The sequence below is a fragment of the Zalophus californianus genome, chromosome 8 (assembly GCF_009762305.2).
Source record: "Zalophus californianus isolate mZalCal1 chromosome 8, mZalCal1.pri.v2, whole genome shotgun sequence".
Classification (NCBI taxonomy): Eukaryota; Metazoa; Chordata; class Mammalia; order Carnivora; family Otariidae; genus Zalophus; species Zalophus californianus.
The window spans coordinates 48,383,742-48,527,920 of record NC_045602.1 but is presented as its reverse complement, the minus strand read 5'-3'; the positions used below and the strand labels follow the sequence as shown (position 1 = coordinate 48,527,920).

General features: G+C 40.1%; 2 protein-coding genes across 11 annotated transcripts; one reads left to right on the top strand and one right to left on the bottom strand.

Moving 5' to 3' along the window:
• The first annotated feature begins 43,837 nt into the window (after window positions 1-43,837).
• Window positions 43,838-51,440, top strand: MRPL19 (mitochondrial ribosomal protein L19). The gene is made up of 6 exons (XM_027623937.2): window positions 43,838-43,962; window positions 44,135-44,252; window positions 47,463-47,581; window positions 47,817-47,951; window positions 50,740-50,921; window positions 51,054-51,440. Exons 1-6 carry the CDS (start codon window positions 43,860-43,862, stop codon window positions 51,273-51,275), a joined length of 879 nt encoding a protein of 292 aa, XP_027479738.1. The 5' UTR covers window positions 43,838-43,859; the 3' UTR covers window positions 51,276-51,440.
• A 21,106-nt stretch (window positions 51,441-72,546) lies between these two features.
• Window positions 72,547-120,201, bottom strand: GCFC2 (GC-rich sequence DNA-binding factor 2). Of its 10 annotated transcripts, XM_027622610.2 has the most exons (17): window positions 119,883-120,201; window positions 116,378-116,503; window positions 111,900-112,124; window positions 110,687-110,784; window positions 105,869-105,984; window positions 100,419-100,605; window positions 98,276-98,399; window positions 97,248-97,329; window positions 96,652-96,764; window positions 95,516-95,715; window positions 93,533-93,683; window positions 88,850-88,971; window positions 82,318-82,394; window positions 80,061-80,127; window positions 78,040-78,186; window positions 74,877-75,001; window positions 72,547-74,169 (listed from the first exon to the last, which is right to left on the bottom strand). In XM_027622610.2, the coding sequence occupies exons 1-17, from the start codon at window positions 120,145-120,147 to the stop codon at window positions 74,052-74,054; spliced, it is 2,343 nt and encodes a 780-aa protein (XP_027478411.2). In that variant the 5' UTR covers window positions 120,148-120,201; the 3' UTR covers window positions 72,547-74,051. The 10 variants fall into 10 exon arrangements, 8 of the variants coding, with proteins under 8 accessions (XP_027478411.2, XP_027478414.2, XP_027478412.2 ...); XM_027622613.2 differs by lacking the exons at window positions 116,378-116,503; window positions 119,883-120,201 and adding an exon at window positions 112,356-112,495; XM_027622611.2 differs by lacking the exons at window positions 116,378-116,503; window positions 119,883-120,201 and adding an exon at window positions 112,353-112,491.
• Window positions 120,202-144,179: the final 23,978 nt, after the last annotated feature.

Below are 144,179 nucleotides of genomic sequence, written 5' to 3'. Positions count from 1 at the left end.
GACACCCGATCCCAGGGTCCTCGTAAGTCCGTTAGCGAGATCAGACTTCCTCCTGAGGGCCCAGTGAGCCATCGAAATGTTTTGAACACTTGGTCTTTTTTCCCCCCTTTAAAATTGCATCTATCCAATTGCTTTTAATTAAAAAAGCAAAAACATGATTCTTGTAATAAGCCTAAAGGCCAAAGATACAGAAACAAGAAGTTAAAAATCACCCCATCTCATGCCTGGAGGTAGCACATGCTGTGAAGACATGCTTCTTGACACTGGAATAAACACACGCAACACACAACAGGCGTGGGTGTTAAGTTTTATGTGCTTTTAGTCAATTTTTTTTTTACAAAAAGGGATCGTACTATACACACTTTCCACAACTTGCTTTTGCTCTTAATGTATTAGCATCTCTCCAGATGAATATGTTGACAAATCTAACTCTTTGCGATAGCTACATACTATCCTACAGCATGCAGGTGCCATGTTTATTCTGTGGATGACTATGTATTGCCCGATATTTTGCCACACAAAGAGTGGTCTGTAAACATCCATGTCCATCTATTCTTGGGTACCAGTGTTTTTATATCTCCTGGAATAACTGCCCAAAATGGGGCTGTTGAGTCAATGGTGGTGGCATTTTGAACTTTAATAAGCATTGCCAGATTATTTTTCCTGGAGGTTTCAGCAGCTCATCCTCCTATCAGCAAGGTGTAAAAGTATTCATCCTCCTACATTCTCTCAGGCACAAGATGTTATTGGTGTTTTTTAATTTTTGCCAATCTGATCAATAAATCATCACATTTCACTTTCTCTGACCAATCCTTTTTGACTCCACTTAAATCTTTCTTTTCTCTTCTGTGAATTGCCTGTTCATGTTTTTCCCCATGTTCCTATTGCCTTTTGCCATTTTATTACCAGTTTATATGAGCCTTGGGTAAAATAAGGATAACGTCTTTTTCATATATGCTACCTACATTTAGCTGGATCTACAGTTTGCCATTTGACCTTCCTTATGGTTTTTTTTTCTTCTTAAAATTTGAAAAAAAATATGTAGGCACATGTCCTTTTTTCCCCCTTCGGTTTTGTGGATTTCTGCAATTATTAAATATATCCCTTCTAGGGGCCCCTGGGTGGCTCAGTCGGTTGGGCTTCTGCCTTCAGCTCAGGTCATGATCCCAGGGTCCTGGGATCGAACCCCGCATCGGGCTCCCTGCTCCACGGGAAGCCTGCTTCTCCCTCTCCCACTCCCCTTGCTTGTGTTCCCTCTCTCACTGTGTCTCTCTGTCAAATAAATAAATAAAATCTTTAAAAATATATATATATCCCTTCTACTCCAAAGTTACACAAATTTGGAAATTTGGAAAGTGAATTTTCCACCAAATTTTCCTCAAATACATTATGCATTTATTTGTTTACTGACAGCTCTTAACCAAACCCATCTGAGAGTCCCTGCTGCATGCAGGAGCAAAAGGGAAGAGGTGGTGTCTACCTTGCTTTTTTCTCCCAGATGGAGAGCCAATTAGGTCAACACCATTTCTTGAATCAGTCATAATTTTCCCATTGAATGGAAATGTCACCTTTATCAGATTTTAAGTATGTCAACATACTATGTCCATTCCTGACATCCAGCCTCTTCCATTATTCCATGAGCCTATTCCATTATTCCATTTATTCATGTGCCAAAATACATCCTTTGGATGACAGTCACTTTATCTTAAATTTTAATATTTGGTGAGGTAAATGTTCCCAATTTTCTTTTTCAGAATTATCTGTCAAAGTCCACAAGTGCCCTATTACATGACACACTATAATTATGCTTTTTAAATAAATTCCTCTGTGTTTCAAAGAGGATGCGGTTAAGAGAGTCTCGGCAAATCCTGGATGGTTGCACAAAGGAAGGCCCAGTCACTCACACAGCCTCAGTCACCACGGGCACCCTCACGGGCAGCCCCACACACCAGTTTTGCCCATATACCTCTGAACTCTGGACCTTGCTTGCTTTTCTCCCCCTTCCCTCAGGTTCCAAGGGTCACTTCACCCAGATCCTAGGGGCAGCCTGCCCCTGCTCTCCTCTGGCAACTCTGTCCCAGGCAAAAGGGCTGCCTGCTGGGGGCTTTCCTTCCATCTGGGTTCCTGCCAGTTCTAGACACAAAGGCACAGAGGACCAAATCCCTGCATTGCTAGCTGCCGGTCCAGCAGACTTCCTGGGCCAGACGGCTTTCCAGCACAAACGCTCTCCTTCCAGCAGATGTTTCCCTGCTTCCAGACCACCCTTTGATTTCTCCCTAGGGCACCCACCCCCCACAGCCCTTTCTGAGGTAGAGTCACTCTGGCCCTCTCCTCATAGGCACTGCTGATGGCAGCAGGAGGGCAGTAAAGTCAGAAACATGGTGTTATGGTTGGAACTATGTCTCCCGAAAATTCTTACCTTAAAGTCTAACCCCTAGGACCTCAGAACGTAACCTTATTTGGAAATAGGGTAATTGCAGATGTAATTAGCTAAGTCACCAGAAGGGGCCCTCATCCAACAGGACTGGTATCCTTATAAAAGGGGAAACTTTAGACACAGAGGGACATGCATAGGGAGAACACCTTGTGAAGATGAAGGCAGAGATTGGGATGGTCTTGCTCAAAGTCAGAGGCGTGCCAGAGACTGCCAGCAAGCCGCCGGAAGCAAGGAGAGAGGCTTGGACCAGAATCTCCCTCACAGCCCTCAGAAGGCATCAACCCTGCTGACACCTTGATCTTGGATTTCTAGCCTCCAAAACTGTGAGACGATAAACTTCTATTCCCCAGGCTGCCTATTCTGTGGGGCTTTGTTACAGCAGCCCTGGCAAACTAATACCCGGCAGAGACGGCTGACGGCAGCCTGCCTCCCCTCTTTCTGATCTTTGCTAGGGGCACATCACAACAAGCTTCAAAAATGTGTTTGGGGCCACAGTGACCCTGGCCCCAGGAGCCTTGCTCTCACCTGGGATGGAAGCACCTCAGACCGCCCATTGCCACCCTCAGCCTAGACCCTTTGCAGAGGCAGGCTGAGGGCTGTGACTTCACAGGGGGGAGTGGAGCTCAGGAGGGCAGTGTGGTGCCTAAGCTTCAGGAGTTCAGCAGGAAAAGAGGAGTTAACAACAGCTCTGCAAACTACCTAAGCACAGCATGAGGAGGTTTCTGGGACTTACCCTCTGGTGCCTTCCCACTGTCTGTCTGACTCTCCTGCACAGGGTCCTCACTCTAGGAAATGTGTGGAGATGACCTGTGGGATAGGACTGGGTCCAATCATTCCTCCTGCCCCCCAGGGCCTAACCCAGTGTCTGCCTCACCTCAAGTACTTAATCTTTGTTTATTGGATGGATGGATGGATGGATGTACAAATGAATGGACAAACAGGCAAGGGGATTCCTTGGGCTAAACTTTCTGTGGCATGTGATTCACCAAAGCAGCTGTGAAGTCATTACCTCAAGTTGCTTCTGGGAACCGAGTAAGCCATTGAGTCCCTGTGGATCCCTGTCCTTGCCACATGGACCCTGCATTCTTTCTCATTCTCTTTGGGCTGAAAGTCTCCCAAGTGCCAGCCACCACAGCAAGGCTTCCAAGTTCCCTTCTATTAGTGCTCCCTCCCCTCCTGGCAGCTCTTTACAACACTTCACACAAAGGAGGTTTAAATAGCCTCTGGCAAGTCTCCCTGGAATTCACAGCCAACCTCCACCCCAAAATCTACCAAAAGCTTCAGACAAAACCTAAAGAGGAAACCCTGCATTTTAAAAAATGGATCTCTTTCCCTGGTGCTTCAACAGCTTCTTCTTTTTAGAAAGCACAGGCCATCTTGAAACAACTGTCCCAGGGAAGATATGTGAAGAACAAAACAAAATAAAACCCTGAGGCCGATGTGTCATTGTATTCCAGAAATTTCCACGGATGGGAACTGCACTGAGGAGAGTGGCTGCCAGAGCTGGGGAGAGACTGTAAGAGACACTGGGGACTTGAGAACTGGAAATGGCAAGAAAAGTGCCCTGAGCTTGGCTCAACTTGGCTCTTAAAGAGAACCCCACCACTCATTAACCAGCCCTAAAACCTGCTAAGTGAAAAAGAAAAATAAATGAGCTCATTAAATCCAGAAGGAAGGAAGACCTGGAGGCTTAACCAAGGAAATTCCCAACACCCAGTTAGAAAAACAAGGGGGTGAGGGGCACAATTAGATTCATAGCCAGGAGTAGGGGCTGGCCCCCAAATGGAGGGGGTTGAGTCCTCCATGGAGGGCTGGAAACAGGCGCCTGCAGGGGAAAGCCGGGCTCAGAATGCAGCCGGCTGGGATGGTCGGTGTGGTTTGCCAGGTCGAGCAGTCCAGGTCTTCGGTCACACCCGTGGGGAAGCCAGTTGGGAAACACCAGGGGAAGTTCCGGGAGCATGAGGAATTCAGCCCAGACTGCCGCCTGCGGTCACCGCCCATGACCAACACAGCCTCAGGCTTGGCCGAGAAAGGCTGCTCATCACTTTGGCCTTTCCTCCCCCATTGGTCAACCACTTACCGAGGACTGGCCATCTGTGTGCCGGCAGCGCACCACGTGCACCTTGGGACCTGACTTGTGCTCACTCCCACCACCCTCTCTGGGTGCTGGCTCCTGGCCCAGCTTCCCCGCCTTGACCACAGCCCCCTTTTGAGGGAGATCCCTTCAGAACTCCTTGTTCTTCCAAGGGTTGGGGCTCATTCCCAGTATCTGCTTTCGTCTCGAGTGAACAAGAATTCCTCTCCCACCGTGGCAGCCCTAGGCCTACACAAACAATGGATAATGCCTTGAATAGTGTCTGCTGCCCTGGGGCCTGGGCGAGAACAATGGGAACACAGATGCGGGAGTGCTTAACTCCACCTGGGTGTTAGGGGAGCCATGGGGAAAGAAAGCTTTCTTCTGCAGAGGAGACAGACTGCCCAGGTGGAGCATCGGAGAGAGCAGAAGTAACTCCGAGCAGAGGAGCAGTGGGGGCAGAGACACAGAGATGTGAAAGGGGATACACATTAACAAGAAGCCCCCATGCTGCCAAGAAAAAGAAGTGGTCATGTTCATCCTGTGCCCTTTGTTCCCACCCACTCCTTCTGCCAGGGACTGTAAGTCAGAATGATTTTCATGGCTGACTCATAGACCAAGCCATGATTTGTCTAAACTTGGAATTTCACAAGGAACCGTGAAACAGGGCAAGATCCATTCCCAGCTCTCTTCTCCTCGCCATCCTCTCCCGAGGTAGACACCATTCCCGAGAGGCAGCACAGTGTGAGGGGACGAGAATGAGCTGCAGAGTCCTGAGATCTGGGTTTGATTCCCAACTCCACTAATAACTAGCTCTGTGACACTGGATTAGTTACTTAACTTCTCTGAGACATACTTTCCTCATCTGTAAGGGGGGGAGGTAATAAATACCTACCGAAGAGACTGGTCATGAGGATAAGAAATAACATGTGCGGAGTACCTCCCCCCCCACAGATGCTTTGAGTTATGCCCATGTTCAAAGTTGGCAGCCGGGGTTATCCTGGATTGGGGATGTACCATCCCACCCTGCTCCCCTCGGTGCCTGGCTCCTACTCAGTAAAGAGGCGGCTTAGTCACCGGTGTGACATCCAGCACTTCGTGACTTCGATCTCTGCCACAAAAACACCAGGTTCCCCACTCTGCAGCTCCACAGAGTCTACCCTTTGCTCTTGGAAGCTTTAAACACGAATTGCCATGCATGAGCAAGCTCTTGGAATCTAAAGTCACTTCCTTAAGGGCGAGAGGTTGACTGCTGCACCAATTTCAAATGTGCTCCCAGAGGTCTGCTCTGAAGGTCAGGGCCGCAGACTGTTCTAGATCTTAAAGCATGTTAGACAGTTTTACTTTGAGGCAGAGTGTCTTACAAGAGGGGTGCCTGGGAAGGATTAAAAGATTACACTTGTAGTCCTTTGCTTTCCTGAGAAAAGTACCAACTTCTTGGCCTGTAGACTCAGACAGAAAACCCACTTGGCCTTCATGGGCTGTTAAGCAGAGGTGAAGGGAAGGGGCAGAGAGAGCTAGGGCATCCTGGACTCCCTTAATGAGTCACCGAGGGTCTTTTTCTCAGAAGCCTAGATGGATGCCAGGAGCCCCCTGTCCAGACGGGGAGGTGATAACGGCGCGCTTTGTGTTGGGAGTGGAAAACAAAGGCTCGCTAGGATTCGGGAGCTTGTGCGGCCCTGGGGGCTCCTGCGCCCAGCGGGCACCTGGACGGCGGCTGTGAAAAAACACTGGAGGCAGAACTCAGCTGAGCTGCAACCTCGTGAGCTCGAGCGGGGGTCACCCCCGGCTGAGGTTACGGCTGAGGGAATGGGGTCACCCCCCCCCGGAGAGGCTGAGCGGCGACGCGGAGATGCGGACAAAAGCCGCTTTGTGGAGGCTGCGAGTCTCTCGACGGCGCCACCGTGTGGCAGCGCCGGGCAGCGGCAGCGGCGGCCGGGGCGGATCCCAGTGCTGTCCCGCGCCCACCAGGACCTTCTCCGACCATCTGAGACAAGCGAGACGGGCGAACCTCAAGGAGCTGCTGATTTTCTGCAAGTAACCTGTAGGTACAGGTTACTTGCCATTCAGTGGAATTACGAGAGAAATAGGCCCACATTTACACAGCAAGTTTGTGGAGCAATCTTAGCCACTTCCATCCTCTGCTGAATTTAGTCCCAGCCAATGGCCTCACCTAAAAATTGATGACTTAAAGGCGATCCAAACTGAATGTAATAAAGACTGCTTAGATGTTAGGGCTGTCCAGTCCCCCCGTGGTTGCGGGTTTCCGACTCTCAGAACAGACATTTAGTGAGGGAGGAGGGCCAGAACAAAGGAGCAGTGAACTCAGAGTGGCTGAACTTGACGTTCCACCCGTCCGGGTTTTCTCAGCCGCAATGTAGCAGATCTGGCAGACGGGTCTCGTCTCACCGGGCCCCACGGAGTTGGGTGTGAGCCAGCTCCCCATATCTAGAATTCCCAGAGGAAACCTCCTCCAGCAGGTTCTGTGATCCCTGAGGCCTGTCCCCTAGTTGAGAAGACGGAAGGGTCTGTGCATGTCCGACGAGGAGGGGAGGATCTGTGAAGACATTTCTTTGCAGGGCACTGTGGCCAAGAGCCCGTGTCCTTTTCAAAGAGTGTTGGGGGTGGGCAGCCTCCTCCCCTCAAGCCTGACCAGGGGCCTTCCATGGCTGCAGCGGGCCATTCCTGCTGTGTTCCCACAGACTGGGGGGTGCAGTAAGGTCTCTGAGAGCTGAGGCAGCCTGGGCAGCAGGATGGGAAGGAGAGCCTGCACAGGCCGGGGCTGCTTTCCCAGGACTCGTCCGTGAGGACCTGCCAGTGTTTCCCAGGCCCCGAAGAGCCTGGCCAGCAGGGTTTCAAGCTCTGCCGGAGAGCAGAGCCTGGGAGGCCGAGGGGACCCCAACAGTGAGATGCCATGCACAGTGGGCCACCAGCGGACCAGGGGCTCAGGGGAATGACATTCAAAGAGACAGGAACACACCACCCACGTCACAGGGGCTGTGGCCACAGGGAGCCACAGGGGGTCTCTGAGGAGCGCATGAAGGCAGGACAAGTGAGAGCCTTAGCTTCAGATAGCTGGCTCCTGACGAGGCTCCCCCCAGCCACAGTCCCAACAAGACCCTGTCTTGACCCCTAATTATCTCTCACCCCACCGATTGCCAGCCTTCACTAGCAAGTAGTGGCGACAGGAGCTGAGAAGGTGAGAAGCTGACCACCGGCCACTCACACAGCAGGTTTTCACCAACCATCCCTTACAGCTAGGAGGAGGGGACAAGACTGAATGCTAAGTTCCAGTCTGATTTTTATTATTATTATTATTATTATTATTACACAAACCAGCCTTTCTAATTATTTGAGTGAGACTATTCACAACCCAGTGACTGCAAGATAATTACTGCCTGAGTGAGAACAGAGAAGTCAAGGGTCCTAGGCACATTTTAAAAGGATGGAAGAACAAAAATAAAAATGTATTTTGATGATGTCCCACTTGGGTTTGTTCAACATAGAGGTTACAAGATATGAAACAAATCTTTACCGGGCACTCTCTCTGCACCACGCCCTGCTGCGGAGCTAGAACTTCTACCCTCGAGAGCCCCCCAGTCCTGTCAGAGTCTAGTGCCTCCACTGGGACACGTAGTGGGAACAGGAAGTGGTCCAATGACTGGGCATCACTGCAGCCTGGGTGCCCTCGAGTTCAGAGATCCTTGAGGCTCTCTCACTCTCTCGCTCTCTCTCCGTCTCTTCACTGAGGACACCATGCTGATGGCCTCCCCGTGAGGCTCTGCCCAGCTCCTCCGGGGGCTGCCCCAAGCCTGGTAATGATCTTCAGGGGAGGAGGCCCAAGTGGCAGTTCTGGGCCTGAACTTTCCCGCTTCTCCCTGTCACAGCTGTTCTCAGCTCTCTCTGCCCCACCACCGTCCCCAAACCATCTGCAAGGTACCAACTCCTCCCCCGACAACTCCCATCCCTCCTCTGCCCATGAGTGCCCCACCCCTACCCCCATCCAGCATCCAGTCTTCTCAGGACCCTGACCTGGCTCCACAGTCACCTCCCTGCTACTGTCCCAGGGACGGATTAATCAGCAGTGACCATCCTCTGCAGTCCCTGTCCCCTCGGCTCCTTACATCCTGCCCCATCATGACAGGTCATGATGTGGAGACTGAGTAGCAGTGTCAGAACTGGAAGGGATGTCTCTGGTAAAGACTCTTGGAGGAAGGGACATTTGAGCTGAAACGTGTAGGATGATCAGAGTTAGCCAGAGAAAAGGAAGATAGGTTGGGAAGGCCATTTCAGAGTGGATGATGCTTGAAGGCAAGGAACCAAGAAAGATCATGACCGATCACATATTGTAATTTCTTCACTAAGAGCCCTTTCGTGCCTCCTCATCGTGTGTGGCAGAAAACCTGTCTGCCTCGATGCCACAGAAAGCCCTGGTCCCTCTCCAGCCTCTGACAGGCTCCCAGCACTCCGGGTGCCTTGTACTTCTCTCTGCACACGTAGGACTAATGATTTCACCCTTGGCGCCTTTGCACAAGCATTTCCCCCTTGTTTCCTGGCAAGATGCAGCTCAAACGTCAGCTGCTCTGGGAACCTCTTTGACCTCTGTAGATAGAATCGTACGTGCTTCCCTCAGACCTACACATGTTGCCCTCACATGTGCATTTGTAGATTTGTCGACTGCGCCAGGGGCTGTGAATAAGGTCCCCACAGGTCAGCTCTGCACTTTGCCGTTACGTATCCCCAGTGCCTGCAACACCTGGGACAAAGTTGGTATTCGAAAAACTAGGAGAGGGTGAAGAGAGGGGAAGAAAGGGAAGAAGTAGCCAAGGTGTATTGAGTTCAAGGACACGCCATTCAAATACTCCTGTCCGTATTGGAACTCAGAGAATCTTGTAAGGTTTCATTATGAGAGAAGCACACCTCACTTTTGTGGACACGAATTCCATTTTCAAAACAAGATAAGGTGACAAGGGAATCTTCTGTGTGTGTGTGTGTGTGTGTGTGTGTGTGTGTTTACAGGGTTGTATTGCATTTCAAAATCTCCGCCCATAACGAACACATCCTCAGGAAGATGAAAAGTCTGCTGCTTCCCCACGTCCACCTGCACCCAGAGGCCATTTCAGCCAGTCTCTGAGACTTTACTGCACACAACCCACGTCAACTTTTAAGGCTCCAAAGGGTACTTCTGCTTATTTGTTCTTCTTGCAAAACACCCAGATTAGCTTTCAGAATTGCAGCTCCATCTAAGGCAAATAACTTACAAGAAAGGCAAGGGTGGGTCGCTGAGTATTTTTTACCTGGTTTGTCCCCAGCTGCTTGTATCTCGGCCCCATTCTCCAGCTCAGCTTGGCTTAGTTTCAGAGCTGTTCAGTAAATGGCCCTGGTGTCCACCAGCAGGTTATCGACCAAATACATGGTGGTGCAACCACAGGGTTTAACACTCTGCAAACATTCAAACTGTGTTGAACACCTATGTTTGTTGACCCAGGAGAGTGTTCCTGATGTCTTGTTAGGTTGATACATACGTGGTTCTTTATGCAGAAAAAAAGGATCTGAAATCTGTCAAAGTATTTATTATTTTTGTTTCTGTAATGTTCAGAATTTTTAGTAATGAACTCAAATTGCTTGTGGAAGAGTGATAATTTTAAAAATTTAAACTTAGGACGCCTGGGTGGCTCAATCGGTTAAGCGTCTGCCTTCAGCTCAGGTCGTGATCCCAGGGGCCTGGGATCGAGTCCCTCATCAGGCTTCCTGCTCAGCAGGGAGTCTGCTCCTCCCTCTCCCTCTGTTGCTCCCCCTGCTTGTGCTCTCTGTCTCTTTCTCTCTCTGACAAAAAAAAAAAACTTAAAAAATTTAAACTTACTGATCAAAGCAAAAAGATTTAATATCTATTCAAGTTAGTTTTATGCTGGATCATACACATATTACAAGGTATTATATTATGAGGGAGATTTTACAAGGTCAGGAGGCCTACATTCCCCAGCTTTTGTCACCTGGGAAGGTGCCCCTCCTATTTCAAGACTGAGCTCAATTGCTCCACTTCTGGGGACTCTTCATGCCTATCTCTGTATAAATACCATTTCTGAGCATTCCCCCAGTCCCCTGGGCCACCCCCTACATCCCAGCCACCACTATACATAATGATTTTTTCATAGCATACTCGGAGCCCGTGTGAGGGGATTATTCAGCTCCTGGTCCCTGGGTCTACTTGGCATATTGAATAATGGATGACCCAATACACTGATGTGTGATGTTGGGCACATTATTGCTTTTCTATAAATCTCAGTGTTCTCATCGTTAAAATGGGGATCAACGTGCCCATCCCAAGAGTTGCTGTAAGGATTGAACCAATGCTTTGTGCACTGAAGAGCATGGTAGAGATCAGTAGACCTCACAAGGAGAGCATATTCAACAACCAGAGCCCGGAGTCCACACCACAGCATATCTACTTCCAGCCCATGCTGTAGACTGTTGGCTAATGAGACAGAGAGTTCCATTAAAAAATCACTTTGTCCAAGCAGTGGAGGGGAATTGTGTGCACGTGTTTTTGTTTTGTTGTGTTAAGTGAGAATATAATGGTCCCTTAGCCTCCAGCCCTCCTGCAAGGTCTCCACCAGAGGGCAGTCTAACCAGAGCCAAACTCGGCCTTCCAGAGCCAGGAAGGACATGGTTTGTAGAACTGAGTTCTTCCCATAGCTAGCTAGACTAGGGTTTTAGAGCAACACAACTATTTAATTTTTGTTATTTTGAATGGAAAGTCTTCTAACCTGTGTCATAAGTCAACATAACACTGTAATAGGCTTTTTAAAAAAGATTTTATTTATTCATTTGAGAGAGAGAGAAAGAGAGAGAATGGGGGGTTGTAGAGGAAGAGGGACAAGCAGACTCCCCGCTGAGCATGGAGCCCAACTCGGGGCTCAATGATCCCACAACCTTGAGATCATGACCTGAGCTAAAATCAAGAGTCACATGCCCAACCGACTGAACCACCCAGGCTCCCCTGTAAACAGATTTTTATAACCATTTCGGGTTGTTAGGCTCACTATTTTTCTTTTTAAGTATTAACGTCATATATAAATAGTAGTGATAGTTAGCACTGACTTTGGCCTTACTGTATTGCAGACACCATTCTGAATATTGTACATATATTTGCTCACTGAATCTTCATAACAGTTATAGGAGATGGGTGCTATTGTTATCCCCATTTTCCATAGGAGGAAACTGAGGGCCAGAGAGGTTAGGTGAGGTGCCCAAAGTCACAAAGCACAGCATATAAACTCTAGCACTGTGGCTCTGGAGCCCACATGCTGGATGCTACCTTATAGCTATGGAGCCACACTACGCAAAGAGCACATGATGGGGAGAAGAGCCAGGTATGGACTGTGCCTTCGTTTCTTATTCCATTACGAAATGAACACATACATATTATAGAATATACTGGAAATAAGGGAGAGACAAGGGGGAATCCTAGATCCACCAACCAGTGTAAATACTCTCACTTATTCATAATTCCCAGTAGGATAATAGAGCAATTACATATACTGGTAAAGCCATCAGTTGATGTATGGGTGGTAGTGATGTAAATAGGGTAAAGGTTATTGTTGAGGAAAATGTCCACAATGTGTAGTAAAAACCTAGCCAGACTCCACTAACCAAGGATTCCGTGTCTCCCCTCTCCACTCCTGCAGGAGCATCACTGAGGGCTCCCAGCCTCCTCCCATATGCACGCTTATGATCATCCTTTAAAGGCCCTAAAGTCCCCTCTAGTTCCCTCTCTCCCTGGGCATGCTGAGAATTCCCTCGCAGAGTTTCTGCATGAGGCTCTTTTCCAGCAGAGCTCCTGCCTCTCCCAAATGCTATCAAATATGAATGAAGGTTTACAAAACCACTGGGAGTCTTTGGGGCCCATACACGGAACACCGTGGTCACTCCCAACCCTGCACTCAGAACTCCCTCTTCCTCAAGCTGCCATGCATTCACTTTTGCTCCTCCCTCATCCATCCACCCGGTGAATGTTTATGGCATAGCTCCTGGTACCAGGCCCTCCGCCCTTAAGGACCTGAGGCCTAACAGGAGAGACCAATGGCAGAAGGTGAGAGGACTAATGACTGGACAGACAGGTGGGAACAGCCACGTGAAGGAAGGGAAGAGGCAGCTGTGATTTCTCAGTCTCAAGCCTTTGGACTTGCAGGGCACCCGATGGAGATGAGAAGGGTAAGACCCCCAGAACAGGGAATGAGCCGGGGAAAGGGGTGGGAGCAACTGTAGATGAAAGGAAGAGCACATAAAAGGCCAGACACCTTTGGGCTCTAGGGCCCCCACTCCCCTGGCTACTGATGGGGGGCACCTGCCAAGAGATGCATCTGCAGCGAGAGGCTGGGGCAGGCGCCCGATCGGGGAAGGCAGCGGCCACGGGTTGGCCTTGGGATTTTCTCCCAACTGTGCTGAGCAGCCCGCGAAAGGACTTGAGCAAGACAGTAATGGGGAGGAACACAGCATCCTTGCCCTCAAGGAATTCACGATGGTATGATTAGATTATGAACTCCAAAAACTTTAATTCAGTCTGGGTAGAATAACGAGATGACAAAGATCTCACTAATATTTTACTAGAGGGCTTGTGCAGACATAACTGTGTTGACAACTACTTTGAGAATTCCAAGTTCCATTGTCTGCCTATTGCTCTTCTCGGTAAAGATGGAAAGAGCAGGTCAGGGAATATTCACGTTCTGGGGACTACGGGAGCAGAGTGAACAGAATACATAGGCCCAAATGGGATAAGGTCTTCCTTAAGTTTGAATGGATGCAGGTGTTTCTTGTCATAAATTATAATTTCTTTCTTTCATGTTCACTGGCAAGAATCAAGAAGCTTCATGATTTACTAGATTTATTAATTTATCACGAAGTATTTATTTTTCACAACACCTGCATGTTTGACATTCAACATTATCTTTGGGCTCTTAGCGCATGGGATGGCAACCCACAACCCCTAGGCCAAACCTGGCCTGCCCCCTGTTTTTATATGGTCCATATGTAGTAACCATGTCTTTTATTTGCTGTATTCTGATGCTCTGACACCTGGGGCCTGGCCTTCCCTGAGTTAGCCAATTCTTAGAGACAGTAAACAAATGAGCGCACTTTTCAAATATAAACCAACCAGTCCAGAGCCCACGAACCCAACCACTCCCTTTACTGGGCTCTCACACTCCAGGCCACAATCCACCTGCCCTCATCACCCCAGGGCCGGGTACTAGATAACCAGGGACAGACCCTAAGCCCTCGAACCTGCTGAAATTATTCAAACTAGCCAATCCTAAGCCTGCTTACCTGGACTTACTCAGTCCTTCCCACAGAAACCACAGTAAAGGCTTTTTGCCTGCAATTTCCCCCATTCTTCCAGAGTGATCCTAATGCTTCCTTGTGTGTCCCCCCCAGCCCATGGCATGGTGGGCCCTTGCCTCTTGGGAACTGTGAGCAACAAACTATCTTGTTAATGGTAATCACCTGATGTGTAGGCCTTATTAGACCTCAAATTTTCTATTAATAAGGTATATTTTTAAAACACCATTAGCTAAGAATGGCTATTACATTCTTAAACGGTTGAAAAAAATCAAAAGAAGAATATTTTGATACCTGAATATATATGAAATTCAAATTTTATTGGAATCCAGTCATATTCATTTACATACTATCTGTGGCTGTTTTTTCCCCTTCCACAGCAGAGTTGAGTAGTTATGGCAGACACCTTATAGCCCACAAAACCTAAAATATTTACTATCTTCACAGACATAGCTTGTTGACCTCCATAACATGATCCATAGTTATTTTATTTGCTCATTTAAACTATGAACTTGTATCAATTGACCCATTGCTCTCTGTATGATGTAGATCCCCTCATAGTTTGAAAGATTCAGAATCTCTGGCTATTGCTTTCTTCCTAGGGTCTACCCCAAAATGTCTGAGCCTCCAATGTTTGATTTTTTTTTTAATTATCCTCAAGAAGAACATTTTATTGTGACTCAGAACATCCAAATAGATAATAGAAACAAATTTCATGAGGCATTATTCATCCTTATAATGTCTGGATCACTTTGATGGTTTCTCTTCTTTTCTCCATTTTAAAAATATACTGCTCACAATCTACTGTTTTCAAAACCCACTCATGAGTCAATGTGCACACTTTAATTAACATCATGAATCTAACTGAGTTGAATCCAAACAACACAAAGTGTTTCTCTTATACACACTGTGCAGAGGAAGACAAATATAGAAACAAATAATAGCAATAAAGCACAAAAAACATAACACAAGTTTAAAAGAATGCTCTAAAAGCAAAGAGGAAAAAGAGCTAATTTTTTTTTTCTTAGAGCTTGTACAGGGTTTCATAGGGCAAGTAAGATTTGAATTTAGTCTAGAAGGAAGGTCAGGAAATCCTTGGTAGAGAAGAAAGAGAAAGGCTTCTGTGGTGCCCTGGGGGATTCTCTACATGGTACTGAAGCAGAATGTGGGCGTGGATGTGTGATACTTTCAGTGCAGTCAACTCCCATGCCCCGTGTCTCCTGCTGCTCATAGTTTTAAACTGAGTGTGTTGTTTCCTTCCACAACTATAATTCTTCTTCCAGACCTCATTCAGAAAACAATGGAGTCATGTGACCATCTCCTGATGGAATAAGCATAAATGTTTCCAGGAGTCTCCCGGTAGGTTAGCATGACGGTGAAGCATTGATAAGAAAACAAGACCTGTGAGGGAGGAGTGTTAGTCTTCAGATTCATATACAAGAGATATAGCTTCATGTAGCTTTAACTCAGTTTCTTTTTGGAGCCCCCCTCCACCAGCAGCGCTGCTGATCCATAGGAAGAGCAGAAATTTAATCCCAATATATTCCAGTCCATCCCTGCCCCTCCTCACTGGGGTCTGCCTTCTCTTGGCAGGTGTAGAGAATTAACCATCGATTCCACCCCCTCCGCCCAGGAATCCCTGCCTGCTCAGTGGCCACAGGTCCCCTAAGATCTCTCTGGAGCCTTATCACGCTTTACTCCCCCCACTCACCCAAGAACTCTGCCCAGATAACGTCATGCACGAGCCCTCTCTTCAGGACCCATGGATCCTCTGGGTCTCAGGCCTCGGGAACCACTGGGAGGCTATGGCCATTCCTTTCTGGAAATTTCTTAACTCTTCAGACTCCAACACCAGACTTCCTCCTAGCTCCCCCTCCACCCCCACCCAAGGGAACTCTTCATTCTGCTTTTAGACTCTGTTGTGATACTGAGATACCCTCAGAGGAATCTCACTTAATCTCCTTGGTGAGCTTGGGAGTTAGCCAGAGACTGGCACGCTGTTTTCCACTAAGGTGCTCGCCCCTGAGACAATCAACTTAAACTGTCCCAACTTCTTGGTCCGAGGTGGTTGGGGGTACGATTCAGAAAATTTAAAAAGGAAATATGCAAGAGGGAAAAAATATCTCAAAATATGATTCGAATAGTTATGTTTATTTGTATTTCCTCAGAAGTGGACCTTATCTCTAGTTCAGATCATCTCACTGTTGCTGAGACTAATATCAACCGCCAACTCACTACCTCCACTTGAATGTCTAAGAAACACAATGAGACTGTGTACTTTGTGCTGTTCTGATCATGAAGAATCTCCACAGACACCGAACCCCTGCCACAAAGGAGGATTAGAAATAACCTCAAATCTACACGTAAGCCATACCCAGTTTTCTCTAGTGGAGGTAACATCAACTTTCTAGTATTTCCTCCCCACAGAGAGGAGGAGCCCCCCAGCAGCTGGGAAGCTGGTTCTGGTGTGATGAGCTGCTGCCGAGTTAGGGCTCTGGTAGCAGTTGGATGATAATGGCTTCTGGCTGGTACTTGGGTGGTATTATGCTAAGTAGGTACTTTATGACTTAAAGTTTCTTTAAGAAATAACTGAGTCAAAGAGCTCCTGGGTGGCTCAATCAGTTAAACGTCTGCCTTCGGCTCAGGTCCTGATCCCAGTGTCCTGGGATCGAGTCCTGCATCGGGCTCCCTGCTCGGGGGGGGGGGGGGGCGGGGAGCCTGCTTCTCCCTCTCCCGCTCCCCCTGCTTGTGCTCGCTCTCTCTCTGTCAAGTAAATAAATAAAATCTTAAAAAAAATTGCAGAATGCAGTTGTAATAAATATATTTTTCTAAATGGTGTTGGGGATGCAGAGTGGGAGAAATCTCCCCATCAACAACATAGGAATAGACTTTCTAGTCCCAACAGAGGCAAATGGCAGATGCTTAGGACTACACCTTCAGGCACCATGTATGTAGTATGTTATCAGAGAAGTGTATCTGATCAGTGTGGGGCATCAGAAACCCCAAGAATGGGCTGCCACGCTGGCTGTCCGCTGAGTGTGGAGTTGGCCAGTGGTGCCCCCTGGTGGGGCTAGTGATTGCAGTTGCTGGTTGTTCTTTTGCGTGAGGAAGGATGAGGGCAGGAACCCAAGCTGATGGATTCCGTTCCTACGGAATTGCTTGCATTTTGCTCTTCATTCTCTTGGTTTGTTCCCTTCCCTTTTCATTAAAGGAAAAACGTGATATCTGGTATATTCCTTTATTCCAATTTTCTTAGGGCAGTACTAAGGGTGTATTTTGTAGCAAAATTCTCAAAAATGTAAATTAAAGGTTTAATTCCTTCACGACTTCTCATGCTATACCAAAAATTTGCTTTATCAGGCAAGGCATTGCTTTTCTGCTTATTTTTATATAACAAGGTATTGATACAGTTTTGTTTTTGAACTTATATCTTCTCACTGAATGTCCACGTGAGCACATATGTATGTAATTATTTTTCTAATCTATGTATATAGTATCTTAAGATAGAACAAACCATAGTATATTTAGCCATTGATGTGCCATATTATATTTGGCCATCAGGTTTCTTTCAATTCTTTGCTGACAAGCAGCACTGCAATAAACATTCTTGTATGTTGTGTATATTTGTGACTTTTTGGGGGGAGTACATAAGAAGTGAAATTATTGAGTCAAAGAATATGTATACTTTAAGTTCTGAGATACTGCCAAATTTCCTTTCAACTGAAATTGTATACCGTTAGCAGTGTGTGGGTTAATATCTTGTCTTCACTCATGTTCTCTCTTTCAATCCAGAGAGGAAAGAATCTTTTTTTTTTTTTTTAAAGATTCACGCCCAATGTCGGCTTGAATTCACTTTCCTGAGATCAAGAGTCACATGCTCTACCAACTGAGCCAGCCAGGCAACCCAAGAGAGGAAATAATCTTACTGTTGCTCTCATTTTAACTCCCCTGATTACTAACTAGATGAAAATTGTTTTCATGTTTCACAGTCATTCATGTTATTTTCTGCCGTGAATGCCTATTAATGTGTTTGATATAGTTCAATATTCAATTGTATGTTTTTCTTTTTCATATTTAGTTCTTTATATATTCTGGGTATTAGTTCTACTCAGTCTTTAATTTTGTTTATGGCATCTCGTGTTCTTCAGAAGTTATCAATATAGGTTTCTCGACCTTTTTCAAGCTTTTTTCATTTTTGTTATAAGAGGATTTTAAATAACTTTTATATATAATACCTTAATACTTTTAAATACCATATATAAATACTATATATATATATATACATATATATATATATATATATATAGCTGGAAATCTGTACCTTTTGACCCCATTCACCCATTCTGCCACCCCTACTTGGCTAGAGAAAGGCAGAGGGAGAGCATGAGGATGGCACCCCCCCAGTGTCTGGCCCAGGAGAGTGTTCCAGCAGGCTCTTCGGTGTGTGTGTTAGATTAAATGTCTGTACTCGGACTGAGACTTTAATATAAGCCAGTGGGCCGCTTTCACTTAAAGTCTGGGCACTATCATTGCCTCTGCCCTGGGCGCCAGGGTGGTGAGTCTCAGCCTACGGGTCCTTTAAGAGCCGAGCATCAGCTCTCTAATCTTGCGCCTCCCAGGCACACAAGCTCTGTTGGTTTCAAAGCTAGATGTCTGAGGGCTCATCTCTCAGATGCAGGTCTTGATACTTAGGGTGCTGATGTGGGGTCGGAACACTTCTCTCCTCAAGGAGAAGCTCCAGACTTGGAGTTCCCTGCTGGTTGCTGGTCGCCGCACGGGGGGCGGGGGGGGGGGAGGGGGGTAAGGTTCACGGCAAGATTGTGTCCTCCCTTCCCCTCTTTGAGGTGATTTTCTTCTCGTTTGCCCAATATGTAGTCATTGTTCAACTAGCCTTTTCGTTATCTTCAGAGGAAATTCTTTTCATACACAGCTGTGGACTCGGTATGTCTGTGGGAGGACGTGAATTCAGGATCTTCCTATGTCGCCATTTTAAACTGGAACCATCAAAAGGTATGTGCCTTTCATATTTTCTTCTATGACTTCTTAATTTTTCTATTAATTTCTTTAACCCTCAAGAGCATATTTCCATAATTGGTTAAGGATCTATTTCAACCTTTTCCCATAGACACAATTTGTTGTTGAGTAGTTTATATAACAAGATATTGATACAGTCTTTTTAAATTGATATGAATAGCCATCTTTTTCATATACTCAATTCCAAGGTCAGAAGAGATATCTTGGCTAGAGACACAAGGTCGGGAGAAGTTGGCATTTACATGACATTTGGGGCTTGCAAGTAAAATCAGTTTCCTGGGGGTAATATATAGAATAAGAAGCGGTCAAGGAGGAGACTGAAGATACAATTGAGGGAGGACAGGCAGAGATGTGATGTCTGCTGCATGTAAGGTCCTCGGAGGAGCCATATTCCTACCCTAGGAGGGTATAAAAGGCCCCTCGGGGCACAGGATCTCACCTCCAGATTTCTCTCAGGTCACCCCTACTGGTTCCTATGGTTCCACTTTCCCCCTTGATATCCCTCGGTCTCTCTGACCAGCATTAAACTCCTTTCTAGCATCATCTGTGGGAGGAGAGATCGGTTCTTACAACCAGGGGGCACTGACATGTCATACATGCAAGCTAAAAGTCATAGAGAGCCGGAACCATTTCACACAAATGCACAGCTGTCCTTCCCAAAATGCCAATAGCCTTTTCTGCTTTGAAAACCCTTGGAAGAGAGATCAGTAAGGAAGCAAATGCAAATCTACTGAAGAAATGATGAAGCCTTAAGCCAGAGCAGTGGCAAAGGATCCAGAGGAGGGTTGGGTATGAGGAATATTTATGAAGTAAAACCAACAAGACCAAGTCTTGGTTGGTTGACCCAGGGTAGGCAAGAGGGAGGAGTCAATGAGGATTCCAAACATTGTAGTTTGGGCAGCCAAGGGGCTGAGTATTTCTTTTTTTTTTTTTTTAAGATTTTATTTATTTATTTGCTAGAGAGAGAGAGATCATAAGCAAGGGAGAGTGAGCGAGGACACAAGCAGGGGGAGCTGCAGGCAGAGGGAGAAGCAGGCTCCCTGCTGAGCAAGGAGCCCGATGGAGGACTCGATCCCAGGACCTTGGGATCATGACCTGAGCTGAAGGCAGGCACTTAACCGACTGAGCCACCCAGGCGTCCCAAGGGGCTGAGTATTTCATCCATCAAGATAGAAATACAGAAGCGGGTCTGGGTAGGTAGGAAATGATCAATTCAGTTTGGAACATGGTGAATTTGAGATCCCTGTGGGAGATTGTGTGGGGATGCCCAGCAAGCCAGGAGTCTCTGGACATGTATGAAACATGGAGAAAAATCTCACACAAGAGACTGAGAGGGAAGAGCCAGCTTTAGGAAGCACCCAGGGACTAGTAGCATCTGGGGGAAACAACCCGCCAGCACACACAGACCCCTGGTCATTCTAGGTCAGCCATGCTTCCCCACTGAAGCCTCCCGTGGCCTTGAGGACCCACTGCACAGATAGTCTGTGGCAGATAGTCCTGGCTGCCCCAGGACCAGCACGCCCTTCCTGGCGTGAGCTGGACCAAACCTTGGCAAATGCAAATTTACTAACACTGGAACCTGCATAGCATCTGTCTCTCCTGGGGGAAACAGCAAGGGGAGGAAAGATAATAAAACCAACTAATCAGGTTCCATCCCACGTGGAGGGGTGGCTGGGGAGAGGCATTTAAACCACAAACCCTTCTCATTTATCTCTATCTGGGAAATACATAGGATGCAGATCATAATTTTTGTCAATATCTCATAAAGTCCTCAACAAACACAGCTTCAAGCTCCCCCTACCTACACATTGCTGCATCTAACTCCTCCTGCAAGAGAACCCTGGGGCTGCCACAAATCGCATCACTGCTGCTTCGTGGACCTCACATTCTCGTCCTTAATCCTTCCTGGGATGTGTCAGCAATGCTGAGTCCAAGGGGGAAGGATTCTCAGAACATTGCTCCCAGCAGAGAAGGACTGGCCTGGAGCCAGCTGTCAGGCCATCATCTGTAGGTTAGAAATGTGCCCACCTCTGAGTTCCTAAGAAGTCTACTCAATATTTTCAGGAGGATAATTTCTTGGTTCATTTCTTTTGTTCCTTTCACTTGTTCACCCCATGAGGGATTATTTCTAACATGTGCTACTGGTATTTCTGGGTCCCCAGCTCCCCAGGTACCAGGACGGCGAGCTGTCACACTGAGAACACACAGCCCGGCTGGCCTGTGTTGTCACCTGAGTGGCCACTCTCTTCTTCCCTTGGGAAAGTGAGAGGGAGACAACACAACCCAAGTCATGGTCTTCTCAGATCTTGTCTTGGTTTATTTACTTAGTTGTTCAATCTGAACATTTTCTTCCTTTGTAAGATTATCAAGACAGATGTTGTTTTCTTGTATACTTCCTGCTCAATTCATTTTCTGTTACATTTTTAGCACCTCACATGCATCTCTGCTAATTAATATCAAGATATACAAATACAGTAATTTCCTCCCAAGGATTCTGCACAGATCAAGCAATCATTTTTCCCCCCAACTTCAATTTTGAAAAGTAATATAGCATCTTATTTAGCTATTACCAAAAAAAATCACATGACATCATTGACACCCATCATAATGAATACTTGGTGTAAAAATACTTGCTTGAGATTCCCTCGGGTTTGGTTTCTTGAGGGCAGAAGCATGAACTCTCAGTCCTAGCAGAATTGCCAGTCTGGTAGCATCTCAGTATATATTTAATAAACTGAATGAAGAGGAAATAATGAATAGATGATGGAATAACATAAAGAGCTCTGAAATATGACCCAGCTTGAGGAGCAGGGGCCTTCTGAGCTCAGAACTGAATGTGGTGTTCTGCTGTAGAGATCAGTCCTTATTCAAAGCCATTCTGGGGCGACTCTGCTGAAATTTGACAGCAGGCTGGTGAAAGGACAATTGTAGGCTCTGTGAGGAAACTCTCACCACATTCTGAGACAGAGGACACTAGCACCATCTCGGGGGCACCTGAAGTATCATCCTTGAGATTTGGGGAAATGGAGACCCCTCAGGGACCCTTCCTGAGTGAGTCATCCCAGTCCCAAGTAGTAAGTCCAATAATATATAAGGAGTTTTAGCTATCCCTAACAGGAGCATTTATGCCACAGTTTCAAACACATAATCAGCTGAATTTGATGTGTGACTCCAGTGGTTGCCCATAAAGCTCGCTCAACTTCGGATCCATTTTGTAGAACTAAATTAACAACGAAGTTGATGGGAAATGTATGTAAGAGGTAGATTTTACTCCTTATTTATGTTTTCACCTTTCCTATAATAGGTACTATTGGGAGGGATAATCCTCCACAAGTCTCTGGAGCTCCTACATGTCTTACTGGGTATGCTCTGACTGCTCTTTATCCAGATCATTACTCAGGATTGAGTTTGCAGTAAGCAACCTTGAGGGATAAGGTCATGTTTCACCAGGACAAAGAATAGGCTTGTTTACTGTTTGCTAAAAAAGTAGAGGATTCACCAAGTTCACTATTCCTCAGGTGCAAAGCAAACCCATTGCATGTGCACCATCCCTTTGTGTCCATGGTATCACCCATGTGGGATGGGGAGGGGGCAAAGGGAACTTTGCAAACATGTGGATGCGTGAGCAATAAAGTCCTTTGTCTCTGGCCAGCAGCCTTGTGTTTTCTACCAGTATCCCTGAAACAGCAACAGGCTCACTTACTTTTGCTGATAAGTAGGGTAAAATCAAATCCCACTTCCCTCAAGTATGTGTTACTTTTGTGATAGCAAACCAATAAACATTATTATAAAAATGATCCTTCTCTAGCAACTTGTTACTTTCCTTCCTTGAGTCTCTAGTTAACATTGATTAAAATGCAGTGATATGTTTCTATAAACAGTTGCCTAGGACAGAAAATGGGAGCCTAAGTCATTACATTTTATGACTATTTCCCTTAAGATTAGAAAACATATTACTCAAGCTAGTATTCCTCAAGTCTCAGCAAAAATCAGTCTTCTAGGGCGCCTGGGTGGCTCAATCGATTAAGCGTCTGCCTTCGGCTCAGGTCATGATCCTGGGGTCCTGGGATCGAGCCCCACATTGGGCTCCCTGCTCCGCGGGAAGCCTGCTTCTCCCTCTCCCTCTCCCCCTGCTTGTGTTCCCTCTCTCACTATCTCTCTGTCAAATAAATAAATAAAATCTTTTAAAAAAAATTCGGTCTTCTAGTAAAACTAATTCTTCTGGATAGTCTGGGGCTGATCCCTGCAGCACCCCCCCCTTCCATGACTGGCATCTTGCAATGATTTCCCCATCCAGCCTCCTATATGCCTAACAGCGGGCAAGGGACTCTGCCCACACATTGTGCATTCTTCCAGACCCAGGCCCCCCTTCTTCAGTAACAGCTAGATCTACTCTTTCTAGAGCCCAGGCGGGGGGTGGGAGGGTGGGGGGGACGAGGACACTTCAACCTCTCCTCCAAACAGAGGTCTCTCTCCTTGTCTTCCCAGAGAGAAGCATGATCTCCTCAGGGTCCTAAAACCCTTAAGCTCTGGATTTCCCTGGGGGTGGAAAGAGGGGAGGCGAACTCACATCTTTAGACCTACAAAGGAGGCTTGCCTTCCAGTGGGGGTGGGGAAAAAAAGCACTAAGACTAATTAGCTGTAACCCAGCAAGTGACTCTGTAATATCTGTGCTCAGTGTTTTCAGGCCCTCAACTCTGGGGGCTCCTGGCTGGCTCCCTCAGTACAGCATGACTCTTGATCTCAGGGTCGTGAGTTCAAGAAAGAAAAGAAATCAATCCCTCAACTCTCATACGTTCTCTAAAAACGTACTGATTAAGTTAACACTAGCAATGTGGCTTCTTACTAAATGGTGCTCACTAAGGTTACCATTCAACTCTGGAACGATATCAAAAGCCAGCAGTCAGCTTGCTCTCAGCAGACAAGCCAGGACTTTGGTGCTGGCTGACCATCCATCTGCTGCCTCCTCTCTTCCATCAGCTTGCCTGCGCATCCGGCTTTCTGTCTCTGGCAGCTCCTTTTCTGGATCCTTTATGGCTCACTTTACCTACATGTCGCCTGGAAGTTGCTGTTCACCCGGCCTCTGTCCTAGGCCCCCTTCCTGTCTCACATCCCAGCCCCTCCTGAGCGGCCTCCTCATTTCCATGGTTCCACCGTCTGCTGCCCCACCCAGGCATCTCTCCCTAGCTCCAGGCTCCTCTCCAGCTTTCTAGTGAACATTCTTTCTTTCTTTCTTTCTTTTTTAAGATTTATTTATGTATTTATTTGAAAGCGAGAGAATGAGAAAGAGAGAGAGCACAAGAGGGAAGAGGGTCCGAGGGAGATGCAGACTCCCTGCTGAGCAGGGAGCCCAATGTGGGACTCGATCCCGGGACTCCAGGATCATGACCTGAGCCGAAGGCAGTTGCTTAACCAACTGAGCCACCCAGGCGCCCCTTTCTTTCTTTTTCTTTCTTTCTTTTCTTTCTTTCTTTCTTTCTTTCTTTCTTTCTTTCTTTCTTTCTTTCTTTCTTTCTTTCTTTCTTTCTTTCTTTCTTTCTTTCTCTTTCTTTCTTTCTTTCTTTCTTTCTTTCTTTCTTTCTTTCTTTCTTTCTTTCTTTCTTTCTTTTTCTTTCTCTCTCTCTCTCTCTCTCTCTCTTCCTTCCTTTCTCTCTTTCTTTCTTTCTTAAAGATTTTATTGGGGCACCTGGATGGTTCAGTCAGTTAAGCGTCTGTCTTCTGCTCAGGTCATGATCCTGGGATCGAGCCCCACATCGGTCTCCCTGCTCAGCTGAGAGTCTGTGTTTCCCTCACTCTCTGCTCCTCCCTGCCCTGCTCATGTGCTCATTCTCTCTCTCAAATAAATAAATAAGATCTTAAAAAAAAGATTTTTTTTATTTATTTAGAAGGAGGGAGTGTGTGAGCAGGGGGAGGGGCAGAGGGAGAGGGAGAGAGGGAATCTTCAAGCAGACTCCACGCTGAGTGTGGAGTCCAGCTTGGGGTTCGATCCTACCACCCTGAGATCATGACCTGAGCCAAAATCAAAAGTTGGATGCTTAACCGACTGAGCCACCCAGGAGCCCTTCTAATGGACTCCTCTGCTTGCAGGTGACATATGCACCCCAAAGTCAACAGTTCCAAAGCATACTTGGCCTGTTCCCCCAAATCTGCTCCCCCCTCAAACCCCCTATCTCAGCACATGATGCCACCACACACTGAATTGCCCAGGAAGGAATGAGAAGCTTCCCCATACCCTGTGAATTAGCAGGGCTTGTTGATTCTGTGTCCTCGCTTCTGTCACTTCTCATCGGCCCTCAGATGCCACCTGAGTCCAGGGCGCTATCATGTCTTGCTGGGATCACCCCCCCTTAAATCATCTCCCTAAACTCTGGCTGCAATCCATTCTCCACTCTGCAGTGACAAAGACCTTACTAAATTGCAAACCTGACCTTGTCATTCTTTTTTTGTTTTGTTTTGTTTTGTTGGGGGGGCGGTGCTCACCTGGGATATGAAACCTTTGTCATTCTTTTTCTTTAAATCTCTGAACACCCCTCAGTGCCCTCCTAAAGAAGAAATCATTATGACTTCCAAATCCGTGCATGCCCTGGTCCCACCTTCCCATCCTCATCTTCTCGGGAGCTAGAACTTCCAGCCTTGCTGTGTGGTGCTGTATCCACCAGAGGGCAGCCTAACCAGGAGCAAGGCGGATCTCGGCCTTCCAGAATCCCGAGAATGCAGTTTTCCAGAGAGCTCGGGCCTGATCCCTGATATCATACATCTCAGTTTGGTGAAGGAGGCAAATGAAAAAAAAATGAACCACTGACAGAATAGCTGTCATTTGTTCCAAATGTTATTAAAACAGGTAACAGGAATAACTAGGGACTCTATTGGGAGGGTGGTCAGGTTTGGTTTGCTAGGTTTCCCCAAGACCAAGGACCAGGAGGAGGAACAATCCAGAAAATATTATAAAGATCTGATTTTGGTAATAAGGATATCTGTAATACATTTTTTAAAGTATCGGCTACTAGTTTTAAAATATATTTATACTACCCAAAACCCAGTAACTCAACTTGCCAGAAAACTTGTCCAGTTGAAGACTCTAGAACTTCCCGTGAAACGGAGCATCCACCATCCGTCCATCTTCCAACTGAAGTCTCGTATTTGTGTCAGGGAGGGGGGTGATATCCTTCCCTGGTCTCCTGACTGAGCTAGTCTTCGGACTTCCTCAGTTATATACATTGTATCTTCAGGGCTCAGTGCAATTCTCCATCCTGCTGGGAAACTTTCCCAACTGCCCTAGTCTGGACAAAATGCATGGTGCACGCCTCCATCCTAGCAACCGTCATTCTGTACTTTCACGCTTTCTTCAGAGTAAATTATTTCCCTATGTCCATCTCCATGACTGGTTCATAGTAGATGCACAATCTCTGTGGCTACAGAAAACATCCAACACATGTGCTGTGTGACCTCTGACCAGTCATTGCTTTCCTGCAAGCCTCAGTTTTCTCGTCACTTGAGAATAACATAGCCTACAACATTGTGAGAAGGCTTACCTAAGTGTCTTATACATATTAGTAATAAGAATAGGATTCGTTATCAAAGGACTGTCTGGAATATAAGAACCTGATGTATTTGCTCCAGGCTTTCCTCTCCAACTTATCTTCTGGGGTGTTTGCTGAGGGTACCATTCCATTGTAAAAATACAAGCCTTCTGAGGAGTGGACCTCGAACTTCCAGCCTCGCTGTGTGGTGCTGGATCCACCAGAGGGCAGCCTAACATCAATGTTGCGGAGCTCAGCCTTTTCAGAGCCTGGAGAACGCCCTGTTTTCCAAAGAGCTCAGAAGCAACTTTCCTCCCCTCCCCGCCCCTCCCTCCCTCCGCCCCCCCCATTTGGATGAAAATCTTTATAAAATGTATTCCATGATCTCCTAGCCATTATAAGTACATTGTTATCATGATTTCCTGTGAGTTAGCCTCACCATTTCCTGTCAACTGTAGGTATTAGCTTAATTTGGTCATTCAGTCATTCTGTAGAAAAAATCGTGTAAAGGAAGTAAGAACTGGCCATAGTCTATTCATTCATGTTTTAGAAATAAAGTGGAAAAAATATATTAAAAAAATAAAAATAAAGTGGATTGCTTTCTCATTGTAAACCCAAAATACACTTATTTGAGAAGATTTAGATGAAAAAACAAAAAAAAAATGGGAAGACCCCCAACCCCTTACTCTCACCACTTTTCTGTACTTATCAGGAGCTAGGATATTCCAGATTTTGTGCTGGGCCTCAGAAGTGCAAAGCTGAATACAGTGATGAGCTTGCCTTTAGGAGGGTGTGCCGTCCAGTGAGGAAGGTGGACAAGCAAGAGATGATTATAATCAAGTGTAATGAGTGCCTTAATACAAATATGCACCAGGTTCTTTGAGAGCACGCAGTGGAGGCCACTTTGGCTTGAGTGACGGGAAATGCTTTTGGGAAGAAGGACCAATGAAGTTGGATTTTGAAAAATCGTGTATGATGAAGGGGTGTGGGTAGAGGGAACAAGACATCAACAGACAGAAATATACCTTCCTCTTTCCATATCCTTATGGACAGCAAAATTCTGGCCTCCCCAACAGTTTGTATTGTTAGCACCCAGAACAGAGCCTGGTACACAGTAGGGGTACAGGAAAAGTTTGTTAAATATACCAATACGAACCTCTGATTTTGCGGGACTACTGATGCTCCTATAAGTTTTTGTCCCTATGCTACTAGCCAATTTCAGGTGTTCACATGACCTGCTCCTTCTCTTCAATTCTGCTCTCTGTTCACATTATCCACTTCATTCTCTTACCCTTCAGAGCACTTACTGTTCCCCGATATCATATTATTCTTACTGTCTGTGTCCCCCACAAGAATGTAAGCTTAATAAGGGTAGAGGTCTTATTTCACTCACTACCGTATCTCTAGTGCCAATAACAGTCCTTAAAATACAGGAGGAGCTTGGTAAATACTATTTTGAGAAAGAAAAAAGAATGAGTATGAGTCATCAGCCTTAGCTTTACTTTGTGATTGAAAAATACGAATATTTTTTTAAAGCAAACAATGGAGTGAGTTTGCTCTAGCATGTTGGGACATGTATTGGGACATCCAATATTTTACTGGAAAACTCACAAATAAAATAAGAAAAGAAAGAAACAGTTGTACCATTCAGCTCACATCCTCTTCCTCTTATTTATCCTAAGGAAAGAGAAGAAAATCATCCATGACAAGTCGTGGCGTCAGAAAGGCAGTTTCATGCTCGGGGGAAAGCGAACTCTCCCGCCATCAGAGCGGCATAGGTCAGCTTCAAGTACACTTTTCCTCTGGAGGAAAATGAGCTCACGCATCAGCATTACCTCCACCCTTCCTTGTCTTTGTGGTATTTTACAGCTCTGCAAGTTTTAGAAAACTGCCAGTAATACAAGTAATTCTTGTCCATAGAAAACAAATAGAGTTTGGTGGAAAGTGAGGTCACCCTATGGCATCTATTGGTGAATTCCTTCCGGCACTTCTCCGAGTATAAGTGTGGGCAACTTTGAGTCTCCTTTGGACTGGTTATATAGCATGCTATTGCTCTCCTCAGTAATTAATGAGCTAAATGGGACATTTCACAAGTGTTTATTTTATATTTGTATGAGAGTCATGATTTCACATTTTTTAAAGATTTTTTAAAAGATTTTATTTATTTATTTGACAGAGAGAGACACAGCGAGAGAGGGAACACAAGCAGGGGGAGTGGGAGAGGGAGAAGCAGGCTTCCTGTGGAGCAGGGAGCCCCATGTGGGGCTCGATCCCAGGACCCTGGGACCATGACCTGAGCTGAAGGCAGGCACTTAACGACTGAGCCACCCAGGCGCCCACATTTTTTAAAGATTTTATTTATTTGAGAGAGCGTACTCATGAGCAGGAGGGGGGTGTGGGGGGAGGGGACAGGAGAGGCTGATGACTCCCTGCTGAATGGGGATCCTCGTAGGGGCTTCATCCCAGGACCTTGAGATCATGACCTGAGCAGACAGCAGATGCTTAACCAACTGAGCCACCCAGGTGCCCCATGATTTTACATTTTTAAAAGAATAATCTTTTAACACTCGTCACGTATTAGAAAAATATCACCAGAAGTATTGTCATATTATGCAATGCACCTTTTCAGTGGAAGGATACTCATTTGCATTTCCCTAATGAAGGGAATTTTTTCATCCCTATGACTTAAGGAGATGGAGTGGGGGTTCTACAAAACACCCCCTCCAGATAGCAAAGGTCAACAAGGTATTCTGAATGCTGTTGAGAACTACTTTTTAGTCCTTAAAGACTGGGCATCTCTCATGAACATGTTACTGCTTGATAGCCAATCACAAGCTTGCCTCTCTATGCTGTTAATGCTATTCTGCAGAACATCCCCAAGATAGCTTGTTTGCAGTGGATGTGTGTGACAGGAGTTAGGAGAAGAATGTGCATTTGCTGCTGAGAACGGTGACAGGACCCACAGCAACCAGGAACCTTTGTTTTCAAGGGGAAGAGGGCAGTCTTTTGAACAAATGGTATTGGGTAAACTAGATATCCACACGCAAAAGAATGAAATTGGGCCCTTACCTTATACTCTACAGAAAAATTTATCTCAAAGTGGATTAAAGACCTAAACCTAAGAGCTAAAACTATAAGACTCTTAGAAGAATACATAGGAAAAACACATAATGATATTGGATTTGGCTATGATTTCTTGGATGTGACACCAAAGCACAGTCAACAAAATAGATAAATTGGACTAAATCAAAATTACAAATTTTGGTGCATCAAGGGAAACTATCAAGACAGTAAAGAGTCAATCAATAAAATGGGAGAAACTACTTGCAAGACATATATCTGATAAAAATTAATATACAGAATATAAAGAACTCCTACAACTCAACAACAAAACAAACAATCCAATTTTTAAATGAGCAAAGAATTTGAATAGACATTTCCCAAAAGAAGACATATGAATGGCCAATGAGCATATGAAAAGATCCCCAACATCACTCATCATCAAAGAAATGCAAATCAAAATCTCAGTGAACTACCACTTCACACCTATTAGGATGGCTATTTTCAAAAAAGGAAAAAGGAAAAAACGAAAGAAAGAGAAAATAACAAGTATTGGTGAAGATGTGGAGAAACTGGAGCCCTCCTACCTTGCCAGTGGGAATGCAAAATGGTGCAGCTGCTGTGAAAAAGTTTGAAGGTTCCTCAAAAAGTGAAACATAGTATATGATGTAGCAATTTCATCCCAGGGTGTATCTCCGAAGAACAGACAGCAGGAACTCGGATACTTTTACATCAGCATTCATAGCAGCACTATTCAGGATAACCAAAAGGAAGAAATAATCCAAATGTCCATCAACAGATGAATGGATACACAAAATGTAACATATACACAAGGAACATTATTCAGTCCTTAAAAAGAATGAAATTCTGATCATGCCACAACATGGATGAACCTTAAAAACAGCATGCTAAGTAAAAGAAGCCAGACACAAAAGGCCACATGTTGTGTGATTCCATTCATATGAAGTGCCTAGGATAGACAGATTCATAGAGTGAAAAAAGTAGAGTAGAGTTTACCAGGGGCTTGGGAGGAAGTCATCGGGATTTAATGTTTAATAGGTGCAAATTTCTGTGGGGATGATGTTCTGGAGATGGATAGAGTAATGGTTGCAATAGCACTGTGCAATTGAATGGTCACTGAATTGTACACTTAAAAATAATTAGGGGAGGGGCTCCTGGCTGGCTCAGTTGGTAGAGCATATGACTCTCGATTTCAGGGTTGTGAGTTCAAGCCCCACATGGGATGTTGAGCTTACCAAGAATAAATAAATAAAAATAAAAATAAAAATAATTAAAATGGTAAAATTTATGTTATGTACATTTTACTACAATTAAAAAAACATAAAAAACAAATTGGTATGTTACTGGAAATGACAAAGCTGAAAAGGAATTAAAACAAGAGACTAGGCAAGACTCAAATGTTATGGGAACAACTAAATAGCAAAGACAACATTTTGAACCAGTAGGGAAAGGATGTTACTCCCATGCACCAAAAAGTATCACAGTCAAAAGAAATAGTAATATCTAATTAAATAAATGTCTAATGTGGGAGTAGGTAGATACAGTGTCCTTTTGCACCCAAACCTGATTCCACTAGCTTCCAAATGTATGTATTTAATTTGCATTGGTTGACTCTATCCAGAATTTAAAATGGACTCTGTATACCGAAGCTGGGGACTTGGGGGCAATGAGGTGAAGAGACCCAGGACCAGCTGGAGCGTGGAGAGCATGTCCAGGCACCACACCTTCCTTCTGTTGTTTCCTCTCTGCGGGCTCTTTCCGGAGCTCCCTTCCCTCTTACCTGCTTGCCTGGGAACCAAAACAGCAGATCTGCTGAGCAGCTTTCATCTGCTGGAGAAGCAACCCCTCCTCCTCAGAACATATTTCCCTCCCATGTTCAACTAGATGATGCTTTTATCCAGTTATTTCAGTAGCTTCCTAACTGGTCCCCTTGCATCCATCCCTGCATCCATCCCTGGATCCATCCCTACATCCATCCCTGCGTCCGTCCCTGGATCCGTCCCTGCATCAGATCCTGCATCTGTCCCTGCGTCCGTCCCTGCGTCTGTCCCAGTGTCTGTCTCTGCGTCCATCCCTGCGTCTGTCCCTGCATCTGTCCCTGCGTCCATCCTGCATCCTTCTCTGTGCTGCAGCCAGAGTGACCCTGCTAATGTGAGATCATGGTGCCCCTCTGCTCAGATGCCTCTACAACTGTCCTTTTTACTCAGAGTAAAACCAAAGTCCTCCCAAGGCCCGACAGAAGTTGGTCTCCCATTCTCTCTCTCTGCCCTCATCTGCCGGACTCTATCTCCTCAGGCACTCTGGCCTCTTTGCTGCTCCTCTCTGTACCGTGCAGAACAGGGACCCTCTCAACTCAGGGCCCTTGTGCTTGCTGTTTTCTAAGGCTGGAAAACTCTCCTTCTAGATACCCACATAGCCACATAGCTCATTCTCTCAACTCCTTGAGGTCTTTGTTCAAAGTTTACCTTCTTGGTGACCTGTAAAACCATCTCACTTAAAACTGAACACAGCACTGCAGGCTCCATCCTGTCTATTCCTTTCTGCCTTGTTTCCTTTCATAGAACTGGTTGGTATCTAGTGCAAAACATAATTTCCTTACTTATGGGTGGTTTATTGTCTTTGTTCCCATTAGAGTATAAGTTACATGAGGTAGGGAGATTCTTACCTGTTTGGTTTATTGATAAGTGACAAGCTCCTAGAAGAGTGGCTGGCACATAGTAGGGCTTACTAAATATTTGTTGAATGAATGGATGGTCAACTGTTGACTCTGCACAAAGACCACTATTAAAAACCTGTTGACCAAGCAAAGCTGATTATTACTTATTGCAGCATGGGGAAACACCACCTGATAGAGTCAAAGGGAAAGGTAGGGGGAGATATTTATAGAGTCCTGGAGTCTATGCTCTCATGATTTAAAGTAAATTTTTCAAGGCAGGGAACTGGTTGGGATTGAGCAAAAGTCCTGACATAATAGTTTAGGATTGGTGGTCATGGAGAGGTGAGGATCTTAAGGTGTGTTTTTATGAGGAAAATGTTGTCCTGATAAGTGACTTATTGGTTCCAGTAAACAAACTGTTTTCTTGATAAGATGGCTGTTTGTCCAGGTAGCAAACCACCCAGGTAACTTGGTTTACAACAGTTTTCTGCAGCACACAGTAAAGTTATTAGTTTACAGTCTTGTTCTGTTAAGTTTCTATTGATGCAGGAGGTCTCAGCTCCCAACATCAGTTAGTGTGTACAACTCAGTGGATTCAAACATGTTTGGCCTTGGTACCTTTTTTGGAAACAGAATCTTACCATGGAAGGCTAGTTCACAGAACAGATCAATAATGGAACTGCCTTGGTGGAGCTGAGACAGCCCAGATTCTGCTGCCCATGCTACCCCTGACCCCAGCAACATTTGAAAAGCAAATACAAATTTGGAAAACAGAAGATACCTTGCTTGAGGACATCCTTTTCCCAAACAGTGCTTTTCCAAACATTTTTTCAAGATAATAGGTTTACAAAGCTTTTGTTATGGAGTGATAATAGGCTGATAGAAGCAGCGGGTATGTACAAGAATTGGCACATTCTTGGGGCGCCTGGGTGGCTCACTGAGTTAAGTCTGCCTTTGGCTCAGGTCATGATCTCAGGGTCCAGGGATGGAGCCCCGTGTCGGGCTCCCTACTCAGTGGGGAATCTGCTTCTCCCTCTCCGTCTGCCCCTCCCCCACTTGTATTTTCTCTCTCTGTCTCAAATAAATAAATAAATAATCTTAAGAAAAAAAAGAATTGGAACATCTGTTCTGACTGGCTGATGCTCCTGCCATAAGATTGTGAAATAATATTTGAGTACCACGCATGACTACATCTATGATGGAAAGACGTTAGAGGAGGCAACAAAGAAGGACAAATGGGGGACATGTACAGAAGACAGGGTGGGTGCCTTTTTCCACATTTGCTCTTCCTTTTTTTTTTTTAATTTTATTATGTTATGTTAGTCACCATACAATACATTATTAGTTTTTGATGTGGTGATCCACGATCCATTGTTTTCGTATAACACCCAGTGCTCCATGCAGTACGTGCCCTCCTTAATACCCATCACCAGGCTAACCAATCCCCCCTCCCCCCTCCCCTCTAAAACTCTGTTTGTTTCTCAGAGTCCATAGTCTGTCATGGTTCATCTCTCCCTCCGATTTCCGCCCCCTTCCTTCCCCTAATGTCCTCCATGCTGTTCCTTATGTTCCACAAACAAGTGAAACCATATGATGATTGTCTTTCTCTGCTTGACTTATTTCACTTAGCATAATCTCCTCCAGTCCCGTCCATGTTGATGTACAATTTGGGTATTCATCCTTTCTGATGGCTGAGTAATATTCCATTGTATGTATGGACCACATCTTCTTTATCCATTTGTCTGTTGAAGGGCATCTCGGCTCTTTCCACAGTTTGGCTATTGCGGACATTGCTGCTATGAACATTGGGGTGCAGATGGCCCTTCTTTTCACTACGTCTGTGTCTTTGGGGTAAATAGCCAGTAGTGGAATTGCTGGGTCATAGGGTAGCTCTATTTTTAACTTTTTGAGGAAACTTCACACTGTTTTCCAAAGTGGCTGTACCAACTTGCATTCCCACCAACAGTGTAAGAAGGTTCCCCTTTCTCCACAACCTCTCCAACATTTGTTGTTTCTTTCCCTGTCCATTTTTGCCATTTTAACTGGTGTAAGGTGGTATCTCAATATGGTTTTGATTTGAATTTCCCTGATGGCTAATGATGATGAACATTTTTTCAAGTGTCTGTTAGCCATTTGTATGTCTTCTTCAGAGAAGTGTCTTTTCATATCTTCTGCCCACTTTTTGACTTGATTATTTGTTTTTTGGGTGTTGAGTTTGAGAAGTTCTTTATAGATCTTGGATACCAGCCCTTTATCTGTAGTGTCATTTGCAAATATTTTCTCCCATTCTGTGGGTTGCCTCTTTGTTTTGTTAACTGTTTCCTTTGCTGTGCAGAAGCTTTTTATCTTGATGAGGTCACAAAAGTTCATTTTTGCTTTTGTTTCACTAGCCTTTGGAGATGTATCTTGAAAGAAGTTGCTGTGGGTGATGTCAAAGAGGTTACTGCCTATGTTCTCCTCTAGGATTTTGATGGATTCCTGTCTCACATTGAGGTCTTTCATCCACTTTGAGTTTATCTTTGTGAATGGTGTTAGAGAATGGTCGAGTTTCATTCTTCTGCATGTGGCTGTCCAATTTTCCCAGCACCATTTATTGAAGAGACTGTCTTTTTTCCATTGCATGTTTTTTCCTGCTTTGTCAAAGATTATTTGACCATAGAGTTGAGGGTCTATATCTGGGTTCTCTATTCTGTTCCATTGGTCTATATGTCTGTTTTTGTGCCAGTACCATGCTGTCTTGGTGATCACTGCTTTGTAATAGAGCTTGAAATAGGGCAACGTGATGCCCCCAGCTTTGTTTTTCTTTTTCAACATTTCCTTTGTGATTCGGGGTCTTTTCTGATTCCATACAAATTTTAGGATTGTTTGTTCAAGCACTTTGAAAAATGTCATTGGAATTTTGATCGGGATGGCATTGAAGGTGTAGATTGCTCTGGGTAGCATAGACATTTTAACAATGTTTATTCTTCCGATCCATGAACGTGGAATATTTTTCCATCTTTTTGTGTCTTCTTCAATTTCTTTCATGAGTGTTCTATAGTTCCTAGAGTATAGATCCTTTACCTTCTTGGTTAGGTTTATTCCGAGGTATCTTATGGTTTTTGGTGCTATTATAAATGGAATCGTTTCTCTAATTTCTCTTTCTACAGTTGCATTGTTAGTGTATAAGAAAGCAACTGATCTCTGTGCATTGATTTTGTATCCTGCCACATTACTGAATTGCTGTATGAGTTCTAGTAATTTGGGGGTGGAGTCTTTTGGATTTTCCACATAAAGTATCATGTCGTCTGCGAAAAGAGAGAGTTCGACCTCTTCTTTACCAATTTGAATACCTTTTATTTCTTTTTGTTGTCTGATTGCTGTTGCTAGGACTTCTAGTACTATGTTGAACAATAGTGGCGAGAATGGGCATCCTTGATGTGTTCCTGATCTTAAGGGAAAGGCTCTCAGTTTTTCCCCATTGAGGATGATATTCGCTGTGGGTTTTTCATAGATGGATTTTATGAACTTGAGGAATGTTCCCTCTATCCCTATACTCTGAAGAGTTTTAATCAGGAAAGGATGTTGTATTTTGTCAAATGCTTTTTCTGCATCAATTGAGAGGACCATATGGTTCTTCTCCTTCCTCTTATTAATGTGTTCTATCACATTGATTGATTTGCGAATGTTGAACCACCCTTGCATCCCCGGGATAAATCCCACTTGGTCTTGGTGGATGATCCTTTTAATGTATTGTTGGATCCTATTAGCTAGGATTTTGTTGAGGATTTTGGAATCCATATTCATCAGGGATATCGGTCTGAAATTCTCCTTTTTGATGGGGTCTTTGCCTGGTTTTGGGATTAAGGTAATGCTGGCCTCATAGAATGAGTTTGGAAGTTTTCCTTCTGTTTCTATTTTTGAAACAGCTTCAGGAGAATAGGTATTATTTCTTCTTTGAATGTTTGGTAGAATTCCCCAGGGAATCCATCAGGCCCTGGACTCTTGTTTTTTGGGAGGTTTTTGATCACTGCTTCAATCTTGTTACTGGTTGTTGACCTATTCAGGTTGTCAATTTCTTCCTGTTTCAGTCTTGGCAGCTTATAGGTTTCCAGGAAGGCCTCCATTTCAGCCAGATTGCTCAGTTTATTGGCATATAGTTGTTGATAATAATTTCTAATAATTGTTTCTATTTCCTTGGTGTTAGTCGTGATCTCTCCCCTTTCATTCATAATTGTATTAATTTGGGTCCTTTCTCTTTTCTTTTGGATAAGTCTGGCCAGTGGTTTATCGATCTTATTAATTCTTTCAAAGAACCAACTTCTAGTTTCGTTGATCTGATCTACCGTGTTTCTGGTTTCTAATTCATTGATCTCTGCTTTAATTTTAATTATTTCTCTTCTAATGCGTGGCTTAGGCATCGTTTGTTGCTTTTTCTCTAGTTCTTTAAGGTGTAGAGTTAGTTGGTGAATTCGGGATTTTTCTGTTTTTTTGAGTGAGGCTTGGATGGCTATGTATTTTCCCCTTAGGACCGCCTTTGCTGTATCCCATAGGTTTTGGACCGATGTGTTTCGTTCTGATTGGTTTCCATGAATTGTTTAAGTTCTTTTTTGATTTCCTGGTTGATCCAAACATTCTTGAGCAGAGTGGTCTTTAGCTTCCAAGTGTTTGAATTTCTGCTAAATTTTTTCTTGTGGTTGAGTTCCAGTTTTAAAGCATTGTGGTCTGAGAATATGCAGGGAATAATCTCAGTCTTTTGGTATTGGTTGAGACCTGATTTGTGACCCAGTATGTGGCCTATTCTGGAGAAAGTTCCATGTGCGCTGGAGAAGAATGAGTATTCTGTTGTTTTAGTGTAGAATGTTCTGTATATATCTATGAGGTCCATCTGATCCAGTGTATCATTCAAAGCTCTTGTTTATTTGTTGATTTTCTGCTTAGATGATTTGTCCATTGCTGAGAGTGGAGTATTGAGGTCTCCTACAATTAACGTATTGCTATAAATATGACTCTTTATTTTGGTTAACAGTTGGCTTATATGGATGGCTGCTCCCATGTTGGGGGCATGGATATTTACAATTGTTAGATCTTCTTGTTGGATAGACCCTTTAAGAATGATATAGTGTCCTTCTGTGTCCCTAATTACAGACTTTAGTTTAAAATCTAATTTGTCTGATATAAGAATTGCTACCCCAACTTTCTTTTGAGGTCCGTTGGCATGGAAGATGGATCTCCATCCCTTCACTTTCAGTCTGGATGTATCTTTAGGTTCAAAATGAGTCTCTTGTAGGCAGCATATGGTTGGGTCTTGTCTTTTTATCCAATCTGCAACCCTATGCCATTTTATGGGAGCATTTAGGCCATTCACGTTGAGAGTGATTATTGAAATATATGAATTAATTGTCATCATGTTGTCTGTGAAGACGTTGTTTTTATAGATTGTCCTTGTAAATTTCTGTTGTATATCATTCTTGGGGTCTTTCTCCTTCTGTAGAACCCCCCTTAATATTTCTTGCAGGGCTGGCTTAGTAGTCCCATATTCTTTCAGTTTCTGCTGGTCGTGGAAGCTCTGCATCTCTCCATCCATTCTAAATGAAACCCTTGCCAGCAAAAGTATTTTTGGCTGCATGTTCTTCTCATTTAATACCCTGAGTATGTCTTGCCAGGCCTTTCTGGCTTGCCAGGTCTCTGTGGATAGGTCTGACGTTATTCTGATGTTCCTCCCTCTGTACGTAAGGAATCTCTTCCCCCTAACTGCCCTTAAGATGGTTTCCTTTGTTCTAAGATTTGCAAGTTTTACTATTACATGCCGGGGTATTGGCCTGTTTTCCTTGATCTTGGGAGGGGTCCTCTCTGCCTCTAGGACGTGAATATTTGTTTCATTCCCCAGATTAGGGAAGTTCTCAGCTACGATTTGCTCAAATACATCTTCTAGTCCTCTCTCTCTCTCCACTCCCTCTGGGATTCCAATTATTCTGACATTGGAACGCTTCATGGTGTCACTTATTTCTCTGATTCTATTTTCATGGATTCTGAGTTGTTTTTCCCTGGCCTCCTCTTTTCCCTTTTTATCTATTATATTGTCTTCCAGGTCACTGATTCATTCTTCTGCCTCAGTTACCCTAGCTGTTAGATTATCTAGATTGGATTGGATCTCATTGATAGCATTTTTAAGTTCTGCCATTTCAGCTTTCATTTCTGCCCTTAGAGACTCTATGTTGCCTTTAATTGATTTCTCCATTCTAGCCATTGTCTTCACAATTGCTAGCCTGAATTCCATCTCCGACATCTTGGTTATATCTGCGTCCATTTGTAAATCTGCGGCATAAGTCATAATCTCTGAGTCTTTTCTATTTTGGGGGTTCCTCCTCCTAGTCATTCTGTTGAGGCATGTTTGAGGGAATGTATAGAGTCCAAATTATTGAACAGAACCCAATTAAGATGCACTTGTTTTCTTGGGACCTTAGGGATGTTGGCCTCTTGTTTTCCCAGCCTGTCTCTGGGGGAGGGGCCTGCCACGCTGTTACTCAGGCAACCCTGTTTGGGCCGAGTTGCCCTGCCCCCTGTGGCGGGGGATGGCCTCAGTGAGAACCAGTTTTGGGGGCTTTTATTCTCTGGAGGCTTTCCCTGGCGGCTTTCCGTGTCTCTTCCGCGAGTCAGAGCAGAAGAGACCGTTTCCACCCCTCTGCCTCAGAGCAGAGACCACAGTCTGTTCTTCAGTGAGCTCTCCAGGCCACACTATCTCCGTTTCTGTCTGTGCGGCTATAAACTGCATGTCCTGGGTTGTGCACCCCTCCTCAGCGCCCCCAGTTCTGCCGCCAGGTCGGGGCACGTCTCTGCCCTTTGTGCTTCTAAAACTGCCAGCCGCCCCCAGATCGCACACGCGACCCCGCCGCTCCGGGTTTCCGCCCCGGGGGCTGCCCTAAAGTCCTTTCCCCGCTGCTGCCGGTCTGCGAGTCTGTGCCCCGTCCCCAGCGTGCGAAGCTGTCCCTCACCGGTGGTGTAAGATCCCCACGTGCCGCTTGTTTATCCTCAGACATCTGCCTGCGGAATCACGGCTCCCCTCTTTGCACCTCAAAACCAACCGCCTGCGATATTGTTTGCAGAGATCCAGATCTTCTTACATCTCAGGCTGGTTTCATGGGTGCTCAGAGTGGTCTGGTAGATATCCAGCTCAGTTCCGGGGACCCGTTGAAATAGGGTCCCCTACTCCTCCGCCATCGTTCCTAGTCCCCCACATTTGCTCTTCCATGGAGCAATGGAAGAGGCTCTGTTGAGCTGCAGTATTGAGCTGCTTGTAGAAGACAAATATTATACTTTTGCACATTTGAATACAAAAACAGCTTTATGGTGGGCAGCTTCTAACGTGGTCTCTAATAATCCCTGCTTCCTGGTGTTTATGATCCTGTGGACCTCTCCCCTTGAGTGTGAGCTGGACCTAGTGACTTGCTTCTAATGAGTAGAACATGGCAATAATGATGGGATATCACTTCTGAGATTAGATAACAAAAAGACTGTGACTTCTGCCTTGCTCACTTTCTGTCTCTTGCTAGCTGACTCTAAGGGAAGCTGCCATCATATGATGCCCTGTGGAAAGGCCCGTGTGGTAACAACTGATGTCTCCAGCCAACAGCCAGAGAGGGGCTGCCACCAGACACGTGAGTGAGCTTGGAAGCAGGCTCCTCGTACTCAGGCCCACATCTTGATTACAGCCTGGAGAGAGACCTGAGTCAGAATAACTGAGCTAAGCACCCCCTGGATTCCTGACCCACAGAACCGTGAGATAATAAATGTTTTAAGCTGCTAAATTTTGGAGTACTTTCTCACACCGTAATAGATAGCTAATATAGGGTGTGTGTGTGTGTGTGTGTGTGTGTGTGTGTGTGTGTGTGTGGCTTCTGAGACCATATCAGGGTATTTTATCCAGGCAGGATGTATACCACAAGACTTTACATATAATATGTTTGCTTTGGAGATTTTGTCATGGCCTGGATCTGCCCTCTGGCTTGGAAGCCCAGAAACAGACTTGTCAGCTCAGCATAACAGATGCATCTTCAGTCAGACTCACATGAACTAGATTTATGGGACTTATATGACAACACCAAATGCTAGTTATTAATTTATAATGAGACAAAAAAATAATCATACTGGCCAGCATAACAGAATACTTAGGTCTCTATGACAAGTACTTTCTCTGAAGGCAAAATTTAATATCAAATAATGAGTGAGTTGCTTGATGAACATAGAATCAGAACAATGGAAGTTAAGTATACGTTTCAAATGTTTGGTGGCAATAGTCTAAGTCAGGCTAGGAATAATTTCATCAGTGGAACCAGACAACTCCAAAATTGTTGGTTACAACCCCATGAGTCTATCTTTATCCCAAGAGGAACTCATCAATGGGCCTGGGATTTCCCCCAAATCACTTGGTGAAAGCTCGTTCCTTTTGTGGGCAGTGACTGGCCAACATCTTGTGTTATGACTGGTTTTCTAGACTACCATGATGACCAACCCTTCTCCAGAAGGGAAGATTTTTTTCTTCGGGTGAGTTAATACATGGACTAGCTTATATAGTCTCTTCTTGTTGGTCTAAGAGTTGTTTTTCAACTTTAAAGTAAGTTTAATGCTAATTATATTAAGAACATATTGTGATCCAGACATCTACCTAACAACTTTATTTATGGATTGTCTGAGTTTAATCCATACAGCAACCAAGTGAGGTAGGTATACTAAATCCTAGTACCAAGAAGTAAACTGGTAAAAGCAGAGAGAAGATACTCAAAATCTGACAGCTAATACATGTCAGACCCTAATTTTGCCTGAATTTGCTTCAGATTGATTTCTGCTAACCACCTTTTCCTATCTCCTTTGACCTACAGCAATGGTTCTCAAACTTGAACAATCATCAGACTCACATGGAAGATTGCTTAAAGCACAGATTGCTGGGCTCCACCCCCAGAGTTTATGGTTCAGTTTGGGGTGGGGCCTGAGAATCTGCATTTTTAACACATTCCCAGGTAGTGCTGATGCTGCCGATCCAGAGACCACACTTTGAAAACTTTTTTTTTTTTAGGTTAGCAATATCTCTCTTTTGGAGTACTTTCCTGCCTCCTATTCATTTTCTTTTCTTTTTTTTTTTTTTAAAGGAGAAACTATTTTTATTTATTTATTATTATTATTTTTAAAGAGTTTATTTATTTATTTCAGAGAGAGAGAGAATGAGAGATAGAAAGCACGAGAGGGAAGAGGGTCAGAGGGAGAAGCAGACTCCCTGCCGAGCAGAGAGCCCGATGTGGGACTCGATCCCGGGACTCCAGGATCACGACCTGAGCTGAAGGCAGTCGCTTAACCAACTGAGCCACCCAGGCGCCCCTCCTATTCATTTTCTAAGTGCAACTAAAATGACCCTTCTAATTTTCCTTGGAAATATTTAGAGTGTCAGGCACCATACTAGGCATAGAGGATGAAATAATAAGCAATAACCTGAAGTGGGGCATTTGCCTGGAACACTTTCTTTCCCTGGCTGAATACCATGTGATGTTGTTCATGTTCTCCTTTTTGTGGGTATGAAACACAGAAGTAATATAACTGAAGTTCTATTCCTGGAATCAGCCCACAAAATGGTTGAGGCAGCTCTGTGCTCTTTGATTTTGCTCTGTGTAGTTGTTTGGTGGAATAATTAAAACTATAGCTTCTTCTTCACTCTGAGATAATGTCAGAGTGAACTGATGGGTTTTTGGGTAAGCAGGAATACGGGAGAAGGCGATAAGATTCTTTAGGCTCATTCTCCTAGTTTTGTAAAACTCTACAAAACCATTTTTCATCCTTAGAAGGGTGGGACAACAGGAATGACTTGGAAATGTTTACAAAGTCCTGCCTGCCTCCTGTGAAAGTCTATCTTTTATTTCTCTGCCCCTACCCTATAGGTCCAGTCCCAGCAAGAGTGATGATCAAACTGTTCTGGGCTTAGTTAGCCCAGGAAAATCCTCACCACTACTGGTCACAATTATCTTAGTCTTTCCTCCCTTTCCCTCTTCTCTTAAAGTCTCCTTTTTGGGTAGGCAGAAAAAGTCTAAAGTTTAGCTAATCTGAAACTTTGGTTGTGTTATTCCTTGTTATTATAGGATAAATTCTGTTCTAATCAAGGAAGCTGGAATTAAATATTAAACACTGTTTCTCCTCGTGACATCTTGAATTCTGTCCTCAAAACATGGCCCTCTTTTCTCAGGCTGATGTAACAGCTCATGTATCTTCAAGTGGCCAAGTAGAGTACATGGGGTGCAGGCTACAGAGGTTATTTTGGGTGTTTTTTTGTTTATTTGTTTTTTGTTTTTGAGGGGGTTGTTTTTGTTTTGAGCATTTGATTTTTATCGCGGGGTCAACTGAAAACTATGGAAAACTTTAAACTGGGCAAAGACAAGGACAAGGTATGTATGGTATGTATGTCTGAGCCATCTTTTGGGTTGCTACTTGGAGAAGAACTGGAGGGACCTGGAGGAAGGAAGACCAATGAGAAGACAGGTGCAGTGGTTTGCAATGATCCTGAGGAGAAAGAATGGTGACCTGGATTAGAGATATGGATGACAGGATGAGAAAGTATAAGGATTCTTGAGATCTTTTATGGTGCCAGGTGTAGTTTTAGGAATTTTACCTAAGGAGAGACAGGGAGACATCAAAGATGGCACCAAGGTTTTTGGTGTTAAGCACTGGATTGGATGTCGAAGCCATTACTCGAGATAGCCAATAGTGGGGAGGTGGTTTGGAGGTGAACATAGTGTATTCAATATGGACATGGTGAGTTTGAGGTACTTTGGGACATTAATTCAACGGGAATGACCAAGTAATTAATGATCACATTACTCTTGAGTGTGAAATCCTGTCAGTGGCTCACCACTGTCAAGGGTACAAATTCCAAATCTCTTAGCAAGACATAATTTACCCTTTTCAGTTTCATCTCTGCCACCTATCCCCAGGCACAGTTGCCCATCCCAAACTCAATTTTAGCTTTTTATTTATTTTTTTCAAGTACTCTCTACAACCACCGTGAAACTGGAGCTTACAACTGGAGGTCAAGAATCAAGTCACATGCTCTATGACTGAGCCAGGCTGGAGTCCCCAGTTTTAGCTTCTTAAAAGAGTAATGCTCTCTGTAGTCTCAAAGACCCTGTGCCACCTGTTCTTTCAGGAACTATTTTCTTTTCCTTTTCTTGCATTCAACACAGAGTGAGGGCCAGGTAGCTGGGAAGTGCTGGGATAAAATAGTGGGCAAAAGATGAACTCATCCGTCCATGTACTCTTGGAGGAGGGTAATGTCGGAACTAGACAATAATCCAATAATTACACAAGTAATTAAAAAATTAAATTAAATTAAAAATTGAATTGCAGATTATATCAGAGGTGCTAATGGAAGGTACCGAATAAGGTTAAGAACTTATAACGGGGTTTTGAAGTAGTTAAGCATGAGAAAGTGAAGACAGAATTGATTCAAAGGAGGAAGAAAGTTTTCTAGGCTGAGAGAACACCCCCATGGAGGGGTGAAACTTGGCACATTGCGGGGAACTAGAGAAATACGCGCTTTCCCTAAAATACTTAGGCCGGGGTTGGGGGTTATTGGGGAGAGTGGAGAGGAAGTGGGGAAGTCTGGGCTATTTTGTCCCATAGCAGCCACCATCCAACCTCAGGTAGCCGCGACCTCGTCGCGCTGATTATTGGGAACTGTAGTCTTGACCACAGCGAACAGGCATGGCGGCCTCCATTGTAGGGGCCTGCGGGGCTGCAATGGACTTGTCCCGAGGCTTTCGAGCCGCCAGGGCACTGCTCCCTGCGCCAGCCTCCATCGCCTGGCGTAAGTGGAGCGGGGCTTGCAAGCCGGGGCCAAGAAGGAGCTCAGGGCCAGGTTCGAGGGAGGCGAGCCTAGAAGTCAGGGCAACCCTCGTGGGACCGCGAGTTGGGGGAGATTGCAGGGCTCCGCGGGAGCTCAAGGCGAGCACTGTTGACTTCTGTCACCCGCATTGCAGGGGCCCGCGTGGGGCCGGGCCGGCCGCAGAGCACCGGACCTTCTGAGCCCGGCGCGTTTAAGCCGCCGCCGAAACCAGTCATCGTGGACAAGCGCCGTCCCCCGCTTCAGGAAAGGAGGTGAGGCCCAGGCCTGGGCAGCATTTTGGGTGTGTGCGCTCACGAACCTCCCTTTGCTTTGGAGATCTCGGCTGTAAAGCCGAGCTGGAACTCTTTGAGCTTGTGTGCGGGATTCATGAGGCTTATATGCAGAGCGCTACCGACTCAGGTTTGTCTTCCTCGTTTCTCCCAAGCCAGCGTTGAACTTTCTCTGCAGTCCTACTAAATCAGAACTTCAACCAAGGATTCCCCCGATTTGAAGCTCTTTGCTCCGGCATTTAGCCTGGACTGAGAATTTTTCTCGGAAGCACATCGTATTTATTCTGTTTAAGGAGCCGAACATTCCTTGCCTCGGTAGAAATGGATTGGCCAGAACTCACCAGTTTTCCCAGCTCCCATGTTTCAGTTTCCTGAAAATGCGATACATTGATAAATTTTCCGCTAATTTGCTTCTTAAATTTGCTTTTCAAAACAGGTTTAAAAGCCTGGCCCACTTTAATGAATGATGGTAACTTTGGAGGTACCTGTAAATTTAGATGACCTAGGATTTGCACAAAGTGTAGAACTTTATAGCAACCTTATTAAAAAGCCAATTTTAGCGGAAAAAATTTGGTGTGATTTTAGGCTTTCTGAAAGGGCCCTTCCTTGTTGATTGGATTATGTCTACGTGCCTTTGTGTTTAACATGGCAAATATCCTGTTTAAGTTGAAATAACACTGAATTTATGGAAGCTAGAGATTCAGAAAAGATTTCCTTATACAACCTTTTTTAAGGCGGGAAAGGAATATCTCTCTTGAATGGCAAAACTTCATACCATTCAGTTAAATGGGAATGTAAATCGTGTAACTACTTTGGGAAACAGTTGGACAAAATTTAGTAAGTTTGAGGTTGTGTGTATCTTTCCATCTGGTTGGTACACAACTTAAAATATGAACAAAAATAATAAAGCAAGTAATATGTGCAAGGAGACATGTAAGGGAATGAACATAAAGATATCCATTAGTAGGTGAATAGGAAAAATACATTTATGTAATAGAGTATGTATACGGTGGTGAAAAACAAATGAACTAGAGCTAACATGGATAAACTTCACAAAAAGATGTGTGGAAAAAAAGCAACCTGCAGAAGAATTGATACAGTATGACAACATTTTTATATTGCCTAGACATACATGCATATGTAAAATATAAAATTTACAGGGGAAATTCTCCACTTTCACAGAGCAATCAAACCTAGCTTCCCCAGTAGCCATACAAGCTGACCTTATATACCTCCTGATGTGATAGAATAAGATGATCACATCATCACCTCTGTAATATTTTTACCCAAAATGTTTAACCTCGGTCTAGGCTTGTGGAAACAATGAACAAATCCAGAATCCAGGGATGGTCTATAATACAATGGGCTTTGACTCTTCAGAAAAGTCAGTGTTCTAAAAATACAAAGATGAGGAATAGTACTAGTTTAAGAGACTAGAGAGTAATATCCAGATGTAATGTGTGAAGCTTGTTAGTTTGGATTGAGTAACAAACAGCTATAAAAGACCTTTTCCAGGACAGTTGGATACTATGAGTTTAAATAGGTTTAAATTAGTTTAAATGCAAACTACATGTTAGATTATATTATTGAATTAATGCAGAAATTCTTAGATATCATACATGTAGCAGAAAGTTCCTATTCTTAGAAGCTTTCTAAAGTATTCAGGGATGAAACACCTTGCTGTTTGACATTTTCAAATAGTTCAGGAAAAAATTATATGTATATATGAAACAAGTATGTCAAAATCTTGGCAATTGGTGAAACAAGGTGAAGTATATATGGGTGTTCATTATATTACCATTTCAGTTTTTTGGTGGCTTTAATAATTTTCAAAGGAGGTAATTGAGTGTTGGGGATCATCATCATCAAAAAGACATGACCACTGGGGCACCTGGGTGGCTCAGTCAGTTAAACATCTGACTTCTGCTCAGGTCTTGATCTTGGGGTCCTGGGATCCAGCCCTGCATCGGGCTCCCTGCTCAGCAGGGAGCCTCCTTCTCCCTCTGCCTCTGCCACTCCCCAGCTCGTGCTCTCTCTCTGTCTCTCAAATAAATAAATAAAACCTTAAAAAAAAAACCGACATGACCACTGATTGATCTGTGGGCTGGGTGCCACCTCCTCACCCCCTCTCCTGTCCTTGGAATGTGGGTTCTGCTTGCCTTTCCTGCTCCCAGAGGCAGCTCCAAAGACCTAGCCTTGAGATGTGATGATGTGTTGAAATGACTACATGGTATATATGACTGAGCCCTCTTAGGGCCTCTTTATACATTTTTAAGATTAGGCAGTGGGTATGGGGATCGATTTGTCCTGCTGCCGCCCCAAGACAAGCCCGTATGTTAAGTTCCCTTTGCTGTTATTGAAACTGCCACCTACCCACCTGGAGTGGCCTGCTTCTTTCTTCAGTATCTCTTTGCCCTTAAGAGTATGGGGGCCAGTTTCAGAGTACACCTGGGAACTCCTTAGAGACTGGTGACTCAACTTTAAGGAAAAGGAAGAAACGCATAGGAATAATCATCACCAAATTTAATGAATTACGCCATAGTAATTAACTGAGGGGAGGGACGGGTGCATTGGGGCTTCAGGTATATTGATAATTTATTTCTTGGGATGGGTAATAAGGACATGAATTTTCATTGTAATGTCATTTATACCTTAAAGAAGTTAGCTTAGAGAAGTTAAGGAAGAGAATAGGGAGATTACTTTTTAAAGCTAGTTTGCAGTTAATGATTTCTAGGTTTATATTTTTCCAGTGTTATTTCTTTTCACAAATACAACTCAATGTAAGGCCTGTGGTTTATAGCCATGGGTTTTGTAGTCTGACAGACATGCCTACATCTAAATCTTGACTTGATAAGTTTGTAGCTAATATAACAATAGGTCAGTTATTTACCTTCTCCAAGCTTCATTTTCATCTGTGAAAAGGAGATTGTGACCCCATACCTGTCTGATTGTTGTAAGGATTAATTTATGCTCTCGGCTTTCATAAACCCTTAAATACAATGCCAGGTGAGTACTTGGGAATTGTTAGCTATTTTCATGAGCATTGACAACAATTTTAGAAATAAATAATTGACTTTTCTTTAGAGAAGAAAGAATAAAACATGTCAACATCATAGTCTTTCGTTTTTTTGGTAAAGCAACAGTTTCTCTTTTAAGTTTGCCTTTCATTTTTTTTATTTCTATTTTTCACAGATTCCTGAGTCCCGAATTTATTCCTCCAAGGGGAAGAACAAATGCTTTGAAATTTAAAATAGAAAGAAAAGATATGTTAGAAAGGAGAAAAATACTTCATATTCCAGAGTTCTATGTTGGTCAGTAAGAGCTGGATGCTTTTATTATTAGTGGTGGGAGGGGCTCGTTTTTGATATAGAAATTCATATAGATATATGAAAATAGAGAATATTGTTTTCCACCTCTCTGGTTTTTGCCCAAATGGGGTCCTTCCTAATATATTAAAATATTTAGGAAGTTATGAGTTTACCTAGACATGCTGTTTGTGTGTTTCTGCATGTCACGTCAAAGCTCACTTCTCCTCTGACTGTGTAGGAAGCATACTTCGTGTTACCACAGCCGACCCATACGCCAGTGGAAAAACCAGCCAGTTTCTGGGGATCTGTATCCAGAGATCAGGAGCAGGCCTCGGAGCCACTTTTATCCTTAGAAATACTATCGAAGGACAAGGTGGGTTTCATTGCGTTAGTTTGATTTTCTGGAAGGTGTTCTCTCAGGATTCCATTTTGCGTTCTGCATCCTGGGATGAGACACCTGGGACTGCCGTGGAGCCTGGGGCCTGAGAGCGGACCGGACGGAGGCTGCTGGATCCACGGTCAGTGCGGCGCTCTCCTGTGAGGGCAGCTTCTGGCGCAGCCCAGTGACCAGCAGACCTGTCAGCCTCTGGCCGCATCACAGGAGGAGGCAGGAGACTGGACACAGTGGGGGGACATTCATTGGTGGAGTAAATAACCCATGAGAATGTTAAGATAAACACAGTGATGTCTGTATGAGTCACTTCTTCCTAAAATGGATGCCCCCATTTTGTTTTATATTGCGACGGTCACCACAGTAGATACTGTTTGATACGAATTGGAGGAATCTTTAAAAAGGCAAAATTTGTTTCTTATGCCGAGTAAGACAGAGGCCCAAGTGGCAAAATTCTAGAAAGATTATGAATCAAAATGGCAGTACAGTAAAGTTTTCATACTCCAAAGTTGTGTGTTTCATGATCCCCAACAGTGAAGTATTATATTCAAGGAAATTAAACAGTGAGAACAGTGACTCTTCCTTATCTGGTTGTGGCCCGTGGTGCCCTGCGTGGAGGGGCTCAGCAGGACTAGACTGGTTGCAGAAATGTGTGCCTTCCATCAGGTCAGGTGCTCGGAGAAGTTTGTAACAGACATGAGCACACATGTGAATTAGACCTTGGTTTGATCTTTCTTAAAGTTGAGATAATAGTAGTTTCTACCTCCCAGGGTTGTGGTCAGCTGTGTGTGATACTATATATGAAGTACTGGACATTGAATCCTCCAGAGATGTTCACTCCCTGTTGCCCTCTCCTAAAGTATTTTCAGGGGACAGGTAGTGGCGGGGGGACAACAACAAAAAATAAAGTACTTTTGACTACTGCAACCTGCCTTGACCTTCCCCCTTGATACTCCTTTCTTTGGTGGTTCTTTTCAGTCCATTGGCTTTAAATACCATCCATATGACGATAAGCCTCAAAGGGAACTGACCCTTTCCAAGTTCCAGATTTGCACATACAACTAGCTTTTTGACATTTCCAACTGGATGTCTTTTAAGCATGAGACAAGTTCGGAATAGAATTCTGTGTCCCCTCACAGTGTGTTCCTTTCCGTTTTTTTTTTTTTTTTTAAGATTTTATTTATTTATTTGACAGAGACACAGCGAGAGAGGGAACACAAGCAGGGGGAGTGGGAGAGGGAGAAGCAGGCTTCCCGCGGAGCAGGGAGCCCGATGTGGGGCTCGATCCCAGCACCCTGGGATCGTGACCTGAGCTGAAGACAGATGCTTAACTGACTGAGCCACCCAGGTGCCGCCCTCTTTTTTCTATGTCCAGAAACACCTGCACTGCCCACCCATTTACTGAAACCGAAAATTGAGGAGCTATAAATATAGCTTATTAATAGCTTATAAATAGTTTGTTTATTCTCTTTCCCACATCCAGTCAATCAGTTTTTCTTGACTTAATCTCCAAAAAATATGTCCCAGTTTTTATTTCTCCCATCTCCATGGCCACCACTCCCGTCCATGCCACCACTGCCCCCTGCCGGCAGCTGTGCTGTATTTCAGGTTTACTTTCCTAGCCCACTAACTTACTAGGCTCCAGCCAGAAGGACCTTTTTCTGTTTTTTCCCCAGTATGGCAAATTTGTTAAGACCCCAGGGCCTTTACATTTGCTGTCCTTTCTGCCTGGAGCTTTCTTGTCTATTTATAGTTTCCGTTTATTTATTTATTTTAAGATTTTTAAGTAATCTCTCCACCCAATGTGGGGCTCAAACCTAAAACCCGGAGCAAGAGTCGCATGTTCTACTGACTGAGCCAGCCAGGTGCCCCTATCACGTCAGTTTAGATCATCTTCAGAGAGGCTTTCCCTGACTGTTCTTTTTATATACTACTTATTCCCCAGCCACATGTCATCACTGTTTGTCTTGACTCTATGAAATTAGCTGGAATTATGAATTGTAAATGAAATAATGGTGTGTTTATTGTTTGTCATCCACTAGAATGTCAGCTTTATGAGAGGAAAAGGATCTTAACCTACTTTGGGTTTGCTCTAGGTATAGTTCCTAAATGCCTCGTACCTGGAGCAGGTGTATAGTAAATCCTGGTTTAAATCCTGGTGTTTAATAGTAGATGTTAATGCTGATGATATATATTTGTAGTTCTCTTGGGGTTCTTTCAGGAAACCTGAGAATATGCTCTTTCCCTCTAGTGTTTGACACTACAGAGGATGTATCTTAAGCTGTTCCTAGCTTGCTTCACATGGAGAGCCCCAGCATGTTTTAAACCCAGGCCATCCTTAAGAGGGGCTTCTAAACCAAAGTTAGAACTTAAAATTTTATTTACCCTTTTTACATCATCAATCCTGTTGCCCTTAATGCAGAAGAATAAGTTTTACTTAAGTAATTGGGAAATAAACAAGAACATGACAGAAGAATTTACTCAAACTTTCTCCAAGTTAATACTATCAGAAGTGAAGAATGTATGCCTGTTTATAGAAGACATTTTTCTTTAGATTATCATTGTAACTCAGATTTTTTTCACTTTTAAATCTACACGGACTTTATTTCTTTTTCTTTTGATAATCTTCATCTTAAAAATGACAAATTTATGTCACAGTTCCTCTGTGCAAAACTCTATGCCAGTTCCATTATGAAATAGTTTTTACTGTTGTGTGAGGCATATGCAGACATATGGGTTCAGATTGTAAGAATATATTTTCTCTTTTTAGGTGTTGAGATTTGCTTTGAACTTTATAATCCTCGAATCCAGGAGATCCAAGTGGTGAAATTAGAGAAACGGCTGGATGATAGTTTGCTATACTTACGAGATGCCCTTCCCGAGTATAGCACTTTGGACATGAATATGAAGCCGGTAGTACATGGACCTAGCCACGATGTTCCTGTGAATCAGGTATAAGTTGTACTTTTGGAACTGAAAGTTCTCTATACAATAAGAAAGAGTCATCTTAACGAAAGCTTTGAGAAGAATTTTTGCTTGTGACTATCAGCCTAAATTATTATTATTTTTTTATATCTTCTGTAGCTGAAAGTAAAAATGAAGCCTAAACCCTGGTCCAAGCGCTGGGAACGTCCAAAATTTAATATTAAAGGCATCAGATTTGATCTCTGTTTAACTGAAGAGCAAATCAAAGAAGCTCAGAAGTGGAGTCAGCCGTGGCTTGAGTTTGATATGATGAGGGAATATGATACCTCAAAAATTGAAGCTGCAATATGGGATGAAATTGAAGAATCGAAAAAGTCCTGATTCTGAGAATCAGTTTGGTTATTTGCAGAGGGGATACTGCCTCCCGGAGGATTTATTTAAAGACCAATTTAATTTCATATATGAGGACATAGTCATTAAATCAACTAAACGTTCATTAGTTTATGAGTACTGTTGTAAAAAAAATAAGATGAGCACACCAGTTTATTACTTTAGAGTTTAATCATTACCAAAATGCTCTTCATTGAGCCTGGATCCTGAACACAGAAGTGGTAGGATGATTTTTTAAGTTTGTGAAATCAATTATAAGTACAAGAAAGTGGATGATATGAAGAGTAGTAATAAAGTGAACATTGATGTGCCCACCTCAGGGTAAGAGGTAGAAGATTTAGTAATCTCTAAGAAGGTTAAGAAATAGAACATTTACTCGGATTTGAGTAGACCCTTGTGTGTCTGCAATTGCACCCTTCTCCCGTTCCTCAGATATAAGCACTGTCAGGGGCGCCTGGGTGGCTCAGTTGGTTAAGTGACTGCCTTCGGCTCGGGTCATGATCCTGGAGTCCCGGGATCGAGTCCCACATCGGGCTCCCTGCTCAGCAGGGAGTCTGCTTCTCCCTCTGACCGTCTTCCCTCTCGTGCTCTCTATCTCCCATTCTCTCTCTCTCAAATAAATAAATAAATAAAATCTTAAAAAAAAAAAAAGATATAAGCACTATCCTGACCGTGTCAATCATTCTCTTGCGTTTCTTTTAGTTTATGACGTACATATACATTCTAAAACAATGTACCTAGTTTGGGGAAACCTATTGGCAGATACAAAAGGACAACATCATTATTATGTGGAGGCTTCAGGGAGGATGTAGCAGTCTTTCAGTCATAGTCTGGCTGCGTTTTCCCCGAGAGCATACAAAGTCGCTTTGAGGCGGTTCATGGCCAAGGTCGTGAGTGAATCCTGCTTAAATAGAAGGCTCACCACGGGCCATCTGGTAGGCTAGAGTGTCAGTAATTGAGGCCTGGCAGAAATGTGGTTGGAGGGAACAGACTGCTCTATATGTTCTGGTTTTCAGCTCATGATGAATCAAACTCCAGCTCATAGGACAGGTCAAAACAATACTTGCGTAGGATAATGTCAGTATACTTGCTGATCCATGTAGCTGAGAATGGAGTGGAAATCTGGCGTGTAAGGACACGGTGAAAACCAGCCTCCAGGTACTTTGAGCTAGACTTCCTGAGCATGCCGTTCCTCGGGTTAGGAAGAGTACAGTACTAGCACAGGTCTTGATGAGGCAACCCTCAACCTGTCTGTCTGAAATCATGCTGTGTGTATCTACCCTCCGGTGCTTGACTCATTGGGGTTTTGCATTCACTTCTCTCCTGTGCTGATTGGTTTTCTGGATTTTTTGTTTTCCATTTTACTGGTTACTAACTTTTGGAGCATATCTTTTGGTAGCTTCTAGGGGAAATATGTATGGAGGTAAATCTTTTGAGACCTTGCATGTCATCATATTTGATACTTTGTAGAATTCTGGGTGGGAAATAATTTTCCTTCAGGATTTTGAACATATTGCTACATTGTCTTGTTTCCAGTTGTGCTGAGAAATCCAAAACTACTTTATTTCTGTTCTTTGTATGTGACTTGAAAGCTTGTAGACTATCGTGCTCCTCAAGGTAATGAAATTTCACAGTGATGGGCCTTGGTGTGGATATATATCTATCCATTATGTTGGGCATTTGATGAATCCTTTCAGTATGCTAACTTGTATCTTTCACTTCAGGGGAATCTTATTCATTGATGATTTCTCTCTTTCAGGGAGCAGTTATTTTGATGTTGGATCTCCAGCACTGGATCTCTATCCCTCCCTCCCCCAACCCCATCTCTGTTTTTTAGCTAATTCGATCTTCCAACTCTTCTTTGCTCTCATATTTCTAAATCTGAAGATTCCTTTTTGATTTCTGAATGTTCCTTTTCTTATATAGTACTTTGTTCTTATTCTGTATCCTTGCCTATGGATTTGTTCCGTTACCATTGAGTATATTCATGATAGTGTTTGTGTGTGTGTGTGTGTGTGTGTTTTTTTTTGAAATTGTTTTTCTGCAGGGTCTGTTTTCTTCAAATTTGTTTCTGTGTGTGTGTGTGTGTGTGTGTGTGTGTTCCTGTTTTAGGCTTTTCCAAGACATTAGGCAATTCTTGGCTGTCTACTTCTGGTTGAACAGTGGACTAAAAAGCTGATTAGGAGCCTTGGACTTCTGAGAAGGGGTTGTTTTCAGGATTATCTGGGTGGACTTTTTTGGGGGGTCCCATCCTCCATATGAATGTCTTGGTTTGGTTAAATTCTCCAGAGTAGAGGCTTCTAGTCTCCTTCCTGGATGGTAAGGATCTGTCTGCTAGTGTCGTGGGAACCTTACGGGAGAAGAAGGGTGGACTTCCTGCCATGGTACATATGTGTGGCCGTCTTGTCCATCCTGCCCCTTCCCTACCAACACACTTCTGGCTTGCTACTCACGCAGTATCTGCAGTACAGAAAACCCTCTTTGGCCAGACAAACCATGGTGAGGAATAGGGGAAGGGATATTAGGGATATACCCTCCAAATAGTTTTCATTAGGTTCTTATTTTAACCACTGTTAAACCCCCGCTGCCGAGGTACTGGATCTGCTGACCGGACAGTTCTGAGCGGTGAATTAAGTGGATTCTCACCTTTCCCCACTGCTGGCTCGATTGGCCTTTCTTGAGTCTGCCAATCAATCCATATGCTTTGTCAACTTTTAGGGTTGTGTTCTGATTGTTTCTTGTCCTGTTCCGTCCCATGGTTTTATGTCTCATTTGTGTGCTTGCAGTGTTTCGTACCGCTTGCATGTTGTCCTGTTTGCTCCTTCCTTGTGGATTTGTCTCTTTCTCTGTGGTATATTTTAATGGTCATTTGAATAACTCATTTGACAAATTAACCTATGTAGCCCTTTTTTTCAATAATAGATGTCCTCTCCAAAAGAAATATTTAGGTATTAACCTTTGGGGTTCTCAACATTCAGCGCATCCTTGATCTTTTCCACAAATAGTTGTTCCGTGGCCATCTGACTGCTTTCAGAAAGCAGCGGATATACCATGTATGTGGATTACTTGCCGAGATAGCTTCTGAAAATAAAATTTTAGCAAGAGTCTGCATTTGATATTTTTCTTCTAACTTGTCAAAAGATAACCATTAAATCCTGTTCATTTTTTACCTCGATAAACACACTTCAACCTTGGCAGAAGAGCAGATGAATGATCCATTTCAAGATCTAAAGCTGTGTAAATACGATCCGCTCATAAGTACACGTCATGCTCATAACAGCACAGCGAGTCATGGTTTTCACTCTGTAAAGTTATCTTTAAAATTCTTGTGAATTTTCCTCCAGAAACAAAGCAAATCTTAATGTATTAAATGCGTATAGGATAAAAACTTTATTGTAAGATATATAACATAAAATTTGCCATTTTAACCATTTTTAAGATGTAGTTTCTGTGGCATTAATTACATTCACAGTGTCGTGTAGCCATCACCACTACCTCTAGAACTTTCTCCTCATCCCAAACAGAAACTCTGTGACCATAAAGTAATAACTATTTCTATCCCCCCCTCCTCCAGGTTCCTGGTAAATCCCACTCTACTCTTAATTTGTCTATTCTAGATACTTCTTTTAAGTGGAATCATACAATATTTGTACTTTGTGTTTGGCTTACTTCACTGAATATGTTTTCAAGATTCATCCATATTGTAACATACCAGAATTTCATTTCATTTTTGGCTAAATAATATTCTGTCATGTAATATACTTTATTTTGTTTATTCATTCACCTGTTGATGAATACTTGGGTTATTTTCACCTTTTGGTTATTGTGAGTAGTGCAGTGAACGCTTACATACACATATCTCTTTGAGCTGCTATTTTCATGTTCTCTTTATACTCCAGGTATATACCCTGGAATGTAATTACTGGTTCATATGTATTTAAATGTTCTTTCCAATTTCTTCTTTAGCCCATTGGTCCTATTTAATTCCTACATATTTGTGAATTTTCCACTTTTCCTTTTGTTACTGATTTCTAGCATCTTTCTGTTATGGTCAGAGAAGATACTTTTAATTTCAATCTTTTTAATTTATTGAAAGTTTTGTAGCCTAACATATGATCTATCCTGGAGAGTGTTCTATGTGTACTTGAGAAAAATGTGTATTGTGTTGTTGGATGGAGTGTTTTATAAATGACTGTTAGGCCTGGTTAATTTATAATGTTCAAGTCTTCTGTTTCCTTATTGATCTCAGTGTTTTATCCATTTTTGACAGTGGAATATCGATGTTTTCAACAATTATTGTAGAACCGTCTAGTTTTCCCTTTAATTCTGTCAATGTCTGCCTCAAAGATTTTGGGGGCTTTGTTTGGTGCATAAATTATTATATCTTTTTGATGAATTGACATATCAATATGTAATATCTTTTGTTTCTTTTACAATTTTGTGCTTACAGTCTGTTTTGTCTGATATTACTAAAGCCACCTCTGCTCTTGTTGGGTTACTGTTTACATAGAGTATCTTTCATGGGGCGCCTGCTGGCTTAGTAGAGCATGTGACTCTTGATCTCAGGGTCCTGAGCTCAAGCCCCACATTGGCGGTAGAATTTACTGGGGGGAAAAAGTGTGTATATAAATATAAATATATATATATTTATATTTATATACACACATATGTATATATCTACATCCTTTTCACTTTCAACATATTTGTGTCTTTGGTGCTATGGTGAGTTTCTTGTAGACAGCATGTAGCTGGATCTTGTGTTTTTGTCTGCTTTTTATTTGTTTTGATAGTCTCTGCCTTTTGTTTGCAGAGTTTAATATGTTTACATTTAAATCAGATAGTAAAAGTCTGGACTTCTGATATTTTGTTATTTGTTTCCTTTAAAATATACCATTTTTGTTTCTTATTTTCTCCATTACTGCCTTCTTCTGTGTTAAGTTGATTTTTTGGAGTGAACTGATCCTCTTCTCATTTCTTTATGTATATATTTGTTAAATGTTTTCTTTGAAGTTACTGTGGGGATTACATTTAACATCCTAAATTTATAATAATCTAGTTTGAGTTGATACCAAGGACTTTAATAGCATATAAAATCTCCACTCGTATAAAGTTCTGTTCTCCCTTTATATTACTGATGTCACAAATTTCATCTTTCTATATTGTGTGCTCAGTAACTGATTTATAATTATTTTGTATGCATTTGTCTTTTAAATCATGTAGGAGTTAAAAACAAAATACAACCCAGTATTAGCTTTTATATTTGCCCCTGATTTACCTTTCCTGGAGTTCTTTATTTCATCATGCAGATTCAAATTACTATCTACTGTTCTTTTATTTCTGCCTGAAAGACTCCCTTTAGCATTTCTTGTAGGGCAGGTCTCATTGCGGTGGATACCCTTGGGTTTTGTTTATCTGGGAAAGTCCTCAGTTCTCCCTCATTTTTGAAGGACAGTTTCGTCAGATACAGAATTATTGGGTGACTGTATTATTCTTTGAATGTGTTAAATATGGCACCCACTGCATCTGGCCTCTATGGTGTCGATGAGAATTGGCTGTTAATTTTATTGAGGGTCTTTTGATCATGAGGAGCTGCTTCTTTGCTGCTCTTGGGACTGTCCCTGCCTTTGTCATTTTATTTTTTTTTAAAGATTTTATTTATTTATTTGAGAGAGAGAGAATGAGAAACAGAGAGCACGAGAGGGAAGAGGGTCAGAGGGAGAAGCAGACTCCCTGCTGAGCAAGGAGCCCGATGCGGGACTCGATCCCGGGACTCCAGGATCATGACCTGAGCTGAAGGCAGTCGCTCAACCAACTGAGCCACCCAGGCGCCTTTGTCATTTTAGCAGTTTCATTGTACTAGGTCTTGGTGTGGGCCTCTGTCTTTATCCACTTGGAGTTTCTGTTGAGATTCCGGTATTTGCAAATTCATGTCTTTCATCAAATTTTGGATGTATTTGGCCATTATTTCTTTATTTTTTTTAAAGATTTTATTTATTTGAGAGAGAGAGAATGAGAGATAGAGAACACAAGAGGGAAGAGGGTCAGAGGGAGAAGCAGACTCCCTGCTGAGCAGGGAGCCCGATGCGGGACTCAATCCCTGGACTCCAGGATCATGACCTCAGCCGAAGGCAGTTGCTTAACCAACTGAGCCACCCAGGCGCCCCACCATTATTTCTTTAAATATTCTTTCTGCTCCTTCCTTCTGGGACATTCATAATGCATATATTGCTGGTCTGTTTGGTGGTGTCCTACCAGTTTCTCAGGCTCTGTTTACTTTTCTTCTATTTTCTTTCCAGTCCTCAGACTTGGTCATTGTAACTGTCCTGCTTTCAAGTTTGCTGATTCTGTTTTCTGTTTGCTCCAATTAGCTTTGAACTCCACTAGTGAACTTTTTTTTTAAAGATTTTATTTATTTATTTGAGAGAGAGAATGAGAGATAGAGAGCACGAGAGGGAAGAGGGTCAGAGGGAGAAGCAGACTCCCTGCTGAGCAGGGAGCCTGATGTGGGTCTCGATCCCGAGACTCCAGGATCATGACCTGAGCTGAAGGCAGTCGCTTAACCAACTGAGCCACCCAGGCGCCCTCCACTAGTGAACTTTTAATTTCAATTATTATACTTTATAGCCTTAGAGTTTGTTTGGTTCATTTTTTTAAAGATTTTATTTATTTATTTATTTGAGAGAAAGAGAGAGAGAAACAGCATGAGGGGGAGAGGGTCAGAGGGAGAAGCAGGCTCCCCGCTGAGCCGGGAGCCCAATGTGGGACTCGATCCCAGACTCTGGGATCATGACCTGAGCCGAAGGCAGTTGCTTAACCTTACTGAGCCACCCAGGCACCCTTTTTGGTTCATTTTTATAATTTCCTTATGTTTATGGATATTCTCATTTTGTTTGTATATCCCTTTTCTGATTTCTTTCAATTGCTTGTTCATGGTTCCCTTTAGCACTTCAAGCATATTTAAGACAGTTGTTTTAAAGTTCTTGTCTATTAATTCTGATGTCTGTGCTTCTCCAGGGATGTTTTCTATTATTTTGTTTCTTTGATGGCCATACTTTCCAGTGTCTTTGAATGTCTTGTGACTTTTTTGTTGTTGTTGAAAACTGAACATTTAAATATGATAATGTGATTCTGGAAATCAGACATTCCCTTTCCTTCCCCAGAGTTTCTTTTATCATGATTATTGGACTATAGTCCATTTGTTTGGACTATAGTTTCCAAACTATTTTTGCAAAGAATTGATCCCTTATTGTGTGTGATCACTGAAGCCTATCTCTTAACTTGTGTTTAGATAGCATTTCCTTGAAAGCCAGGAGCTAGAACAAACACCTCTCCCAGTCTTTGCCAATTGTCTCTTTTCTGGGTTGCTCCCCCAATACTTATCCAGGCTTGCACTAAGTCCAACAGCCTGAGTTGAAAGCTGAGAATATATCTGCCATTTTCAGGACTGCTGCCACATCAAAAGGGCAAGTAAAAAGGCCACAAATCTTTCCTATCATTTTGTTTTTTTCCAGTTTAATTGAAATAGAGTTGAGGGGCGCCTGGGTGGCCCAGTCATTGGACGTCTGCCTTCGGCTTGGGTCATGATCCCAGGGTCCTGGGATCAAGCCCCGCATTGGGCTCCCTGCTTGGTAGGGGGCCTGCTTCTCCCTCTCCCACTCACCCTGCTTGTGTTCCTGCTCTCACTATCTCTCTCTGTCAAATAAATAAATAAAAATCTTTAGAAAAAAAAAAGGCCTGCTATAAAAAAAGAAATAGAGTTGACATACAGCAGTATATAAGTTTAAGGTGTACAGCATAATGATATGACTTTCATGTATTGTGAAATAATTATCACAATAAATTTAGTTAATATCAATCATTTCATACATATACCAAAAAAAAAAGGGGGGGGAAAAGTGGGTTTTTTCCTTGTGATGAGAAGTTTTAGCTTCTCTCAACTTTCAAATATACCATAGTTCAGTGTTTATAACCATTGTGTGGTACATTATTACATCCCCCCCCAGTACTCATTTATAAAACTGGAAGGTTGTACATTTGACCACCTTCATCAAGTTTCCCCACCCCCTGCCTTTGGTAACCATGAATCTGATCTCTTTATGAGTATTTGTTTGTTTTACTTCCACTTTTAAGTGAGATACAGTATTTGTCTTTCTCTGTTTGATTTTTTCACTTAGCATAATACTCTCAAGGTCCATCTGTATTGTCACAAATGGCAGGAAATCCTTTTCTGTGGCTGAATAATATTCTGTGTATGACGTGAATGTGTGTGTGTGTGTGTGTGTGTACATACGTATATAACACAATTTCTTTATCCATTCATCTGTACTTGGACACTTAGTTTCTGTGTCTTGCCTATTGTAAATAATGCTTCTGTAAATGTGGGGGTGCAGGCAATTCTTTGACAGTGTTTGTGTTTCCTTCAGATATATGTCCACAAGTGGAAATGCTGGATCTTATGGTAGTTCTTCTCTAGCTTACTTTATTGGAAGAATACAGTATATATATTGTATTAAATACATGTAACATACAAAATATGTGTTAATCGACTAGTTATGTTATCAGTAAGGCTTCCAGTCAATAGTAGGCTATTAAGTAAGTTATGTTTTGGGAAAGTGCAAAGTTTTATGTGGTTTTCGACTGCATAGGGGTTGGCACCCTTAAGCTCTACATTGTTACAGGGCTATGGGAGCTTTCCTGGTGTTCTAACCAAGCTTTCTGGCCAGGTGGGATTCAGGAGCTACACTCAGCAGTGGGAAGGGCTATCAACCAGCTTCCCTGCCTGGGTAGAGTAGGAGTTTTAGCTCCAAGCAGCCTCCCACGTGTTCCTGATTAGTGTTTCTACTAAGATGGGGCCAGAAGCTACTCAGCAGTGATTGGGCCTGTGATATAGCTCCCTGCCCGGACTAAGCAGGAAAGCCAGCTCTAAGCATCCTCTCAGGTGTTTCTAGTCAGGCTTTCTGGTCAGGAGGGGCCAGGAGCTACACTCCGTGGTGTTATAAATTAGCTTCTCTGCCCTGGTGGAGCAGGGGAATTAGTTCTAAGTTTGGGCAAGTAGGTTGTTTATAGTCTTGATTCAAGGCGACTTGCATGCCAAAGTCTGGCTGAATGGTGGCACTGGCTTTGATCTGAGGATGACCAATTCTGCCTGCTGGACTCTCTGCTCAAGCGCCGCTGGGATATGCAACTTCCAGGTATTCTGAGCTGGTTTTTCCTGTAAGGTAAGACTGGGTGGGACTCCCAATAAGTGACCAAATGTTCTGGGGTTCAGGGAAGGCTCAGTGAAGACCTTGTTGGGGTGCTGCCCCAGCCGAGAGGAGGGGGCAACGTGGTGAACGTGTAGATGCTCCCCCTCTTTTAATGCAGTCTGTCTTGGTCTCTGGTGCGCACTGGGGGTGGAGGGTGGGGCGGCACCCCGCGGGCTTCAGCCTCACGTCCATGTTCTAGGATTTTTCAGTGGTGTCTTGTCCATGAGTACTTGTTAATTCTTGTGAGGAGGTGCAAAGTCTGGAATGACCTATGTTGCTATTTTAGTGACTTCTTGCCTTTATAAAGTTGCCTTTTTTTTGATCCCATGTTTGCTTGGTTGCTATAAATGTGACTGTTTTCTAGAGTCCTGAAAAAGTTTTTGACTATTCCTGCTTGTTTTCTAATGTTTCTGTGGGAGGACGAGACCTTGACGCTGCCTACTCTATCATTTTGCTCAAGTGTGTGTTGTTTTTAAATCTCCCTTTAGCGCTGTGGTAGGACAATTGCTTAAAAGAAATAACTCCCTGAATCTTTTATATAATGCACAACATTCAGACTGTTAGGCTTTTCCAATTAGAAAAAGAAAAATGATGTATTTAAATTTTCAGTTTTCAGGGATAGGCTAGTCTCTGACCCGTTAGGGCTGCCATGTTCCAGACACTGAGCAAGGCATTTCATGTCTCTTGCTCACAAAACCTTGTGAGACAGGTGCTTCTGCTCCATTTCACAGACGAGATCGCTTCAGAGAGGTAAGCAGCTTGTCTAAAGTGCCACATATAGTAGGTGGTGAGGCTAATGTTAAACCTCAGGAGTGCCTGAGCCGGAACTCTTAAAATCAGTTTTTTTTTTTTTTTTAAAGTCTCCAGATTATATCAGCATAGGTTGAGATGGTAAGGGATGTTTTAAAAAGCTCCTGATATGATTCTAATGTACAACTAATTCTGAGAATCACTGCACTTAACATTTTGTTTCTCACAGAAAAACGGCGAAATGGAGGTGAAATTCAAGGCAGGTCATTTTGCTCTAAATTAGGCCTCTAACTAAAATGCTCGGGTCATTTCCAATGAAGGCAGTAGAGTAAGCAACTTGTCCTGGTTTGCTGGGGACTTCTCCGATTTTAGCACTGAAAGTCCTGCATCTTGAAAAACCTGAGTCCTGGCAAACCACTATGGCTGGCCACCCTATCAGGCAGATATTTATGGAATTTAATGATCTGTATTAGTCTTTTATGATTTAAAAATCCTAGATGTGTTTCTGAAAATTTGAGCACAGTAGAGAAGTGGTTTCCCTATGTATTTCTTTCTTTAGCTTTAAGAAGTGCCTGGCTGGTTCAGTCTAGTGCCTGTGACTCTTGATCTCAGGGTTGTAAGTTCGAGCCCCACGTTGGATGTAGAGATTACTTAAAAATAAAATCTTAAAAATAAGCCCAAATGTGTCTAGGAATATTCTGCATTTCTTGATGAACAAATTCTCAGTGGTTCTTAACAGAGAACTTAGTATTTTAGAAATTTTTAAAGGGCACCCCCTAGACCAGAAGAAATACTGAGCACCATTTATTAACCATTTAGGTTCAGATATTTAAAAATAATACACAGGGGCCCCTGGCTGGCACAGTGAGAAGAGCATGTGACTCTTGATCTCACAGTCGTGAGTTCAAGCCCCATGTAGGGTGTAGAGATTACCTGAATATTTAAAAAAACTGCATCCTTAAATTACAATTACTAATTGGGATGTTTGTATCTGTTGGCTACTGAACAACTTATCAGACCTTGGAATCAGATTGGACACTACCACTCATTTTCTGTTCCACATGGAATTTCATGGGGTACTTGCTTTTTATCACAGTGTCAAAAGTTCAGAAATAACAGGAGTAAAACCAGTGAATCACCAAAGTAGTAATTAGTAAAAATAGTTTGTGAATTGGGAGCACTTAAGCCAAAACATGGAACGAAGCTCAGGTGTATGCTGTTATTTATTTATTTTTAAAGATTTTATTTATTTGACAGAGACAGGGAACACAAGCAGGGGGAGTGGCAGAGGGAGAAGCAGGCTTCCTGCCAAGCAGGGAGCCCGACGTGGGGCTCGATCCCAGGACCCCGGGATCATGACCTGAGCCAAAGGCGGATGCTTAATGACTGAGCCACCCAGGTGCCCCTGTATGCTGTTATTTTTAAAGTTTATTTATTTCAGTAATGTCTACACCCGTCGTGGGGCTTGAACTCACGATCCCAAGATCAAGAGTAGCACACTCTTCCAACTGAGTCAGCCAGGTGCCCCTCAGGTACATGTTCTTATGAACAGTTTGTATAGATGAAGCAGTGACTTTATTCTTCATTGGTTACATTAGAATTTTCTTAAATGATAGTGAATTGGTCAGTGGTGACCTTATATCAACCTGGGGAAACAGTTCAAGTTTTGCTTATGATTTCCAGAAGTGTAAACATAAATGGCCCAGGTCATGGCAGTCTTGCAAAATAAGCTAAATTAAACTTTGCCTGTAGGACAAAACTGGTTTTGCCTGCTCAGGGAATTTTCAAGGCTGGTCTCCATTTGCCTTTAAAAAGAGCAACCTCTGGTAACCCAGCTACATGAATATATATAGTTTTCTAAAGTAATGTAACATGATCTAATGTTGACCCTGAACAACCTTGAGCTGGAAGCTCCAGTGGTTTGTGACTGGTGGTGAGTACTGCTCTCCCCCTTGAATGCCCTGTGAGTTACAGCAGAGCCTGGGGCATCTCAGCTCAGTTTGGGAACTGTGGGTCTATAGTTATTTAATTCTGTCTCAATACCATCTACATTTGTTATTATACATGAAAATACTCAATTGAATAGTCAACCTTAATCCTCCTTTGACATTTAATAAAAAGCCTGGAAAACCTTTATTGACATTAATTCACATTTCTTGGGACTAACTCCATGAGACTTGACAATTTAAGAGAATATTGTCAACATAAATTAGTCTTTGATTCTCTTACAGAATCTTCCTGGGGCATTTCTGGTTAGCAGATAACACTGAATCCCTAACAGGAAATCCTTCAGGGCAGTGGTTCTAAGGCATTATTCTTGATGGAAATCTGTTAGGTTTAGGTTTGTTTCGGTAGAAAGGGCTTAAAAACCACTAGTCTAATGGACTATGTATGTTAAAAACAAAAATATCTCTGGATGTCCCTATCCATTTTCCTCAGTTAATGTCCACTAATGACCTTTGAAAACTATCATGAAAAGCAATTAGTATGGTCTTCAATGGTACTCAACCCATTGATAACTGTCTGAGATTGTTCACTATTCCAGACACTTGTCTGATCTATAACGTATTTAAAGCAATTGATGAATCACTACAACATTCAGTAAAATACACAGATCTTAGGTTTTCCATTCAATGAGTTTAAAACCGAATACACCCATGTACCCATCATGGAAATCAAGTTATGGAGCATTTCCATCACTACCAGAAAATTCCTTGTCTATTTTCATTCCTCCATCATTTTAATTATGTCTGTTCTTACATTTGTTATACATTGAATCATAAGGCATGCATTCTTTTCTAACTTCTTTCATTTAATGATGTTTTGTGATTTAGTTGTTATATGCCTTGGCTCATTTCTAATGCTGAGTAGTTTTCTATTTTATGAATCCACCAGTTTATCCATTCTGTTTTGGGCTATTACTGAGGCTCATATCAACACTGTTATACTTACGTATACTCTAATGTTTTTGTGAACATTTTTCTTTTTAAGATTTTGGTTATTTACTTGAGAGAGCGAGAGAACACACGTGAACGTACAAGCCAGGGGAGGGGCAGAGGGAGAGGGAGAGAATCTTAAGCAGGCTCCATGCCCAGTACAGAGCCCAGTGCAGGGCTTAAGATTTCACGACAGAGATCATGACCTGTGCTGAAATCAAGAGTGGGATGCTTAACTGATTGAGCTACCCAGGCACCCCAACCTATTTTTATTTTCTTGCATAAATGCTTAGGAATGGATTTGCTGAATTGGATGGCAAATGAATGTTTAACTTTACTAAGAAACTGGTGAACAGGTGAACATTTTACACTTCCAGAAGCAATGTAAGAATGTTTCAGTGGCTTCACATTCTTGGCATTTGTGGATGTTAGTCTTTTTTCAGTTATTCTAGTGGGTGTGAAATGGTGTATCATTGTGGTTTTAATTTGTACTTCCCAGAGGACCTAAGATGTTGCATAAATTTTGAATTTTGATGAAGTCTAACTTGTCCTTTTTTTTCTTTCTTGGTTAGTACTTTGTGTCCAACCCAAGAAATCTTTACCTACTCCAAGATCAAAGATAAATCTTTTTTTTCTACATGCTTTTTCCCCCTGGGTTTTACATTTAAATCCACGATTTTGTGTGTGTGGGGGGGGCACGCACGTACATAGGCACATCTGAGTAGAAAAGGGTCAAGGCTTTCTATTTCATACAGATACTCAGTTGTTCCACCAACAGTTATACTTTCCTTTTCCCATTGAATTAACTTGGCATCTTGGTCAAAAATTGTTTATGTGTAGGTCTGTTTCTGGACTCTTGATTCTGATATGTTAATCTATTCTCCTAATACAGTCTTGATTACTTAAACTTTTTTTTTCTCTAAAGATTATTTAGTAATCTCTACACCCAATGTGGGGCTTGAGCTTACAACCTCGAGATCCAGATGGCATGCTTTTTTTTTTAATTTTTGTCTTTTTTTAATATTATGTTAATCACCATACATCATTAGTTTTTGATGTGTTCCATGATTCATTGTTTGTGTATAACACCCAGTACTCCATGCAGAACGTGCCCTCTTTAATACCCATCACCAGGCTAACCCGTCCTCACACGCCCCTCCCCTCTAGAACTCAGTTTGTTTTAGAGTCCATCGTCTCTCATGGTTTGTCTCCCCCTACGATTCTGCCCCTTCATTCTTTTTTTTTTTTTTTTTAAAGATTTTATTTATTTATTTGCCAGAGAGAGAGAGAGGGAGAGTACAAGCAGGGGGAGTGGCAGGCAGAGGGAGAAGCAGGCTCCCTGCTAAGCAAGGAGCCCGACGCGGGACTCAATCCCAGGACCCTGAGATCATGACCTGAGCCGGAGGCAGACACTCAACCATCTGAGCCACCCAGGTGCCCCATCCCCCCCTTCATTCTTCCCTTCCTGCTATCTTCTTCTTTTTTTTAACATATATTGTATTATTTGTTTCAGAGGTACAGATCCGTGATTCAGCAGTCTTGTAAATTCACAGAGCTCACCATAGCACATACCCTCCCCAATGTCTATCACCCAGCCACCCCATCCCTCCCACCCCACACCACTCCAGCAACCCTAAGTTTGTTTCCTGAGATTAAGAATTCCTCATATCACCGAGGTCATATGATACATGTCTTTCTCTGACTTATTTCGCTCAGCATAACACTCTCCAGTTCTATCCACGTAGTTGCAAATGGCAAGATTTTATTCCCTTTGATGGCTGCATAATATTCCATTGTGTGTGTGTGTGTATACCACATCTTCTTTAGCCATTCATCTGTCGATGGATATCTTGGCTCTGTCCACAGTTTGGCTATTGTGGACATTGTTGCTATAAACATTGGGGTGCATGTACCCCTTCAGATCCCTACATTTGTAGCTTTGGGGTAAATACCCAATAGTGCAATGGCTGGATCGTAGGGTAGCTCTATTTTCAACTTTTTGAAGAACCACCACACTGTTTTCCAGAGTGGCTGCACCAGCTTGCATTCCCACCAACAGTGTAGGAGGCTTCCCCTTTCTCCGTATCCTCACCAACATATGTCATTTCCTGACTTGTTAATTTTAGCCATTCTGACTGGTGTGAGGTGGTATCTCATTGAGGTTTTGATTTGGATTTCCCTGATGCTGAGCGATATTGAGCACTTTTTCATGTGTCTGTTGGCCATTTGGATGTCTTCTTTGGAAAAATTTCTGTTCATGTCTTCTGCCCATTTCTTGATTGGATCACTTGTTCTTTGGGTGTTGAGTTTGATAAGTTCTTTATAGATTTTTGGATACTAGCCCTTTATCTGATATGTCATTTGCAAATATCTTCTCCCATTCTGTCGGTTGTCTTTTGGTTTTGTGGACTGTTTCTTTTGCTGTGCAAAAGCTTTTTATCTTGATGAAGTCCCAAGAGTTCATTTTTGCCCTTGCTTTCCTTGCCTTTGGCAATGTTTCTAGGAAGAAGTTGCTGCGGCTGAGGTCGAAGAGGTTGCTGCCTGTGTTCTCCTTTAGGATTTTGATGGACTCCTGTCTCACATTGAGGTCTTTCAACCATTTGGAGTCTATTTTTGTGTGTGGTGTAAGGAAATGGTCCAGTTTCATTCTTCTGCATGTGGCTGTCCAATTTTCCCAACACCATTTGTTGAAGAGACTGTCTTTTTTCCATTGGACATTCTTTCCTGCTTTGTCGAAGATGAGTTGGCCAGAGTTGAGGGTCCATTTCTGGGCTCTCGATTCTGTTCCATTGATCTATGTGTCTGTTTTTGTGCCAGTACCATACTGTCTTGATGATGACAGCTTTGTAGTAGAGCTTGAAATCTGGAATTGTGATGCCACCAGCTTTGCTTTTCTTTTTCAACATTCCTCTGGCTATTCAGGGTCTTTTCTGGTTCCATACAAATTTTAGGATTATTTGTTCCATTTCTTTGAAAAAAGTGGATGGTATTTTGATAGGGATTGCATTAAATGTGTAGATTGCTCTAGGTAGCATTGACATATTCACAATATTTGTTTGTCCAATCCATGAGCATGGAAAGTTTTTCCATTTCTTTGTGTCTTCCTTAATTTCTTTCATGAATATTGTATAGTTTTCTGAGTACAGATTCTTTGCCTCTTTGGTTAGATTTATTCCTAGGTATCTTACGGTTTTGGGTGCAATTGTAAATGGGATCGACTCCTTAATTTCTATTTCTTCTGTCTTGTTGATGTATAGGAATGCCACTGATTTCTGTGCATTGATTTTATATCCCACCAGTTTACTGAATTCCTGTATGAGTTCTAGCAGTTTTGGGGTGGAGTCTTGGGGGTGGATACTCCACATAAAGTATCGTATCATCTGCAAAGAGTGAGAGTTTGACTTCTTTGCTGATTTGGAACACTTTTATTTCTTTTTGCTGTCTGACTGCTGTGGTTAGGACTTCTAATACTATGTTGAATAGCAGTGGTGATAGTGGACATCCCTATCGTGTTCCTGACCTTAGGGGGAAAGCTGTTTTTCCCCATTGAGAATGATATTCGCTGTGGGTTTCTCAGATGGCATTTATGATATTGAGGTATGTACCCTCTATCCCTATACTCTGAAGAGTTTTGATCAAGAAAGGATGCTGTACTTTGTCAAATGCTTTTTCTGCATCTTATTGAGAGGATCATATGGTTCTTGTTCTTTTATTAATGTATTGTATCACATTGATTTGCGGATGTTGAACCAACCTTGCAGCTCAGGGATAAATCCCAGTTGGTCATGGTGAATAATCCTTTTAATGTACTGTTGGATCCTCTTGGCTAGTATTTTGGTGAGAATTTTTGCATCCATGTTCATCAAGGATATTGGTCTGTAATTCTTTTTGATGGGGTCTTTTTCTGGTTTGGGGATCAAGGTAATGGTGGCCTCATAAGATGAGTTTGGAAGTTTTCCTTCCATTTCTATTTTTTGGAAGAGTTTCAGAAGAATAGGTATTAATTCTTTAAATATTTGGTAGAATTCCCCTGGGAAGCCATCAGGCCCTGGGCTTTTGTTGGGAGATTTTTGATGACTGCTTCAATTTCCTTAGTGGTTATAGGTCTGTTCAGGTTCTCTATTTCTTCCTGGTTCAGTTTTGTAGTTGATACATCTCTAGGAATGCATCCATTTCTTCCAGATCATCTAATTTGCTGGCATATAGTTGCTCATAATATGTTCTTATAATTTGTATTTCTTTGGTGTTGTGATCTTTCATTCATGATTTTATTTATTTGGGTCCTTTCTCTTTTCTTTTTGATGAGTCTGGCCAGGGGTTTATCAATCTTGTTAATTCTTTCAAAGAACCAGCTCCTAGTTTCGTTGATCTGTTCTGCTGTTCTTTTGGTTTCTATTTCATTGATTTCTGCTCTGATCTTTACTATTTCTCTTCTCTTGCTGGGTTTAGGCTTTATTTGCTGTTCTTTCTCCAGCTCCTTTAGGTGTAGGGTTAGGTTGTATATTTGAGACCTTTCTTGTTTCTTGATAAAGGCTTGTATTGCTATATAATTTCCTCTTAGGACCACCTTTGCTGCATCCCAAAGATTTTGAACAGTTTTCATTTGTTTCCATGAATTTTTTAAATTCTTTAATTTCCTGGTTGACCCATTCATTCTTTAGTAGGATGCTCTTTAGCCTCCATGTATTTGAGTTCTTACCGACTTTCCTCTTGTGATTGAGTTCTAGTTTCAAAGCATTGTGGTCTGCAAATATTCAGGGAATGATCCCAATCTTTTGGTACCAGTTGAGACCTGATTTGTGACCTAGGATGTGATCTATTCTGGAGAATGTTCCATGGGCACTAGAGAAGAATGTGTATTCTGTTGCTTTGGGATGGAATGTTCTGAATATATGTGTGAAGTCCATTTGGTCCAGTGTATCATTTAAAGTCTTTATTTCCTTGTTGATCTTTTCCTCAGATGATCTGTCCATTTCAGTGAGGGGGGTGTTAAAGTCCCTCACTATTATTGTATTGTTGTTGATATGTTTCTTTGCTTTTGTTATTAATTGGTTTATATAATTGGTTGTTCCCATATTAGGGGCATGGATTTTTACAATTGTTAGATCTTCTTGTTGGGTAGACCCTTTAAGTAGGATATAGTGTCCTTCCTCATCTCTTATTACAGTCTTTGGTTTAAAATCTAATTTGTCTGATATAAGGATTGCCACCTCAGCTTTCTTTTGGTGTCCATTAGCATGGTAAATGGTTTTCCACCTCTTCACTTTCAATCTGGAGGTGTCTTTGGGTCTAAAATGAGTCTCTTACAGACAGCATATCGATGGGTCTTTTTTTATCCAATCTGATAGTCTGTGTCTTTTGATTGGGGCATTTAGCCCATTTACATTCAGGGTAACTATTGAAAGATATGAATTTAGTGCCATTGTAGTTCCTGTAAGGTGACTGTTACTGTATAGTGTCTGTGTTCCTTTCTGGTCTATGTTGTTTTTAGGCTAGGCTCTCTCTTTGCTTCAGTATTTCTTGTAGGGCTGGTTTCGTGTTTGCAAATTCCTTTAGTTTTTGTTTGTCCTGGAAGCTTTTTATCTCTCCTTCTATTTTTCAATGACAGCCTAGCTGGATATAGTATTCTTGGCTGCATATTTTTCTCATTTTGTGGTCTGAATATATCATGCCAGTCCTTTCTGGCCTGTCAGGTCTCTGTGGATAGGTCTTTTACCAATCTGTTTCTACCACTGTAGGTTACAGACCTCTTGTCCCGAGCTGCTTTCAGGATTTTCTCTTTGTCTCTGAGACTTGTAAGTTTTACTATTAGATGTCGGGGTGTTGACCTATTTTTGATTTTCAGAGGGGTTCTCTGTGCCTCCTGATTTTGATGCCTGTTTCCTTCCCCATATTAGGAAAGTTCTCTGCTATAATTTGCTCCAATATACCTTCTGCCCCTCTCTCTCTTCTTCTGGGATCCCAATTATTCTAATGTTTTGTCTTATTGTATTGCTTATCTCTCGAATTCTGCCCTCGTGTTCCAGTAGTTGTCTCTTTTGCTCAGCTTCTTTATTCTCCATCATTTGGTCTTCTATATCACTAATTGTCTCTTCTGCCTCATTTATCCTAGCAGTTAGAGCCTCCAGTTTTGATTGCACCTTATTAATAGCATTTTTGATTTCGACTTGGTTAGATTTTAGCTCATTTCTCCAGAAAGGGTTTCTCTAGTAATTTCCATGCCTTTTTCAAGCCCAGCTCGTATCTTTATAATCATCATTCTGAACTCTAGTTCCGACATCTTACTAAAGTCCATATTGATTTAAGTCCCTGGCAGTTGCTACTGCCTCTTGTTCTTTTTTTTGAGGTGTTTTTCTGTCTTGCCATTTTGTCCAGAGAATAGATGAATGAGAAAACAAAATGCTAACAGGGTAACAGTGACCCCAGCAAAATATACACTAAACAAATCAGAAGAGACCTGAAACCAGGGGGAAAAGAAAGGGAATGAAGAAAGAAAAAAAAAAAAAAAGATTAAATATGATCAGGCTGGTGAACAGATCAGTGCCACACACTAGGTTTTGGGTGTATTTTGGTCTGTTAGAAGAAACTGCCTCCCAAAATTTTAAAGAAAAACTTATATATGTACAAAAATAAGGGTAAATATGAAGGGATGGAATATGACTGTAAAGATGAAAAGTATAAAAGATTTTATAAAAGGAGTTGGTAAGTTGGTTGAAAAAGAAATTTAAAAAAAAGAATGTGATCAGGCAGGAGGCTAGAACAAAGCGATACACTAGAGATTTAGGGTACATTTGGTTAGAAGAAATTGTATCCCAAAATTTTAAAGAGAGAACAACTTATATATATATACCAAAAATAAGGTTAATGATAAAGGATAGAATGACTAAAAATGAAAAATAAAAAATTTTTAAAGTGTTAAGATATTGGCTGAAAAAGGGAAAAAGGAAAAAAAATAGAAAAAGGAAAAATAATAGAAAAAGGAAAAAGAAAAAATAACTATGAGAGACTAAAAGAATCATGGGGGAAAAAAAGCCATGAATTCTATGTGCTGTATTCCCCTAGTGCTCGCATTCTGCCATTCTCATTGATCTGTAAACTTGGTCTTGGTTGGCTGTCCTTGCTGATCTTCTGGGGGGCCTGTTGCAGTGATTCTTAAATGTCTTTGCCGGAGGCAGAATTGCCCCGCCCTTGCCAGGTCCAGGCTAAGTAATCTGCTCGGGTTTGCTCTCGGGAACTTTTGTTCCCAGCAAGCTTTCTGTACAGCTTTGGAGGACGGGAGTGAATAATGGCGGCCTCCCAATCTCTGCGCCGGAGGAGCCGAGAACTCAGGGCCCCACTCCTCAGTGAGCCCCCAGAGAAAAGCAGTCAATCACTCCTGTCTCCCTGGTCTCCGGCTGCACTCTGTGCTCACCCAGCCTGTGACCGAGTGTTTTTGTCTCTGGCACCCAAGCCCGTGTGGAGTCTCCAAATCCAGCAGATCCCTGCGGTGCGCTCCCCTGCCACTCCTCCCAGGGGAGGGAGGGGAGTCTCCCCGGATCTGCCGCTTTTTGGGTCCCTGCTGGAAGAGCAGTGTCCCAATTGTGCTGCGGATCAGTTTATGGCCACCCTGAGCTGAGAGCCCGCTCCTCGGCTCTGTCTCTGCAGCTGGCTTCCCTGCTCTGATACCCAGGAGCTCTGCTGCACTCAGGCACCCCCAGTCTTTCTGTGACCCCGAGGGTGCTGAGACCACACTGTCTCGCGAGGGTTCCACCCCCTGCTTAGCCATTGGAGCGATGTCCCTCAGCAGAGCCAATTTCTAAAAGTTCCGATTTTGTGCTCCACTGCTCTATCACTTGTCAGTAGTGGCTGATGGAGGCCCTCCCCACCGTCTATCTTCCCAAATATTGCCTCGGATTCACTTCTCCGCACGTCATACCTTCCAGAAAGTGGTTGCTTTTCTGTTCAGAGAGTTGCTGCTATTCTTTTCTTCGATCTCCTGTTGAGTTTGTAGGTGTTCAGAATGGTTTGATCCTTATCTAGCTGAATTCTTGGGACCAGATGAAAGTTAGGTCTCCTTACTCCTCTGCCATCTTGCTCCTCCTCTCACATGTTTTTGAATATCCTCAATCAGAGTATATGATGGATAAAAATCTCGAGGTTCAACCTCCAAGTATAATGAAGCCTAGTGTAATGAAATGTAGTTAAACTATTGGGAGTTTAATTCAATTTGTAGTTTTAAAAGCAGGTTCTAAAATTTTCCATTCTATGAAAAAAGAAATCTCCCTGCCCAAATTAAAAATGTAGGGAACACATCCAATACATCTTTAATTAAAAATGCAGAAGTCTTAGGGAAATTTCCAAATACACATTTTAATAAAAATTAGAAATTTCATATGCAATAAATCTGTCATTTATGTTAACACACACACATATGTTTCTGTAAGTAGAGAAAAGGTCTGAAAGGATAACATTAAAATGAAAACAGTTACGTCTGGGACAGCAACTGTGAAGGAATGCTAAATGTCTCTCAGTAACAGTCTGAATTTTCTAGAAGAGATTCTATTCCTATGTATTATGTATAAAAGAAAATTTAAACTGTTCCTACTAGTGAATCCCAAGTCTTCACTGCAGTAGAAATAACACATCAACTTGTTAAAATATACACAGCTTGAAAACTAGAGATGATAATGGCAGAAGCCACATGTTCAAATCAAATTTTTCCTGATTATCTTTGAGGCAATAATTTACAAAATACATATTCAGGGTTGCTCTTGTTATTTAACAAATAGATTTAAGAAAAGATTTCTCAAAATGAGCGTTTACTAATTTTTTTCAACTTCTTTTCAATTACACAAATTTTACCAGGAAATTTATCACATGTTCTGAGTATTTAAAATACCTGTTTCCTGTCTAAGCCTACCCCCAATGACAAAACCCTAACAAAAGTAGTTAAGTACCTAACAAGTACTGCCTTAGCACACTAAAAACATCATACACAAAATTAAAATAAAAATGGCAATGAAGAAACTATAACATAGGACAGGTGAAACATCAATATCTTTAAAATATAAAGTTCTGACAAATCCCTAAGATGAATGGATTATTTTAAAAAAATTACAAATAGCCAAAAAAACAAGTACTTACTCTCCAATAGCCAAAATGAATAATTAAAATAAGATTTTTTTTTTACATCTAAATTTGTATTGAGTTAAAAAAAAATGGTAATACCTATGCTGGGGGGGTTTCACTGGCCTTTGATACACTTGTGTTGGCACAATATATTGGTGCAGATTTATTCTTTTTGAAAGATTCTGTCAGCATGAAGAGGGGGAGCAGCCCGCAGAGGGAGAAGCAGGCTCCCCGCTGAGTGGGGAGCTCAATGCGGGGCTTGATCCCAGGACCCTGGGATCATGACCTGAGCTGAAGGCAGATACTTAACTGACTGAGCCACCCGGGTGTCACTGGTACAGATTTCTGAAGGACAATTTGCCAGTTAATACTTAGCAAATAATTCATTCCAATTAAGATTTCCATTTTAACTTATTTGTAAATAGTTAAAATGAAAAGAACTAACAGATATTTTTATGGTGCAGTTCAGAAGATTCACCAAAGCCCAAACAGCAAGATTTCTCCAATTTCTCTCTTCAATTGGAAACGTGAGAAGAATCAAAGGGAGTAAATTAAACTCTTAGTGCTCCCGTGTGCTTAATTCCTGCAACCACCACAGGGGGGCAGCCTTCATGATACCAGAAGGTAAGACGGGAATGGAGGGATGGAGTCCTGCTCCACCTCCCCCAAGCAAAGGAGGCAAGTGTCACTATATTAAAATCTCATGTTAGTACTTTCCTATAGTTTCTTCAAACTTCTTTAATTACTGATTTCAGATGGTCTAGGTGATACTCTTCTATGAAGGATTCTGCTTGATTCAAAGCTTTTATTTTCACCAGAATAGGAATTATTTCTTTGACTTCATCCCTGAAAAACAAAAAAAAGTTTGAGAGCCTAGTGAATCATTAGTTGTTAATCTGAGACAAAAATTTTAAGCCCATATCTAAAATAGCATAAAATATTCAGTTATCTTTTCCATACAGTGTTCAAATATAGGTTATTAGGGGATGTATGCTGGCAAATTTTAATGCGAATGACTGTAAAAAGCAGTTAAATCTATCGTCAGAAAACTGAGTTACAGTGTGGGGCTATCAGCTTGTAAGGACTATTACGGCGGGAGCCTCTGTGGGAATATTTACCCACAGGAATGCTACAAAGCTGTACTTTTAAAAATTTTTTTAAACTTTTGGGGAAGTGGTTTACCAGAACATTACTGTACATTTAGTGGTGTTAAGCCCCTAAACACTTAGTGCTGTTAATGAAACATCCAAAACAGATTCTAGTTATTGCTGGGTAAAGAGCAGGCTGCAGACCTGTACTTAACAACTGCTGAGATTTTAAAATGCTTATTTTGGAAGAGATTTACATTTAAAAATATGAACTATTAGGCATGAGGTGTGAGTATAAAATAGTGATTCCAAAGACTGCACATAAAAATATGTACTAACTCTAGAGTGATAGTCTCCACAGACTTTTAAAAATAGAATAAAAGTACAAATCTTTCTAAAAATTGCTGAGTGTAAAACAGAATCCTTGAATTGTGCGTTTATAGAGATACAAATACGCAAAATTACCTGAATTCACTTCTAGATAATTTATGTGCAGACTGCAACAAAAACTGGATGAAGTTTTCTAGCTGGGGAACAGATGTTCTCATGGCAGAGTTTTGGAACCATTTTTCTGGTAAATATGCTGCTATCTGTTAATTAAAACACATGGTCAGTTTTTAATAACAGTTATCTAAGGCCTTTTGCTAACATCAGTCCATCTCATTTAATCCTTTATGGTTATGGTAGAATAAATTTTGAGAATTTTCCTTTGTCAAAGTTTATACTTCTTAAAAAAATTGTATTTTAATGCCAAGAGCTTAAAATAGACTATTCTTTATGATTACTCTCTAGGGGTATTTGTAATACTTTCTATACTCTGTATTCCTAAGCCATTAAATCTGTACAAATGCCATTTACAACTAAACACCAGAAATGCCTAGACACAAAACACAGTCAACATAAATATAAAATACATTTTAGTATTGTTTCATACTAAGAAATTGGGTGACCTAGCATATGATCTACATAAACAAATTATAGTTAAGGAATCGAATAGAGGATTGTGAGATACACAGAATAAAAATTATGGTTTTGATCCTTTAATACACTGCTTTACATGTTCATGGCAGCATACAGAATCTGTTGCATTCAATTTTTCTTTTGGGGGGAAAGCACCAACACCATTATGCTAAAGGTAAAATATGATTTTGGGGAAAGTTTTGGTAAAAACAGATGTTTAAGTTAAAAAACAATAACAAAAAAAACACTTCCTCACAGCAGAAGAATAAAAGGAAAGAGAATGGGAGGAAGGAAAAACCTGAGATCATACTATGCAAAGAAATTCTTGGACAAATAGGTAGGTTATCCTACAGTTATTATCAAGATCAGTATTTGTAAAAAGTTGGGAAAAATACACCACATATACATTATAAAGTATGTTAAATGAAAATTCTGGAATGTACTCTTTCAAACACAGTTGAGGAAAAAAGATTTATCCTATTCCTTAATCACCCTTTTCAGTTACAGAAAAAAATGCAGACACCCTGACTGCCTAGGGTAGAAATACTTATTTGTACATGCTTTTCTCTTGCTCTGTATCACATAACTCAATAACATTTTCACAGAACTACCTAGCTTTCCCATAAATGATCCCAGGATTTAAAGCCACACTGTCTTGGTATGGTTTTTCTTTTCCTTAAAGATTTATATTCATTTGAGAGAGAGCATGTGTGTGTATGGGGGTGGGGCAAGCAAAGGGAAAGAATCCCAAGCAGGCTCCTCGCTCAGCAGGGAGCCTGAGGCAGGGCTCCATCTCAGGACCCTGAGATCATGACCTGAGCCAAATCAAGAGTAGGCCACTCAACCGCCTGAGCCACAGGTGCTCCTTGGCATGGCTTTCTAGCCACAAGCTGTGGAGAGAATGTCCTGCCACTTTTCTACTTCTGATAGTAGACTCATGGTCAAAAGGGACTAAACTGAACCTGAAATACATAGCATGGATGATGAATTCAATTTTGGGGGGAAAATGTAATTTAAAACTATGTGATATAAAGACCATAGCCCAAAAAATCATGGCGGGTTAGGAATTGCTATCTAATGATGTTTTTAAATTTATAAACATTTTTCCATACTCTTAAAAATGGCTTTTATCTGCTGAATAGACAATGTTTTTGGATATTTAGGTTGTTTCCAACTCTGTTATAAATAATGCTACAATAATATTCTTTGTATTAAAACTGATAAAGAAGCCCCAAATAGTCATTTGCTCCTTACAACAGCAAAGCCAAGACTTTATCTGCAGTTTCAACTCATCCCAGTAATGTCACTTTTTTAACAGTCAATCCCCAAATTTCTGGATTCTCCTCTCCCCAATAAGACCTTGTCCTGGCCTGAAATAATCCTTTTCTTTTGCTAATAGCTTTCTTGTCTTACCCTCTTTCTTATGAAAGCCTTCCATTTTGTACAACTCCTGAGAGTCTCTCTCTACTTGCTAGATGGAATGCTGCCTGATTCACGGATCCTTAATAGAGCCACTTGGATCTCAGATTTACTCCACTGAATTTTTTTTAAACAAATCTACATGTGCATCTCTTTTAACTTAGCAATTTTACTTCAAGGAATTTATCCTAAGTCAAGGGGTATGAACTTTAAAGGTTTGTAGCCTTCATGCCAAAAGTCTCTAGAGTTCTATCCCTCATTCCACCAGCAAAGAGTGTTTCTCAGAACCCCAGCACCACCCATTCTAGGTGCCCGTGAAATAATGTGCCATTGTTTCCTCACTATGACAAGAATTAGGAAAAAAAAAAACTGGCCAGCATAACAGGTAAAATAATATCCTTACTATATTATTTTGCATTTCTCTGATTAGTACTGTTAACCTTTTCCACGTGTTTAGAAATTATTTTTACATATTTTGGTGAATTTCCTTTTGCATGTCTTTTGTCCATTTTTAATTGGAATATCTGAATTGTTTACTAACTTTAAAAAGGTGGATAGTAATCTTTGTGTGGCTTATAACTTTTATTTGTTTTCAACTCCCTTTCCTTTAAACTTTTCATTATAGAAAATTTCACACCAACAGAAGGAGTAAGTATGGTAACCCCAATGAACCTATCCTCCAGGTTTAACAATGATCACATAATCTTGATACCTTTTAAATGTTTTTTCATTCACTGAAGTTTTATACTTTCATCAAATTGCTTACTTTATCATTTCTTCTCTTGCTTTTAAATTCAAAAGGACTCTTACCGTCAGATACATTTATCCTCTTAGTATAGTATTTTATAGTTTCATTTTTATACTTTATCTGAAATTTATACTGGTATATAGTGAAAGTTGAGGATTTAACATTCTTTTTATAAAGTTAACCTGTTGGCCCAGCACCATTTATTAACTAATTTCTTTTCCCTGCTGGTGATAATTCAAACCAGTATACTAATTCTTAAATACTGAGGGGTTGGTTGCTTTTGGGTTTCTCATCTATTAAGTTGACTTATTATGTGAGTACCACAGTTTTAATTATTCTGTTAAAAACAGATTTTAAACTTTTTTTTTTTTTTTAAAGTAATCTCTACACCCAATGTCATGACCTTTGAGATCAAGAGTCACATGCTCTACCGACTAAGACAGCCAGGTGCCCCACAAAACAGATTTTAATAATTTTAAAAAATGATAAAATTACACTGACCTGGTCGCACTTTTTAACAACATCTGGCCCAGGTATGGCATTAAGAAGAGCTATAATAAGGTAACGATTTAGCAGCTTCCCTAGTCCTAGTTCTTGCAAGGTGTCATCTGGGAGGAGTCCATTCCAAAGAAGAATGTTGTGGAAGAGCTAAAATAAAGTATCAAGTGAGTATGTAGCTGTTTCTCTAAAGGAAAACTGTAGTAGTCTCCAACAAACATAAAATAGTTTGACCAACGTTTTATCTTTTAAAGATTTTATTTATTTGACAGAGAGAGACACAGCACAAGCAGGGGGAGTGGGAGAGGCAGAAGCAGGCTTCCCGCGGAGCAGGGAGCCGGATGCGGGGCTCGATCCCAGGACCCTGTGATCATGACCTGAGCTGAAGGCAGACACTTACTGACTGGGCCACCCAGGCGCCCCTGGTCAAACTATTTTAAACTCATTAGAAGTATCAATTTTACTATCAATAGAAAACATTTCTGAACAAATACTTAATTCTTTCCAACCTCCATATATTTGCTCATCCTATTTTTTTTTAGGACTATCACCCAAAATCCATCTCAAATAACTTCACTGGTGCCTTTCCAGATCAATAATCTTCCTCTTCAATTCATACTCCCGGAGTCTGGGGCCATGAGGTGCAAGACCACAGGACCCAAGGATTCATGAAGGACTGCTGTTAAAGCCAGTGCCACTATTACTAATGTGTGATCCTGAGAAACCATTACTGCTCTGATATAGAAGATGAAAAAATATAAGATATTCTAATAAAATACTGGTTGCCTTTCCTTCCTCTAAATCCATACCTTTCTGTGAATTTTATGGTGTTTTCCATTTTCTTTCCAGTACTATATTTATTACTCTGCCATGCAATGCTTTTCTACACTTTGTGTCATTATTCATGTTGTTCCCTCTTCCTGGAAAGTGTTTTCCCTGACTCAACTACATAACAAATATGGATTCACCCTATTAAAAACTAAGTTTGCTGAGGGCACCCAAGACCTAATTGTCAAATTCAGTAAACATTTTCAGTCTTTCTCCTAATTCCCTTGGGTGGCATTTAATACTTTGTCTTCACTCTTAAAAACCTTTTGCTTAGTTTCCATAATGCTACCCTCTTGTGACCACTCTTAGGTTTCACAATAAATTCTAATGCTTCTTTGAAGACTTCACTTCCTCTGCCTGCCTCTTAGGTCAGTGTTTCCCAAGGTTGTGTTCTAGCCTTCTTCTCATGCTTCACCCCATCTCCTCAGAGGTTGTCATTCATGACCATGGCTCCAAATACTGCCTACATGTGGCTGACTCCCAAATCTCCAACTCCAAACTGTCCCCTACAATTCAGACTCATATCTATTTCTATATTTTCCCCCATCGATACCTTCAATTCACCATCTGAAACAGACCTTTATCTTTCCTTCAAACCTCTCCGTCCTGCATCCCCTCTAAAGCCCTCAAAGAATGTCAGTAAGTTACCAAGTTGCCAAAGTCAGAAACTTGGCTAGTACCCTAGTCTTCATATGCAATTATCATTTAGTCATCCTTTCAGTGCTCCAGCCTAAGTATCTTCTGAACCCAACTTTTTACCATCCCCTCCCTATTACCACTGACTTAGCAATGACTTCATCCTTTATCTTTTAGACTAGGAACTGGCCAACTATGGCTTGTGGGTTAAATCTAGCTTGCTGCCTGGTTTTGCAGAGCCAGTAAACTAAGAATGGTTTTTATATTTTGAAATGATTGAAAAAAAAAAGTAAAAGGGTATTTTGTAACATGTGAAAGTCAGGACACTGAAATTTCCGTGTCCATAAGTAAAGTTTTAAAAAAGCATAGCCATGCTCATTTGTTTACATATTGTTTATAACTGCTTTTGCACTATGAAGGCAGAGAGCTGAACAGTTCAACAGACATTCGAAGCAGAAAATATTTACTATCTAGTCCTTTACAGAAGTTTGATAATCTCTGCTCTACAGTATACGAGATTTAAAATAAAAAAAATTTTATTTTTGTAGTTTTCTACTTACCTTTACACCTGACCAGAACTGCCTTTCTTGGAACTTTGAATGTGGTGATGTTTTGTTTTCTACAGTCCTAGTTTGAAACCGAGACAGGACAAAATGCAAACTGTTAATCTTTCAGAACCAGAGTTTAAAAAACTCTTTTTAAACCAACCAAATTAAACCTTAACGCATTAACAGAATGTAAATGGAGTGCTCTGATGATATCAAAATTACAATTCCATGTACACTTTGATCCAACAACCCCATTTCTGAGAATGCCTTCTGGAGGTATACTTGCACATGTACTGGATGGTGGGTCTATAAAATTCACAGCACTGTTGGTAATGGTTTACCACTCACGCTCACTAGTTACACTACATTATATGAAGGCATATTATGCAGCTTAAAGAATGAGGAAACTACTCTGGTGATGACATGATCTCAAAGATGTACTAAGTCAAAGTAAGGTACAAGACAATGGTTACAAATGTACTTCCTCTGCTATAGAACGGGGGAGGGGGAGAAATAAGATTATAGCATATATAAGTAATTCTAATTGCATGAGGAAATTATGGAAAGGTAAAATTACTAACAGTGATTATTATGGCATGCATGTACGTATATGGAGGAGGAAGGGCAAAAACTGGATGGAGGGCAGGAGTGGGAGGGAGGAAGACCCCATTTTAAATATAAATTAAAAAATACTCATACTTTTGAACCATATGAATAGATTTCTTATTTAAACATTCTACAACAAGCCTTAACAGGGCATAATTTTTACATGCAGATATCTCTTCACAATTTAAATTAGCCAGAAACCTTAGAAGTTCCTTTCTTTTCTCTCCACAAAAACTCTTCGATCCTGTGAACACTCACTGGATAGCTTCAGTTCATGATCCAGTACTATAAACTGATGCCTTCTTAGCAAATGTATAAATATGCATCAAATACCACTTGCTTCATGATACTGTATATAGAATCCTGAAGATTCCACCAAAACTACTAGAACTGGTAAGTGAATTCAGTAGTCACAAGATACAAAATTAATATACAGGAATTTGTTGCATTTCTATACACTAATGAAGTAGCAAAAAGAGAAATTAAGAAAATCCCATTTATAACTGTACTAAAAAGAATAAAATATCTAGAAATAAACTTAACCAAGGAGGTGAAAGATCTATACTCTGCAAACTATAAAACATGGATGAAAGAAACTGAAGACAACACAAAACACATGGAAAGTTAATTCCATTCTCGTGGATTGGCAGATCCAATACTGTTAAAATGTCCACACTACCCAAAGCAATCTAAAGATTTAATGCAATCCCTATCAAAATACCAACAGCATTTTCACAGAACTAGAATAATACTAACATTTGCATGGAACAACAGAAAACTCCAAATAGTCAAACCAATCACGAGAAAGAACAAAACTGGAGGTATCACAATTCCAGATCTCAAAATATACTACAAAGCTGTAGTCAGAACAGTATGATACTGGCACATAGATAGACACATAGATCAATGGAACAGAATAAAGAACTAGAAATAAACCCATACTTATATGGTCAATTGATTCTACAAAAAAAAAAAAGGCAAGAATATTCAACGGGGAAAAGACAGTCTCTTCAACAAATGGTGCTAGAAAACTGGACCACTTTCTCAAGCCATAGATAAAAATAAACTCAAATTGGATTAAAGACCTAAATGTGAGACCTGAAACCTAAGAATCCTAGAAGAGAGCACAGGCAGTAATTTTTTTTGGCAACAGCTGTAGCAACGTTTTTCATCTAGAAAAATGTCTCCTCAGGCAAGGAAAACAAAAACAAAAACAAAACCCCTACTTGTTTCCTGAAGTAAATCCACAATTCACAGATATTTCTAGCTTTCTGTGCCAGGCACTGTTCTGAGCATGCTCTTCATCTTCACAATGTCCTGTGAAGTAGGCATTAATACCTCACTTTACATACAAAGACACTGATGCACACAAAGGCCCAAAGTCAAGTATCTAGTAATGGTAAATTTGGGCTCCAGTGTATGGATTTAACCATTCTGTGATGCCCCCTGCTATGTTCTTAACATAAAAAAACTGATGTCCAAGTGTGCTAGGTATCATACATGGCATATAAAAAGTGAGAAATATTTTGTTGAAATCCAATTTGCACCTTAATAGGTGTATGTATGTTTGAGAGAACACTTAATAGTTTCTTTTGTATTACATTCTTAATTCTGTGTTACATGATTAGCTAGTTCATATAATCTAGAAATCAACAGCTCTTACCACTTTGGATACAGAGGAATAAACACATCATCTTCTATTGCTTTCTTCATTCTCACAACAACGGATTTAAGTAAATCCTATTATATAAAAATTTAAAAGCATCAGTGATGGCCAAAGGTAGAAGTCTATTTACCATTTTAAAAGTATAGTACAAATTTGTACACACAAAATCAGGTGTTAAAATAACTATCAATTAGGTACAAGAGAACTTTATTCACCCATGCTGGTGCATGTAGCTGTAGCTAGTGCATTCTCATTGCTATATAGCATATTCTGTCACATGAATACTAATGATGGGACCTTCAGGTGGTTTCCAGTTTGGGGGCTATATTACACACAATATTGTATAAAAGTTCTTATACGTGTCTTTTAATATACACAGGCCTACATTTCTAATGGATATACACACAAGAATGTAATTGCTGGAATTTAGTTTATGTCTATACATTCACCTTTGCACATAATGCCAAATTGTTTTCTGAAGCAGTGATATCCCATTTACATTTCCACCAGACATGTATAAGAAATCCTGCCTCCCTACACCTTTACTAATATGTGGTATCCTTTTATTTTTTAATGTTTACAATTCCTGGGGTATACAGTCATACTTTATTGATATTCCTGTTGAGTAATGTGATGATGAGCATCCACTCATATTAAGATTTATTTATTTCAGAAAGAATTTATTTCAGAGAGAGCGAGCGTGTATGTGGGTGGGGGGAGGGACAGAGGAAGAGGGAGAGGAGCAGACTCCCCGCTGAGCATGGAGCCTGAGATCATGACCTGAGCCAAAATCAAGAGTTGGATGCTCAACCGACTGAGCCAGCAGGGGATCTGAGTATCCACTCATATTCTTGTCATTTGGATATGCCATTTTGCTAAGTACCTAATTAAAAGCTGCTTGTATATGTATTTTTTAAAAATCAGATTCTCTTTCTTACTGATTTGTAGAAGTCTTTTATACACTTTAGCTATGGGTCCTCTGTTGGTTTATCAATGTCCTTTGATGTAGTAGTAAATTCACTTTGGCACATTCATTTTAATGTTTGTGAATCAAAAATTGGGAACAACTGGGCGCCTGGGTGGCTCAGTCATTAAGCGTCTGCCTTTGGCTTAGATCATGATCCCAGGGTCCTGGGATCGAGCCCTACATCGGGCTCCCTGCTCCGTGGGAAGCCTGCTTCTCCCTCTCCCACTCCCCCTGCTTGTGTTCCCTCTCTCTCTGTGTCTCTCTGTCAAATACATAAAATCTTAAAAAAAAAAAAAATTGGGAACAACCAAAATATTTGATCACCGAGTGTTTTTAAGATATCATGTTATATAATCCATTGCAAGAAACTATCACTTAGGTAAAGTTTATAAAGACTGTAGTAACACACAAAATTAAATAATGAGATAATGTTAAACGGAAAGAAGTAGGATACAAATGTACATGTCCACTAGGATTATAACTTTGAAGTAAAAGGCTGGATAAAAATATCCTACAACGGTATCAAGTCCTTGTACGAGGATGAAAAGATAAGGGGAATTTAAATTTTTCATGTATTACCAAAATTTCTATAATATTATTCTTATTCTTAAAAAGGAATCCATATTTGAAAATAAAAATGCCACAAAACACACTAGAATAGTTTTCAAGTCGGTGACAATGGGCATAGCACAAATTAAGCTCTCAAAAAGCCCATACTGGCCAAATCACTCATGAATGTAGAATTCAACCAAATGTATTTTTTTTCCACAAAAAGTATATCTAACTGAAGTCCTGTTTCTTCTTCCACTTAAATATCGAGGACATATTTCTCCAGTGGCCACATACCACTATTTAATGTTAAAAACAAAAAATTCAATTTTTTTTTACCCCATCTCTAAAATATTTTGAATTATTTTAAAAGAATAAAGATCATTTTTCTAGGCATTATCTCCACAAAGTAGTATCTGAACTTATAGAGATTACTGAGTTTGTGTTTGTACTAGACAGGCAGTTATGTTTTGATTTTTTTCTAATTAAATTACATTATTGTAATTGAATGCTAGCCTTGACAAGTATTTCCATATCGTTTAAATTTTTGTTTCTTAAAAACAGTTCTCTAAGAAAATGCTATAAAGGACATTATTGAGTCAAATGATGGAAGTGGAATATGGATGGTAAACTAAGTATCATGAAGTTTACTGAAAATGGTAAGTGTCCCATGGTTATGTAACAGACTATCTTTATTCTGAGCAAATATGCAATTTACTCTCAAAGTGTTCAGGAGAAACAAATTGTTATATATACAATGGGACAGCAGCTAATAAGGCAAAATGGGGCAAAATATTAATGACAGGTGAATCTGGGTAAATGGCCTATGAGTATGCTATTTTTATTCATGAGAGTTTTCTCTAAGTTTGACATTATTTCCAAATATTTGTTTAAAACAAATTCATATATTTTATAACTCTGAGCTCATTAACTTTTTCAAGTTTTCAAATACATTATTTGGTGTGGGGGAAAAAAAAAGTTCTCCAAACAGTAAAGTTTTCTCACATACACACACACAGACACACACACACACTATACATTCTTTAAAATAGCATTGAAAAGACTCTTAGAAGCTTTAGCTAGTAGTTTTTACACTGCTCTGTATATCCACGGAGATAATCCTGGGTGGCTTGGGCAGATGTTGAGGCCCTCAAGGGAGAGTGAGGGGAGGTGCTGACTATAGCAGAGCAGCTTTGCTTTTGTGTGTTTGTGTACAGGCGTGTGTTAAGATTTTATGTGAAAAAAGTTCTGTAGATAGAAGAAATTTGAAAACTAGCAATCTAAATACTTGATAACATTTTCACATTTCCACTAACTGGTCAATCAACTTATGCTTAAAAACATGTAGTGATAGGGAATCATGATCTCCTGAGGCCGCCCATAACTTTGGGCCGTTATTAACTATTAGATTTCAGTTAACAATGAGAAACAAACTTTTGTATACCTTCCACTCCTTGGTCCTAATTTACTTCTTAAGATCATACAGAACAAAACTAATCTCCCTTCCACATGACAATTCTTCAGATTCTAAGACTGGTATTTCACTTTTCTATAGTTTCTCTTTCCCACACCATCTTAGACACGTTCCATTTAATATACTTACACCCAGAATTAAATGCAACATACCCAGGGAAGTCTTACCTGTGAGCAGAGCACATATTAACATTTTTATTCAAAATAGCACACACCCAGTAGAAAGAACTCCCCATAGTCTATTACTCAAGTGACACTACTGACTCATATTGGGTTTACTGTTGATTATACCCTTCTCTGGCTTACCAATGCTGCTTCAAGGCCGTTTCTTTCATTTTTGCAGTTGAATGTTTGAATACAGGGGTAGGACATAATATATATTCCTTTTACACCATATATTTTGAGAGTTAGTCCATTTTCTCAGTATTTGGAATCCTTTTGGATACTATTCTACTATCCCTAAATCTATGCAGAATTCCTAGCTTTGTGCCATTGACAAATTTTATTAGCATGCATTTTACGTCTTCATCCAGTTCAATACTGAACATGGCAAATACTGAGAAGGTATCTAATACTAAACGACTCCCCGCAAAGGCAGCCATATCCCTCTCGGTCCAGTATTCTGTAGCTACACTCTACCAGTTTCTTGTACCTAACTGTACCACTGCTAAGCTTATCTTTCCTCATTTAATTCACAGGAACAATCATAACATACTTAAATACACTACCTACTCTACCTGCACAGTATCTTAGTCATCAGTGAAAGTAACTGAGATAATATGGGAGAATTTGCTTCAATAAGCAATCACCTGTATCCTATCAGCAACAGATTATTGTAACTGCTACTTTCTTTTTGTGTTCATAGTCTATCTCTGTAATAATCTATTTTAGAATCTTAACAAGAATCAAAACTATTCTCAACCACGCATTAGCTTATAGATTCATTTGCTTCTCACTTCGAAAACAAGAACTACGCTGAGTCCATTCTTCTAGAACCTTTTTCATTCTCTTCAATTTCTTACACATCGCTGAAAAAAACACAGTGATCTCACTGGCAAGGCAAACTGTCTTAGTAACCAGGAACACTATGTAGTTCAGTGATTCTTACGTAGGAGTGACTGCGCCACGCCCAGGGAATATTTTATAATGTCTGGAGATATTTTTGGTTTTCAAGACTAGGGAGCACTACTGGCATCTAGTGGTCAGAGGCCAGGGAAGCTGCTAAGCATACCATGGTGCACAGGACTTAACACAACAAATAATTATCTGCTCCAAATGTCAAGACTGTTGAAGCTGAAAAATCCTGATGTAGTCCAGTCTCCTACTAATTACACAAAGAACCCATTTGAAATTTCCGCACTTATTGTGGGAGGGCTTCCAGAATAAAAATTACTGGTATAAAAACTTCATGAGTGAATCTGTAACACTTTTGAAAATTTTAGTTACTACAAATTACGAAGTGCCGGGTCTACCACTTTAGTACGCAAGTGACCTTTTACAAGGGACGTGGCCCTCTGGGCCCCAGCTTCTTCGTCTGTGAAAATGCAATTAAAGTCAATACATTTCACAAGGTTGTGATGATCAAATGAGACAATGTGAAAATGTCTAATAAACAGTAAAACACTATACATATTTAGGTTACAATTACATAGTCCCATATAGAGAGCAAATGTCAGATTCCGTATCTACTTCCTTGTGGCTCTTATCTACTAATCCTGGTTCTATGCTCTGTAACAACACAGAATAAACCCATTCCTTCTTCAAATGTAGAATCTTCATGTATATATTCTTCTAAGTTAAATATCTCTAATTTCTGCAATGATTTTCAAGTTATAGGTCTTTATTCTGTTGGAGGAAGGTGAAGAATGCCCTCTTCCCCATCACAGTTGCTATATGTTCAAATCCTTTACTTTCCATTAGGTCTCAGCTCAAATGCCACCTTGAACATTTCACAGTATTTTATCTGGGCTGCTCAGGTGGTGGGGGGTGCGGGAAGGTGGGGAGGCAATGTGGTCAGTGACATGAGCTTAGGCTTTAAAATAAGATTAAGGTTCAAATCCTAGTTCTAATTCAAGGTATTACTATGAACAAATTTCTGAGACTCAGTCTCTTCATCTGTAAAATGAAGCTATCACCCATTTTTTAATAGAGCTGCTAGAACTAAGATGACATTGGAACAAAACCTAACAGAGTACCAAGTACTTAGCAGGAATTAAATAAGTGTTCCTTGTCTTCCCCGACCTCTCACTTCCTATTTTAAATAACATTTTTTTTTCCTTTTTAATGTAGGCTTCACACCTAGCATGGAGCCCAGTGTGGGTCTTGAACTCATGACCCTGAGGTGAAGACCTGAGCGGAGATCAAGAGTTGGAGCTTAACTGACTGAGCCACCCAGGCGCCCCTTAAATAACAATTTATCTACATCTTATTTCCTTTTAGATTACATGCTTCTTGAAGATGGAATCATGCTGGTTTCCCTCTTCTCCCTCTTACTTCTTATAGCTTCCCTCCTTCGTAATTCCTAGTGCTAAAATTTAATGGTGTTGGGAATATGAATGCGACACGCCTCCTCACTTCTCAACCACCTTGCTTATCCAGAAGCTCTCCAGACCATCAATCTCTCTCAATTTCCTTAAAGGTCAACATATAATTGGTTTACTGATTTAACTGTATGAATATATGACATTCTCATCAACAAACAGAATGATAAAAAACAGTACCACAATAAAAGTAAGATTTAAACTCTCACCAAAGCCTCTAAAAGGTCTCTCCTTATGTCTTATGTTGAATAAAAATTCTAAATCATGGTAAGATGAAAATCTATCCTATTGAACTTTTTTTAAGGATTTTTTTTTTTTTAATTTTAAGTATAATCTATACCCCAATGTGGGGCCTGAATTCATGACCCCAAGATCAAGACTTACATGCTCTACTGACTGAGCCAGCCAGGTGCCCCATATTCACTGAACTTTGAATCCTTAAAGAGATTGCTGCTTTTAACTTTGGCAGATTACAAATAACTAGTTCATATAATGAACGTTAACCTAATTTTAAAAATCATTGTTAAAGCAAAGCTACACTACTAGATTTTTGCCAAAAGAAAATAATTTTTTCCTCTTAGAAGAAACCAATTTGCACAATGCATTTATGCCTGTTCATCTCTGCAGGGCCAATGTATATTCACAAACCTGAAAAATGGCTGGCTGGACCATGAGAACAAAAACCAGACCACTGAACAGAGAGGAATAAACTAATAAAAATAATAATCTGGGTCTTATTACATGTATGTGTCTCCTACAATTAATAATGACTGTCATCCCTGTTAGAGTGTTCATAAACATAAAGATATATTCTTTCATCTTATTATTCTAAAGAAGAAATGGTCAATCCTAGTTTCTATAAATCAGAAGTAAATCTATTTTTTCCCAAATTGTTTTTTGGTAATTACTTCTTTTGCATCTTCTGGAAACAAAGATTTAGAACAAAAGTACATTAACCTATAAATAAATCAAGAAGTTTATTAACTCTAGAAATTATTACCTGTTTGCCTTTACTAACTTCATTTGCACAAGTGGAAAGTTCTTCAAGAATCACTCTGCAGTGTGTTATTAAACTTGTTGTCTGTGAGGTCGACAAGGGATCCCAAATGAATTCTACAAAGTCTGAAACAAAAGTTTCAGTAGTGTACAATTTATTTACTAGATTGCTTTGCTTTTCACGTATAAACAACTGAGGCCCTTAGCAAAGACTTCCATCCTGTGCGATTTAAAATCCATGCCAATCTTTACCATTATGTATTTGCACACATCCTCAATTTCCTTGTCCTTTTTGGGCTCTGTTGAACTTGTCTAACTCAAACACAGCCCTAGTTAAATCCACTTGTCACCGAGTCTGTGCTCCAACCATATGGCTAAAACAGGGCTGGAAAAAAATACACTTTACATTTATCATGGTGAAACTCCAGTGAGCCCCTCATGCCGCCCAGCAATCAGATTTCCCTGGCCCACTCCCTCTCCCTCTCATCCAGGTGATCACTTCCTGTCCTTTTCTCCCTTCTTGCTTTCTCAGTTAATGGACTTGACTCTTCTAGACAACTATTTACCTTTTCTTTTCTCTTCCCTTGCTCTCACCCTCATGCTGATATTTCCTCAACTGATGAGAAAACAGAAGAAAAGTTCTATAAGCAACTACTGCAGAATCTACATACCTACCTACAACTACGCCCACATACTCGTCTTCCATTCTTATGGATGAAGCACCCAAGCTCCTCACTTTGTGCAAAAGGTCTCAACCCCTTTGGCTTACTGGAAGATCCTGTTCCCAGAATTCTGCCCTCTTAATTTTGGTATTGCCATCACTTCTACTGGATCTTTCCCATCAGCCTACAAACAATTATTCTCTTATACTGAAAATAATCCCTCCCTTGACCCTTCTTTCCCTCTAGTACTGCCTTATTTCTTTCCTTCACTTTACAACAAAATTCAAAAAACTGTTGAAACTATCTCTGATTTCTTTCCTATTAACTCTTGAATTCACTTCAATTAGGCCTTATCTCCAACCATTCTACCTACACTATTCTTACCATTGCAGATGATCTTCACATTGCAAAACCTAATGGCTGATTCTAGTCCCCATCTGATTTATCAGCAACAATTGGAACAGCTGATCATTCCCCTTACAAACATTTCTTTTCTTGGCATCCAGGATAGCATTCCTGGTTTCCCACCTATCTCTGTGGTCTCCTTTGCTGGCTGCCTGTCATCTCCTTGATTCATAAATGCTGGAGTACCTCAAGACTCGGGTCACTTACCTTCTCTTTCCTGTCTACATTTATACCCTTAGTATTTAAGGTCAGTTTTGTGGCTCTAAATGTCATTTATGTGCTGATAAATTCCAAATTTATGTCTGCTACTTGGCCCTCTCCTTTAGACTCATATATTCAACAACCTAGTTGACATCTCTACTTGGATGACAGGCATTGCAAACTCAACATTTGTCAAACTGAGCTCCTGATAACACCCCCTTTACCCTAACCATGCTCCTTTCAGTCTCTTTCACTTCAGGAAATGGCAACTCTGTCCTTCCAAATGCTCGGGCCCAAACCCACGCAGTCACTCTTGATTCCTCTCTCTCTTGCTCCACACAACCAGTCCATTAGAAAATTCTGTTAGGGCTATCTTTAAAGTGTATGCAGAATTCAACTTTTCAGCACTTCCACTTTTAACACCCTAGCCCAAGCCAGTATCATCTGTTGCTTGGATTACTGCAAAGACTTCCTAAGTGGTTTGCCTACAGTTCATTCTCAACACAGTAACCACAGTGATTCTGCTAAAATGTTAGGCAGACCAATTACTTCTCACTCTCTGACTTACAATAAAAAGTGAAGTCCTTACAAATGATTATAAGGATCCATATAATGTAGCCCCTGTCATTCTTTTTTTTTTTTTTTAAAGATTTTTATTTTGGAGAGAGAGAGAAAGAAAATCTTAAGCAGACTCCACACTGAGTGCAGAGCCCAATGAAAAGCTCAATCCCATGACCCTGATATTATATCTTGAGCTGAAACCAAGAGTAGGATGCTTAACTGACTGAACCACCCAGGTGCCTGAGCTCTTACCATCTTGTTAACCTCTTCCTGTTCTCTGCCCATCCTCACTCCACTATAGCTAAAATGGCCTATGTGCTGTTTTTCAAGCAAATCAGGCTGACTCCTGCCTTGCTGTTTCCACTGCATTGGATTCTGTATCCCCTGATATTCTTATGGCCCACTTCCTCCTTTCAGAATCTATTCAGTTGTGACCTTCTCAGGAAGGCCTTTTCTGGCCAATCTATTTTAAATTGCACTCCTCCTTGATAATCTGTATCCCTTTCTCTTACTTTTTCATCTCAGCCCTCATAACTAACATTTTCCAGATTTTATTTATTATCTGTCTTTTTCACAGAATGTAAGCTCCAGGAGGGAAGGGATTATTATTTTGTTCACTACTGTATATGCTGAGTCAACAAAAGTGCCTGACACAGGGTAGACCCTTGTAAAATACAAGTTAAATAATAGAAAAAATGAGATACGTTAAAAAAAAAAAACACAGTGATTTCTCAAGCATCTAGAAGGTTAGTTTTTTTTTTTTTAAGATTTTATTATTTGAAAGAGAGAGCATGAGAGAACACAAGCAGGGGGAGCGGCAGAGGGAGAGGGAGAAGCAGGCTCCCTGCTGAACAGGGAGCCCAATGCAGGGCTCAATCCCAGGACCCCAGGATCATGACCTGAGCTGAAGGCAGACGCTTAACGAACTGAGCCACCCAGGAGCCCCTAGGTTTTTAATAACCTTAGAAATATTTAGTCAACTAATACTGAGAGCCTACTATGTGCCTAGTGTTCAATACAAGAGACACAGCAATGAATAAGATTAGGTAGGTAGCTGCCTTTGAACAACTTTATCTAAGGGCAAATACATTTATATAAGCAATTATAATTCAGTGTGTTGGTGTTACTGTAAGTATGAGTTCAGAATGCTACAGGAACCCAGAGAGGTATGCATGAACCAGTTCCTAAAAGTGATGTCTATACTGAGTCCTGAAAGATGAAGGGGACTTAGCCAGGCGGAAGAGGTGGGGCTAGGAGGTTTGTCAAACGGATGGAACATAGAAGATACAAAGGCCTAGGAAGAATATAGCTGAAATGTGGGAATGAGGAAAAGAAGGAATAGAGCTTAGCAAGAGATGGGGCTGGAGAATTACTAAGCAGAGAGTGATTCTGAAAGGCCAAGAAAGCCATGTTAAAGAGTTTAGGCTTCATCCCAAGGGCAGTTAAGAATAATGAAAGGGTTTTAAAAGTGAGGTATGACAGAATCAGACTCCCATTTTAGACAAATTACTTTGGTTGTAGTATAGAAAATAGATTAGAAAATGGGAGAGAAAAGAAACCAAACAAACCCAAACCAGATGTGGCAATTGCTTATATAAGTGAGAAAGATGGAGTGAACAACTCGAAAATCCTGGTTTGAATACATGGGTAGATGGAGATGTCACTTTCTCGATAAGGAATATAAGAGGAGCAGATCTGCAGCAAAGATGGTAAGTATGATGTCACTTGTGGACTGCGAGGTGCCTGTTGGACATCCAAGTGGATGTACTTGGAAGGTACTTTGATAAGAGAGATCTGGACTTCCTCCGGTTCTTTTGGATTTAAAATTATGTAGAGCAGCACTACCCGAAGTAACTTTCTGAATGATGGAAAAAACACATTATAGCTCTACTATCTGATAGCCATGAGCTACATATATATGACTATTAAGTATTTAAAATGTCATTAGTGTGACTGAGCAACTGAATTTTAATTTTACTTAGTTGAAAATTTTAATAACCACATTTAGCTACTGGTTACCACACTGAACAACACAGATATAGATGGCACTAAAGGAGAGCATGAAATTACCCATGGGGATCATGAAGAGAACAAGAGGGTCCAGGATAGACCTGAGAATAAATATATAGTATTAATTTCTCATAATTCTACTTATTTGAGGGACTGTTTAAGTGATGTATTTGGAGTTTTTAGAAGAGTACTTAAATGAGGCATACATATTCTGTGCTATCATTAACAGAGCTGGGTAAAAGTAACTTTCTAATACAACCATGACTGTACTGCAAGACACACTGAGAAAAATAAAGTTTAATTAAACTGGTTAACAAGTAATACAAAGGTGGTTGCTTCACTTTTGAAGAGTTCTGTAGTCTTTGCTATCAGAATCTGTTCTCAAGGACATGGTCAATCAGATCCTTATCAAGTACAATTTCAAATGAAACAAGTCTTCAGACTGAAGCACAAACAAGCATCAATGATAAGTGCAGATGTCGGGAAGATGTAGTAAGGTTTTTTAAAGAAAGAAATGAAAAGAAACGGGGAGAAGTCAAGGGAAAGAAATCCTACTGTAGTAGGAATGAAAGTATGTCACTAATAAATGACTTAGGTGTTATAGAAGCAACACCAATGTCACAAATGCTAAAGGCTGAACAATACTAGCAGTCTGGTAGCCGATCACTTGTGCAAAGAAGCACTTTTTAATCACCTTCAATTATGACATCTATTGATTTTTACTGCATTTTACATTTCCCTGTGTTCAAAAACTTCTGAAAAAAAATCTGTGAATGTAAGAGAAATTAATGATCTTAGACTCTGCCAGAGAATAATTTAATTTTACCAAGATTACAAAGCAGTAGTACCTGTAAGTCGAGGAATAAGTGTTTTGTTGATGACAGTGGACAAGATTTTCTTGTCAGCACTATCTTCCTTCTTTGAATCTTCCATACTGCTAGCCATAAATTCTTCTATAGATGTGAACCATGGCATCTGTTTTATACCTATGGCATCAAACTTATAAATAAAATTATCAAAATTATCAATACATTCTTAAACATGATTTTAAAAAAGTTATATTTTTCAGTAATCACTGGAACTTTTCGGAGAATCAAAAAAGAACAATTCCGTATTTTAACCCCTTGTATTTAGCACTAGACCACCAAAACTAGGCAGGATGACATGACTAAGACATGATGTCTAAACAGTATGACAAGAAACTACATTCTATCCATCATTCATATGACAAATACTCCAAAAATGCCCACTACGTTCAGAACCTACCACACTTTACTTTTGGAAACAAAATATACATTGGTAAGAATAGCGCTTAGAATAACCATGGAATTTGTTTATAAAAATTCATTTACCTCATGCAAAATTAATTTCTGGTTCTCTCAATTCTCATAGGGACAAATATGTATTTTTACAGGTGGTTTAGCTTAATAGGCAAGTGGCAGATGGCCAATTATTATTTGTTGAATGAATGAACAGATCAGCTTGAGTGGTTAACAACTAGGCTGCTGTCCAACCAACTACTAATTTTCTGAGGGATCAGCTTAGCTCCTGTACTATGAAGATTGCCTGGACCTGAACCTAACACAGCAACAGGCATGCATGACTAGGACAGAGAAAGATAAAAGGACATGGCTCTGTCTCCTTTACTCTGTTAAATCTTTACCTTTGGTTCTCCTCTATTCCTTCAATTTCATTTTCTCATTTGTTTCCTTACTAGACATATCCACATGGATATTCCACTATCAGTAAAACTTCCTTCAAAATCTTTTTCTCTCCTGAAAGTCCCCATTCCTATTAATGGAACTACCACTGTTCTAATAACCCAGAATCAAAACATCGGGGTCACCTTTCGATGTGATAATGTGTTATTCTCAGTATTTTACGAATTCTTCCTTTTAATTCCAATATAGTTAACATACAGTTGAGTTAGTTTCGGGTGTACAATGTAGTGATTCAACACCCCATACATCACCCAGTGCTCATCAGGGACAAGTGCACAGCTTAATCCTCATTGCCTGTTTCACCCATTTCCCTGTCCCCCTCCCCTCTGGTAACCATCAGTTTGCTCTCCATGGTTATGAGTCTGTTTCTTGGTGTTTCTCTCTCTCTAATCAACCCTTTCTTTCTCTCTCCTTTGTCACTACCATTCTCTGTGAGGAATTCACTACCTTGGACTTGGGGTTCAGCAGTAGCCTTTCAGTATTATATCCACCTCTTCTTATCTCCCTTCCCTCCAAGTTACCTTGCTGCTAGGGCTTCCTAAAACATTACTTTCATAATGCTACTCCTCCCATTATTTACCAAAATAAGTTCCTATCTCTTAATTTAGGATCTGAATCTCTATATAGTCTCTAGCTCCTGAAGTACGATTTCTCCTTATTCACCTTTACAAAAAAGTTTGTCTCCTGTTTAAATCTTTGAGACCCTTCCAATCCTCATTTCAACTCCCCCTCCTCAATGCAGCTTTCCAAACCAAATTACCACCAATATATCATCTCCAACTTCAGAACTCTTGGTACCTATGTTGAATTTCCTCAAATAGACTAAAATTCTTAAAATACTACCTTTACGTTTTTAAATCATTTAAAAATATCAAACTTATCATAGAAGAAGCTAAAAAAAAAAAAAAGTGCTTCCTTGACAGATGCTTAGTGCTATTCAGGCTTAAAAATAAAGGGGGAACCAAAAATAAAAAAGATGAATGCAAACTATTACCCCAAAACACTAATTATCAATTCCAACTCTATGTATTTTAAAGCTAACCTGATACCAAGGGCATTTAAATAATGAACATGACAGAATTATTTCTTTTATATGTTAAGCTTAAATACCTTAAGAGGATTCCAATCAATCAACTGAACTCGGATTAGGGGATTTAAAAGCTTCGGTATGCACAAACTAATGAAAGCTTCATAATAAGAATCAGGATACTTTTCTCGCCATTGTTGAAATTTCAACAAAATATGCTGGATATCACAAAAATCATCATGTACATCTTCAAAAATCTTCTTATGATCCTGTGAAATGTCACCTGTAAACAAAATGAGTCTCTGTATATAATACATTTTAAGTTTGTGAACTTTGTTTCCTATAAAGTCATGTACAAAGATGTATATAATCAACTGAGCTGAAAACTTTCCTTCGATATTAACATATAAATTAGCTTTTATTAAAAAAAAAATCACTTTAATAGCAATATTGACACTAACAAATTCCACCACTTACTGAGTCCCTGCTATGTCAGCATCACAACTACAGCAGGTATCACTACCCTATTTACAGACAAAAAACAAGCAAACAAGCAACATGAGATTCAGGGAGATCAATGGATCTGCCTAAGATCACACAGAATACAGCCCTTCTTCAAACCCATCTATTTGACTGTAAGGCCCACATCCTTTCAAATATACAATATTTTACCTTCTCATATCACTAAAATTTTTAAGTACCCTCTACCAACAATGTGGGGCTCGAACTCACAATCCTGAGATCAAGAGTTGCATGCTCTAGTGACTGAGCCAGCCAGGCACCCCTAAATTTAAGTTTTCAATTAAAAATGATATACAAAGTATGTAGTAGAGAAACAAAATAAAAATGGCCATGGTTCCTTTACAAAAGATGAGGAAGGCTGAGGGAAAAAAACTATAAAGATGCAGAATACCCACAATGTTCCTCCATTTTATCCCATTTTTTCAGAGGAAGAAAAAGGTGTTTTTGTTTTGAGTAAACTCTAATCCCAAAGTGGGGGCTCAAACTCATGACCCCAAGATCAAGAGTCACATGCTTTACTGAGGCAGACAGGTACCCCAAGAAAAGTCTAAAAAGGGGGAAAAATGTGTTCTTTTTTTCCTAAATTTTTCCAATGATTTTATATAGCTTATGTATTTAAGGGGGGGCAAGCACTGTGAAGCATTTCCTACCATTTCAATATTTCAAATTAAGACATATTAGAAACTTGGTAACTGACCTTGGGTTTTTTGGAAGTCAGTCATGTCTGCTGAAGACAGTTCATCATCACTAGATGTCCCTTCCTGATGATCACAATTCCCAGAAAGTGTCCTTGCTTGTCTTCTTCGTGATCTATGTTTTGCAATAAACCGAAAACAAATTAAAAACAAACAGTTCCTGCTGAAAAGAAATGCTTTAAAACAAAAAGTTGGACTCATCAATGCCCAGAATATACACGACAGAATTTTATGCTAATATTTTTGGCATTTCAGCTTGATTAATCTGAATTGGTGGTTCTCCCCCTTTTTCTTACAGAACATTCCCATGGGCTACCCAGACTTTAAAGAGGTGGTAACAATATAATAATGACCGGCTGTAGTTACAAGCAATTCCTGGACCAATAAATGCCATCTTACCCATTCCTTTTGACTGACCTAATACACCACTGTGTCTTTAAACCCTGGGGGTGAGGACTGTTTAACTAAATTTTGGTTTTACATCATTCTCACAAATTAATGTTCAGTTATGGTTAATTATACCATACGGGTTAACTGTATTTAAGTAGTGAAAAATACTTGCTTAATGATGCTTTAAGTCTTCAGTTTATATAGCTACCTTCGAGATTCAATCTCTTCTAAAATCCATTGAGTTTTTTCATCTACAGCCAAGCTTTCATTCGTTGATGTCTCAGCTCTGCCTGTTAATGAATAAAATTGATTTCATTCTTAAAAGAAATAAAGTGGGACACTATTAAACCAAAATTGTATCTTGGGTGTATACACATACAGGTATATATAAATACACTTAATATGCTTAAATTGCATATTTCATCATGCAATGAAATTTCAATGGTAACTCCCTATCACAATATTAATAGGCATTATTGGGCTTGCTAGCCTGATACCTTGGCTGGTGAATACAGTTCAGCACTTGAGAATACTAACAAAATTCTACCAAGTTTCTTTTTCTCATATTCTTTTTCAGTAGTTTTCACCATTTTTTTTTCTGTCCCTGAATTGCTAGAATTGTTTGCATTACCAATATTTTATATTATTTTCTACTTTAGTATGTATAATTTATAAACAACTACAGTCATGTGTTTGAGAGTCACTTTGCTTTAATCAGCTATTTAGTTATGATCTCATCTCTTTCACTATTCCCTGGACTGCACTTTAATCAACGAAGGGATCTCTGAAAATACAAAACCAGTGAGAGAACTAAAAGGTAGCATCCAAATCTTATTTGAGATCTCACAGATGATTCTCTCCTGAAACCCACCAAAACATCTTTAACCTCCATAAATAATCTGTGGGAGGGCCATGAAATCTTTATTAAGTTAGATTTCTGACAGAGCCTATAGATTTATGTCAACTCGTCTCAAAACACTCATTATCTGACCATATATCCTGTCTCAAATACTAAATGATTAGAAGTTATAATTTTTATTCTTACTTATGTCTTAGACTGAATTCAGGACATTTTGAAGCCCTAACTCTAAATATTTTGAAGTTTTTAAAAGGGGTGAAAGATCAGTGGGAAGATACCCAAAAAGCATTTTTTATACAGGAATAAAAATATTTTATTCTCTAGCTGATTGTCAGCTTAATGAATAATAAATTATATTGAACATGAAAAACACTAACGTGATAACTGCTGTAAATACGTTGATTCATGTTTTAATTCATCTTGCCTGCGTTTCATTAAGGTCATGGCTTGTTTTAAAAGGAGTGCATGCATGGATGATTCTATTTCTTGGATGCTGATAATCTGAAATACACATATAAGTAACATTTTGCAGGTCATCAATAATGAATTATAAAAAGTAATACGTTCTTATACAAAGGAACATTTTCAATACTACCACATTTTAATTAAAAAAATATAGTGAGATACAGATGTGGTTGCCAATGTTTGTAATATTGATAAAACCAGAAAATCAACTTACTGTACTAAAACAGCTATAAATATCATAAATAATGAAAGCAAATGGGCTGGAGTCAGGAATATGGGTAAGAATGGATAGATAAGAAATAGGATTCTTTATTTGAGATATGAGGAGAAAATGAGGGGTGCACCTATTTTTCACAAGCCGAGGGGGCAGACTGTAAGAGCACACTTGACGAAACTGATAAATTTGAAAAAATGGAGAATGGAAGAGACCTAACCAGACAGGTAGAAAAGCTGTGAAGCAGAAATGAATGATTATTTAAAATCGGTGTTCTTACATTTCTTGGGCAACAATTCCCCCCACTCCAATCATGTTCCATAATAGCTGTCACGGGTACATCAATGTGTAGGCCAAGAAATTTTAACAATGTCATTCTTCAAGGATCAATGAAGAAAGTTGTATTGCAATAAATACTTCAGAAAGTAACTACCAAGGGACAGTAAAAAGTAGTCAGCTTGAAACAACAGGAGAGAAGAAATCTGACTGGTAACATTTTAAATGTAAATAAAAAGCAACGAAGAAAGTAGAGTGTATTTTTAAAAATGATTCACCCTCTGACCCTCTTCCCTCTCATGCTCTCTCATTCTCTCTCTCAAATAAATAAAATCTTTTAAAAAAAATAAAAATAAAAATGATTCATCTACTTAAAAAGAAAAAAATGTCAACTCAAGACCCTAATGCAAGGACTTAGTATGTATAAAACAGAAACAGAAATTATAAAGGGAAAAAGTGATTCACAGATTTGATTAACATAAAAATTTCAAAACATCAGGATGTCAAAAAAACCACTGCAAATGAAATCAAAAGATGAACCGTAAGTTTATCTACATCAAGTAGGATAAAATATTTAAAAATTTTAAGCAGTAAGAAATTTTCACCATATAAGGAAAAAAAGAAAGGAAAAAGAAAAATCCCCACTATGAACTAAAAAGATAACAGGGCAAAGAAGACAACTTGCAAGAAAAAAGACTACATGTGTTAATAAAACAAAGGGTTGTTTCAGATCAAAATAAATACGTTAAGACGAAATCAGAAAGGAAGACAAACCATGAGAGACTCTTAACCATAGGGAAAAAACTGAGGGTTGCTGAAGGGGGTGGGGGATGGGGGGTAACTGGCTGATGGACATTAAGGAAGGCACATGATGTAATGAGCACTGGGTATAAGACTGATGAATCACTGAATACCTCTGAAACTAATAATACACTGTATGTTAATTGAATTTAAATTTTAAAAAAGGAAAAAAAATGAGAAAAAAGTTATGTAAAAACAAAAATCATTTTTTAAATGAAATAAGCTAAAAAAAAGTGATACAATCTTTCTGGTGAATAATTAAACAATGTTTCATAAGTCTTAAAGATATTTGGACACTGACTTATCAATTCCCCTTCTAGGAATTTTTTTTTTTTCTTTAAAGATTTTATTTATTTGACAGAGCAAGTGCGTGCGCCACAAGCAGGGGGAGCGGCAGGAAGAGGGAGAAGCAGGCTCCCCATAGAGCAGGGAGCCGGATGTGGGGCTTGATTCCAGGACCCCGGGATCATGACCCAAGCCTAAGGCAGTTCCTTAACGAACTGAGCCACCCAGGCGCCCTCTAGGAATTTTTCTTAAACAGATGGAATTTTAACATAAAAATTTATATATAAAACTTTATGCCAAAATAATTGCAAAAAACCTAACTGTCCAACATTAAGCGGGTACTTAATGTTGCAGTATGTCAAAGATGTATAAGAAAACCCTAGAGGAAAGTATTTAGTTGTAGGATTTACTTTTAAGAAATCTCATGGTAAGGGGATTTCTTTATAAAAAAGGAAATACTGTGTTTATAACCACGTTACCTTTTCATTAAGACAGTCAATTAAATTTTCCACATAAATTTTCATGCTTTTATAGAATTTAAAATTTAGAGCTTGATTTGATGAATTCTCTAGGTTCTGGATGGTACTCTTTGAGCTCTTGACATCTTGTATATATTTTTCATATTCCCTCAGGTGTGAGCGGTGAGTATCCTGTAGCAATGTTAATCTATAAATAAACAAAATAAAGAAAAATGAAAACTAAAAACTGCTTTGTTTTTCCAACTTTTATTTCTACTACAGTAAATAGCAGTCTAATGAAATTTTTTCAAAGCTACTTTCAGAGACCACCAAGGAAACTGACAATCCTATAAACCTGGGTTTATGAGACTTGCTGTGCAAAGGAGAGCGCCACAATGAAAAGAGGTCTCAAAGGAAGAGGTGGGAGAGGACACTTATAGGTTTTTAGGTGCTCGAGCTAATCAGAGGGTAATTTTAGAAAGTTAGTAAGTGTGGATTGATCAGAATTGGTGAGTTTCTAGAACAATCCTAGGTCTTATATTTGAAACTCGGGAATCCATCTGGAGTTACTATTAGATCAGTCTGTGGTCTTTCTTGGAATATCTGAATAAGCTGGTATTAAAACCATTTGAGCATGTTATGATTTGGTATAATCTGTGACTCAATGGTTTTATCTGTCATTAGAATTCGATGTTCTTTGAGGCATATTTCATTTCCTGTTTTTGCTGTAGCCCCCATACACTTCTCTACTGATAAGACAGCCTTTGTTCTCAACCCTTGTGAATATCACATATATCAACTGATGTAACATGAAAAAAAGTGTCAAATGTAATTCAATGTTTGCTTATTTTTTAAAATAAGCTCTCTCTCCATACACCTGCCAGTAGAAGAGTAAGAAACCTCTTTCTTTAAAAATATCTGGAAGGTATTTTCCACTAATATTCGACACTGTTAGTACATTAGAGAGAATTATCTACAAATGAAATATCAAATTGGTAGTATGTGGTCTTGAAGTGAACTTTTTTTCAAAAATTCAACTCCTCCAGCTAACCTGCTATACACTGAAAAGTCATTAGTAAGTACTTGCTTAAACCAAATGTCATTAAAGTTTCCCTGGAACACTAATGCATTTGTCTTTCAAAGTTTTTCCTTGCTTTATGTAAAGAATGGAGACAGTTAAGAAATAAGACAATAACGGACAGAAAACATTATGAATAAAATGCTTGAATTGACTGGAATATTATTGGCTATAGCAATAAGCTCATAAATATGTATTACATGAAAAAAGCAAGGTAAGGACCAGGGTATACAGTGGGCTTCATGTTTGTATAAAAAAATGGGACAATACATAAGTATATATGTGCTTGTATAGATATACAGACTACTTCTGGAATGAAACATAAGAAACTGGGAGGAGTGGTTTCCTCTGGGTAAGGTGACTTCCTTTTCTCTGCATATCTTTTTGTATTGTTTGATTTTGTCTTTAGTATTTGGACCATGAAAACATATTTTCTTTTTAAAATAAAAAACCCAGTTAATAAAAAAATAAAATAGGGGCAGCTGAATCAGTTGGGCATCTCTTAATTTTGGCTCATGTCATGATCTCAGGGTCACGGGATCAAACCTTGCATCGGGTTCCATGCTCAGCACAGAGTCTGCTTGGGATTCTCTCTCTCCCTCTGTCCCTCCCCTTGCTCTTGTGCCTTCTAAGAAATAAAATCTTAAAAAAAAATGCACTGAAGTTGAAAATAAAACCTATCCAGATAAAGTGAAATGCTAATCTCTATCAGTGGTCTGCTACCTTTTTCCTATTCTATAATTCATGCAAGACAACTGTCTTCAACACAATTTCAAAAAAGCCAAAAAACAAAAACCCCCAAGTCCTGAGTTATATGCAATTTTTGATGCAATAAGTATAATTCTAGCTCTTTTCTTCCAATTAAGGAAGGACTATCAGAAGGAGAGTAAATAATAGTGAGGTTATTACAAAAATAGTCTTGAATCAAGGCAATCATCATCATTTAATATCACTACTGAAAAACAATGACCTACAACACAGCTTGGCAAACTTTTCCTATAAAGGTCAAGATAGTCACTATTTTAGGATTTGGAGTTACATGGTTGCTATTGCTACTATTCAATTCTGTGATGTAGCACTAAAACAGCCAAAGACAATACATAAATGCATAAGTATGGCTGTATGCCAATAAAACTTTATTTACAAAATAGGCAGTGGGGTGGTAGTTTGCTAACTCCCTATAATATAGTCTAAAACTAAAACTAGTACATCTAAAAATTTTTAAATTTATTTCACTATACAATGCTATAAAATGTTCTTTTCTATGTCAAACCATTTAAATGAGCGACTATGACCAATATATCTTAACTGCAATATGATTACGGAATGAACCTACTTTAAAGCTGATTTATACAAAAGATACAGGGGAAGAAAATTTGGAACCTATTACTATGTATTAGAAAAAAAATTCCCATAAAAAAAAAAGCAACGAAAATGTTCTTTATGATCATCATTCCATTGTGTTTGGAAAAGATACTTGGTGTGACTTCAATCTTACATATGTTAAGACTTTTCTGTTACCTCACATTTGATCCTTCTTGAAGAGTATTCCATGTGTGCTTGAAAAGAATGTACATTCTGCTGCTGTTGGGTGGAATGTTCTATGTGTCTGGTTAGGTCCATTTTGTTCAAGATCACGGTTTCCTCATTGATTTTCTGTTTGGATGTTCTATCCATTACAGAAAGCGGAATACTGAAGTCCTGTACTATTATTGTATTGCTATGTCTCTCTTCAGCCGTCTATATTTGCTTTATATAGGTGCTGTAATGTTAGATGCAAATTTGTAATTGTTTAGTTATAATTCCTGATAAACTGATCTCTTCATATACCATAGTGTCATTCTCTGTCTCTTGTAATAGTTCTTAATTGTGCCACTACTGCTCTTTAGTTTACTATTTGCATGGAGTATACTTTTCAATCCTTTCACTTTGTCTAAATGTATCCTTAAATCTTAAATGAGTCTCTTGCAACAGCATGTAGCTGGATCTTAAATTTTTTTATCCGTTTAGCCGCTCTGTCTTTTGATTGTATAGTTTAATCTTTTTATATTTAAAGTAATATTAATACAGGACTTGCTATTGCCATTTTGTAAATTGTTTTCTGTCTTGTAGTCATTTTCTGCCTTTTATTCTCTTGCTACCTTAGTGTTTTGTGGATTCTTTATAGGGACATGCCCTCAGTCTTTTCTCATTTTCTTTTGTGTATCTTCTATAGGTTCTGTGCGTGCGTGCGTGTGTGTGTGTGTGTACACCATAGGGATTACAAAATACATCTTATAGTTCTAATCTATTCTAAGCTGGTAACAACTTCAATCACATACAAAAAACTGTACTTATTCCTTCATATGTCCTCCATTTTTTTAATTGATGTCACAAATTACATTTTAAAATTTTGTATTCAGGAACAGTATTACAGTTTTTTGTATGTGTTTATCTTTTAAATTCTATACCTGAACTAAAAGTGATTTTCGCATCACCTTACATTAGGGCATGAGTATCTATTTGTCTACATATATATGTTTACCACACAGCTTTATATTTTGTTTTCATATGCTTCATGTTATCGGCTGGCTTCCTTTCAACTTGAAGGACGTTTAATAGCAATTTTTGTAAGGCAGGTTAATGGTAATGAACACCCTCAGCTCTGACTTATCTGAGGTCTTTGTATCTCCTTCACTTTTTGAAGGACACCTTTACCGGTTACAGGTCTCGGCTGGGAGTTTCAGCACCTTGTATATGTGACCCTACTCCCTCCGGCCTATGATGTTTCTGTTGAGAAAGCTAATCATCTTATGAGGCTCCCTAGTATCTGAGGAGGTGCTTTTGTCTCATTGCTTTCAAAATTCTCTTTCTGCCTTTTGAAAGTTTGATTCTGTGTCTCAGTGTGAGCTTCTCTGGGTTCACTCTTCTTGTTCTCTTTTATGCTTGAGAGTGGAAGTCCACTTCCTTCCTCAGATTGGTAAAATTGTGGCCATGGTATCTTCAGATAAGCCCCCTGCCCCACTCTCTTCTCCTACTTGGATTTCCATTAATGTATACGTTGTTCTGCTCGACGTATCCTGTAAGTCCCTTAGGCTTTCTTCACTTTTCTTCATTTTTTCCTTTTTGTTCCTCTGACTTGATAATTTCCAATGACCAGTCTTTGAGGTCACTGCTTCTTTTTTCTGCTTGATATCAAATAGGCTGCTGATCTCCTCTAGTGAAGTTTTCTGTTCACTTACTGTATTGCTGAGCTCCAGAATCTCTGGTTCTTTTTTATAGTTTCTCTTTGTTGATATTTTCACTTTGTTCATGTATTCTTTCCCTGATTTTGTTTAGTTGTGTGTGTTCTCTTGTAGCACTTCCAGCTTCTAGCAGATTATTCTGAATTGTCAAGTAATTCATAGATATGTTTCTTAAAGGTTGGTTCTGGAGATTTATTTTACTCCTTTGGTTAGGCCAGGTTTTCCTGTTTATGTCCCCTGTTATTTTTTGTTGTTGTCTTATGCATTTGAAAATGCACTTAAGGGAAATAGTTTCATACGGGGAAGGAACATCACCAGTCAGCCTGTCTAGAGACCTGGGGGGCAAGGGGAGGTCTCCTCAAATCTTTCATGGAGGATGTATCTTCTCTGGGCTTCTATATGAAATTTCCCTATTAGAGAGGTTGTGTGTTTCTTTTTTAAGGCATTCATAGTCTCTTGCTCCCTCTGGTGTTTGTCTGCAGTATGGCAGGCTTTCTGGCTCTGCAACAACTGAGCTGTCTTTTGCTCTTTGTGGTCCCCAGTCAACCAAGGTATGACAGTTCCCCATTACAGCTCTGAGACAGACGAGGTAGAAGCAGTCCCTCAGGCAGTCCCTCCAAAAGCCAAAACGTTGGAGGTTTGTTCCACTCTTCTTTTTTCCCTCTCAGTGGAGAAGCTGTGAGTTGGGCTTTTTCTCTCTCACAAGCAGTGCAGGCTTGCAAGAGTGGTTGATGCAGATGAAATGAAATGGCTTTGGTGACAGACATTAAGGAGGGCACGTGATGTAACGAGCACTAGGTATTATATAAGACTGATGAATCACTGACCTCTACCTCTGAGATTAATACATTATATGTTAATTAATTGAATTTAAATTAAAAAAAGAAATGGATTCTTACCCATTTCAGTGTGGCTATTCTTGGCTTTGAGCTAACTGGTTTCTGGAATTCTCAAAAAGGCTTTTTAGACTGTATATTAAATTGGTATCTCTAAGGGGAAATGAGGTTTGGGGCTTCCTACTATGTCATCTTCCTGACATCACTCCCAACTTATTTTTGTACTTTTGTACTTAATTTAAGTACTTAAATTTGTACTTAAGAAGAACACAGTGCTTTTTTTCACTATTAAATGTCTAGGACAAATGTATTTTAAAATCAGTATTTACTTACCTAGTATTTAATTGCTTCTTTATAATTTCTAAATTTACTGGTGGTAATGAAATCAAAGTATCAAACTTCTTTACTGTTTGAGGTTCACTGCTGTAGGAAAGATCTAGGTCTGGTCCCTAAAAATATGAAAATTTGTACTGTTTTAAAAGACTCATTAATCTTATAAAGATTAATAGCATGAAAGCAGACTGGGTATTCCAATGTCTCAACCAGCTCAAAATTCCGTGCCTTTGACGTTTTTTATAGTTACAATAAAATGTTTTTATAATTCTTAGTTTTAAGATATAGAACTTTAGGGGCACCTGGGTGGCTCAGTTGGTTAAGCGTCTGACTCTTGATTTCAGCACAGGTCATGAGATTGAGCTCTGCGTTGGGCCGCAGGGCTCAGGGCAGTGTCTGCTTAAGATTCTCTCCCTCTGCCCCGCTGCCCCCCACATCCCGCTCACACTCTCAAAAATAAAAAAACAACAAAATAAAAAATATATATAACTTTTGCATGCAAGAGGCAAATTACAAAATCTTACTTTTCACAAAAGCTTGCTTCTCAGTGTTTTTAAAGCTAGTTTTGTTTATGATCTAATGTACTCTCAGAAGATTATGTTTTCCATGATGGGAGTATCCACCTAACTCCTCTAGTCAAAGAAAAGTAAATGGAAGTCTTCTGGAGGGTTTCTGGGTAAAGCTTTTAGTTTTGTTTAAGCTACTGTTGTTATTTGGGTTATCTATTACTAGTCGAGGACCATGTTCTAGTTAGTACACCTTATAACATTTCGTATTACTATCCTCTGACTAATCATAGCTTATCACCATCATACTTAGCATGTTGAAAGGGTTCTAAGAACGTGTTTTAGATAAGGATATGCAAAGTGGACCAGATAATAAGCCAAATCACTGGCTTAACTATCCTTGTATTTACCACAAGGCATCATTTCTCATGCTAATTCTTAACCAATCCTCTCATCCGGCTCTAATCACTCCTGCAAATCCTCAAATTAGTTAGATTATTTCACATCTTATGTCTTTACATCCTGATATATTGTCTCAAATCCCTTACATTATAAACCTCTTTCAAAGACCCATCTAAATATGATCAACTTTTGTAGAGGCTCTTCCAAATCTCCCTATCACCTATAAAACTGACCACTCACTTGCTCCTATGTGCTATCTCAGGACCCGGTATAGGTTCTGTCAAAGAATCTGTAAGATTTCACTACAATTACTTTGTTTAGCTCTCTCTTCCATATAAAGATTGTACATTCTAGTGTCTATCATTATTAAGTGGTATAGGGGCTGAATGGCGACTCCAGAAAGTAAGTCGATGTCCTAATCTCCCAAACCTGTGAATATTACCTGACATGGCCAAAGATGTGATTAAGCATTTGGAGAGATGGAGCTTATCCTGGTTTATCCAGATGAGTCCTAAATGCAATACACATATCCTCATAAGAGAGGAAGAGGGAGTTCTGGGGCACAAAAAAGGTATGTGAATATGGAGAAGAGAGAGAGGTGGCTACATCCCAACAGCTACCACAAGCTGGAAGAGTCAAGAACAGATTATCCTCTAGAGCTTTTGGAAGGAGTGCAGACTTACTAACACCTGGATTTTGGACTTCTGACCTCCAGAAATGTGAGAAAATAAATTTTTTTTGAAGATTTTATTTATTTATTTGAGAGAGAGAGAGAGAGAGAGACAGCAAGAGTGGGAACACAAGCAGGGGGAGTGCAAGAGGGAGAAGCAGGCTTCCCACTGAGCAGGAAGCCCCACGTGGGGCTTGATCCCAGGACCCCGGGATCATGACCTGAGCCGAAGGCAGATGCTTAACGACTGAGCCACCCAGGCGCCCCTAAATTTCTGTTGTTTTAAGCCACAAAGTTTGTGGTTGTTACAGTAGTCACACGAAACTAACACAGTAGCATGTGGTAGATCTTCAATAAAGGAACCTGTAAATATACTCACAGTTAGTAATAAAAAATGCAAATCAAACAGCTTGAGATTCCATTTTTTGGTGCAACTAATCTTGCATCTAAGCTGGCAAGACTGTAATGAAACATTCCCATAATATCAGCGGCATTACAGATTGTTCTAAATTTTCTTTAGAAAGCAATAGGGAAAAGTGTAGTAAATGCCATAAAAATGTTCATGTCCTTTATTGGTAACACCACGCTTGGCCACTATCCTAAGATAACATACATCTGAACAAAAGGAAGAAAAGAAAAAAAGGCAAGCAAATATTTACCAATTCTTACTATTTCTTTTAAAGTTTTAAGTAATCTCCACACCCAACGTGGGGCTCAAACTCACAGCCTTGAGATCAAGAGTCATATGCTCTACTGACTGTCCCAGCCAGGTGCCCCTTCTATTTTTTATTAATAGAAAAAAAGGGGCGCCTGGGTGGCTCAGTCGTTAAGCGTCTGCCTTCAGCTCAGGTCATGATCCCAGGGTCCTGGGATCAAGCCCCACATCGGGATCCCTGCTCAGCAGGAAGCCTGCTTCTCCCTCTCCCACTCCCCCTGCTTGTGTTCCCTCTCTCGCTGTCTGTCAAATAAATAAATAAAATCTTTAAAAAAAAAATAGAAAAAAAGATTCAGACTGTTAATAATTTAAAATGTTTGCCAAAAGGAAGAATGGCTAAGAAATTATGATTCACTGACTCTAATAAATATTATGCAATTTAAAAAATTAGTTATTATGATAACTATGTATAGAAATAAGGGAAAATATTTATAACATGTCAAGCAAAAAACCCAGAATTTGAAACTGTATGCATACTGTAGTTCCCAAACTATGTGCCAAGGCATCCCCATGAAATCAAAGGGGTGCTATGAAATATTTTAAATATACATTTTAAATACAGATATTTAAAATATTTTAGGAGAATACATATTCATCATTTGTTGGACTACTAGTTTTTACTAGTTCACAGTTGCAACATTAGATTGTGCTACAGTCCTCTGATAAAGTCTTATTAGTGAAGGTGGGTTCTTGGTGGACATAATGAAAAGGAAGTAGTGATTGAAAATCAACTTGGAAAGGAGGTGAGAATGACAGTGAACAATATGATTCCAAGGTCTGAGATGTCATGCAGTGCCCAAAAGGTGCATCCTATTAATAAGTAATTGTGGTTATTTAAAAATGCAATTAATAGATTTTTTTCTTAATTTATCTATGTATTTTCCAAAAGCTACTAAGTTATTAGGACATAAACATTATTAAATTCTTTGACCCTAACTACTTCATAAATAGAATTGTTTGGTACTTCTTTTGGCCTGGGGGAACCAAGATAAAGTTACTGACACTGAGGGCTCCATGAATGGGAAGTCTGGGAACTTCTAATATATACTATGACTCCAGTTAAAAAAAATACTTAAAAAGGAATAATTATGCAAACTTGAGCAGTCAGAGTAAGGACTGTGACATGTTTTTTCTCAAAGTATTTTTTTCATGCTGTTTAGCTATACTGACTTTACTAAAAAGAGGAAGGGGGTCCTACATCTATTATTTTTACATCATAAAAATAGCCCTCTAAACCATTTCTCTGGTCAGAGATTTTAAATGTTGTTACAACCAAAGGCTTACCTTTACTTAGCTTTTTAGTTTTAATAACGTAGAGATCTGAACAATACTTTTCTTACCTAAAAGAGCATATAATCTTTCAAAGCATTCTTGTTAAACAGATTAAAAAAAATAAAACCTTTATATTTGAATATTATATAATTTATAAGTGCTTTGATTTAAATTATGATTTTGAGCCTACAGCCAGCTACTCATGTAGTTAACATTACCTTCCCATTTTACTGATGAGAGAACAGATTTAGAAAATGAAATAATGTGGGGTGCCTGGGTGGCACAGTCAGATGAATGTCTGACTCCTGGTTTCATCTCAGGGTCGGGAGATCAAGCCCTATATCGGCCTCTATGCTCAGCCTGGAGTCTGCTTGAGAGTCTCTCCCTCTCCCTTTCCAACCATCCCCCAGCCCCTGCTCAGGCATGTGTGTGCTCTAAAATAAATAAATCTTAAAAAAAAAAAAAAAAAGAAATAATTTGCTCAAAGTTGCACAAATATTTATTGAGCACTCATAGTATTAGGCACGGAGGGATAAACACTGAATAGTTAGTAATTCTTGACCTCATGGAGCATATATTTTAGTGGTACAGCCAGAACCCAAATCCAGGACTTTTGACCTCAAGAACAGTATTTTTTAATTAGTTTTGTTTTAAATCTATTTATTTGTTTAAACTTTACATTGACACACCTATGTCACAGTTACTATAAAATTAAAGGTAAAATATGGTCCCCTCAAGTGGCCTGTAAAATGTGGAAGGTGTTTAAAAGGAAAAGAACATAACAGAAGGTATAGTATGTTGAACAGTGGCCTCACAAAAGATATGTCTATGTCCTAACCCCCAGAACCTGTGAATATGACCTTATTTGGAAAAAGGGTCTTTGTGGTTTTAATTAAGTGAACTATCGCGAAATGAGAAATCTTGGATTATTCAGGTGGGCCCTAAGCCCATTGAGAAGTATTCTTATAAAATAAGACTAGAGGCACAGAGAAGGCCATATAAAGGAGAGAGAGAGGGGGGTTATGCAGTCACAAAGCAAGGAACACCTGGGGTGACCAGAATTTGGAAGGCAAGAAAAGATTCTCCCTTAGGGCTTTCAAAGGGAACACAGCCCTGCTAACACCCTGCTTTTGGACTTCTAGCCTCCACACCTGGGAGAGAATAATGTGTCTTGTTTTAAGCCATCAAGTTTGTGATAATTTGTTATAGCAGCCACAGAAAATTAATACAAATGGTATAAAAAAAATTACTACCTCTGTGATTTTAACTGCTTTCCTCATTTGCTGCTGTTCCCAAATATCTTGATTTTCATCTTCCTGACTTTCTTCACTTGTTTCTTCATTTCTGGGTGCTAGGAATAAAAAAAAAAAAATTCATGAATAGTCCATATTTTTCCATTCTAATAGCATCAGCTAACATTTTTAGGGGGTTTATAACTTGCTGGCTTAGCAGCTTTACATGTGTTAACTTATTCTTCACAATAATTCTAGGAAGAAAGCACTATTATCACTTTTTTTTTATAATGAGGAAACTCCTATCAGGAAGTTAAATAATTTGTCTGAGGAATGTGCTGAAGCCGAGTCTTGAATCTGGGAATCTGTACTCATCATCAAACTGTCCCACTGAAAACACTACAGTTTCACACATGGGAAAAAAAAAAACTTGGAAAAAATGAAACATTTGGTATTCCTTATCAGAGATTATTAATTCCACCTTAGAATCTAAATACTGAGGGGCACCTGGGTGGCTTGTCTGCCTTTGGCTCACATCATGATCCCAGGGTCCTGGGATCGAGCCCCGCATCGGGCTCCCTGCTCAGTGGGAAGCCTGCTTCTCCCTCTTCCACTCCCCCTGCTTGTGTTCCCTCTCTTGCTGTGTCTCTCTGTCAAATAAATAAATAAAATCTTAAAAAAAAAAAATCTAAATACTGAAAAATAATTTCTGGGTTATAAGGAAACCAAAAGTCTCATTCTGAAAAATTATTATTTGAAGTAACAAAAGTTTTGGTAAAACATATTGTTTATAAATGTGAAATGTAAAAATAGTCCTTTGAGACCTAAGGATTATCAGTAGAGGAAATATTTTATTAGAGCAGGGGAGATTTTAATAAATGACAGCTAAAATTCCTGTAGATGCTTCCATGTTAAAAAAAATCTTTATAAAGGTGAGAATGAAAATTTTCAATATCAAAAATAAGATTCTGTACAATTTTTTTTAACCTGTCAAAAAAGATCAAGTGGAGGTCAGATAACAGTAAATGTTATTACAATTTGATAGTAATATTTTAATAGACATGTCTTTCAGAGACTATGATGTCATTGACCAAATTGGTATTAAATAAAAACCAACTTCTAACACTTTTAAAGTATGAGACACTACATTATGTTTTTATGGAGATTTTAACATATTATATTCAAGTGAAAAATCCCTTAATATTAATATATTGTAAATAAATTAAGTATGTACTTGTTTCTTCAGCCATTCTTTGTTTAAGGGTTTGAGGCTTTGGGGTAAATGGTATTCTCTTTTCATGGTCGTCAGGCTCACTCTCAGAATCTTCATCACTGTTTTTCTTCATCCCAGGGATGGCAGAGGTATGTTTTACATCCAAAGAGATATAGTCATCTTGGGCCCTGGCCAATTCACGTTTTCTGCGGGCTGCCTGAATAAAAGCTGCATCAGGGATATTTACTGAAAGAAACAAAGAGGAAGACAATGAAAAACAAACACCAACAGAAATACATATCCTCATTATTTAAATAAAATAAAAAAGCAGTGTCTTTCCAATCTTTTTCCTATTCTGATACAAATGTAACTGCACAGCTCAAAATCTACATCATAAGAAAATTACTTTTGTAGAGATTAAATATAAATTAGAAAATGAACCTAATCTAGAAGTATCAGAAAATATACTGATACCACTTCAATTTATCTTTTAGCTCTCTTATTCATCAGCTGTTGTTGCTGGCTTTTAGTTGAGGACTATTTCTCATTTCTAGAAGCTCTGAGATTGTGAGGTTTGGGATGTCGAGACTGCTGAGCATGGAGTTGCTTTAGTCAGTCAGAACTGTAGAGGTTAGAATGATGGGGGATAGACCAGTCTGACTCACAAAGAGGGAGAGGATGCCCCTCCCCTTAGGGCACCCAGGCATATAGGGAGCGAGAAAGAGACTAAAACCAGCACACAACTAAGTCAGCCTCCAAGGTCCTGTGGTGATTTCCACATGAATAAATATAAGAAGTTAAAAAGTGTAAAGAAAATAATCAGGTTCATTAACTAGGTGAAAAATATTTAAGTGACATCTTTTAGTACAGGCTTTAGTTTTTCTTTATAGAGTATAAACCATATTAATGGGTACTCTTCTAATTCAAAACAAGTTTCTTCATGCATGATCTAAGCTGAAACTGATCTTTACTTTCTGGAAAAAAAATAGTTTCTTAAGCAAAATACCAAGGTAAACAAAATGGTAAAAGAAATTTTCACTATTCCAAGCACTTCAAAATGTTAATTAGGGATGTTAAGTTATCAAAGCTCAAGTAAAAGGTTCTAAACTTAACCATAAACTGTTCCAAATTCTTTGAGAAATAAAAAGATGTCCTATGCCTGGAGATGTGGAAATGTTCCAACTTTTGAAACAGAAAAAAAATATAGAAATTATGGACCAATATGCTTGACATTGGTGCTAAGGAAAACAAGTGCTTGAATTATGAAACAGTAACAGGTGATCAGTAAAAACCAACATATGTTCACTAAGAACAAGGAATATCAGGGGTGTCTGGATGGCTCAACAGGCTAAATGGCCAACTCTTGGTTTCGGCTCAGGTCGTGATCTCAGGGTCATGATATTGAGCCTGCATTGGGCTCTGTGCTCAGCACAGTCTGCCTGAGATTCTCTCCTTTTCCCTCTCCCTCTCCCCACACCAGTGTGTGCTCTCAAATAAATAAATAACATCTTAAAAAAAACCAAACAAGGAATATCAAATCAAGTGACTTACTTTTTATAGACCAGTACTAATATATAGATTAGTATCAGGGAAATAATACAGGTCAGATGTTTCTTCATCCTCCCAAAGAATTTAACAGTTGCATGTTTTCCTTGTGGATAATGTTAAAATGTGTGTGTGTGGAGGGGGGACATCACATATTGCATAGGATTAACTTGTTGAATAATTACTCCAAAAAAAATGTTGATTATGAAGCATTGTAAGGATCTGCTAAGGGCTCTGTGGTTCCTCTTGCCTGGTTTAATGATCTTAATGTGATGTGAACGAAGATAAAAAGACATGTCCTTAAAGCTGGGAGGGGCATGTCTAAATATAACTTAAAGCAGAATTAAGACTCAAAACCTTCACAGCAGGTTACGCCAGCATTTCTTTCTTTTTTTTTTTTAATTTTATTTATTTATTTGACAGAGACACAGCGAGACGAAACACAAGCAGGGGGAGTGGTGGAGGGAGAAGCAGGCTTCCCGCTGAGCAGGGAGCCCGATGTGGGGCTCGATCCCAGGACCCCGGGATCATGACCTGAGCCGAAGGCAGACGCTTAACGACGGAGCCACCAGGCGCCCCAACACTAACATTTCTTGACGCTTGTTGCACATCAGAGTCACCTGGGAAACTTGATAATCTATTGGTACCTAAGACCCCCATCCGAGATTCAGATTCAGTTGATCTGAGGTGGAGCTGAGCAGCACTATGTTTTTATAGACCTCTAGGAAATTTTAATGTAAAATGATGATGTACTTAGGTTCAAATACTCAAGTGTATGAATACAAAAGCAGAAATGTAGGAAGTGTAAGTGATTCATCTGCAAATGACCTGATGGGGTTTAACAAATCACAGGCAACAGACTCACTGGCAAAGTACTAGTGCTACATAAAGCTACCAATAAAGAAAAAGGTTCAAGACAAGAGTTACTATCCTGTCCTGTCTACACCCAGCATTTAGCTCTCAGCGACACTGGCCAAACGTGGAATGAATAACGTTAGCATACTGCTTGATAATATAAACACGCAGATCTATAAGCTAAATAATTTTCACATACATCATCTTATCTAAGGAGTACAGGTTAACATCATGCCCCGTGTGTAACATGCTGCATCTGCAACATCTCAAGGCAGATATTCCACTACTGGATCATTCTAACAGTTCCACTGTTTGAACAAAAAACAAATGCACTCCCTCATCCACAAACCAATCCCCAAACTTCTCACATTCCTTCATCTTTTCTTCTCCAGAAGAAAGAAAAACAGGACAAATTTTCAACTTTCAGTGTTTCTGAAATGAGCTTTGGGGAGGGACAATTCTTCACTGTGCTGAACTGCCCTGTACTCTGAGACACATGTCATTTCTTGCCTCCAAGGCACTACATGCCAGCAATACCTCTGTCACGACAATAATTAAAAACTATCCCACGGACTGGCAAACAATGTCTTCTCTCCTTAGATGTGCAAGGCTGCCAACACTTTACAACTACTGGCTTATCCTGTCTAATCCACCATTTTCTAAAGCAGCACTGTACAATACAGTGACCACAAGCCATATGTGACCATTTAAATTCAGCCAAATTAAAAATCCAGTTCCTTAGCTGCACTAGCCAGCCACATTTCAAGAGCTCTACAGCCACATGTGGCTATGGGCTAATATACTGGACAATGAAGATATAAAACTTTTATATCATCGCAGAAAGTTCTATCGGACAGCACCATTATCTCCAGTCTAGACAAGGCAATCACTCATCTACCAGGCTTCAATTCTTAATACTGGTTTCATCATTAAGTATTTCTGTACCTCGTGAACTTGTATCACAAAAAAATTACAAGAGCTACTGGTTCTTGTTATTTAATAAGTTAATGAAGCACTTTCACTATATTACAAGTCTTTTTTTTTTTTTTAAGATTTTATTTGAGAGAGAGAGATATCATGGGAAGGGGGGAAGGGCAGAGGGAGAAGCAGACTCCCCGCTGAGCAGGGAGCCTGATGCGGGACTTGATCCCAGGACCCCGGGATCATGACCTGAGCCCAAGGCAGACGCATGACTGACTGAGCCACCTAGGTGGCCTATTTCCAGTCTTTTAAAAATGTATTTAAACAATTACATTTCAAGTTAATTTGTTTCTTTTATAAAGCTACATATTTTTATTTTCTCAGAAGGGGTCTCAGACTTCATGGGACTGACAAGTTCAAAGCACAAAACAAGTTACAAACCCCCGAGCTTGAGTAACAGGCCAGAGAAATACTTTCAGCTTTCAGAAATTAGCGGTCACAACCTCTAAACTCTGTTACTGTAATGCAAAAGCAGCCACAGACAATATATAATTGAATGAGAGTGGCTGTGTTTTAATAAAGATTTATCTGCAAAAGCATGTGATGGGTCACATTTGGCTCACAAGTGGTAATTTGCCAACCACTGAACTGGTTTATCTTTCCAAAACACAAAAATAGTCATGCCATTTATTTGCATAAAATTCTCCCAAACTCTATATTGTCTGACTCCAATTTGTCTGTTTTTGTTGTTCCTCCTTCTTAAACTCCAACCAAATATTTTCATTTCAACAACTATTTTTAGTTCTCTGCATATGCTATGTTAACTTCCCTAGAGTTTTACATTTGCTATATCCTATACTAGAATCATCCTTGGTAACAAATTCTTACCATCCTTCAGATACTGGCATGAATCACTCAGTATAGCACAGTGCTTAAGAACAAAGGTTCTGAAGCAGACTGCCTGGGTCTGAATCCTAGCTCTGCCTCTTATAAGCTGTCTGACCTTGCACGTGGCATGTAATGGAAAACAGCAGTTAATTTTGGCACTTTGACAATCATTGGTAATGACTTACTTGCTCCATACTTCACTAGAGCTGTGTTATCAATAATAAGAATCACTGGTATAGAAAATACTGATACTAGAAATAAAGTTAATCAAAATTACAAAATTTACTAACCTATTGATGAAAATTCTTCTTCCAAAGAGCTAGAGCTGTTGGATGATGAACTCTGATCATCCTTACTTTCTGAGGAATGAGGTGCTTCACCCTCTTCATCTGTTGAAAGATCAACCACTCTGGATTCTAACAGGACATTTTTTTAATACAACAAGAAAGAGTCAAGATAGTGGAATTAATAACTGAAATTCTACACAACACATAGCATTATACATGTACAGTGTTTTAATTTTTCTCCATGTATTTAAAGTATATATACAGATCTTTCTCCGTTTCCCTTCTTTCTGAAACCAATGGATGATCTAATAAGTGTATAGATCTACTTATCTAATAAAATATTCTCTTAAAAGATGCAATGAGAAAAGGGAAGGGAACAGTAGAGAAAAAAAGCATCAAAAAGTGAAGGAAAATTTAACACAAAAAAGAAAAATAGTGGTAGTGAATAAGTTCAAGATGAAAAAAACAACTGAATGTACACTTACTATATGCTACATTTAAATCTGTTTTACAAGGTCTATTTCACACAATTACAGAATTTCACAATTCTATAAAGTAAGTGCTATTATTGATGGGGACATTAGGGATTGGAGAGGCTAAATAACATGTCCAGTGTCACAAAGTTACTAAGTGGAGAAGCAGGGCTTTCAATCTAATTTTATTCACCTCTGAAATTTAGACTATGCCATATGTCAATGGCTGGTGGCAAGTAGTACTGTAATGAGCACTGTGGTCTCCATTAAATAACGGATCTCTTTGTTTCCACTACGTGATTTTGGGAAGGAAAGTCTGTCCATAATCTATTAAGCAAAGATAACATTAAGAGATAACACCCATAATGGTGTTAAGGGTGTTGTGAGAATTGAATGAACAAAATGTGAAAGAATTCATGGTATTATTGACAAGAAAGGGCTGGCTAGTTTATAATTATTTTGTATTTTTTATGAACAACTTTAAAACTTAAGATTACATAAATAGTACTCTTTACCTTAAAAATGTCCCTTAATTAATAGACCTATAAAGAATTTAAAAAATCTGAAGATCAAAACTTAGAACACAAAGTAATATAACTACAAATTATATCTTTCTTTGCTACTAGTTATGACAATTCCTACTTGCTGTCAAAGTGGATTAACACCAGAGCAGTGGTTCTCAAGAGCATCTGCCATCAACCCCCGGAAATCCCTAGGACCCTTTCATAGGGTATGTGAGTTCAAAACTACTTTCATCACAGTATTATGTTATTTGCCCTTTTCAGTCTGTTGCTATTTACATAATGAAGCAAAAGCAGTGGTGGGTAAAACCCCTGGCTTCTTCGTATGAATCAAGACAGTGACAGCCATTGTATTCATCACCATGCATTGCCAGGAAAAAAACAAAAAACAAAAAACAAAAAAGTTGTACTTACCATCCTTAATGAAGCAATAAAAAGTTATTAACTTTATTAAATCTTGACCTTTGAGTACACATCTTTTAAATATTCTGTGGGACAAAATGGAAGTGTGTATAAAGCACTTCTGGGGCATACTGAAACACAATGGTTGCCTCACTGAAAAGCATTTATACGATGAGTTACAAGTGGAACTACCCACTGTCTTCAAGGAGCAACACTGTTTTACTTGAAAGAATGACTGACAAACTCTAGTTATTCCTACATGTATAGCTGACAAATTTTCTCAAAAATGAACAAAGATGTGCCTATCACTTCAAGAATTTTGGAAAACTTAACATCCTGCTCTGTGAACTTAATATCTTTCAGTCACTTAACGACTGATGATTATCAGAAGTAACGCAGTGACATTAACAGATTTTTTTTTTTGGATATTATATAATAAAATGTACCAACATTTGCAAACTCAGTGAACCAATACTTTCCAATAGTCAATGCATGATGTTACCAATCATGCATGGGTAAAAGATTCATTGAGGTGCAAACAGACCAATGGATTTTAATGTAATGGAGTATAAAAAAACTAACAGGTATGGTTTCAGCTGCCATGTTGCAAACTACCTTTAAGAAGCTACTATTTGTTGATCTTTGTTGTAATATCAAAGCAGAACACACTCAATTATCTAAAAAGGCTATTAGGTATTCCTATTACACCACATACATCCCTGTGGTTTTCTTTTCATATTTCATATGAAACAATGTATCACAAGAGACTGAATGTGGAAGCTGCTTTGAGAAGTTAGCTGTCTTCCATGAAGCCAGACATTAAAGATTTGCAAATTGAAAACAATGTCACTCTATTTTCTGGAAAAGTTCCCCCCCCCACAAAAATGTTACTTATCCTTACGTGTAATGATTTAATTTAGAAAAAAGTGAATAAAAGTTTATCTTAATTTCTAACACGGTAAATATCAATAGATATAATACACAGAAACAAAAGCTCTCTGGGATACCATTATAAAGGGGATACTAAGACCAAAAAGTTTTGAGAACCACTGTTTTAGAATGCAAGCAAAAAGGCAATTCCTGGGGGCGCCTGGGTGGCTGAGTTGGTTAAGTGGCTGCCTTAGGCTCAGGTCATGATTTCAGGGTCCTGGATAGAGTCCGCACGGGGCTCCCTGCTGGGGGGGGGCTGCTTCTCCCTCTGCCCCCCCCCCGCCCCGTGCTCTGTAATAAAATCTTAAAAAAAAAAAAAAGGCAACTCCTGGCCTCACTTCTCCCTATTAAGGTTTGACCAGGTGACTTCCATAGAGTAGAAAAACATAAGTCTTCAAAGCTTTAGACAAACAGAAGGTCATAATTAAGAAACCACCAAAATCACTTGTACTAAAAATAGTGGGGTAGAAAAAAAATTTTTTTACCTGAATACTAATCGAAAACTGCATTTTTATTAAGCTCCAATTCAAACTAGAACACGTTTTATGTAAACAAGCTTAGGCTCCTTAAATTCTGTAAAAACGAAAGGGTACTTCAAAACTATTACATTGTACTTAACGCCATTATTGGTACCGTCTACAGCGTCGTCAACCCATTGTGTTACTTAGGGACATAGTGGATTATTCTCATCTCCGTTCTTGCAAATAACTGATGAAAAACAAAACAAGCAAAAGAAAACGTCCCATGTGTCTGTCACCTAGATTCTTCTAGTGTATTATCCTGGTTAAGTGTTTTCTAGAAAAATAACTGGGGCTGTTTCCAAAAGTACATAAAACTTTCCCCTACCTAAAAGTATCAGGATTTTTTTTTTAAACTTCTGTGACGATTCAGATTCTTCACAAATGGCAAGTACTGCACTAAAGCTACAACTCGTGAGAGTTCACCTGATGGTGCAAGCACAGACGAGTCACAAACCATACAGGATTCTTTCTGGTCTTCCCCCCTCACCCCCCACCGCGGACTTGCGGGCTGCGGGCGAGTGCTCGAAGTGGGCTGTCTTGTTTATTGTCGCCGCGACTGCTCTCGGTCAGCAGCGGGTCACAGGAACCTCCGGAGAAGCCCGGGGGCCTCCTCCCCCCACCCCACCTCGCTTCACCTCCGGCGGACCCCGCCCTGCCTCACCTGGGACGCCCGCGCCGCCTTCAGCGCGCGGAGCCGCTGCCGCGACGCGCCGGGAACTTGCCCACACCCGGCCCCGGCCCCGGCCCCGAACACGCCGGGCCGTCACCTCCACGCGTCCCCCTCCAGAAGGCGGCCCTTCCTCCGTAAGGCCCGGGGCCGCCTGCTCCTCCGGCGCCCCGGGTTCAGAAGACGGCTCTTCGGCGCCGTCGCTGTCACTAGAGTGGGCTCGGCGCTGCCGGAAAGTCCTCTTCGGCCTGTAAGCCATGGCCGAGGCCCTGCCGCCTCGCGCACGTCCTCTTCCGGCCCACGCCAGACGAGTCTCCGGCGTCCACCCCGGGGCGCGTTCCCGCCTATACGGTCTTAAGACCGTCTGCGCGCGCCCGGTCCGCGCGCCGTCCGCGCCCCCTTCGCCCTGCGCATGCGTGCTCTGTCCCTTTCGATCTGGTCTATGGAGTTGTGTTTCAGGGCTGGGGCTTGGAGTTGCTAAGTGTTCTCTTTCCGAGGCCAGGTTGTGCTGGTGGCGATTCGTTGTGGAGAGAGTCCGGCAGACTCCTGGAGCTGAGTGCCACGGAGAGCATCACTCACAGGTTCTTGTGCAAACCCTATCTAGGAATCAGGCACTATACCTACATCCTAGACTGGAACCCGATCTGCTGTCTTCTACCTTCTGAAGAGAGTAAAATTCTCTCCAACCAAGAATTAAACAAAAAATGAGAAGAGTGTGTGTGTTTGGGGAGATTGCTTCTGAAAGCTAAAGAGTAAAATCTACACATAAATGATCGATGCACAAGAAAGCAAAAATCAAATGATTGCTCTAGGCGGCCAGGTTTTAACAGAGCCTGGTTAAATGCTTTGGCCCATCAGAAAAAAGTGTTTATGAGAAAAGGGGGTGTTGTTTAGAAAGACGTGCAGTGGTAAGAAGGACGGCAAAAACCGTGGGAAACTTGGACTGGATTCATTAAGCACTGCTGAGAGAGGAAGCCTTCACCGTGGACTGAGTTCTTGGTCTCCTTGGTAAAGCCCATTCTTAACTTGGATGCCTCTGACCATATCCGTCTGAAGCAAATAACCATTCCGTTCACTTAAATTCTCTTGCTGGTTTTGGCTGCATGCTCCACAAAGTTTCAGTTCGTGCTTTAAAGTTCAGGAAGACTTTCCAAGAGGTTCATAAAAAGAATTGTTTTAAGAGATCAATTTCTAGATGCTCACCTCCCTCTGTATGTAGCTGCCTGAAAATCCCTACATTCATGCAGCGCTCTGCCGATATAATCTTCTCTCCCCTTACAAAGAAGAGACGTAATTTGCTGTCCATCCTGAATGTACTACAGTACATACACCCACGTGTAAAAACTCCTGCACATCTAAAATTTTATTGTCAGGTTGAGAATAAATACCTCTAAACTCAATAGTTCTGCTGGAAATCAGACCATTTCCAGTGTCTTGCTTTCAATAACAATGGAGAACCAACTCCTGCTTTCAGTTGACCACTCAAAATAATTTTGGAGTATGAATCACTGATTTTTGCAGAGTTCAGACAGAGTTCTAAGAATTGAACTAAGAATAGGGGTAAACACACCCCTTCATATGTGGAAAGTTTTCTCAGTGCCTATATAATGTAAAATAAAAGCATAATAATGCAATTAACAATGAACACTATACCATTTTAGCAATAAGTAATAGCTGTCTTTGGATGTATGAACTAATGTGTGTGGGAAGACTATCTTTGTTATTATGAGATGCATTCCCAACAAAAATGTTCTTTTGTCAAAAAAGTTGAGATTTATTTTGATGTATTTATAGTTGTGTTGATCAAGTGCGTTGAAGCCCACCCCCCTGAAGGCTACCAGGAGGACACTAAGTCAAATAAAGTTCATTTAGCTTGTCTCAGGAAAGGAACGCACAGACCAAAGAAACTATGGTGTTCCTTAGTAAGAGGGAGTTGAGTGGAGCTTATTACAGAATTTGGGTTTGTGCTACATTTTTTTTCTTTTCAAGTTTTTATTTAAATTCTGGTTAGTTAACATATAGTGTGATATTAGTTTCAGGTGTAGAATTTAGTGATTGAACACTTCCATAAAACAGTCGATGGTCATCACAAGTGCCCTCCTTAATCCCCATCACCTATTTCACCCATCCCCCTACCCACCTCCCCTCTGGTAACCATCAATTTGTTCTCTATAGTTAAGAGTCTGTTTCTTGGTTTGTCTCCCCTTTTATATCCCCTGTGTTTGTTTGTTTTGTTTCTTAAATTCCACTTATGAGTGAAATCCTATGGTATTTGTCTTTCTCTGACTGACTTATTTTGCTTTGTGCTAGGAGATTTTTAAGGAGAGCTAAGGGAAGCAGGGCCAGATTTGAATTGCATAATGTCAAGAAGTTGGGAAAGTTCAGCAGTTGGGTACCTTTGTAACTTTGTTCAAGAAGTGGGAGGAACAGGAGGAGACTCTGGGGTTGGAGTGTCATTACTAAGGGGGAGTCACTCAGAAGTAATTCTTGCAGTGGCAGTGTGGTCTTGACTTCTAGCTGAGTTGATTTTCACTTTCTCATTATTAAAATTATGAAGACAACTCAATCCAGGATAAAAAAAATTAGAGCTTCGTAATCACAAGAAATTTTATATATATATATAAAATTTTATATATATATATAAAACTCAAACACACATATATATAGTGTATACACACCATACATACTTTTATAGGGAAGTATACATTGATCAATAAAAGACTTTCAAGCATTAACTATATTTCATCAGATGAAATGTTGTAGGTGATAAGAATATATATTTGAGGAGAAAAAGCAATGATGTCAAGGGTTTGTGCATTTTTTAAATGGATGATGAGTATTAAATAGGTTTGGTATTTAGATTACATTAGATACATTTAAATGAATGACAGAACACATCTATTTTTTTTGTATGCTTTCTTTTTGCCTGTCACTCTTACACATATCACATGAAATTATGAATGTTAATGAATCAAAATGACTCCATGGTAGCTCCTCAATAAATGGTAATAGTTATTATTTTTTCTAGATCACAACCTTAAACCTTTTTTTAACAGCCACATTTTCTATTGTCTTCATTCCTATTTCCTTTTCTTTCTTCCCAAGTTTGAAGTTACATTATTCCTAGTTTTTTAGTGTTAGCCTGGAAATCTTAACATATGTATTTAACTTAAAAACTCCCTATGATCAGTATCTTTAACCTCTTCCCAAACAACGCAAGGACCTGAGAACATTTGAACTCCAACTACTCACCTTCCAATTTATATGCTATTGTTACTGGGGATTTTAACTGTAGTTTCATTTTATCCCTGTAAGTTAGACATTGTTGTCTTTATTTTCTTTGACATCAGTATTCAGATTTAGCACCATGTTTACAATTTCCTTTGCTCATCATTCCTTCTTGAATTTTAGACTTCTTTTAAGGTAATTTTTCTTCTTCTTGAACTATTTCCTTTAGAAATCACTATTGGTAGAAACTTGTTTTTGTTTGTCTGCAAAGGCCTTTATTTACTCTCATTCTTGGAAGATTGTCACTGATGCTAGAATTCCGTGTTAGCAGTTATCTTCTCAGCGCTTTGAAGATATTATTCCACTGTCTTCTGTCTCTTCTCATTGAGGTTGAGAAATCAGTTGTCAGCCTAAATGTCATTCTCTGGAAAGCAATTTACCTTCTGGGTATACTCTAAAATAATTTACCCTTGGTGTTCTGTAGTTTCATTTTGATGTGTCTAGGGGTGAATTTTATTTATCCCTCTTGGGATTCATTAGGTATCATAAATATAATGATTGTATTTCATCGATTCTTGACCACCACTTCTTCAAATATTGTCATATTCCTGTTTTCTCTATTATCTCCTCTTGGAACATCAATTAAAGGTACACTGGGATCTTTTTACTCTATTCTAGGGATGGGCAGACTATAACATATGGTCCAAATCTGGCCTGCTGCCTGTTTTTGTAAAGGAAGTCTGATTAGCATCCAGCCATACCCCTTCATTTACATATCGACTACAGGCTGCTTCCACACTACAATAGCAGAGCTGAGTAGTTATGACAGAGACCATATGGGCCACAAAGCCTAAAATATTTACTCTCTGGCCCTTTAAAGAAAAACTTTGTCAACCCCTGCTCTGTTTTCCTGCCTGTACACCTCTTCCACATTTTCTATCTTCTTTTCCATCATCTATATAATTTCTTCAGAAATATCTTCCAGGGGGCGCCTGGGTGGCTCAGTCATCAAGCATCTGCCTTCAGCTCGGGTCATGATCCCAGGGTCCTGGGATCGAGCCCCGCATTGGGCTCCTTGCTCCGCGGGAAGCCTGCTTCTCCCTCTCCCACTCCTCTGCTTGCGTTCCTTCTCTTGCTGGGTCTCTCTCTCTCTCTTTCTAGCAAAGATCCAGGCTTCTCCAAGTGGGATTCTCCCTCCGGGTTTCCATGGACGGGGTAGTGTGGGGGTGACCATCCACCGGTTTCCCCAGTGTGGCAACCATGCTAGAGATGCTGCCTCTGCCCTCTCGCTTTTCCAGCTACGGCCAGGGAGTGGGCTGGGTCTCCTGCCCCGGCCCTCCCAAAGGGAAGGACCTCTCAGGTTCCTGGAAGAAAATGGGTGCAGGGGAGCTGGACAAGTGTCTGTGGCCTTGCTCTCCTCAGAGGGATGGTTCCCCAGGAAGTTCGTGTTCCCCACCTCAACCCCCAGCTCTGGACGGTCTCAACAGCAGAGCTTTCTTAAGAAAATGCTTGTCATGGCAACAGCTCCAGCCAACTCCAGAACACATCTATTTTTTAATTTAAATTCAATTAGCCAACATATACTACATCATTAGTCTCAGGTGTAGTGTTCAACAATTTATCAGTTGCATATAACACCCAGTACTCATCACATCACATGCCCTCCTTAATGCCCATCACCCAGTTACCCCATCCCCCTACCCACCTCCCCTCCGGCAAACCTCAGTTTGTTTCCTATAGTTAAGAGTCTCTCATGATTTTTCTCCCTGTTTGATGACTTCCCATTCACTTTTCCTTCCCTTCTCCTATGCTTCTCTGTGCTGTTTCTTATATTCCACATATGAATGAAGCCATATGATAATTGTCTTTCTCTGACTTATTTCACTCAGCATAATACCCTCCAGTTCCATCCACATTGATGCAAATGGTAAATATTCATCCTTTCTGATGGCTGAATAATATTCCATTGTGTGTGTATATATATATATATATATATGTATACATACATACCACATCTTCTTTATCCATTCATCAGTCGATGGACATCTTGGCTCTTTCCACAGTTTGGCTATTGTGGACACTGTTGCTATGAATATTGGGGTGCAAGTGCCCCTTTGGATCACTGCATTTGTATCTTTGGGGTAAATACCCAGTAATGCAATTGCTGGGTCATAGGGTAGCTCTATTTTCAACTTTTTGAGGAACCTTCATACTGTTTTCCAGAATGGCTGTACCAGCTTGCATTCCCACCGATAAGAACACATCTATTTTAAAAGTGTGGGGCACCTGGGTGGCTCAGTCTGTTGAGCATCCGACTCTTGATTTTGGCTCAGGTCATGATTTCAGGGTTGTGATATAGAGCCTGTGTTGGACTCTGTGCCTAGCGGGGAGTGTGCTTCAGATTCTTCCTATCTCCCTCTCCCCTGCTTCCCCCCAAGTGCTCTCTCTCTCTCAAGTAAATAAATAAAATAAATATTTAAAAGGTGCCAATATGTACAATACACCAAAAATTACATCCTTGGCAACTGTCAAAATTTATAATGAGAACTCATAAATGTATACCTGAAAATGTTCTGAGATAATGGATTTTTAAAACTTCTGAAGGAATATACAAGCAAAAAAGTGTGAACTTCACCATCACAGATGACTATACCACTTCTAGCTTTTTTCTGCTGACTATGGAAACTCCAGTTGCTCAAAAGACAGAAAAAAAACTTCTTGCCTAGGAAGTCTCATAAGGATTGTATTTTAAAAATTGGTTGGAGGGTAGAGCCATTGTTAAAATAGACATTGCCATGCATTTCAAGGGGTATACTCTACCAATAAGCCAATTCTTCTCCAGAAATCCATCCTCCATCCCAAATTAGGTTTCTGTAGCTAGGTCCACCTCCTGGGACAAGGCTAGCAGGATCAGAATAGACACCTAACCATGGCAGACCAAGTAGAATCTTTCTCTAGGATATTAGCTTTGAGAAAGAGCCACATTTTCTTCTCGGTGTGTGGCAGGAACCATAGCCTGTGAATGTCTGAGCTGTGAGACAGCTCTTTCAGCGGTGAGCTGAGGTCATCTCCTGTGTGTGCTGGACAGGTGCTTGCAAAATGTTCAGGCAGTGTGTGAGCCAGTTGTTAAACATAGTCATCATTAAAAATGGAATTAAAGAAATACAATCAAATAAAGTATATAAAAAATAAAGGTAATAAGTACTCAAAACTCACCACTTTCTAATTCCTACCACCTTTCTCTGTTATCTCTGCTGTCGAGGTTATTTATGTCCATTGTATCTGTATGGTGGAAATACTGTGTGTTGTTGTGCTCCTACACATCTATTACCAACTCCGTGTTCAGTGGTGTCATGTTGGTAGCTTGAAATCAGCCATGGTGGGAGTATTCATACCACAGAAACTTATAGATCTAAAAAATCAGGACTTTTCTTCCAGAGAGCCAGTTTTCGAATACTTACCATTGTATTGCTGACAATATTCCACCAAAGGGATAAGGAATAGGCAGAATTTCCCTGACTGATTTAGTTCCTTTCCATGGCTCATCTTGATGAAGTTGTACTTTCTAGAACACACTTGGGAAATGCTATAATCAAGTATTATCAGTTATTCATAACTTATTAATGACTTCTAAAGAGAGCTTTTAAAAAGAATTTAGATAAGATTAGGGCACTGTCTGAAAGACTTTTTATTCGGGTGGTGGCGAATAATTGGAAATGGAGATATTAGTGTTATCTAAAAGAAGAGCTTCCCAGCACATGGACCAAGCATCCGTTATAGCTAGAAAGAACTCCAAAGATTGAAGGTGGGGCATGAGGTGTCAGTGAATATTTCCTTTGGCCCAGTGCTTTTTGGCATACCAGCTACCCATATAGAATTCCCAAGTCCTGCGGGGAATGCTGCTCTATTCACCCTAAGCAAAGGAGGATGTCTTTCTAAATCACACTACAAAGCACTTAATGTAAAACCAGTAAGTAGACTATAACTTTATTTATTTATTTTTAAAGATTTTATTTATTTGAGAAAGAGCTAGAGCATGCATGAGCTGGGGGGGGGAGCGGGAAAGGGGCAGAGGGGGAGGGAGAAGCACGCCCCACTGAGCAGGGAGCCTGATTACTCCCTGGTCCTCTATCCCAGGACCCTGAGATCATGACCTGAGCTGAAGGCAAACGCTTAATGGACTGAGCCACCCAGGTGCCCTTAGACTATGGCTTTAAAATGGTGAAGAGAATGAGGTAAGATGATCATGATTGTAATTAGAAGGAAATTCAGTGTTCTTTTATGCACTATATAAAGAAACATGGTCATGCATTATACAGTTCAACCAGCATTTATTATGCATCTACTAGTCCAAGCACCATGCTAGGCCCTAGGCCGGTGCTCCTCAAATCTAGTGTTTGTTCTTCAAATAATCTAGGAATGGTGTGGAAATACAGATGCTGATTAATCAGGTCTGTAGTGAAACCAGAGTCCTCATTTTTACCAAGCTTCTAGGAGAAGCCAAAGCTGTTTGTCTGAGGACCACGTTTTAAGTAGCAAAGTTCTAGGGCAGATACTAAGAAAAATTAATGACCCTTAAGAGATTAAAAAAAATGTTGTGGGTAATAATCATTGATGAATTCCATTTCAAATTGTAACAGCATGCAAATGACATTATGTACCTCAAAATTTGGAAGCTAAATAATCCTCAAAGAAGGAAACTAATAAGAAGTTATTCACATTGATTGAGTTAATCTAACTGTAGTAGTTAGTTACCATAAGGGATATCTGTCTACATTTTCTCAAGGAAGGATTCTCCACCAGTCTCCAAAATTGCTTTAGGCATTTGTCTTAGTTTGAAAGGTGGTCAACAGGAGAGAATTAACTCTCAGTGTTGCTCACAAAGGAGGCAGTTTATTTAAGAATAATCTAAGTGTGATGCTGGTGTTCCCTTTCCCTTCAAAAGTCAGCAACTCACAAACCCTGTCTGTTAAAACAGTAGGGAGACGTCACTTTTTCAGTTGGCTTCTGAGCCATCAGCTGATATGAGCTATCAGCTTGTTTACTTACTCATTTTAAACTACACTGTCTTGCCAGACAGGACCCTTCTCTTTCTCCTGATATGCTTAACAGGAGATAAGCTGGTATAGTGTCTAACGCATAGCATACATTGAATTAACATGAATTCAATGAACTAAATGTGTGGATGAGGCAATTCTGAAACACCTCTCTTTGATCATGATAATGAAACCTGAGAACAAATCACTTTAACTTGTTGGGCACAAATAAGTTACCAGATAGAAAGAAAAGCTTGGTTATTTAAAACATAAACCAAATATATGTTCCAAGGGAGAGAAGTGAGATAAGTTATCTTCTCTTGATATTGTCTGAATGGGAGAAGATAAAATAGGACTCATTTAGGGGTGCCTGTGTGGCTCCGTTGGTTAAGCATCTGCGTTCAGCATCAGGTCATGATCCTGAGATCATGGATTGAGCCTAGGATTGAGCCCTGGGTCAGGCTCTCTGCTTAGCAAGGAGTCTGCTTCCCACTCTCCCTCTGAGCGTTCTCTCTCTCTCCCAAATAAATAAATAAAATCTTTTAAAAAAAGGACTCATTTAACAAAGGGGGAGGAATTCTGAGTTTCCTCCTCTGATCCCAGGGGAAGCAGAGAAAAGCCTCTAAGGTAGTGTTGCTAGATTTAGGAAAATTATAGGATGCCTAATAAAATTTGAATTTCAGATAAACAAGGAATTGTTTTTTAGTATAAGTATGTCCCATCCAATATTTGGGACATACTTGAATAGGACATATTGGAGCCCTAGCCTAGGAAAAAGAAAGATGTGAAAAATTTCTAAAGGTAGAGTAAGGTTTTGCAACCTGTGGGTGGTCGTGTTTTTGGAACCTGAGGAGAAACGATGCTCGAATGATGCGAAGGTCCCAATCGTGGAGAGTGAGAGGACAGTGGGACAAGGGACTTTTAAGATGCTCTTCTCCCCAAGCCTTTAGTAAAACTTTGCTCCCCCAAGTCTTGAGTTACCACTGCTGTTGGGAATGAAGGACTTGACAGCTGAGGCCACGGTGGTGGCAGCCCCTTTGAGATGAGGAAGGGCTGGTGGCTCTTTAGTTTCTCACGTGAGAGTGTCAGAGGAGATGTAGGGGGTGACAGGGGAAGAAGCAGGCTGCTGAGCACACTGGCTTTGGTGTGGCTCTGAGAAAGACCCCTTCCCTACAGGTACGCAAGAAGGCGCAACTTTAAAGGGTAAGATGCCCTGCATGTTTACCCACGGAGATAGGAAAAGAGCCGCCAGAGAGTGAGAATTATATTTTTCCAAAGAGCCTTTCTGGGTACCTATACTCATTACTGCCTTATATTGTTTGCTCTTTTTCATGAATACTGGGAATTTTTTCCCCTAAAAAGGCAAAGATAATGCCATGTCTCTTTTTTGTCCTACACCCTACTTACAATAAAAGCTTATTAAATCAATTGACTGTTTATTAGGAGACTTTGTATTATTTACCTATTATATAATTAAAAATTGAAGTTAATAATTGGCATATGAAAAATTACCAACTCCTGGAAATCAATGTCATGTTTACTCAGATTCTTTCCCCCTCCCACCCGAAGTGAAATGACATTTTAGTCAGCAGCTCTTGCCCTTGATCAGTGGGTTCTGAGCTCCCTCTAGTGAGACATGGGTTACTTACAGAAGAATTGTGTCAAATAATCTTTTGGAAATTGCCTCCTTCTTATTATAGAGCTATTTTTTCATTCACTCTTGTTACAAGTAATGGATATATGTTCACTTTTAAGCCAACCTATGTCAAAATTTCTCAGATGACAAAATTTTGCAAAGTCATGTTTATAAGTAAAGTATCACTCTTTCCTTTGAAGAGTTTTCCTTTTGAGTGAATTCCTTTTTCCTTTTTTTTCTTTTAAAGTTATTGTGGAAATGCATCCGTAAAATATGGACCTAATTATACTTTCATTATTCACTATCTATTTCTTGAGTACTTACTGTGATGGGAACCTTGTGCTCGGACCAGAGGGTCACAACATATGGGGTCCTGCTCCCAAGGGTCAGGTGCTATGAGCCAAATTAGCTCTACAGTTTGGCTTACTGGAAATGCCTTTTTTTTTTTTTTTTAAGGGCAAAGGAGGCAAGAATATGCAATGGGGAAAAGACAGGCTTTTCAATAAATCATGTTAGGAAAACTGGACAGCTACTTGCAAAAAAATGAAACTCGACCACTTTCTTATACCATACATAAAAATAAACTCAAAATGGATTAAAGATCTAAATGTGAGACCTGAAACCATAAAACTGCTAAAAGAAACCATAGGCAGTAATCTCTTGGACATTGGCCTTAGAAACATATTTATGGATGTGTCTCCCCAGGCAAGGGAAACAAAAGCAAAAATAAACTATTGGGATTACATTGAAATAAAAAGCTTTTGCACAGTGAAGGAAACCATCAACAAAACAAAATGGCAATCTAGTGAATGGGGGAAGTTTTTTGCTGATGATATGTTTGATAAAGCATTAATATCCAAAAATATGTAAAGAACTTATACAATGTAACACTAAAAAAAACCCAATTAAAAAATGGGCAGAGGATCTAAATAGCCATTTTTCCAAAGAAGACATACAGATGGTCAACAGGCACATGCAAAGATGCTCAACATCACTCATTATCCAGGAAATGCAAATCAAAGTCGCAATGAGATATTACCTCGCACCAGTCAGAATGGCTAGTATCAAAAAGACAAGAAATAAGATGTTGGCAAGGATGTGGAGAAAAAGGAACCTTCACGCACTGTTGGTGGGAATGTAAATTGGTGCACTGTTGTAGAAAATGGTATGGAGTTTCTTCAAAAAATTAAAAACAGTTATGCCATATTATCTAGTAAGTTCACTGGTGGGTATTTACCCAAAGAAAACAAAAACAATAATTCAAAAAGGTAAGTGCACCTTTATATTCACTGCAGTGTTATTTACAATAGCCAAGATATGGAAAAAACCAAAGTGCCCATCAATGGGTAAATGGATAAAGAAGATGTGATGTATATATAAAATGGAGTATTGCTCAGCCATAGAAATGAATGAAATCTTGCATTTGCGACAACATGGCCAGAGCTAAATGGTATCATGCTAAGTGAAATAAGTCATACAGAGAAAGACAAATACCATATGATTTCACTTCTATTTGGAATCTAAAAAACAAACAAATGAACAAGCAAAAAAACAGACTCAAATACAGAGAACAAACTGGTGGTTGCCACAGAGGTGGTAAGTGAGGGGATGGGTGATATAGATGAAAGGGATTAAAAAAAGGTCCAGTATAAACTTCCTACACAAGTCACGGAGATGAAACGTACGGCATAGAGAATATAGTCAATAATATTTTAATAACATTTTATGGTGACAGATGCTATCTATACTTACTGTGGTGAGCACTGAGTAATGTATAGAATTGTTGAATCAATATATTATATATCTGAAACTAATATAATATTGTATGTCAATTTTATTTCAATAATAAATTGTGGTAGGGACACTTAAGATGAGTTCTACTTTTTTAACAAAAACATTTTTTAAAGATTTTTCATTTTTAATAATCTCTACACCAACATGGGGCTCGAACTCATAACGGTGAGATCAAGCGTCACATGATCAACTGACTGAGCCAGCCACGCACCCCCCTTTTAAGAAAATTTTAAGTGTACGGTACAGTATGATTAATTATAAACACAATGCTGTACAGCAGATCTCTAGAACTTTTTCATTTTGTTTAACTGACACTTTATACCTGTTCAATACCAACTACCCATTCTTCCTCCTCTAAGTGCCTGGCAACCACCCTTCTCCTTTCTGCTTCTATGAGTTTGGCTATTTTAGATACCTTATGTAAGTGGAATTATATAGGATTTATCTTTCTGTGACTTAGCATAATGTCCTCAAAGTCCATCCATATTGTTGCACGTGGCAGGTTTTTCTTCTTTGTTTTTTTTTTTTTTATCTGATTTCTTCTTTGTTAATGCTGAACAGTATTTCATTGTATGAGCGCACCACATTTTTATCCATTCATTGGCGGATGGACATTTAGGTGGTTTTCAAAACTTAGCTATTGTGAATAGTGCTACAATAAACATGGGAGTGCATGTATTTCTCTGAGATCCTGATTTCCATTCTTTTGGATGAATACCCAGCAGTGGGATTGCTGGATCACATGGTCATTTTATTTTTAATTTTTTGAGGAATCTCCATACTATTTTCCGTACCGACTCTCCCATTCCACATTCCTACCAACAGTATATAAGAGTTCCAATTTCTCAACAGTTTTGCCAACACTGACTGTTTTTTTAAATACCAATTGTCATAACAGGTGTGTAGTGACATCTCATTGTAGTTTGGATTTGGATTTCCCTGATGATGAGTGACACTGAGCATCTTTCACATACCTGTTGACACTTTGGAGAAAGTCTATTCAAAACCTTCGCCCATTAAATTAATTTAAATTAAATTATTTATTTATTTTTAAAACAGATATTTGGCTCCATGCTCAGGGCAGAATCTGCTTAAGATTCTCTCTCTCCCATCCCTCCGCCACTCCCCTGGCTCTCTCCCTCAAACGATGATGATGAACATCTTTTCATGTGTCTGTTAGCAATTTGTATGTCTTCTTTTGAAAAGTGTCTGTTCATGTCTTCTGCCCATTTTTTAGATTTGATTATTTGTTTTTTGTGTGTTGAGTTTGAGAAGTTCTTTATAGATCTTGGATATCAGCCCTTTGTCTATAGTGTCATTTGCAAATATTGGAAGAATAAACATTGTTAAAATGTCTATGCTGCCCAGAGCAATCTATACCTTCAATGCCATCCCAATCAAAATTCCAATGACATTTTTCAAAGTGCTGGAAAAAATAATCCTAAAATTTGTATAGTATCAGAAAAGACCCCAAATTGCCAAGGAAATGTTAAAAAAGAAAAACAAAGCTGGGGGCATCACATTGCCTGATTTCAAGCTATATGACAAAAGCAGTGATCACCGAGACAGCATGGTACTGGCACAAAAACAGACACATAGACCAATGGAACAGAATAGAGAGCCCAGATAGGGACCCTCAACTCGATGGTCAAATAATCTTCGACAGAGCAGGAAAAAACAGGCAATGGAAAAAAGACAGTCTCTTCAATAAATGATGCTGGGAAAATTGGACTGCTATATACATGTTTTTTTTTATTTGAGGGAGAGAGAGAGCCAGGGGAGTGGTGGAGGGACGGGAGAGAGAGAATCTCAAGCAGACTTTGCCCTGAGCATGGAGCCAAACATGGGGCTCGATCTCACGACCCTGAGATCATGACCTGAGCCGAAATAAAGAATTAGACACTTAACTGACTGAGCCACCCAGGAGCCCTAAAACCTTTGCCCATTTTAAGATTGGATTATTTGTTTGTTTGCAATTGAGTTGTAGCAGTATCTTGTATATTTTGGGTATTAATCCTTTCTCAGATATACGGTTTGCAAATATTTTTCTCCCTTTCCATAGGTGATCTTTTCTTTCCATTGAGTGTGTCCTTTGCTGTGTAGAAACTCTTTAGTTTGACGTAGATCCACTTGTCTATTTTTTATTTTGTTGTTTGTGATTTTGGTGTTATACATAAAAAAAAAATCATTGCCAAGACCAATGTCATGAAGATCCCTAATATTTTCTGAGTTTTACAGTTTAATGGTAGAACTCATTGCATTAATGTATTTTGAGTTGATTTGTGTGTGTGTGTGTGTGTGTGTGTGTGTGTGTGTGTGTGTGTGGTGTGGGATATAGTTCCAGTTTCATTCTTTTACATGTGGATACCCAGTTTTCCCAACACCATTTATTGCAGAGGCTATCCTATTCCCATTGTGTATTCTTGGCACCTTTGTCAAAGATCAGCTGACTGACTATATGTGTGGATTTATTTCTTGGCTCTCTATTCTGTGTCCTTGTTCTATATGTCTGTCCTCATGGTAGTACCATACTGTTTTTAATTATGGTGGCTCTGTGATATGTCTTAAAATCAGAAAATATGAAGCCTCCAACTTTGTTCTTCTTCCTTAAGGTTGCTTGACCATTTGGCATGATTTATGGTTCCATATGAATTTTAGGATTGTTTTTTCTATTTCTGTAAAAAATGCCATTGGGATTTTAATAGGGATTGTACTGAATTTGTAGATCATTTTGGGTAATACAATTAATGCAACAATATCAAGTCTTCCTGTCCATGAATACCAGATGTCTTTTCATTTTGTCTTCTTTAATTTCATTAGTGTTTTGCAATTTTCAGTGTATTAGTCTCTCTCAAATAAATACAAGCTTAAAAAAAGTTTTTATATGAATATTCAATTGATCCAATTTAATTAAAAATTATGGAAAACTTCTAAACATATGTAGTAAGTACACAGAACAGTTTAATGTACTCTCATCTCTCAGCTTTGATCATTTTTAACCCATGGACAATTTGTTTCATCTCTACTATTTACTTCTTTCCTCATACATTATTTTTGAAATAAATCACAGTCATAGTGTTTCATCCATAAATAGTTCAGGCATCTCTAAAATGTAAGGACTATACTATTAAAAAAAACATAATCACAATATAATTATCATACTTAAAAATAATTAACATTTTTAAAAAGATTTTTATTTATTTGAGCGAGAATGAGAGAGAGAGAGTGAATGGGGGAGGAGCTTAAGGGTGGGGGGAGAGGGAAAAGCAGAGTTCCTGCTGAACATGGAGCACAATGTGGGGCTCAATCCCAGTACCCTGGGCTGAAACCAAGGGCCAAACACCTAACTGACTGAGCCACCCAGGCACCCCAACAAAAATTTTTAACATCATAAAATATCAATTACTTTCAAATGTCCAATCTTCTCATAATATATGTATGTATATATATATATATATTTTTTTTTTACAATTTGAATCAGGATCTAAATGAAGGTCAAAATGGTGATTAGTTGATATCTTTTAAACCTTTTTTAATCTGTGATAATCACTTTCTCTCACTCTTGCTCTTGCATTCTTATAATTTACGTACTGAAAAAAACTGAAGATTTGTTTTCCAGAGTCTGGTTGGTTTTTGCTGATTGCAATGTACATGGTGTCATGTTTAACATGCTTTTTTGTCCCCTGTATTTCCTGTATGTAGGGGTTTGCTCAGATTCAGGTTCAACTTTTATAGCAAGCATCCCTCATTGATACGGTGATTTTCTGCCATGGAGAGGCATATAATGTCTAGTTGTCTCTTTGTGTGTGTGTGTGTGTGTGTGTGTGTGTGTGTGTGTGTGTGTGTGTGTGTGTGTGTGTGTAGGATATCAGCTGCCATTAAGGCTTAATATCTAGGTCTGATAATTCATTAGGACTTGAAAATGGTGGTAACATATACCAATGCTACTTAGGCAAAGAAGAAGGAAAAGGAGGAGGAAGGGGAGGAGGAAAAAGAATTCTTATGAAAATACAGGGTGTTTTGTGAGTAATAATATAGATGGGTCTTCGACCTGAAAGTAAAAATTGGACTCTCGTTCCATATCTTTTGTCAGCACCTCTGCTTCCTTATCTCTCCTGGTCAATTCACTTTCTTAGCCTCTTAGTTTTCACAGTGGGTAGAATTCCTCCTGAGTTTCATTCCATTCTAGCTTTATCTTTTACTCAGAATCTCCACTATCCTTATCATTGACAAATCTCAGGAAAAACAAAGAGAACACAGGGAATTCTAAAACTATAACTATCAAAGTTTGAAGAAACCTCACATTTTCAAGGCTGAATTCTTTTTTTTTTTTTTAAAGAATTTATTTCTTTGACAGAGAGAGAGACAGCCAGAGAGAGAACACAGCAGGGGGAGGGGGAGAGGGAGAAGCAGGCTTCCTGCAGAGCAGGGAGCTCAATGGAGCCTGACGTGGGACTCCATCCCAAGACCCTGGGATCATGACCTGAGCTGAAGGCAGACGCTTAACCATCTGAGCCACCCAGGCGCCCCAAGGCTGAACTCTTGCCATTAGCCATGATAGCAATAATGATTCTCCTTCTTGGAACCATAAGCTATTTCCCTGTGAGTTAAAAACAGTTTGCTTCAAGCAGCTGGGCATTGTTTCCAATCCTAAATTCTAGCCTAGTATAAGCTGATAAGACTGAACACTACTGGAGCCTAATTTGGTGCTTCCAGGTTAATTATCAACGAGCTGCATTTCTAAAACATCCACCTAGGTAGACTCTACATGATTTGAAACCTGGATATTTAGTCTTGTAAAGGAGGCACTAGAGAAAAAACTGCCCTAAGCCCCACTGGAATAGACCTTACATGGTAATGTTAACAATTGACATCCTGGTAAAACTCCAAGGTTTTGATCTCAACTTACAAGACATGTATTATTTTCCTCTGACTCCTTCATGTCCATTCCATTCAGAGACCTTAAATTTATATATTTTTTGGAATTTTCCAGAAGCTTCTGACTACAGAAATTTTTTCCCAAGGTGACAGAACATATTGCTAATTACAGAAAAAGCAACTTCCACCCAAGAAAAGATTTATTTTCTAATCTTTTATTACCCATTTGCTTTTCCTTTACCATTAATCTTACTTATTATTGTATTTTGATACGCTCTATGAACTGGCTAAAAGACTTCTCAATACAATCACCCTTATCTTTATTCTATCATTTTAGACTCTGTATGGTGTTTGCCACTTAAGAAAAAAGCCAGAACTTCCTGATGTGTTTTCCTCAGATCATAGCTAGGCTATGAATTTAACTGTCTGCTGACACATTTAATAACTGTTCCTTCAAACACTTCAATAGGTAGATTATTATTATTTTTTTTAGATCAGGTAGATTATTTTTTATAGGACCTTCCATAACTTAAATTTCCCTCACATCATTAATCCCAACCTTTATTTAGTCTTGTAAAAATTAAACCTTGACCTTGTGGTAGCAGAATGCTTTTGCTGAAATCATTACAACTGTATCAGCAAAACCTAGACTTTCAAAAAATAAGAACAAATATTAAGGCCATTCTTCCTACAACAGTCAGTTTGTTCTCTTCAGAGATACACCTACTTTGCAGGAACTGTTTAAATCCACTCAAGGAATCTCCCCAACTTGAGGGACAAAATTTTGCCTGCTCCTGTTGTATTAATTTATACTTACACTCTCAGTATAATCTGTCTCTGTTAGAGTACTAATTATGTGAAATATACCTGCTTGCCACATGCTAACGTAATCTGTGTATTCAGGATAATTGTTAGAGATTTTCAGAAAATTAAAAGTACTGGGAAATCATGTTTCCCTGAAAATAATGCCCAGAAATCTGTAAAGAGAAGCAAGCACAGGCTATTTGGGAAAATATCCTGTAAGGAAAATTACCTCCCTCTTTATGCATACCACACAGGCTATAATTCCCATGGTTTTTTTAAAAAAAAAGTGCAACTGAAAAAGAATGTCAAAATTTAGTAAAACTTACAAATTATACACCTTTGTCTCTGGAAGCATAATAAATCAGTTTAAATTTAGGTTCACTAGCTAGAGTTATTGTGGATAGTCGCATAGCCTTAGAATTATTCTTAACTAGTGAAGGAAAAACGTATGCTATAGCAATTACTTTTTGTTGTGTTCATCCACTAGAAAGCAAGTAAAACAGCCCATGACTAATCTAAGGAAAAAGCTACCTGGCTCTCTAAAATAGACCCAGGTAGATGCTGGGACACATATTTTCATTGTCGAGGATTTATATTCAAGTCCCCTGGCTCTGAGGTTTATTACAATAGTGAATGAATAATCATATTGTTTCAGGTAATTGCTTTTTTGCAGCTGGCCAATGTATGTCATCCAGAATCTTAAAATGTTACTGCATAACCGTTGTCATGTCAGATGACTCAACAACTCATCCTACGACAGAACGGGAAGGAGGGGTTAACTGCAACATATAGTAGGTGTAAGTTGCACCACAGCTAAGCTGGTCAAGTACAAGTAGATTTCCAAGAAGCAGGGAGGACACTGTGAAGCTGTATACCACAGATTTAAATGATACCAACACCCAGGGCTATGCTATTTTCTCCAGCCCCACTTGGATGCCATTGGATGCCGTGAAGTAGAAAAAAATAAAGGCATAGATTCGATGGATTCATGGGTGGGAAATTGTAGACGGGGTAGGACTATGTAGTTAAGAGTGCAAGCACCAGAGAGTCCTGACTGGCTAGGGGAAGAGGGGAGGCCCAGGGAAGGTGCCTGGACAAGGCAAACAGGACAGGGGAAAGGAATACAAGTGTAGAGCTGACGAAAAGTAAAGGTAGCAGGAATGAAAGTGTAAGAGAACTTAAGTTTAAGGGATAGGAGCAGTGGTATTTTGGTAAACAGCCAGCTCTCCAGGAGAACACCCCTAATTTGTAGGGTTTGCTGCTTTCCAAGGTGGTACTGGTGTAGATACTATCACACTTACCTAGCTGGCGGGTCACTCTGCCGCTCCTGAAGACCAGCACAAGACTTTAGTTCCCTGCAAACTCAGACACTCCTCTCTCTTCTTCTCAACGTGACCTCCCCTTTCAGAGAGCACCCCCACCCCTCTTGCAGGCGCTCTGGGTTCAGGGGACTGAGCAAAGATCTGGCAAAGATCTGGCTCTGTGTCCAGGGCTCTTAAGCACCACTGTTCCTGCCTCTCCCAGGGGGAAAAAAAAAAAATCACAAGTGAGCTCGTGAAACCCTGCGGCTCTTCCCTTACCTGGGGCTATGCCTTAGGGCCCAGTACCAATAAGGGTTTCCCCAGGGAAGATTAATAATCCGATACCCATTCAAACTGCCTTTTTAAAAAAAACTTCAGGATCCCTGGGTGGCTCCCTTGGTTAAGCGGCTGCCATCAGCCCGTGTCATGATCCCAGAGTCCTGGGATCGAGTCCCACGTTGGGGTCCTTGCTCAGCAGGGAGCCTGCTTCTCCCTCTCTCTCCCTGTGCTTGTGCTCTGTCAAATAAATAAACTCTTAAATAAATAAATAAATAAATAAAACTTCACCTTTATTTAGCGGGGCAGGAAAAATGGATTTTTCTATTAACTAGCTGTTATATTTACCTCTTTATACTAAAAATAAGTTGTCTGGTTTTGTTGAACCCCATACAACTTCTTGGGCTCAAATTTTATATGATAAAGTTAATCATTTGTTCTTTGAACATAGTATTTTGGCATGTAGTATCTGGCTTCAGAATTTTAGCCATCTTGATCTGTGGAGGACTGTTAGCGGGCTGCTCTTGGTTGGTGGAGTGTATTAGCCTCCTGCATATCTCTGAAAAATACTCAATAGTGACAGGTCACCCGTTGGAGTGTTTTTTCTCAAAAAAAAGTTTTTTTTTCCCACATGAGGGCACTATCTACTTTGGCTTTGGCCGTTCTCAATGGACACATTTCCCATTTTCCCCGTTGATGTCGTAGCACCCTTTCCAGATCTGTTTAACCCTATTGCATCCACAAACGTCAAGCTGCAGTTTACGTGGGAGTTGAGCATGGGCAGGTCCTTGCCCTGTAGAAAAGGACAAATGGGTAGGACCTCTCCACCAGCTCTTGTCTGTTGCTTGAAAACAACTGGACCTCCAGCCTAAGCCAAGCAATCTGTTTGGTGGCTGGCCTGACATAGATGTTTAACAATGCCATCCGTAGACCTTGGCAGGGCTTGGCTGACCGGCACTATCTAATGGGCCAACTGCAAGGCTCACTGGGTGAAGTATTAGATAAGGTTTCTGAGGCCCTGAGGATTTCTGAATAGATATATTCACTGCAAATACTGAAGCACATTAGTACATGTCCACAACTCTCTGGCTACTATCTTAATACCCCTGGCCCATCCATTCTTCTAATTACTACAAATCCCAGTGGCAAGCATATACTCTAGTGGGCAGACTAATTCCTCCAAGGGGGCTGGGTCTATGGGTGGACATTCATTCTGATGCAGGACTTAATACTCCCAAACTTTGTACCACATCCTGGGTCCTGGTTATAGGAACTAATGCTTCATGGAATTCTGGTTCTTGCCCTTGCATTTAAATAATGATAAATAATGATGGACCCAACTTTTTGACCCAAGGCACAGGAAGCCGGGCACATTGGAGGTCAGTTTTCTCATGAGGAGATAGCTGCCACTACTGATGTCTAGGCTGTGTGAAGCCTGCCCCAAGAGGGCACAGCAGGCCAGAATGAGACGTGCAGACCACCTAAGCTTGGGGCAGCTGAGAGACACTGGGGCATTCACAGTGCTCCAGAGATATAGTATTTGAATGTCTTATCCTCCTTTCCCTGTCAGCCTAAGCTCCTGGCCAGACACGTTCTATCCTGGAATCAAGACACTTGCACCCTCAGCAACCCTGTTGCCTGAGATTTTGCAGGTTGGCAAGAGCTGCAGGCGGATAACTCCACACTGCTGCTTGGAGAACCAGGGCTTCACAGCTGCCGGCAGGCCAGGGCCAAATAGGTAGGTGAGCTGGTCTCAAATGTGGTAGACTGTGTGTCCCTTCTGGATACTTGCATTTTTATTTCTCCTTCTGGCAATGCTTTCTTACTACAGTGGAATTTATATCTGTGATGGGAAGGAAAACTAGTATTTTAAACAAAATTGACCATAGCAACTTTTGTATTATTGGCCAGTGGCATAATCTCAGGGAAGGTGATTTTTTGTATTTGTTGTAAGAAAACACCATCATAAACACACCTCAACATAATAAAGGCCATATGTGAGAAACCCACAGCTAACATCATACTCAATGGTGAAAAACTGAGAGCTTTTCCTTTAAGATCAGGAATAAGACAAAGATGTCCATCTTTACATTTTTATTCAAAATAGTACTGGAAGTCTTAGCCTCAGCGATCAGACAAGAAAAAGAAATAAGAGGTATCCATATCAGTAAAGAAGAAGTTAAACTGTCACTATTTGCAGATGACATGGCACTATATATAGAAAACCCTGAGGACTCTATCAAACAACTACTAGAAGTGGTAAATGAATTCAGTAAAGTTGCAGGATACAAAATTAATACCCAGAAATTGATAGTAATTCTATACACTAATAACGAAGTAGCAGAAAGAGAAACTAAGAAAGCGATTCCATTTATAATTGTACCAAAAAAAATAAAATACCGAGGATTAAATTTAATCAAAGAGGTGAAAGACCTATACTCTGCAAACATAAAATACTGATAAAAGAAATTAAAGACAACACAAACAAATGGAAAGATAATCCATGCTCATGGATCAGAAGAATTAGTATTGCTAAAATGTCCATACTCCTCAAAGCAATCTATAGATTCAATGAAATCCCTATCAAAATACCAACAGCACTTTTTCACAAAACTAGAACAAATAATACTAAAATTTGTATGGAACCACAAAAGACCCTGAATAGCCAAAGCAATCTTGAGAAAGAGAGACAAAGTTGGAGGTATCACAATCCCAGATATCAAGATATACTACAAAGCTGTAATAATCAAAACAGTATGGTACCGGCACAAATGGACACATAGATCAATAGAACAGCACAGAGATTCCAGAAATAAACCCACACTTATATGGTTAATTAAGCTATGACAAAGGAGGCAAGAATATACAGTGGGGAAACAACAGTGTGTTTAATAAATGGTGTTGAGAAAACTGGACAGCTATATGGAAAAGAATGAAACTGTACCATTTTCTTACACCATCCACAAAAATAAACTCAAAATTGATTAAAGACCTAAATGTGATACCTGAAACCATAAAAATCCTAGAAGAGAGCATAGGCGGTAATTTCTCTGACATTGGCCAGAGAAACATTTCTTCTAGATATGTTTCCTAAGGCAAGAAAAACAAAAGCAAAAATAAACTACTGGGACTACATCAAAATCAAAAGCTTTTGCACAGTGAAGGAAACCATCAACAAAACAAAAAGACAACCTAGTAAATGGGAGAAGATTTTTGCAAATGATATATCTGATAAAGGTTAATATCTAAAATATATAAAGAACTTAGGCAACAGCAGAAAAATTTGATTAAAAACTGGACAGCAGACCTGAATAGACATTTTTTTTTCCCAAGGAAGATGTGCAGATAGTGATCAGACACATGAAAAGATGCTCAATGTCACTAATCATTAGGGAAATGCCAATAAAAGCCACACTGAGATATCACCTTACACCTCTCAGAATGGCTAGAATAAAAAAGGCAAGAAATACTACATGATCCAATAATTCCACTACTATCTACTCAATGAAAATGAAAACACTAATTAGAAAAGATATATGCACCTCTATGTTTATTGCAGCATTATTTAAAATAGCCAAGATATGGAAGCAACCCAAGTGTCTATCAATAAATGAATGGATAAAGAAGTTGTGATACACACAAACACACAGACGCTGGAATATTATGCAGCCATAAAAAGGATGAGATTGTGCCATTTGGGACAACATGGATGGATCTACAGGGTATAATGCTAGGTGAAATAAGTCAGACTAAGAATATTATTTCACTCAAATGTGGAATAAAAAAAAGAAACCAAAACAAATGAATAAACAAACAAAATGCAGAATTAGACATATAAATATAGAGAACAACAAACGGATGGTTGCCAGAGGGGAGGAAGTTGGTGGGGTGGGCAAAATGGGTGAAGGGGAGAGGAAGATGCAGCCTTCCACTTAAGGAATGAATAAGTCCCAGGAATGAAAGTCACAGCGTAAGGAATAGAGTCAATGATATTGTAATGGTGTTGCATGGTGATAGATGGGAGCTATCGTTATGGTTAGCATAGCATAACATATAGAGAAGTTGAATCACTATGTCTTACTCCTGAAACTAATGTCACATTGTATGTCAACTATACTAAAAAAAATTAAAAGAAGAGAACATCATAAGATAGCTTGGTGTGTTTGGGGGTTGAGGAACTGGAGTCTCCTCTGGACCTAGTCTGGAGGGAGTAAATGTAAGACAAAAAGAGGAAATTAAATTGTTTTACACAATAAATAAGAATTTCTCAAGGGTATTTACTTAGAAGTGTAATTGCTGATGGAGCCTGCACATTCTCTGCTTTACTAGATATTATTAAATTGCCTTCCATATTGCTCGTTCAAATTCATACTCACATCTGCAGTACATAAGAGTTCTTGTTGTTCTGCATTCTTACGATCCCTGGAATCATTAAACTAAAATTTTACCAGTCTCATGAGTGTGCATGTTTTTTTCATTATTGTTTTAATTTGCGTTGACCTGGTCACTGCTGAGGTTGAACATTTCTTCATATTTTTTGTTTGTTTTTTGTTTTGTTTTTTACAGGGAGAGAGAGAACAGGCAAGTGGCAGGTGGGGGGCAGGGGGGACAGAGGAAGAGAGAGAATCTTAAGCAGGCTCCATGCCAAGCATGGAGCCCAACATAGGTCTTGATCTTCCAACCCTGAGATCATGACCTGAACTGAAATCAAGAATCAGACACTTAACCAACTGAGCCACCCAGGCGCCCCTCTTCATATGTTTAATGGCCATTTGTGTTTCTTTTTTTGGTGTGAACATTTTTCTTTTCATTTTCTTTGTCTATTTTTCTGTTGGATTTTTCATCTTTTCCTTATTGATTTTTAAGTATGCCTTATGCATTCCAGATCTATTCCTTTGTTAGTTTTATCATTATAAATATCTTCTCACAGCCTGGATTTGATTTTTAAACTTTATTTCTGTGATGTTTTCTGTTTTATAGAAGTTTTAAAACTTAGGGTAGTAAAATTTATCAATATTTACCCAAGTAAGTTGTGCTTTTGGGGATCTTATAATAAAATAAAATAAATTTTAAGAAAAGGATATAGGATGCATTCAGGGAATCATTTTCCCTCTACAAAAAAAAAAAAGAAAGAAAGAAATCTTGTTTAAAGGGGTGCCTGGGTGGCTCAGTCAGCTAAGTGTCTGCCTTCTGCTCAGGTCATGATACAGGAGTTCCAGGATCAAACCCCGCATTGGGCTCCCTGCTCAGCGGGGAGTCTGCTTCTCCCTTTTCCTCTTACCCTGCTCGTAATCTCTCTCTCTCAAATAAATAAATAAACAAAATGTTTTTTAAAAAA

Excerpts from the sequence above, each read along its gene's own strand:
- MRPL19 (XM_027623937.2), top strand. The coding sequence starts at position 43,860 with ATGGCGGCCTCCATTGTAGGGGCCTGCGGGGCTGCAATGGACTTGTCC. Across the intron at positions 44,253-47,462 it reads CCCCCGCTTCAGGAAAGGAG|ATTCCTGAGTCCCGAATTTA; the intron begins GTGAGGCCCAGG and ends TATTTTTCACAG. Across the intron at positions 47,582-47,816 it reads TATTCCAGAGTTCTATGTTG|GAAGCATACTTCGTGTTACC; the intron begins GTCAGTAAGAGC and ends CTGACTGTGTAG.
- GCFC2 (XM_027622610.2), bottom strand. The coding sequence starts at position 120,147 with ATGGCTTACAGGCCGAAGAGGACTTTCCGGCAGCGCCGAGCCCACTCT. Across the intron at positions 82,395-88,849 it reads AAGTTAGTAAAGGCAAACAG|GATTTACTTAAATCCGTTGT; the intron begins GTAATAATTTCT and ends TTTATATAATAG. Across the intron at positions 74,170-74,876 it reads TTATCTAGAAGTGAATTCAG|GGATGAAGTCAAAGAAATAA; the intron begins GTAATTTTGCGT and ends TTTGTTTTTCAG.